This window comes from Theropithecus gelada, chromosome 13 (assembly GCF_003255815.1).
Source record: "Theropithecus gelada isolate Dixy chromosome 13, Tgel_1.0, whole genome shotgun sequence".
Taxonomy (NCBI): Eukaryota; Metazoa; Chordata; class Mammalia; order Primates; family Cercopithecidae; genus Theropithecus; species Theropithecus gelada.
The window spans coordinates 89,354,960-89,499,138 of NC_037681.1; the positions used below are offsets into that span (position 1 = coordinate 89,354,960).

Genomic DNA, 144,179 nt, shown 5'->3' on the forward strand with positions numbered 1-144,179 from the left:
TAAGAGACAACAGCCGGTGGCAGGGCGCTGAGGCGGGGAAGCAGAAACCAGGTCTGCTTGTTCATGAACATTCCTCCAATGTCCAGCAAAAATTTGGTCCTTAATAAAACCGCTCAGCATTCAACAAACCAATACAATAGATGGATGAATGTTTGCTTGTGCTACTGCAGATGCTAATTCAAACTTTGGGACCAGGCAAGGCATCTATCTGGCTCTTCTTTTTGTGAAGATCAGAGAGAGGGAGGAACAGTACCTAGTCGACTGACCGAGAGAGAGCTCTGTGGTGGGGGAAGGCTGCTGTGCTGGGCCCTTGCAGGGAGTGTGCTTTTCATCTGATTGCCTTTCCGCATATGCACAACTAACTTCCCCCATGGGTCACGAGTTTTTCCAAGACTGACAGGAACCTACCCTGAAAAGTAAAGGAAGTTCCCTGCGTGTTTCTTAATGCCACCTTCAAAATATTTTCAAAGTTCCTGGGTTTAAAGGTCCCAGGACTGAAATTTTAGATGGTGTCGAATTCCCCCGTGGAGATGCTGCTGGGCCTGGTCGGACAGCTGCCCCTCCCACACCCGCTTCATGAAGTCGGGATACGAAAAAGAGCAGTGGTGTTTGGGTTAGGCAGGCAGTAGCGCAAAGTCTCCAAGTGGTTGAGTCAAGTTCAGTGGAATCCAGCTCCCCGGGGAGGCTGGAGGGTAGCTGGGTAGACTGGGTGGGTGTGGTGAAGTCTTGATCAGCAAACACTCCGGCCCTTCTCCCACCCCTCCGCCCTTCTCCCTCCCTACTCCCGCTGAGGACTGGGTGTACCTCTGGCCTTACTGACTTTGAGCTTGGCCATGTGACCTGTGTTGGCCAATGGAATGCCAGCAGACAGGATGTGCGCAGAGGCGTTAAATGCACTTACAAGTTCTTCTTTCTTATGCTCCTTTCATGCGCCTTTCATTCTTGAAGAGAGGAGTACATCCCAGGTCACTACTGTTCCTTCAGCCTCCTTCTCTTGATATACAGTTTGGACACATTTAGTTTGAGATGGCTACTATAGATCTAAGCAGAGATCCATGTGATTCGGAGTTCAGGGGGTCTGAGCTGGAAATACACTTTGGAATCATCTGCAAATATGTGGCATTTAAAGCCTTGGGACAGGCGAGCTCACTAAGGTGTGAGTGTGGATGGAAAAGGAGTCCAGTCGAGTGTTGGTTTCCTCCAATATTCAGAGGTCAGATAGATGAGAAGGAATCAGCAAGAAAACAGACACAGAAAAGCCAGAAAGGCAGGCAGAGACGCAGGCCAACCGTGGGCCGTGGGAGCCCCAAGGACAGAGGCCTCAGAGTTGGAGAGAGCTATCAAATGTGTCCGTCATGGCGGATGGGCCTGCGAGATGAATATGAAGCACTGACCTGTGAGTTTAGTGACAGGGATGTCGTAGGTATCCTTGATAAGAATATATTTTGTGGGGTCATGGGGCAAAAACATCAGCTAAGGGATTCAGGAGAGAATAAGAGGAGAGATATTTGCAAGTTAGACAGTTCTTACCAAAGCTTGGTTCAGAAATGGAGAGAAATGGGACTCTAGCCCAAGGGGGTGGTGGCATCCAGAGAGTTTTTATGTGGGATAAAAAATAATAAATTTGAACGCTGACAAGAAGGATCCAAGAGAAAGAAGAAATTGATGATGCAACAGGGATGGGAGAGCGGTAACAGCCAGTTCACCCATTGTACCAAGAATAAGATTAGGGATACAGCTTGCATGCAGGTAGGTGAGCAGATAGAGTGAGGGAAACTTGGGGACATTCTCTCGCAGTTACATCGATTTTCTCAACGAAACGGGAACCCAGGTCGTCAGCAAGAGTAAGCAAGTGGCAGGTGAAGAAGAAAGTATAACAGAGTCATCTAGGAGAGTTGGAGAATGAATGGAGCAAGGTGTGCAGCTTAGATGCTGGCTAACAGTGACTATTCTGAGCACTTTGTACTGGCTTTTCTACTAAAGCTTCACAACAGCCTGTGAAGTAAGCCCTATTATTTGCCCCATCTACAGATAAGAATTGAAGCACAAAGTGGTCAAGAAACTTGTCCATAGTCCCACAGCAAGAAAGCCAGGATTTGACTACCAGTGATCTGTTTCCAGGGCCCAAATGCTTAATCACTAGGTTAGGCTGACCCAGTTAAACATGAAAGCTTGTCACGTAACTGAACTAAATAGAAGAGAATAAAGGTTGAACTAATGTTTGTGGTGAAACCACTCTGTGTCAAGCTCTGCACTAGAAGCCTTTGCAAAAACCCTTTGAGCTGTGGTTATTATCAACCCCATTTTACTGATGAGGACATTAAGGTCTGGAAAGATTCAGTTGCTTGTTAAAAAGTTGAAGAGCTAGCAAATGGAAGCCCACACACCTGATTCTAAAGCCCACACCCTGTGTACAATGCCAAAGAACCCTTATGATAAGTGAGTGGGTCGACCTAGCTTCAGTTGATTCATTAAAGCCAAATACATCAAAACCCTCCCTACATCAGGCTGAGATCACTTGCAAACTTTATCCTGAGCAGCTGGAGAGCTTGCGACATGGTCCTTAGAGCAGGAAGAATTTAAAAGAAGATAACTTTGGGGGAATGTTGGTTGTTTTTCTGACCATTTTTGGATGCTTGATCCATTAGGTGAGGAAGAGGAGAGCTTAGAGTTGAAGTAGATGATGGGAGTTTGAATATTTTCTTTTAATTAAAACTGTAGCCTTTTATAACAGAAGCAACCATTCTGGTTTTTCAAGCATTTCCAAAAACCATTTTCTCAAGAAAGGGTGCTCATAATGTATCATCTTTACTGAACGGCCACCCACTTCCTCAAATGCAAGGAAGCAGACAGTTAAAAACACACACACACACACACACACACACACACACACACACACACACACACAAAACCAAGAGGCAGCAGTTGTTTATCTCGACCTCAACTCAGTGAGGCCTGAGATTCTTTCGAAAAGGAGTTTTGCTTCCCATGACGCAGAGGGAAGTGTCAATTGGGATATTTCTGGTAAAACTGAAAGCAAGAAAAGCAGGGTGCCAGCCCCTGTGGGACTGAGGGTGGAGGCTGGGGGAGTTTGGGTGCCATCCTCCAGTGACAGATGGATGGACCTTTCATCTAAGAGAAAGGAGGAGACACGTTGGCAAATCAATCTCAAGCCTAAGATTGCTTGTGAAGCAATCATAAGGAGGAACAAAAACAGACACAAAAACAGAGGGAAAGAGCGAAAAGACAAGAAGGGCGCAAACTGTGACAGACTCACCGCTTCACTAACTACTCACTTAAACTGGAAGCAAAATGTCCCTAAAATTGCCAAGGAACTGGGATTTCAACCTGAAAGTCGAGGCTGCGAAAATAGGTATGGTTGGTGTCTTTTCTTTGTTGCCTCTGTGATTCTTACGTATACTCGAGCACCATTTGCATGTTGGTCTGCAGGGAGCATAGTCTACTTAAAAATGGATATCGCAGCAAATCTCAGTTTGAGGGACCATTTGCATTTAAGTTGGCATGCCAGGTCCAAGTTCTAAAATGCTGGGAAGGGGTTCTCTTTCATTTGGACAAAACAGTGGGATGGAACTTCTTGGTGTACAGGATCTGGGGTACTTTGGATGATTTAAGGCTACAGATTACACACCAAACTGTGAGTTTTTAGCATATTCCATTTCCTTCCTGTTTGGAAACTCATCCATATTTTGAATGGTTCTGAACAGGAGCACAAAGACTAGAGTCTTTTGAGGTGCTCAATCTGTAAGTAAATTCAATGGGTGTTCTGTTTTGTGAGCCCAGAAGTCAAGGTGTATTATTTGTAGCAAAAGGTAGACAACAAAAACAAGACAGGAACATAAAAAAGTACTAAAGTATAATGAAGACCTTATGTAATAAAGATACAATTAAAGGAACAGAATGGGAGGGAATTCTTAGATGAGTTGGAAAAGAGATGTATTTATTATTATTTTAAGGGAGACTGCATATTTTCTGAGATAGTCTGTCCTTTAATCCTCACCCTGTCCTTCTAATGATGATAGTGATACATTAAGTTTAATCTATATATTCGTTGTGAAGTTCTTTACATTGATTTCTTCTATTGCTAAATTGGTCACAGTAATTCACGGTAGAGCAACTGGGCTGAAAACGATTGCCTACATTTATGTATCTCGGCCATATATGAGATAACTTCCTTGATATTAGACATAGATAAGTATTAAGGTGTTTCTAATAGCTTGGAGGAATTCTGCTTGAACAAGTTTTAGATTTGAACCTCTAAAGGGGTTAAGTGTGCTACTAAAATAAGTGCTCCATTGAAAAGTCACAAGCGGAGCATTAATGATGTAGGTCTGAGAAAGGATTTGAAAGAAAACAGAGTAATCAGAGAAGCCATTTATCTTGATAACCAGGGGAGACTAGTGTTCCCTAATCAAGCTATGAATGATTGTATGCTGAGGTCAGTTCAGAGAAAAGATAGTGTTCGTACCTCTTACATAAGCAAGAGATTTTCCTCCTAACTATCATTGATACCAATGTATTTGGCTAATGCTCAATGTATGTCATACAAATTATACGGTTCTGTTCCTTTGAAAGTGTCCTACTTCTACATAAATAAGGTCATTCTGCCCTCTCTCCACCTGTGTTTGAACACAGGTTATTAGGGTCTTACACTCTTTTGTTTTAAAAAATGAGAAAGTTGAGACAATTAATAGTTAAATGATTTTTTTCCCACAGATATAGGAAATTACCACACTACAGCTCAAGACTGTGTATACTCAGGTCTGGGATTTGATTGAATGAATTTCATGATTTTTACCAATGTTTCTTAAAGCATGGTCCCATAGATAACCTATATCAGACTCACATCAAGTGCTGGCTAAAAATGCAGATTTCTTGGCACCATCCTTACAAAATCAGAATCTCTGGAGGAAGGCCCAGGATCCTGCATTTCAACAAGCACCCCCCACTTTCATCCTCACCCAAGGAAGAACTCCTGCTGTAGGTACTGTGGTCTGTGTTCACTAGCCCCAGCAGACAGTTATCACCCATTTAGTACAGAGCACAGTGCTTGGACTTAACTGGACACACAATAAATATTTGTTGCCTGAATGAATGTTTCAGCCAACAAAAACAAGGAGATGGTGTTATTTAGTATTACTTAATGAAAAAATAATAATAAGGACATAATGAAATACAGAGGAGCCCTTGTCATTATCCATGCTATCTACAAGTTTGTTACCCTGAAGGACTGGGCTACGGTAGGATGCATTTATAAGTGTCACATGAACTAGAATTCAGATCATAAGCTGAGTCCTCTGATGGGGGAGAGCCCCTGACTCAGTCACAGGACTTCCAATCCCCTCTCCAGTATCCTGTGTCCAGGTGTAACTATAGGAACTGGCTTACCAATATATCAAAGAAACTTACCTCCGTTGGGAAGACCTGTGGAACTGGGAGTTATGTCAGGAAAGCTGACAATCTGTGGTTTTAGTGTTTTCTCAACCTAGATACGATTAACATTTTGGGTTGGATGGTTTTTTGTTGTGGGGCCTGTCCTGTGGATTATAGGATATTTAGCAGAATCCTTGGCCTCTGCCTACTAGGAGATGGTAACACCCCCCTACCACTACCAGTTGTGACAAATAAAACTGTCTTTACATATAGCCAAGTGTTCCTTGGGGAGGGTAATATCTTTTCTAATTGAGAACTCCTGGAGTAGATGATCACCAAAAGGGTGGAATATAAGGTCACTTGGGACTAGAACCCAAATATTAACTCATGATTCACTCTGTAGCTCAATTTTTTGGAGGCTGTTATTGAGATCTGTCCTCAGGGAGCCAGGCCATAGCTTAGGAAGGACACTAGAATGGGCACTTGGTGAAATAGAAGACACTGCCACAGAATGTGACCCAGGAAAGGGGCCCTAGCTTTTTTTGATGAGCTATGCTTCCAGTTTCCGCAGAATCTTGTGAGCTGGAGTGAAAGTGAAAGTCTCTGAGAGTGAGGGGCGGGACTCTCCACTGTACTTCCATCTCAGAGCTGAAGAGGGTCTTGCTGGATGGCAGACTCACCTGAGTCTACTACCATGAGTCTGACAGATATTCATGCAGTGATGAAAAAAAGTCACAGACCTTCCTGCATCTGACCTATTGATCCTGGTGGGAATAGGGGTTGGAAGAAAAAGGAAAATGCAGAGCAAAACAGTCTTGACTTGAGGTGGAGCCAAGAGCACACACTTCTTCCTTTGATCCTTTATCATCTTCAATTTTAGAATTATGACAGCTTTTCACTGCCTTCACGCAGTTACTCAAATATTTTGCTTGTTAATTTATGTAACTTTTTAACTGAATTGTCATCACTGGAGGACAGGTCCAGACTTTCTGGACCTCCAGTCCCAGGTTACAGGGCTTTCTTGAAAGAGTTACATGGCTTCCCAATTACCAGGCCAGTCTACTTGAGCACATTTTGTGCCTTATTTGAACACTGAAATGCAGGTTCCCCAGGTTGGGGAATCCTGAAACTACATAGCCCATGGTGAACTGATTTGTGCTTGTTTGACGTTCAGCTTTCTGAACATCAGAAAGTGGTGAGAGCTTTCTTTACAATTCATTACCAAACTTACCATATGCTAAGCAGACCAGCCTGGGTTATGGACTGAATGTGGTCTGTTTGCTGTGCCCAAAGTCTTTGCTTTCCATGAGTAGCCCCCAACTGGTAAAGATCCCCACACATGCAAGTAGAGTTGCTGCTACAAATACAAACAATTAGCTGGGCATGGTAGTGGGCACCTGTAATCCCAGCTACTTGGGAGGCTGAGGCAGGAGAATTGCTTGAACCTGGGAGGCGGAGGTTGTAGTGAGCCACGATCATGCCACTGCACTCCATCTTGGGCGACAGAGCAAGACTCCATCTCAAGAAAAAAAAAAAAAAAAAAAAAGAATATGAACACGGCCTTCCTTAGACACTGAACAGCTACACAAGGGAGCTGCTCCTTCCAGGGCCCACTCTGTTTTTATGCAGAAGTTATATTGCTATTGGTTGTTTAAGTAAAAATGTCTATCCATATGTTGCTGTTGACTTAACATTTAGGCATAAATTAAATTCTCTCCACCAAGTGCATGCTTCCTGCTGCCCAGGCCAACAGCCTTCTGGCCATTTGAAGAAAATGGACTGATGTCACCTCTGGGCCTTCTGCAGCAGCAGCAGAGTGGGGACCAACCTAAGTGGTGATGGGACGATAGGACCTGGTTTTATACCCACTCATGCACAAAATTCTCTCTATACATTCCAGACGAGGTCAACTTAGATTCTGTACTTTGTCTGAGACTGTGCACTTGGATTGGCAGAGGCTAACTCAGTGGTTCTTGGTGCCTATGTGTCTGAAACTAGGCCAGGGTTAAGATGCCCAATGGCCCTGGCGTGGGTGTACATCACTATAAGTCACTTCATTAATGGTAGTGCTGCCATCTCCCTGTCTCACACCTCACAGTTATGCAGCATCTTCATATAGCATCCAATGGGAGAACTCTATGGGGACTCCACCAGCTGGAATGTGGTCCTTTTGAGTAAGGCCCACTGTGGAGGTGTTGGAAAGATGCTCGGACCAACTGAGAGAAATCAGTTGATGAAAATGGTCCTATCACACACAAGACAGCTTGAGGAAAGAATCTTGCATGAAGGTGCACCCAGGTCGAGTGGTCTGAACTTGTATTAAGATACAAGAGATGGGAGGGAGGAAAGAGTAGAAGCAAAGTCCCACTTGTGGCCACAGCAAATGAGACCAAATAGTACCTGGAAGAGCATGACGGAGAGCCACAGTGAGGCACAGGCAGATTGTGGGGATTCTGTCTCAGAGGATGGCATGGAAATTTTGTAGAGTCCCCAGACAGGAACTGAGATACAAAAGTTACAAAGAGAGAAAATAATTGACATTTCGTGTGTTAGGCTTTACTCATCATCCTTTTTCTCTTTGAAAGCTTGTTTAAAAACCAAAAGTCACTTTGCAAAGAAAAAAAAAATGATACCCATAGGCCTGCCAGATCTAGAATATAACTTTGTCTTCTTTGAGGGACTGCAGTGCTTCCTCATTTCTAGTAAGACAGGAGTGCAACTTACTGTGTTCTCTTTGTCTTGGCTGCCAGGAAGCTGAGCTAAATATGAAATATGAAGATAGTCCTGCAGGGCGTACTGTTCAGTGGGGGCAGAGACAACTGCAAAGTGGTGAGAGAGGTGCTGTGATGAGAACAACTATGGGAGCCCCAGATAGTGCCTAAGAGGAATTCTGACCCCACACCCCTGTTCCCACCACTGCCATTCACCTTCCTTGAGATCTAGGTGCAGATGTTCTTGAGGGCGCCCCAGACTTGCCGTCTTTCTCACAGTGATTTTCCTGCACATCGTGTCTGCTTTTTTGGAGAAGCAGAAGGCTTTTTACTATGTACAGACCCTCTGCATGAAGGAATTAAATGGAGTCTTTATGATCTGGCCCTGCTTACCCACCCACCTCTCTCTTGTCACCTTCCCTTCCCCTGCTGCATACCGGAGACTTCAGCCATGTCCTCCCTTCTGTAGCTTCCAGCTCTTTCTCATCTGCCTGGAGCCCTCTCTCCATCCGGGTCTCTCTTACCGCCACCCAGTTCCTACCCATGCTTTGGTCGCAGTGTAAACATCTTGTCCACGGGGAGTCTCTAGTTCTTCTGATCACTAAAAAGAGAGTATAATAATCCTTTCCCAGGCCATTTAAACAGAGAAGTTTACAGCTCTCAATACTATGGACTTCCTTTGAGATAAGAGCCATGAACATTTCTGAACATGGAGATATGAGTCAACCCCACAACTAACTGATCCTTTGGCTTTTGAACAAAATGAGTTATTCTTAATAAGGTATGTAACACCAGCACTCTAGGTCCTCACTGGGGAGAATAACCTCAAATTGCCCAAAGAAAGGGGCTAAATTGTCCATTGACTCTTCCTGATAAAATTGTGAAAGAAAGGAGGACGTATGATATAGGAAAGTGTGCATGAACTTGGGACTCTGCTTTAAACAGCAGTGAATCTGGGGCAAGTTGCTTAGCTTCTACAAATGAGACTAGTAACACATATGCTGAGAGGAAGAAAATATTTCATGCATATGACATATGTTAGGTGCTCAGCAAACATCTGTTTCCTTTCTTTAAGACAGTCTGATTTCCAACCTCAGATCAGACTAGAAGCTGTACTTGGATTACATTATCTTGCTATGCTCACAGAATAGGGTTCACTGAGTTGTCTTTTAATGTTAGATCCTCAGTTTATAGCTTTCCTGCAAGTAATGATTTCATGAAATCTGCTCCTAATTGTACTGGAAACATGAGAAGGAAGAATGGACAATGCCAGCGGCTTCTATGTATAACTCTATGTGAGAAAGTTGCTTGGGAATTCAGTGCTCAGAAAATAACTTTGTCTTCTTTGAGGGACTGCAGTGCTTCCTCCTTTCTAGTAAGACAGGAGTGCAACTTGCTGTGTTCTCCTCTTTGTCTTGGCTGCCAAGAAGCTCAGTCACAACTTCTAACGCTCATTTGATTAGCATACTTTTCGACTTTGCCTTTGATCAGAGTTTATGTGTTCATTACAAATAATTTCCATACTTAAAAACATTTTATTATTTAAAAATACAGATGGGGGAGTCTCACTATGTTGCCCAGGCTGGTCTCGAACTCCTGGGCCCAAGCAGTCCTCCTGCCTCAGCCTCCCAAAGTGCTGGGATTACAGGCATGAGCCACCACACTCAGCTTCAGATTTTATACTTTTTAGTAGTGACTGAGCATTGCAATTTATCTAAGAAGGGTTCAAGGAATATTAAAATGTTAAAAGTTATTTCTTTTAGTTCATAAAGTAAAACGCAATCCCATAACCACTCATATTCTTTCCCTAGAGTTACATAAAACTATGGAATCTTCAGTACATTCAGACCAGTCATTTCATTTCGTTCACTCATTGATTTACTCATCATAAAATATGTGTTTGCTCACCTGTATGTGATAGGTACTTAAGCAGCATTGCCCTGCTGTGCCTGTCATGCTGTGAGCACCCCTCACCACCCCTCCACCTTTCTAAAAGTGATGCTCAACTTTGCTACCACCATCTATTCTCCTTAAGCTGCTGCACTGTCTCCTTTCCACACCATACTACCCATCCACCCCCAAAACATGCACACATGGATCTCAGCTCTGGATGGGGCTGGCCATACCCCACTGCTGGAATTTTGGCCTATGGTGGCTGAACCATTTGCTTCCTTATTGGTTTGGAGTTTCAAAGTGAAAGAGGAAGCAGTACGATATAGAGTTCCTGAGTCTGATGTGAATACTTTTTAATATTTTAAAATAATTTTATAAAGTTTACAAAAAGAATTTTCTGGCAAAGTGTAAACTAACCATAATGGAATGAGCCAGCTATCACACAGTGGTTAAAAAGCTGGCTTGGGGGCCAGATTGTCTGAATTTGAATTCCAGTATCATCAGTCGGTCACTGTGTGACGTTGGTCCTCAGGTTTTCCAACTGCAAAATGAGTGCAATCCTAGTGCTAACTCATGCACTTATTGTGAGGATAAGAGAAGATGATCTATGTCAAACTTTAGCATAAGAGCTGGTATCTAGTAAGTGCATTATAAACACTAGTAATTATCATTTTATCATTATTGTAATGGACATCAGCTATAATGGAGATCTGATATCAACTCCTTTGAATTAAGTCATTGGTGAAAAGCACAGCCAGCAGTGCCAGCGTGTTGTCTGTCTTGGTTAAGTTTAGTTCTTCATTCTTTTCTTTAGACATATGGTCTTTACAACATCTGCAGATATCTCCTTTCCTGCCCAGTGTCTGTTCCTGGCTCACAGCACACATACTGATCTGCAGTTGACTGGCATGTTCTGTTTCTTACTCTTTATGCTTCCAAATACCACATATTCACTTCCTTCTCAATTTGCATGACTTGCGTCAATTTTGTCTGCATGGCTATTCTTGTTTTCTTCCTTTTTGCTTTATTTTGTTTGTCTGTTTTTGCCAGTTCTTTTCTAAATCAGTAAAATGCCTGAGTTGTGACTTTCTAATAAAGATAATGATGGCTTCTGGTAAGTTTCCTGCAGAATGCCTGCTGTAGAAGTGTCATTGTCTCTGTGCTATGACAGGAGCAGTTCCTCAAACTTTCCTTGCTTTGGGTAGGCAAAGGGACTCTAGGTTGTTTGCTGTGTGGAAGACCCTCCTTCATGACTTAGTGCTTCCTCCTCCAGAGCTGTCGACCATCTCCTACTGTCATGTGTACCTCTGGCCACTGAAGTGAGGTTGGAAGTTGTTTGTTTGGGCTTCAGGGGCTCAGTGTTTAACTGCTTGTGATCACTTACATGTGGGTTACAGCAGTGGCAGAGCAGTTTTTCCTATTAGCTGTAAGAGGCCTGTACCTGTCGTACCAGTCTCTTTCAGATCATTATTTGTAGATATAATTGTGGGGGGAAGAGCAGGACCTTCAAAATGAGGCTCCCGTCTTTCTTGTCCTCAATTCTGCTGATGCTACCCAAAGATTCTTGTGCATGCATTCTTCCCCTTTGACGGTCATTCTGCATTTGATTCCATGCACCTGGTCATTCAGAAACCAGAAATACACTTTACTAGTGGGTAAGGAATTTTCTTATGCAGACAACTCAGAGTAAAGATGATAGCAGATATAGAGCTGTCACCTCCAGTCCATTCTCAGCCCAGCCCTTGTGCTCCGTCCTGAGACCAACCTGTTTGATCTTGATTTTGGCACTGATCTTCTTCCTCTGAGTGGTCTGCATTCTCCTTCCCAGGTAGAGTGACAGCTGGCCTGATTTGTCTGGGACTCAGGCTGTTCCTGGGACATGGAACTCAGTGTGAAAACCAGGAAAGTAAACCTAGAATCAGCTCTCTAGGCCCAGGGAAACAAAGCTGTAATTGTGATAGGTGCTCTGTATGTTTCTTGAACTGAATTTCCTGAGAAGCCACACAATTTATGGCAAAAATTGATTTAGGAGAAAATATCTTTAAACCTGGAGTCATTGTTCTTTCTTTTTAGTACTCATGGTTAGAAGTCCTTCCAAATTCATTTTTCAGCCTCCTTGAAACTGTCATGCTAGCTTCCTCCATCTGTTTTTATGAAATCTGTTAGTCTTGCTCACATTTTCTCCAGAAAGATCAGGAGCCACATCTGTCAGTGTATTGCAAGGTACTTCTTTCTAGAATCACACAAAAATTCCTACCTTTGTGGGTTCTGTGTCGGGCCCCTAAGTTTGCTATTCTGCTTTCTGGATTTTTTTTTTCCAACTCTACCCCTCCCTCCCCATTACCATGGCCAGCACCCAACTCCTCCTGCGAAGGCTCCCTGAATTACCCAGGGGTAATTAGTCCCTCTCCCTTCTGTGACACTGTACTGTTTTGCTCATTTTTCTTCTATTCTGATTGACACATATTTATTGGACACTTACTATGTGCTGGACACTTTACTAGGCTCAGAATGTCAGAAGATGGAAAAGATTAGGATTCTGACAGTCTCATTAGAGACACTCTGAGGAAGCGGGGCTGGCCCACTAAAGGGAATTAGACATATGCAGCGTGACTGTGACTGTGACATTTAAAAAGCTGACACAGGGTTTGTTCTGTAACAAAAGCTTTTCTTGCCCCACTTGAGCCACAGCCCCTAGATATCTACAAGGGGCAAGCTATTACATGTTCATTCAAGTCTATATGCTCCTTCCAAAAAGCCACAAATCAAGCTTCTAATCCCACATTGTCATTCTGGTTTAGAGCCAGTAGAGAGTGCCTGCAGACAATGCAGTTGCATTTCCACCAATAAATGTGGTCTATTTTCATTATTTCTCCCCAGAAAACCCTGAATTTAACCGGTTTTCTGGCCAGCACAAAATTAGCCCAATCTCATTCTTCTGTGGCCTGAAATGCCCAGCATGGTAATGAAAGTGATTGATACTGTAGTAACTTTGTGTCTTCACAGATAAAAAGTAAGATTCCAGATAAAAATCATTTCCTGAAAGAAAAACAAAAAAGGACACTTGACTTAACCACGAAGCCATACCTGAGTGTAGGAGGCAGTCTCTGAGAGTGAGGCCTCTAAAGGCAGATGAGCCTGGGTTTGATTTCCAGCTCAACCTTTCCTCACTTCTTTGACTGTGGGCAAGTCACTTCAATGTCTCCGTGTCTCAGTTTTCTCATCTGAAAAATGGGGCCGGTAGTTCCACCTCCTTTGCAGAGTTGTTAGATAATACTTCCCCCAACCAGCTCAGCCACTCATAGTCATAAATAAACCACGTCACCCCCATAATTGTACCACCTCTGAAATCTCACTTTCAGACTTCCCACTCTGTGCCCACCACATCCTATGTGCCCAGCTCATCCACTCCAGCAATTCTCTGACATTACCTCAGTGAGCCACCATTCCATTGGTCCCATTTTTTCACTATCAGTCACCGCATTAGGTCCTCCTTACCACAGATTCATAACTAGCATGAAATCTACTACTGAACATGCAGCCTTAAATGATCTGGCCATTTCTCCTCATCATAACCCCTAACCCTATTTAAACCCAATAATCCACCTTCTCAGTGCCTGTACCTGGACAGCTGAACATCGCTGGAGAAAATCACCCCTGAGCTGCCTGGATTCACTTTGAATTTATGACCAGTCATCTGAGGTGGGCACTCGACATAGCCAGGCCAACTTACCACACCTACTGTCTTAGTCCACTAGTGCTGCTGTAACTAAATGCCTGAGACTGGATAATTTATACAGAACAGACATTTATTTATCACAGTTCTGGAGGCTGGCAAGTCCAAGATCAAGGTGCTTTCAAGAGCAGTGTCTGGTGAAGGCTCATTCCTTGTGGATGATGCTGTCTCGGTGGTCTCACATGGCAGAAAGGGATGGAAGGGCAAAAGGGAGGAGTGCTGTGACCTCACATGAGGGAAGGGCAGAAGAGGGTGAACGCACTCCCTCAAGCCCTTTTATGAGGATCCTAATGCCATCCATCAGAGCAGAGCTGCCATGACCTAATCACCTCCCAAGGGCCACAGCTCTTACTACTGTTGCATTGGAGATGAAGTTTCATCATGAATTTTGGAGGAGACGCCATCATTTAAACTATAGCACATACCTAGTAAATTCACTTTCATTTTCCCCAAAACGTTTATGCCTACTTTTAAATTTTCCCCTCAAGGCCTTAACACTTCCTTCTGCCGTCACTCTCGCTGATACCATTCATAGAGAAAAATATATACAACTAAGTGAGAATTACTCAATTTTCCTACCACAAAAAGCTTTCGTCTACCCACATCTTCATCTCCAGTATAGCCCATAGGCCTGGACAACAGGGGCCTCCATTGGAGACATGTATTTTAGAGGGTCCTGCTCTTTTCTTGCACCATCTGTACTCCTTCCTCTCCACAGTGCAAAGAGTCTGGTTAAGGGGATATGCACACCTAGACCCTGAGCCCTGCCTGCCTTCTAGACCATCTGAGATTGCGAAATTCCCTACGCAGATGGCCAGGAGCTGCAAGAATGTTTTCCTAGGTCCTCCCAGTGGTTTTTCTGCAGACGGTTGATTGCAGCGAGGCCCAGAACAAAGTTCGGATGTCTGGGCTGGGGTGTCCACATCCATGTGTGTGAGGCCCCTGACTGTGAAAAATGGAGCTGGAGATGGAGGGAGAAGGGGCATAGGTTTAAAGACAGGGACCTCCCCAGGGCCAGACGCGGTGACGCACGCCTGTAATCCTAGCACTTTGGGAGGCCAAGGCAGGCGGATCACCTGAGGTTGGGAGTTCGAGACCAGACTGAGCAACACAGAGAAACCCTGTCTCTACTAAAAATACAAAAAATTACCTGGACATGGTGATGCATACCTGTAATCCCAGCTACTCGGGAGGCTGAGGCAGGAGAATTGTTTGAACCTGGGAGGCAGAGGTTGTGGTGAGCTGAGATTGGGTCATTGTACTCCAGCCTGGGCAACAAGAGCAAAACTCCATCTCAAAAAGAAAAAAAAAAAGACAGGTACCCCCATGTAGACATCTTCTTGACATAGGCTTTCAAATATAAGTGACAGATCTGATTCCTTCTTCCTCAGCAGTCAGCCCAGTTAAGCACTGGTGCATGCTACTCCACTAGGAAGGTTCCAATCAAAGTCCCTAATAATCCACACCTTGCTAAGCCAAGAGTGAATCCTCTGTCCTCGTCTTACTCAACTGTCCTGCAGCATTTGACACCATCAGGCATTTTCTCCTTGAAAAAAAAATTTTTAGACTTCCTTGACACCATGCCCCCTGGCTTTCCCTTACCTCGTTAGTTATTCTTTCTGAGTCTGCTTTCATGAAGTCTTTTTCTCTACCAGATCTCTTAACAATGAAGTATCCCAAGCAGGACTGGCCACATCATTTGTGGAGCCCAGTACAAAATGAAAGCGTGGGATCCCTTGATCAAAAATTATTAAGAATTTCAAGATAGTGACAGCAAATCATTAAACCATGTGCAGGGACCATCTAAGCATGGAGCCCTTTATGACTGTACAGGTTTTCTGTGAAACTGGCCCCGGTCCCAGGGCTCAGTCCACTTGTCCTCTTATCCAACCTTAAAACCTTTAAAGCTCTTTCCATGGCTTTAAATCTTACCCTAACTTTCATACATTAGCTCCAACTTCTTTTCTGGATTCTGGATGGCCCCACATCTCCACCTGCATATCTCACAGGCTTCGCTCCCCCAGTGTGTCCAGCACAGAATTCTGAATCATCCCTCTTCCCACCTCTCCACACCCAGTTCACCTGCCCTTTGCAAAAGGCTCTACTATTCACAGAGCTGCTCAGGCTAAAAACCTAGAGTCATCTTCCATTCATGTTTTCCCCTTCCACTCCAGATCTAATCCACCAGAAAAGACTTTTGGATTCACCACCAATTTATGTCCTTAATCTGACTATTTCCATTATCTCCAATGCTGTAAACACCACCATTTCTTGCCTGGTCTAGGAAATAGTTAGCTGACTTGGCTTCCTGCCTCCACTCTTGTCCTGGACCATGTATTTTCTGCATGGTGGCCAGACTCGACATCTTTTAAAAGTGGAAATCAAATATGTCAGTTCCTCATTAAAATTTTCAGTATACTTAGGATTAAATTCAGACTCATGATCCCTGCCCATGGGATCAGGCCCCTGCCTCTCTCTGTCCACCCACCTTTAGTCCTCTGCTCCTCCCACTCTGTGTCCCAGCCACACTCTCCTTCTGTTAACAGTTTTCTGAACACCCAGTGCTCACAGACACCATCTCAAGGCCTGTCTGCTGTTCTTCCTGAAATGTGCTTCCCAGATCTTACCATGACCTTTCCTCCACTCCATCCAGTTTTAGTTCAAACATTATCTCTTCAAAGACATCTTTCCTGACCCTAGCATCTAGTATAATTAGCTATAATTAGCCCCTGCAACTCCAAGCTCTCTTTATCCCATTATCTTACATTTTTTCTTTATACTGTTATTTGTGCCTGAAACGATCTCATTCCTTTGCATGTTTGCACTAGATCGTAAGCTTCTGAGGGCAAGGCTTTGCCTGTTTCATGCACTTTTAGATAATCACTGCCAAGGACGGTTTCCAGCACATTACAGGTATCAAAGAGATTTTTGTGAAATAGCCTGTCTGTGGCCTGTTAACTTTTCTCCAGCCCAGTGAAATTAAGTAACTTAAAATGAGTCCGAAGCATTTCTTTTTTCCTGTCCTTATTAGTGATTGAACAACAGTTTGGTCCAGAGAGATATTTCTGACTTTTTTATGGAGAGGGAAGTGGGGCTTTCGGTTTCTGAAGCTAATTTGGAACAGCATGTGGGTAACTGAGCATTTAGCTATCCCCGAGGGCGGTCAGGGCTTAAGTCATTAAGGCTTAGACTGCTGAACAGAACTACAAGGGGTATGTCTTGCTCCTATAATCAAAGTCTTCTTGATGACTGAAACTCAAGTGTGGGCAAAGAAATCCTTCAGACTCAGCGGCCCCGGGAAAAGCAGCCCTACTCAGGAATCCAAACATGAAAGTTAAACCTCAGTTTTGTAGTGTGGGCAGTTAGGTTAAGTGGGTAACTGTGATTAGAGGTGAGGATGGGCAAAGGAGAGGAAGAAAGAAAGACAGAGAAGCTTGGAGAGAAAGGGAGAGACACCAGCATACAGGGGTGAGGGAGAGGCAGATGGAAGGAAGAAGCAGGAGGAACAAGCGGAAGATGGTGTGGGTGGAAAAGAGGACCAATTGCATTGGGCCCTATGCTTAGAAGGGCTCCATGCTGAATCTGATGTTTTGTTGTGACCATCCTAAAATTCTTAATGGGTTTTGAACAAGGGGCTCTACATTTTCATTTTGCACTGGGCTCTGCAAAGTACGTAGCTGACTGACATTCTGCCACCTTGTTTCCCAGGAACTAGGTCACCTTTGAGCCGTCCCGTGGCCTGATGACTTCCCTCTACCCCAACTGACTGCACCATCAGTCCTGTCCACCTCCTACGTGGATTTCACATTCATCCACTTCTCTTAGCTCCCTTTCAAGCCCAGATTCCACTGTAAGCCTCTTAACCATTTCCCATCTTGCAGTTTTCATGGCCTTTAATTTCTTCTCTGTGAGCATCCCAGTGCTTGTGAGTGTCGATAGTTTTATTGATCAGAGCAGTCACCCTGGGGCCAAAGGGAATCATGCAAAGGCAGCCTCAGAGCTTCAGCTGAACACTCTCAACTCCTCCACTAAGTTAGTGGTTACCAAATGTGGCTGTCCTGGGGAGGTTTAAAAAATTCTCCAGACCCAGGTTCCACTCCAGAGACACTGATTTAAATAACAAGGGCTGTGGTCTAGGTATTCGAACTTTTCTAAGCTCCCAAGTGACTGGATATGCAGCAAAGTTTGTGATCTGCTGCCATAAGTGTTGCTAAGACCCAGAGAAACAGCACAATGGCAACACATTCACAAAATGTTTGCAGTTGTGTTACTTTATTGTAGTGGTTTTGAGTTTTGCAAAATTTTCTTTTCTAAAAATATACATTAAGACATTATTTAATATTCCAGAGTTCAGCTTTGAGTAAAGTAACAGTCCATGAGGTAAAGTGATGTGTTAGGGGGTTACTGAAACCAAAGGTGAAAGCTTCTTGCTTATAATGTGAGTAGTGGGGAGGAGGCGCTAGTAATAGTTATTAATGCCGCTTGTCAACAGGCCCATGGAAAATAGAACAATACATCCTTTCTCTCCCAGCAATTCCAGCTGACATTTATTTCACCCGCTTTAAGCCTGAATTACCTATGGACTATCTTAGAAGGACTTGTTTTTGGAATGACATTGCAGACTCCAAAAATTGTGTACTGCTTCTGACTGTTTCAGTGTCTTTCACTTGTACACAGTATCTCTTTCCATCCTAAGAGGGGTTAAAGGATGCTCGTCCTCACGCTGAGCCAGGGAAGGTGCAAGACTTGCTAACTCACCCAGCCAATAGGGGGTGCTAGCCTAATCCCAGGAAGTCTTCTCACTCCCAACCCAAACCTATTGTTGGTCCACCAGCAACTTTGGATGGAAACCAGAGGAGAATAGGAAGCCCCAGGAAAAACTCAGGCATGTAAAAAAGGAACCAATTTTAAGGGTGGAAAGCTAAGGTGGAGATACATGGCATGTATAAATACAACTAAAGAGCCATGGACATTTGCCACATTTTAGAGGACAGTAAGACTCTTACTATCCACCAGTTAGCAGTAGATTTCCTCCTTTTCTCACACCTGCCCTTGCCATTTTCCCTTTCTGTTCCAAACGACTTCAGAATGGCTTACAAGTACACCAAGCTAACATATGTATCAGGTTTATACTCAGTGTCTTTCCCTTTGTGTCCATGGATTGGCTTTAGTAAGCCCATAACCCTCTAGAAATTGTATGAAAAATTATATATGCATATAGGCAGATTCTCAAAGGGGCCTGTAATCTCACAAAGATTAAAACCATTGCTTTATGTTTCCAAGTATAGAAAAGCTCCTTATTAAGTAATCCTGTAATAATTAGTCTTCCTGGTCTGGACGGGGAAATTCCTAGAATGGCCCGCTGAACGCTGGTCCTGGCCAGCCACAGGCCCGCATCCTGTTCATTGCGAGGTGTAAACTAACGCTGGCAGTGGCCACTAGATGGCGGCAAACTCAGCCAAGTTTGGGATGGGCTTCGTTTGGCGCTACCCACTGGCAAGCAGTGCAGGTTCCTGGCAGCCATTTCATTAGCTTCAAAATAACGCGACCATGAATAGTTGATTGAATTATAGACCCCACGTAAAATCCTTTTGGACCCCACTTATTGTGCTGGGGCAGGGATTTACTGTTCTTTGAATTCACTTGGTCTTTAAAGCGTAGAGGGCAGGCAGCAAAATTACCCTCCACGTCCTGACGTCTCTAAGGGAATAAAGTTTGGGACTGCTATAAATAAAGAAAACTTGTTAAAGTTCATGAAATCAGCTATGGAAATTGTGGAAGATAAGTCATGGTTCCATTTGTTCTATAGAAGTGTAACAAATGAAATCTGTTCTTCAAGATAGAAAAAAAAAGAGAGAAATATTATGATTTTCATTTAAAGGAGACACCTGCCATTTCTGTTTCCAAGTTCCCCTGGGGCCCACAGCCTTTTATTTGATAGTAGGCTTCCAGAGGAGCAGTGGCATTATTGGTACCTTACAGATAAATGTAATGGGCCTCTTTAGGGCTGTTTTCCCAACTCCACCTCTCTAAGGGCTCCTGACCCAGTCTCCAAGGATGGCCACTGGCTTGAACTTTGGCTTGAACACTCCCTCTTGGACATAGCCAACTAGAGTAGAATGAACAGCTGCCTCAAGCTGTGTCTTTCTCATTTCCCCTCAGTCTGAGGTCCACAGAGAATGGGCATTTGTAAGTGAGTCCTGGAAATCAGAGTGTACTAAGAGGAAGGCCTTTGAACTCTGTTGAGAACTCAAAACCTGCAAAATCTGCCTTGATTTCTACTCTTCCTGTGCGATGAGTTCCAACCCCCCAAATTTCCCTAGATTTTGTGAAATAATATACTATGCTTTAAAAATTACAGACACATAAATATTATATACATAGTATATATACAAAGAGAGAGAGATACATACATACATACATACATACATACATACATACATACATATATACATACATAGATATCAGGGTTTCCCAACCTCATCACTATTTTGATCCAGATAATTCTTTATTGTTGGGGGCCATCCTATGCATTGTAGGATAGTCCCTGGACTTTGCCCAACTGATGATAGTATCAATCCTCCCAGACATGAAAATCAAAAATACCTCCAGACATAGCCAAATGTCCACTTGGGGTGGATGGGTAGGTGATAAAACCACCGCCCAGTTGAGAACTATTAGCTATCTATCTTTCTATTTATCTGTATCTAGGTTAAACCAACTTGACTTGGTATCTGTTTCTTGCAACCAAGATATTAACTAAGACAATGGGAAAATAAAGACCTAGAGAAATCATGTGAAATGCTCATATAGTAGCACAGCAAGTTACTGTATGGCAGAATCAAGACTAGATCCCAGAGCTCCTGAACATTAGTGGACTTTCTGCTACTTTCCACAAGAGAGCTCCTGTGCAGGGTCTCTAACCACACCAACTTGCCCAGCATCTTGCTTTCCTTTCTATCAAAACCCAGTGCTACTTGAATTATGGAAGGAAAACACTACTGGCTACATTTTCTTATTTGTTCAGGACACCAAAATAAATAATGTGGGTGGGGATCATGGTAGTGCTTTCTTCGCAGGAAGTTGAAGCAGTGTGGGCTTGTTGGCATCGCATGGCTTTCCCTAGCACCTGCGAAAAGAGCAAGCTAAATGAAGGGGTGCTATCAGCCCACTCTGAAATGTTACTCCCTGATCGCTGGGGTAGATTTAGCTTGATGTTGCTCTTGAATGTAGTCTTTCCCACATTCCCATGTTTTTTCAGGTTACTTACCTCAACAAGTCACTATAGAATAGTAAACATCACTTTATTTTTTTCATTCAGAACTTGCCTTATCTGTGGAAACATTTGAAGGTCAGGAGGAGGTGAGAATGTCAGCTCTGTGTAACAAATGTGCAACAAATGTGAGCAAATGAAAACAATGTTTCTAAATTGTCATCCAGTAAAATGTATTCATTTTGATCTGCAATTAGATGGGTTTTGTTAAATACATACAGCCAGGTAACAACCACCACAATCAAGAGTTCCATCACTATAAAAAATTTCCTCCTCCCATCTATTTCTAATCAGCCCTCTCACCCATTCCAAACCTTGGACAGCCACTCATCTGTTATTTCCATGCTTTTGCTTTTTTCGAAATGTCATATAAATGAAACTATATTGTGTGTTTTTTGAAACCTAGTTGCTTTTATTCAACATAATGCATTTGAGATTCATCCATATTATTACTTGTATAGATAGTTTTGTCCTTTTTATTTTTCAGTGGTATTCTATTGTATGATTGTATCTATTCATCACTTGAAAGATATTGGGATTGTCTCTAATTTTTAGACATTATGAATAAACTGCTGTAAATATTTGCTTATAAGTTTGTGTGAACATAATGTTTTATCTCTTTTGGGTAAATATTGAGGAGTGCTACTGCTGGATCATATGATAGGTATATATTTAACTTTATGAGAAGCTACCAAATTGTTTCCCAAAGGGGCTGTGTCATTTTTTGTTCCTACTGGCCACTTACAGAAATTTCAGCTGTTTCTAATTCTCACTGATCCTTGATATTGTTAGTTTTTTAAAAATTTATGTTAATTATTCTAATATATTTGTAGTAGTATCTCATTGTGATTTCAATTTACATTTTCTTAATGACTAATGCTGTTTGGCATCATCTCACTTGGTAAAGTCTCAGATCAAATATTTTGCTCATTAAAAAATTTTCTTTTTTTCTTATTGTTGAGTTTTGTCCCTTTTCAGACACATGATCTGCAAATATTTTCTCCCAACCTGTGGCTTGCTTTTCACTCTCTTAGGGCTTGCTTTTCATTATCTTAGTTTTACTTTTGATGAAATCAAATATCACATTTTTCTTTTATGGATTGTGCTTTTGGTGTCAAGAGTTGTTTTTGATAATCTCAATCCAGTATATTCTATAAATATTGAATACATTTCATAAATATTACAGACTCTTTGAGTCTTTTGTTCAACTCCTGCCTGCAATGGTTTGCATGCGTTTTCTTTTATTTTTTCTCTCCAGCACTGCCCACAGGAACACACCCACACACTTAAGCATTATAAACACAGATTTCCTGTGTTACTCTGAACTCTCAACCCTCCTTTTCCAGGCCTCCTCCCAAAGATCATAAAAGCCACATTTTCCAAAATATCTTTTATCACTCAGAGAAAAGTGCTGGAAGATTGTAATGACCAGTGCTATTTTTATGGCAGAACACTCCAAAAAAAAAAATGTATCATACTGAATTCTCTTTTTCAAAATTATGCAAGTTATTTCAAAATGGCATTCTGAAAACACCCCCCGCCAATCCATCAATTCCAGGTATAACATAGTAAATGCTATGTATTAGTTGAATTTAATGTTAAAGTCAATTAATTAGCTACATTTATCTATTTGTATTTTGAAACCTCTTTTCATATATTAAAAGGAACAGAAATTTTTGCATGCTTTTTCTTGAGTCTGAGTAAAACTTCTACCTACCTCTCTTGGGTCTGATTTTAAGTAGGCTCGTTTCACAGTTGATACAATAAGAAAATGCCAAGAAAGAGGAGTGGGGGTAATGGTTGAGTTAAAAAGTTGAAAGAGGAAAAATTTGATTTCATTCTTGAGCACACAGAGCAACTCTCTTTCTTTAGTTTCTACAATTATACATTAAGATATTTACTATTTCTTTTCTTAATGTGCCCTAAACCAGCTTATTATAAAACATGTTATTTTATGTTTGATGAATCACTATTTGGTATATGCATTAAATTTAATGAAATTATACCCTTAAAACATAGCCCATAGAGAATTATGTGAAGATGGCTGAATCTGTCCCCCTACCTAGACAACAATTACTCTTTCCAAGTCTGTCTGATGTATCTATTTTGGAACCCTGGTGTCTAATCAAAACTGGCAGCTTCCAGAAAGAGGCTTGGACAGTGAGTTGTACTTAATTTCAGTGAGTTTCAGCTCTTAACACAATAGTGGCTACACATCATCTACCCCAGCCTTGTGGCAGGCTTTCCAGATGTGCATACATTCCAGTAGCAGCTTGTGCTCAACATGCAGGAGCCAGAATGGGAAAAATGAACCCTGTCCTACTAATAACAGGGATCTATGTTGTGATCACTGATTCCTGCCTCTGATAACAGAGGTACAGACAAAGAAATGGCAACACATGGTAACTTCCAGGGGATTTAAAGAACATGTGCCTTTTCCCATGTCTCCTTCATTTTTCTCCTTTTCCCTTTTTGGGAACCAGACATTGAAGACTAAGATATTCAAAAGCAACCACATATATGGGGTAAGTTGGAAAGACATTGTACTTGCCCAGGGGAAGGTGCAGGCTCAGAAAAGACCTAAGAAGACTCCAAGTTTGCAGCTCGGGCTGATCCTTGGCAATCTACAACAATTACAACAAACAAACAAAATCCAGCAAATACTTGAGGAAGGGAGACAATCTGATTTCCAGAGTTACCATATCATTAGATTCAGATATCCAGTTTTTAGCAAAAAATTATGAGGCATAAAAAGAAACCAAAAAGTATGGCCCTCTCAAGGGAAAAAAACAAAGACCAACAGAAACTGTTCCTGACAAAGACCTGGTGGCACATCTACTAGACAAAGACTTTTTAAAAAATCTTAAAGATGCTTAAAAAACTGAAGGAAAATATGGAGAAAGTCAAGAAAATGATGTATGCATTAAATGAAAATATCAAAAAAGAGATAAAAAATATAAGAAAGAAACCAAAAAGAGAATATTTGAAGAAATAATGATGGAAAACTTCCCAAATTTGATGAAAGACATGAATATAAACATCCAAGAAGTTCAATGACAGCTGATGAACTCAAAGAGACCCACATCGAGACACATTATAATCAAACTATCAAAAGTCAAAGACAAAGAGGGAATTTTGAAAGCAGTGAAGGAAAGCTGATTTGTCTCATACAAGGGATTTTCAATAAGATTATGAGCAAATTTATCATCAGAAACTTTGAAGGCCAGAAGGTAGTGATCTGATATACTTAAAGTGCTATTTTTTTGGCTTTCAACTAGAAATTTTATACCCAGAAAAAATATTCTCCAAAAGTGAGGGAGAAATTAAGACATTCTCAGATAAACAGAAGCTGAAGGAGTTTTTACCTGTCTTTGCAGTAAATGCTAAAGGGAGTCCTTCCTGCAGGTTGATACACAAGGGCACTAAACAACAAATTGATGCCATATGAAGGAAAAAAAAAAACATCTCAGCAAAGGTAAATACATCTACAATTATAAAAGTCAGAATTACTATAATGATGGTATTTAACTCCACCTTTGGTTTTCTGCATGATTTAAGGGTCAAATCATTTTAAAAACAATTATTAGTCTAGAAGCTAGCATTATTGTCAGTCTGGTTTGTAATTTCACATTTCGTTTACTATACAATTGTGGAGACATGAAAAATTATTAGTGTATAAAGGTGTAATTTTGAGACATTTACAACTTAAAGGTGTGGGGTGCAGAGATGTTAAAGGAGCAGAGTATTTGTATGTTATTAAAGTTAAGTTTATATAAATTTAAAGTAGAATATCATCACTTTAGGATATTAAATGTAATCCCAATTGTAAACAAAAGAAAATAGCTAAATAATATATACGAACACACACACGAAGGAAGAAAGTTAAAGCTTTCACTACAAAAAAATCAACTAAGACAAAAGAAGATAGTAATGCAGGGAATGGAGGCCAAAAAAAGCTGCAAGGTATGTAGAAAATAAATAGAAAATTACAGAAGTAAGTTGCTCTTTGTCAGTAATTACATTAAATGTAATTTAGACTAAGCTCACCATTAAAAAGACAAAGACTGGCAGAATGGATAAGAAAACAGCCCAACTATATGCTGTCTACAAGAGACTCACTTTAGATCCAAAGATACAAATAGATTGAAAGTGAAGATAGAAAAGGATATTTCATGCAAATAGTAACCAAAAGAGAATGAGTGACTATACTAATATCAAACAAAATGAATTTTAAATTTAAAAAATGCTACAAGAAACAAAGAAAAACATTATACATTCATAGATTGCTCAGTACAGTGGGAAGATATAACAATAATAAACATTTACACATCTGATAACAGACCATAAAAATATATAAAGCACGCATTGATAAAATTGAAGGGAGAAATTGACAGTTCTATAATAATGTTGGAGACATCAACACTCCACTCCAGTGATGAATAGAACAACCAGACAGAAGATAAGTGAAGAAATAGAGGACTTGAACAACACAATAAACCAACTAGATTTAAGAGACGTATACAGAACACTCCATCCACCAACAAAATACACATTCTTGTCAAGTGCACATGAATATTTTCTAGGATAGACCATATATTAGGACACAGTTTAAGTCTCAATAGATTTTAAAAGGTAGGTATCATACAGAGTATCTTCTGCAGCCACAATGGGATAAAGTTAGAAATTAGTAAGAGAAGGAGAACTAGAAAATTCTCAAAATTGTGGAAGTTAAACAATACACTATTAAACAATAGATCAAGGAAGAAATCACAAGGATGGTTAGAAAATACTTAGAGGTGAATAAAAAAAAAACACTACATGTCAAAACTATGGAAAACAGAGAAAGCAGGAGTAAGAGGGAAATTGATAGATTTAAATACTTACATTAAAAAGAAGAAAGATCCCAAATCAACAATGAACTTCATAATTTAAGAAACTAGAAAAAGACAGGAAAAACTAACCCAGAGCTAGCAGAAGGAAGGAAATAATAAAGATCAGAACAGAGATAAATGAAATGTAGAATAAAAAAATAATAGAGAAAGTTAACAAAATCAAAACTTGCCTCTTCAAAAAAGTCAACAAAATTTACAAAGCTTTAGGTAGATAGATAATGAAAAAAAAAAGAAGATTCAAATTACTAAATTCAGAAATGAAAATGAGGGTATTGCCACCTATTCTACAGAAATAAAAAGAATTATAAAAGTACTATAAGCAATTGTACACCAACAAGTTTGATAACCTAGATTCAATGGAAAAATTCTTAGAAAGTCAAAACCTATCAAGCCTAAAGTAAAATAATAGTTTTCGTTTAGAAAAGAATAAAATTTGAATATACCTCTAACCATGGCAATTTAGTCAATAATAAAAAATCTCCTAATGAAGTAAAGACCTGATGTCTTCACCAGTGTGTTCCACCAAACATCTAAAGAAGAACTAATACCAGTCTCTTTGAAACTTCTCAAAAGAATTGAAACACACGGGAAACTTCCTAACTCATTCTACATTACCTTGATATTAAAGCCAGACAACAACATTTCTAAAGAAGAACTAACACCAGTCTCTTTGAAACTTTTCAAAATAATTGAAAAACAGGGGAAACTTCCTAACTCATTCTACATTACCGTGATATTAAAGCCAGACAATGTTACAAGAAAACTGCAGACCAATATCCCTTATAACATTGATGCAAAAATCCTCCACAAAATGCTACAATAGAAAACTGACTGCAACTGCACGTTTAAAGATTATACATCAAGACCAAATGGGATTTATTCTTGGAATGCAAGGGAGAACATAGAAAAATCAATCAATTTCATTAATACATCTCATTAACAGAATGAAGGGGAAAAACATATGATCATCTCGAATGATAGTCATGTGTTTGACAAGATTCAACATTCTTTCATGATAAAAATGCTCAATAAACCAAGAATAGAAGGACTCTACCTCAATATAATAAAAGTCATATTTAAATAACCCACAGTGAACATCATACTCAATGTTGAAAGAGTCGAAGCTTTTACTCTGAGATCAGGAACAGGGCAAGGATGCCCACTTTTGCAACTTCTATGCAATGTAATACTTGAAGCCCTAGACAGAGCAACTAGGTAAGGGAGAGAAATAAAAAGCATCCACATTAGAAATGAAAAAGTACACTTACCTCTGTTTAGAGATAATGTAATCTTATATGTAGAAAATCCTAAGGATTCGACCAAAAAGCTGTTAGAACTAATAAACCCAGCAAAGTAGCAGGATACAAAGTCAAAGCTCAAAAATCAGTTGCACTTCTATATACTAACAGTGATCAATCTGAAAAGAAAATTAAGAGAACAGTTTCATTTACAATACCATCAAAAAGAATAAATTAATTAGGAATTAACTTAACCAGGAGGTGAAATACTTGCACTACAAAACTGCAAAAACTACAAAACATTTCTGAAAGAAATTAAAGAAGAATAGAATAATGGGAAGACATCCCAGGCTCCCTAGGTTGGAAGACTTAATAGTATCCAAACCAACCTACAGATTTAATGCAATTCCTATCAAAACCCCATGACTTTTTTTGGTAGAAATAGAAAAACTCATCCTAAAGTTCATATGGAATCTCAAGGAATCCTGAATAGCAAAAAAATTTTGAAAAAGAACATTGCTGGATAACTCACATTTCCTGATTTCAAAAGTTATATGATTACTTATAAAATTTAGAGTAAACCAAAACAGTGTAGTAATGGCATAAAGACAGAAACAGATGAATGGAATAGAATAGAGTGTCTAGAAATAAACCCTCACATATATGTGTATAGTCAAATAATTTTCAACAAGGGTGCCAAGATAATTTAATGGGGAAAATATTATCTTTTCAAAAATGGTGCTAGGAAAACTGGATATCCACATGCAAAATAATAAAATTAGGCCTTTAACTCATACCATATACAAAAATTAACTCAAAGTGGACCCATGAACTAAATTCAAGACCCAAAACTGTAAAACTCTTAGAAGAAGACATAGGGCAAAAACTTCACAACATTGAATTTGGCAATTATTTCTTGGCTTCAACACCAAAGGCACAGGTAACAGAAGAAAAAATAGTCAAATTAGACTTCTGAAAATTTTAAAAATTATGTATCAAAAGATACTACAAACAGAGTAAAAAATCAACAGAGTAGGAGAAAATATTTGCAAATCATATATCTAACAAGGAATTAATATCCAGAATATATAAGGAGTTCCTAAACTCTACAAAAAAAAAAAAACCTCACAAAAAAACTCAGTTAAAAAATGGGCAAAGGACTCGAATAGACCTTTCTCCAAAGAAGATATGCAAATGGACAATAAATGAAATAATGCTATCAATATTAGTAATCATTAGGGAAATGCAACCCAAACTACAGTGAGACAGCAACTCACACCCATTATGATGGCTGCTATTAAAAAACTGAAAGATAACAAATGTTGGTAAGGATGTGGAGATATCGAAACCCTTTTGCACTGTTGGTGGAAATGTTAAATGTTACAGCTACTACGGAAAACAGTGTAGCAGTTCCTCAAAAAATTAAAAATAGAATAACTACCTGATCCCACAATTCCACATCTAAATATATACTCAAAGAATTGAAAACAGAGTCTTGAAGAGATATTTGTACATCACGTTCATAGCAGTATCATCTGTAATAACTAAAACATGGAGGCAATCTAGGTGTCCATTGACAAATGAATCGACAAACAAAATGTCTATTGTATATACATTCAATAGAATATTATTCAGCCTTAAAAAGGAAGGACATTCTGCAACATGCTATAACATGGATGAATCTTGAGGACATTATGCTAAGTGAAATAAGCCGCTTCAAAAAAGACAAATACTGTATAATTCCACTTACATGGGGTGCTTAGAGTAGACAAATTCTTAGAGACAGAAAATAGAATGGTGGTTACCAGGGGATAGGGGAAGAAGGAAAAGGGAGTTAACTCTTTAATGGGTACAGAATTTCAGTTTTTCAAGATGAAAAGAGTTCTGAAAATGGATGGTGATGGTTGCGCAATAATGTGAATCTACTTAATACTACTGAACTATACACTCAAAAATAGTTAAGATAGTAAATTTTATGTGTGTTTTACTGCAATAACAATAATTGGGAAAAAATAAATCAAATCGCACAAGTTATAATTGGAGAAAAATAGCCCAAGTCAAATATTACAACTCAGTTTTCACCTTCAAAAGATCTCGTATGCTATTAGATGTGCTAAGCCAGAGGGATTTGGAATTGGGACTGCATCCTGGGGTCCTGGTGTTAGCCTGTTGAGTCACCCCCTCATGGTTCTCCTTCTTTTACCTCCTGTTTGTGCATCTCTGGACCCTGCTTCTTTAACCTCTGCACAAAAGCTTAGTTGATCCTTCAGTGACTATTGGCTAAAACCAAACAGAGAAAGCAAAAAGAAACAAAAGTGGTATTCTTCTAATTCTTCCATAAGAACTGTGAAGGAGTGGCCAGCCAAAAAGAAATGTCAAACAGAGGCTAGTGTGTGGGCCAAGAAAGCCCAGGTCAGACAGAAACACTACAGTTGCTCACAGATACATACAAAATAAGTCCTGACATTTTTGTGAGGACCTTGGGTGATAAAAGGGAAACCCCCTAAAGCATTTTTCAGGCAGCTGATAATGTTTGACAGCTTTGAAGAGGAAACAGAACTGCCAGATGTCAGTGGCTGAATCACGGGGAAAATACTGCATTCTGCAAAGCCTTACTCAAGTACCATGAAGTGTAGCCCAAAGTTGATAGAAATGCTGGTAAATAATACAATTTTATGAAAAAGTAAAATCTCGATACTTTTTCACGAGTCACTAGCTGTAACCAAGACAGTGATGTTGGTTGTTTTGTATTTTTTCATCTTTCATGAATTTTAGAATGCTTTCTTTATCAAACTCTAAAACATCTTTAACAAAATTGCAAAGTGTCACAGCAGTGAAAATTTTCATAAACTTCACAGCTCTTAATTATATGACACAGTAGAAGCATCAGAAATGTTCTGCTGTGTCATTTTCTGTTTCTTTGAAGATTCTCCTTTGTATTTCATCATTTTTCCATATACAGTTAAAACACCAAGCAAATATTTGACCTGAATCCTAAAAATGTTTAATTCTTCCAATTTTCTGTAGTTGAATTTTCAGCAGTATAGAGCATTCCTTCAATTCTCCCCTCCCCTTTTTTTGGTTTGAAATACTCTTTAACACCTAAGAATGTGATCTTTTGTTCTTTATAGCTAACATTTAATATAAACTAATGTTGAATTTATCAAAAGCAAGTTCATAATCTTTGAAAACATACAACTTTTTAAATTATTGATGGGCTGAACCATTTATTAGTTTTTTAAATATTGAGGTATTCTTGCATTCCTGGAATATTCTAGACATTTGAGTGGCAAAACAGGCAAAAATCTCTAACTGGCATGTTTCTGGCATGTTTCACTGCATAAAAGGTGTAGAAAATTATTCTCATTTTTTCTCTGCAGAGACTGTTCTACTCGTCACTGTTTCCATGGTGGTTTTTTTGTGTGTATGGCAGTTATATATATTATTTAGTTTCTAATCTTTCTTTTAAAAACTTTATTGAGGTATAATTTATATGCCATAAAATTCCTTCATTGTAAGTGTATGATTCAATGATTTTTAGTAAATTTATAAAGTTGTGTGATCATTATCACAATCCAGTTTTAGGACATTTTTATTACCCCAAAATGTTCTCTCCAGCTGTTTTGCAATCAATCCCTGCTCTCACCTTCAGTCCTGGCAACCACTGACTCTATAGAATTGCCTTTTCTGGATATTTCTTATGCGTGGACTCATATAATTTGTTGTCTGTTGCATTTGGGTTCTTTCACTTAGCTGAGTGTTTTCGAGGTTCATTGTGCGGCATGAATCAGTCCTTTGCTCCTTGGTGTTGCTGAGTAGTAGTGCTTTATTTGGCTTTCCCACATTTTGTTTATCCAGTTACCTGTTGATGGCTTCTGGATTGTTTTCAGTTCTGACCATCATCTATAATACTGCTGGAAACATTCACATACAAAAACTGTTATGGACATGTGCCTTCACATCCCCTGAATAGATTCCCAGCAGTGGAATTGCTGGGTGCTATGGCAAGCTTATGTGTAACTTTTTAAGATGCATCTAGTTAAGGGGTTAAAAAAGCTCCCCTCTCTGTTGAAGGAAAAGTTCATTTTCTTCTTGTTTTTCTTCTTGTGTAGCTCCAGGTTAGTTGGAAAGGCACCCTCTGTTCTCATTGATATTGTGACCTGGTTGAGGAGCCAACAGGACAGAGCTGTTACTTTTTGTCTGGCCTGACTTTGGGCACCCAGGGTAAACTGGAAATAACATGCCCCAGCCAGGTCTCTGTGCACACTTGGAAGTAGCTCTCAGGTCTCCCTCTGTTCCCTGCTTCCATGCTGCTGCTGTTCCTCTCCAGGCGTTGTTAGTGCAGGTTTTTCTTGGGCCCCTTCCACAGCCTCTGGGGCAGGCTGTTCCATATGCATTGAGTTGTGGGACCAACAGCTGACTTCAGTTCAGCCTTGCCTATCCTACATCTTGCAGAAACCCCTCTTCCCCCAAAATGACATGCAGATAGCATCCTTCTTTACTTTTACTTTCATTTTAGATTTCCCCTTATTATTACTGAACTAGTCCCTTTGTCATTTTAATGGAAATTTGGAAATGGAAGCTCTTGCCATGAGGTCACCTAGAATTCTAGGTGGTCATTCCTTCCTAAGTTCCCTTGCAGACCACCCTCGGGCTGCCTCGGGTTTCTACTGCCCTTTCTCCCTCTCTGCCAGTAAGTGTTGGGGTAATAGCTGACTTTACAGGACATACTATCCATACTGGCTGCCTCAGTAAGTCCCTCGGTTCTTCCCATTCATCAGCTGATAAAGTGACAGTGCAGGGGGATGGAGGCGGATCTGTCTGGGAGGGAATGTGTATGTGAGTGGTGTAACATCTGTGCAGTGTCATTCTGCTGTGCTCTGAGGAGTAACAGGTCTGAAATGCAGACCTTGGAAAATGGACAAGTTGAAGTTTAGAGCAATAGTTGACGTGTAAAAAAAAAAAAACAAAAAAAAAAAAACAAAAAAAAAAACAAGCCTAGTGAATTTATTTTTAAGCCTAATAGAATCTTGAAAAAAGCCATTTATTATATCAACATTCCAAACATCAACAGAGCAAATATAATGAACCCCCATGGAGAACCACTATTGAAATGCAACACAAGATTTTGTCACATTGTTTTATCTATCCTTTTCTTTTTCTTTTATTCCCTTTTATGCTAAGATATTTTAAAACGAATCCTAGACACATTTTCCCCATGCTTAAGTATGCATCCTTAAAAAATATGGAAATTTTATTTTCTAACCACATTGTCCTGATCACGCCTAACAAAACTAATCAATAATTCGTTGATATCATCTATCCTCTATCCATGATCAAATTGTCTCCGTTTTTAATGGAATCTTTTTATCAGGTTGTAGAATAGGAGAAACACATTATGGCTTGTTTCCTGGGCCCACCCCACTGCTAGTATTGTTCATTGATCACTTTTAACTCTCAGTAGAGTTAAAGTTTAAAATCACTGTTCCCTAAGAGCTGTAGAGGCCCCAGAAACTGACTGGAGTGACTCCTGTTAGGATGTAAGGGCTTGTGGCCTCCTCGAGGGCCAGTGCTTGATGGTAGTTGCCAGTACTTGAGCATTGTCCTGGAAGGGTCCTTCCTGTGAATTACTCAGGCCGTGTAATTCATCCATGCTTATGCAATACAAATATTTCAAGCATCCTAACGCAGTTATTTATTTATGAATGCTAGTGACCAGTGAACCAAAACCTCTTACCTAAAATAAATGACTAGCTTTGACAATGGAGGGGTCCGTACTTCGATTGCTATTCCTAATTTAACACACCAGCAGGGTGCTGGGCAGAGCTTACTGCACTAATTATCCTGCAATCTTACCTGATGAGAATTGTTCTTCCTTTACACTCATGCCTGGGAAAGCAGGTAGCTTGCATATGCAGTTAAGCAGCTACAGTGTCACCCCAGAGAAATCTGCCCTCTGATTGCCAAATCTCCACTTTGCCTTGTGCTGAGGAAGAGGCAGCTCTGGGGCAGTGTTCAGTAGGAAACGTTCATGATTCCGCAAGCTTCTTGTTTTTACACGTGGCTTCCTGTTATGCAGAGATAGGCAGAGAGGGCCGGGTAAGGTGTTGCAACTGATGGAGACACGCAGACCCACAAGAGGCAACTGCACTCTAAATTCCTAAGAAACATGAAAGCCACAAAACATGAACACTGGAGGGGTGGCCCTGGAGAGGCATCCTAGGTCAAACAAATTTGCTGGAGTGCAGAAAAACCTTGCAATATTTGTTCCTGGCTCAGGTTTCCAGAGCTGCTGATGAGAAAGAAGAAACAGAAAGCCAGTACTCCTCTCTCTGTCCCTTTCTCTCACTCTCTGTCATTCTCTTTCCTCTCTCCCTCTCTCTTTCTTTCTCTCTTTCTCGTTCTCACTCTCTGTCATTCTCTCTCCCTCTCTCTTTCTCTCTCTCTCACACACACAAAGATAATGTCCCTCTCTCTGTCTCATATTGCTACCAAGACAGCATTTTTTACCTCTTCCTGCAGAAGACATAGCTATTGGTGCCAAGCCACTTTCCAAAGCAGAATTTTTTCCTTTAGGTTGACATAGTCACTTGTCAAACAATAAAGGGCATTTCTAGAATCCATAGAACATGGGAAAATTAAATCTGCCCAATTCCAGAGTATTGAGGCAGGCATTTAGGGAATGACTTTTAGATATTTCTATGAATTAGGTTATACAAATTTGTCTCAAGGGTGAGTGCCCTGGGAATACCCGTGTGATTTAATTTCAGGGTACAGAGAGAAGGCTCCTTTGCTGTTATCAGTCTCACATTAAGATGCCTTTTGAAGGGGCAATGCTTTTCATACTAAAATTAACAATGAAACTCAAAAGAATGATGGGTGCTTTTCGATGGGGGGCCATTGGCTTTGAAGACAGAAAAGGGATACAGAAAATGAGCCTGAAGTTTCTGAAGTCAAACATCCTAATTTCCTTCTGGATGGAAACTGAGGGCCATCATCCCACAGTCTGACAACAGGATAGGTGGGGGGTCTGCATGTGTGTGTGTGTGAATGTGGTAGGGGCTTTGCATGTGTGTATGTGTGCAGGGTGTGGGCAGGAACGTATGAATCTGTTTATCATTTTCAGGTGGTAGTGATGCCAGGTCTGCTGTTTCAGAGAGCTCCCCAGCAGGCTCCCTCCTCAGCTGTGGTGTGGGCCTGACTGCCAGCCCACAGTAGCTTAGCTCAGTCTCTCTCCCTCCCACGCTTCGGCCACACCGGGCCTTGCTCAGAATCCCTAGGTCTCTTCACATGAGCTTGAGTAGCAGCTGGTAGGATTACCTAATATGTCCATTTTCCTGTTGGAGTGTCAGCACAGCCTCAGTGGTGGGCTTGAGGTTTCAGTACCATTTATCTGTCACTGTTTTTTCAAGGCCAACTGAGCCTTGCAGAGCATACGCTGGCGGAAATAGCACAAAATTGTGCACAATCTACAGGCAAAATGGGTGGGGCTGAGGCAGCTGCTTCACATGATAGGTTAGGAACAGTGGCTTTGTTCCCAGTTCAGTGAAGGGTGGCATGGTCTCTCCTGTCCACTTCACTTTGGGTTCTTTAACCCTGTGAATTACTAGACATGGATTCCATCTCCAATGTGGATGCCTCTCTTTACCACAAGAATACATGCTCCTTTCTGGGCTGTGGCTTAGGTATGGATCTCGGGCTTTGAAATCAGATTTCTAGTTGTTAACTGGAGCAGATCATTTCACCTCTGCGAGCTTTGGTTCCTTGTCTGAAAAATGAGGGTGAAAATATGGTGCTTACCCTAAGGAGCATGAGCATTAAATGACACAGCTGTATAAAGTGCTTGCACTGTGACTGGCTCATGGTAAGTACGCAACACATAAGTAACTATTGATATTCATCATTGTTAGATCAGGGATTATATCTTCCATCAGCCACTCTGCTCAAGTAAGTACAGTGAATATATCCAGAAATCCCACCAATAGGTAAATTGGCCAATATTTCTTGCAAATACAAAATGCCTGCATGGTGGCTCACATTTCGTTCTAAAACATTTATTTTATCAACTCAGCAAATATTTATCAAGATGCTTCAACTGCCAGATGCTTTTCTAGGAGGTGTGGAATTTTACTAAAAATCCCAAGGAAAACAGTACCCTTTTCTGTCTTGCATCTCGGTTTATCCCCATAGCCTCAAGTTAGAAATGCTTCCCTCTGTGCTGGTTTCCTCTATGCCATCTTTTCTTTGGTTTCTGAACATCTATGCAAATAACTTTTCTGGTCTGAGATTTTCATGTCACTCAAATCTCCTGGCTTTCACTTGCACCTCTTTTCTCCCCCTAATCTCTTTCTTAATTCATAAGCCTTACTTATCAAAACCAAAACTCTTGGGAAGCTTGAAGCTCTCAGTCCCCGCTCACACTTTATCATGTCCAGACCTGGACTCACCCGACTGTTCAAACTGGCCTTGTTCTCTGATTTCCTTCCTTGCCTCCATGAATGGGTCTCCTAGATCCGTCAGGGCCGTGTCTGATTGATGTCATATCCTCAGGACCCGAAATGGTTCTGGTGCATGTCAAGTCTGCAATCTTGAATGAATGAATGGGGAAAGCTGCCTTACCTGAGCCACTCAAACCCCAAACCTTACAAATATCTTTGTCTCCTGCTCCTCCTTGTTCAGCAGGTGGCTGAGTCCTCTCGGTATTAGCCTCTCATATTGTTTCCTCTTCCATCCTAATCCAGGCTTCTGACTTTGCATCTGGGATATTGTGCAATGTCCAGCTAATCTCCCTCTATTCAATCTCTCTCCCTCTTTTCATCCCTCCCTTCCTTAATATTTTATTTCTTTTCTCTCATTTAGAATAAAATTGAGTCCATACTATAATAATAATGTTAATAATAATAGCTTTCATTTAATGTCCATGTTTTAAGAAGCAGGCACTGGTTGGGACCTGTCCACTTATCCTTACTAATCCCTATGGATTTATCACCTCACGAGATACATGTTATTATCACAGTTTAACAGAGGAGGAAACTGGCCCTCAGAGATAGACTATGGCTTACCCAAGGCTGTGTATGTAGAAGCCTGTGCACTTCTGCTACTTTCTCCTTCCTTCTCTCTGTTAGGCACTGCGCTAGGTGCAGGATACAAGGATGAGCAAGGCCAAACATCAAGGCAGTACCCCTGTCTTCTTAGAGTGCGAGTGGAGAGGGAAGACAGGGAAAGAAAAAAGTACCAAGCAAGGTGATGAAGGCTATGATGCACATGTGTCCCCAGTGACAAGGGTCCAGAGCCAGGGAGCAACTAAGTCTGGCAGGGCCGGGAAGGCTTCTCACAGCAAGTGGGGCCTGAAGGGATTCTTGAAGGACAAGTAAGAGTTTTCCAAGAGGTCAAATTGTATGTAGGTGGGGGCGGGGGGGAGGACATTCCAGCAGAGAGAATGGCACGCTGTCCTGGATGAAGTGCAGGATGGGTATGGAGAAAGAGCAGGAAATGCAGCAGAAAAAGCCACGAAGGACTCCAACTCCATGGTAGTTTAGCCTTCATCTTTTAGGAGGGAGGTGTTGGGGGTCATCAGAGGCTTTTAGGCAGGAAAGTAACATGATTAGAATTCTGTTTTAGAAGGCTCACGTCATAAGCAATGCTGTCTGTGTTGAATATAAGGAACAGGCAGCCTTCTGTGCTGATTGGTTGGCTGGGAGAATGTCACTCAAGTACATCAGAGAGACCAGCGGAGGTAAAGCAGGTTTGGGCGTGTGTGTCAGTGTTAGCAGGAGGAATGGTAGAGGTGAGAAGGGGAAAGGTAGTAAGTTTGATGAGGTGGTAAGCATGATGAGCTTGACATTCTCACGGAGGTGGGTTAGGAAGCTGGATGGATGGGTCTACAGCTCAGAAGAGAGGGCTGGGGGAAGCCATGCAAATTCTACTCCCTTTTTCAAATCCATTTAAACATGGTTCCCAAACTAATGCATGGCTCATATCAACATACTGAGAAAATACCTGAAATTGTTTCCCCAGCTCTGAAAGAACTATTCACACCTCGCCCACACATTTACAGCCATCCAAAGTAGAATCTAGACTGAGTCAGAATTGAGAGCAGATTATTTTGAGGGTTCAGTGGCAGAAGATGAAGAAAGGAAGTGATAACGTTTCTCAGCTGACTTCTCTGTTCATACTTCCTTCTTTAATTTTCCCTTGCCCCATCTTGGGGCAAAAAACAGCTAACTTCTACTGCAGAAACGACATCCCTAGGCATGTGGCACTTCTTCTATTTCTCTTCTTTCCCTTCCAGTACTGTCTCTCACCTGCAGACTAAAATTCAACACGAACAGTCCAGTCATACAACTGTATTTTATCATGGGCATCCCTTGCTCAGGAATATGAAATAGCTCCCTACCACCTCTCTAATCAAGGTTGAATGCCTCACTCTGTCACCTAAAGCATCTTCTTCTCTGGGCCTTCCAGCTTGATTTCTCTATTTGATAAAATGCTGCCTCACCTTTATGGCCCATTTCCACCCCACGCTTTGTAATGATAGCACTCAGGTTCTGGCAAGTGCTGACCGGCAGAACTGTCTGTAATAATGGAAATATTCTCTATCTGTGTGTCCAGTACTGTAGCCAAAAAACACACAGGCTTACCAAGTACTTAAAACATGGTTAGTATGACAGAGAAAGTCAATTTTAACTTAATGTAACCTATTTAATTCATTTAAATGTACACAGCCACTCATGATTAGTGGCTACTATACTAGACAGTGCAGTGCTAGGGGCTTTCTCATCCTCTCTCTACTAGAGTAAGGTGAGGTTTCTAACCTCATTGAGGTCCTCATTTCTCACTTGCCCCGGGGTGTTCAGTAAACACTGAGCAACTGCCTTCCCACCTTCCCCCCTGCCGCCCTGGTCTGCCTGCAGCCCCCTCTCCAACCCTCAGCCTGGTTCAGGCCTCCTTCCTGAAGGGCTGGGAACGTGCACTTGGGGTACAATGACTGGCTCACAAGTGAAGCTTATCATGGTTATTATTTTCATTATGAGAAACAGCTCCATTAATAGTAACAGATCTCTTTGTTTACTTTATCCGGAACGAGTCACACCCACAAAGAAGAGAGACTGTTCAAAGAACCTAACAAGAAAAGTTAATCAAAACCAAGACAAACTCAAGGCCCCCAGACTTTCTTCTCAGTTATTTTAATCATCTCATGCTAGGCCTGGCTGGTGAGCAACACTGTGGGCTAAGGAGGGAAATGGCTCTGCACATGGGATGGAAAGTGCCCCTGCTTAATCCCTAGCTCATCTGAGACCCCAGCTCTCTCCCTACCCCTAGGGTTTGGGCCTAATTCCAGCAGTGTGGAAGTTTGTACTGAGCTATCCCCACTCTCTAACTTGTAACAGGTGGCCCATTGCCCATAGTTATATCAAGTATGGTGGGATGTTAACAGGCACTGAAGAAACACTGGTTGGATGTAGAGTGAGTGGTATCATTTATGGATATAAAACATGACCAGGCAGAGCCTTGATCAGATGTAGGCAGACAAGGTGGTTGCCTTCTGCCACAAGGGCATCAAAGGTTTTCTTGGCCAGGTCAGGGAACATAAGATCCTCGCACTTATTCCTGCCTTTGCCAGGTCATTCTTGCAATGCACACGTGCTCCTAGGAGGGTTTTTTGTTTGTTTGTTTTTGTTATAGCTGTTTTTGCCACAACAAAGCATGAAACATTTCACAAAACTATGAACAAAATACCAGCAACTAATGTCTTCTATGCTGAGTGAATTCTCTCCAATCTGTAGTATCTTTTTTTCTTCTCCTAACCCCCTCCCACTTCTTCAATGCTGTTGGAGACTTTCAGTTACACCTAACCCCCACTGTGGTCCTAACGATGTCTGTGGGCCTCTGGGGGTGGCCCAAGGGGCCTGAGTCCTTCTAGCCACCATGTGGCACCTCCCTGTTTTCCCCCACTCCTGAGTTGGCTCCATTTGATAGCATCACCCCAGAAGCCAAGTAAAGGTTCCTTATATGCCACTGCTAGAGGGGGGTCCTCCCTCTCATATCTGATGTTGCTTCAGTTGGATGATCACAAAAGCCACACTGGGATGGACTTCACTGAGGTTATTGAGGTGGGGGAGAATGCCTCTGCATCTGCTGGAATAAATCACTCTTTGATTTTCTCCAAAAGTTTTGCGTGTAAACTACCTTTTTCATTTTTGCCTACTGTCTGCCCTCTTTCTAGGACAGATAAGAGTCCTTGCAAGGTACAGTCTCTGACTTACAGAGATACAGAGCTGTATACAGTCCATCAAATTTCCTCCTCCACATTGTATTCTGCCAAAATCTTTCTGTAGTTCCCTTGGGATCATTTCCACAGCCTTAGAGCAAGTGATCAGCCCACAGTGGCTGCTCTTTAATTACAGATAGAAGGCCTTGAAGATAGCAAGTAACTGAGGAGCAAGATCTCAGATAAAGTTCTTAACTGGGCTGCTAAGACACCCTGATATAAAGCAAATCCTTTGTAAGCAAGCTACCAAATTGTCATCAAAATATCAAATTACTTTTTCTACATCTGAGTATAAGCACTCTTATGACGATGTCTGTCCAATGGGATGCTGAATCAAATACGTCTTGCAACCTGGGATACAACCTAGTATGACCTCACCAGGTCGCTGGTGGGAGGTAAGAAGTGACTGCCAGATGGAAACAGGTATAAGGGTGTATTACGGGAACTCAGACCCCTTGTGAGGGTCAAGGGAGCCCAGTTACAGTGGAGTCCTCTTCAGACAGCAATATTAGACAGAAGGGCGAAATGTGGAAATAGGGTGATAACTCTAGACACAATTGGAGATAGCTACGGAAAGACTCTGTAATACCATATAAAACTCTGGTGTTTGAAAGTATGCCATGACTATAAAGACTGAGAATCACAGGCGTAGAAAGAGATAGAAATAATGGAATCAGAAAGAATGAAATTCCGTCCTTTGCAGCAACATGGATGGAGCTGGAGGCTATTTATCCTAACTAACTCAGAAACAGAAAATCAAATATCCCATGTTCTTATTTATAAGTGGGAGCTAAACAATAGGTATACACGGATATAAAGATGGGAATAATAGGCACTGAGGACTCCAAAAGTGGGGAAGGCAGGAGGGAGGTAAGGACTGAAAAATTACCTGTTGGTTACAATGTTCAATATTTGGGCGATGGGTACACTAGAAACCCAATCCCCACCATTATGCAATGGACTCATGTAACAAACCAGCATATGTACCTGCTGAATATATTTTTCAAAATCAATGAGGAGGTGTTGGCAATTTAATGCATTAAAGATAGGAAAGAAGAAAGAGAGGAAGCTTGATGATGGAATGACATTTTCAAGTGAAGAGAGAAGTTGAAGAAGTTCTCAGTGATGACCCCCATCCTTTTAGTAGGAAGTAAAGTCATCTGTTGATAAAAATAGTAAGAGTAGCATATACTTACCTTTGACCAGGGACTGTGCTAAGTGGTTTGCATATGTTTGTTTAATCTCTACAACAATTCCATAAACTAGGAAGTATTATTATCCTAATTTAGCAAGTGAGGAAGCCGAGGCTCAGAGAAGCATAATCTATCCACTGTCAAAAAGTCAGGAAAGGGGCCGGGCGCGGTGGCTCAAGCCTGTAATCCCAGCACTTTGGGAGGCCGAGACGGGCGGATCACGAGGTCAAAGTTAACCATCCTGGGTAACATGGTGAAACCCCTTCTCTACTAAAAAGTACAAAAAAGTAGCCGGGCGAGGTGGCGGGCGCCTGTAGTCCCAGCTACTCCGGAGGCTGAGGCAGGAGAATGGCGTAAACCCAGTAGGCGGAGCTTGCAGTGAGCTGAGATCGGGCCACTGCACTCCAGCCTGGGCCACAGAGCGAGACTCCTTGTCAAAAAAAAAAAAAAAAAAAAAAAAGTCAGGAAAGGTAGAACTAGTCTCCAATCAGGTGAAATGAAATGGGGTGAGAGTAGAGTTGATGGCTTAGTTTAGCTGTGTCGTGAGTGGTCCAGGGACGGACAAAACCTGAAAAAGGGGGTTGGAAGATGGAGCCTTCCTCCAGCAACACTTGGCAGAAGTAGAGGGGTGCAGACACTGGGTATTAGCAAGTGTGGAGGGCAGCACAGTCCAAGGAGACAAGGGCATCGTTGAACTGGCTGGGAAAGAAGGAAGGTGGGGCTCAGAAGGAAGTGTTGAATGGGGACCAGGATGATCGATGGAGCGCTGGGTAGGGACGGAAAGGAGAGAGTGGCCCTGGGTGGGAGTTACCATGGAGACAAGATGTGGAGGTACAGGCTGCACTTAATCAAATGACAGGCAGACTTCCTGTGTGAAAATAAAAGCCAATTATACCATGCAGCAGGTTCAAGGGGCTCTGGCTTCAAATCCTGCTTCTGAGTTCTATTGGCAGTGACAACCTAACTGTAAAGGTAATGGGAAGGCAGCAGCAGCGAGCTGCTTGTACCGCATAAAGGGCTGGGATACTCTCCGTGGACAGGGGACAGAATGGCACTGGGCAGGAGAATTCAGAAGGTGCCAACTCCCTGCAGTCTGGCCCTGTGGCCGGGGGCTGGGGTTTGAGTGGGGTCCGCTGGAGGAGGCCTGCATTCGACAGCGAGGTGGGAGCTAGCACAGCTTGTGGCGTGTGGCCCCTCCTCTAGCCGGCCGCTGTGGAAGAGTGCCCGGGCAGCTTCCGGCGGCCTCTGCAGCTGCGTGGGACTCACCCCGAGCCTTCAGAGTGAGGCATTATTTTCTCCTCTCTCTTGTCAGATACTGACTCCCACGCAGGAAAAAGGAAGCACCTTTTGTCAGATGCTGTGGCCACTTCCTCTTCAGAAGTCTCCAGCCAACCTTTCGCTTTGCAGAATGACGGGGCCCGCCGCGGTGCCGGACTGCCTGTGTACCAGGCCACTGGCCGCTGCCTGGGTTTTGTTCTTAGCCTGGCCCTGACCGGGAGCTGGCCCCTCGGCTGCTTCTCTGGCTCAGGGGGAACTTTCTCTGGCTCAGATCCGGACCCCTGAACTGGACCTGGCTGTCGTGCCCCCCTCGCTTCTCAGCCCCTCTGGGGTTCCTCCCTCCTCTGCGCCCACTCTTTGCTCACTGCCCCATGTCCCTCAGTCAGTCGGCCTGTCTTTTCCTCTCTATAGCTCGGTCAAGGAGTGTGATGACTGGCGAGCAGATGGCGGCCTTCCATCCATCGTCCACCCCCAACCCGCTGGAGAGGCCCATCAAGATGGGCTGGCTGAAGAAGCAGAGGTCCATCGTGAAGAACTGGCAGCAGAGGTACTTTGTGCTGAGGGCACAGCAGCTCTACTACTACAAGGATGAAGAGGACACGAAGCCCCAGGTACCAGCCAGGCTGTTTGTCCCGTTCATAAGGCATGGAGGAGGCGGGCCTGGAGTCCGCTGGGATTGCATTTAAACTCACGGGGGCCTTCTTAATAGGACCAGACACACCCATTGGAAAGGAAATTGCTTTTTCCTTTATACCATTTTCTAGATACATAAACTGAGTTGCAAAGATGACAGAGTGGTCCTCTAGGAAGTCCCAGGATGGGCATTGTGGAGTTTCCTACACGTGGCTCTAAGTCAAGACCGGCAACAGGGCGGTGATGGTGGTGACACTCAGTCAAGGGTTCAGAGAAAGTGGATTTGGGTTCAGGAAAACCGATTGTGGGACTCATTGATTTGTTTGTTCAGTAAGTATTTACTGAGCATTTATTATATGCCAGACACTGTTCTAAGTACTTGAAATAAACTATGAGCAAAACAGATAAAAATCTCTACCACACACAACTTAGAATATGGAGGAAAAGACACATAAGCATAACAAATAAGAAAAGTATGTAATTTGTTAGGAAAAAGATTAGTTCTGTGAGGAAAAAATAGGATGAGCTAGCAGGTGTCAATAGTTAAGGGAAGATGTAATTTTTAAAAGGATGGTCAAATGACCTCATGAAGCAGGTGACACTGGGATCAAAACTACAGAGGAGAGGGAATAAGCTGGGTAGATCTCTGGGGGAAAGAGTGTTACAGGCAGAGAGAGAACAGCTGGTGCCAAGGCCCCAGAGGGAGCATGTCTGGCCTGGATGGGGAATTGCAAGGAGGGCACTGTGGTAGGAGCAGAACTAGCAGGTAGGAATCAGAGGGGATGAGGTCTGAGAAGCAAGAGGGCAGTCAGGGGTCAGGGGCACAGACTGCTGGGGCACTGCAAGCCACTGTAAGGACCTGAGCATTCACACTGAGGGCCACAGGGAGGCATTGCAGGGCTCTGAGCAGAGAGTGACAGTTTTTGGTTTAAGTTGTAAAAAGACAGCTCTAGCTACTGTGCTCAAAAATAGAGCAGGGGGGAGACTCAAGTAATCTAGGTAAGGGGTTATGATGTTTAGGGGCTCAGTGGGAGTTGTGGGCTGGAGGAAAATGGTCAGCTTCTGGATATACTTTGAAAGTAGAGCAAACAGGATTTCCTGATGCAGTGGATAAGGCTGTGAGAATGGGCTTTAATCCTAAATCTTGGGCCTAGGTCTCTTCGGCCAACCTCATTGCTTTTCTGGCCATGGTGGTGTGCGAGAATAAAAGAGGATGCCCTGAACAATTACCCCAGGATCCCAGGTGCAAACTGGATGTCTCAGGACATCCAGCACAGCTGGTCACCCACCTAGAACTCATGTCTGTGGAGATGGAAGTATGGGCTTGGCCAGAAGGAGCTTATTCGGGAAGACTGACTCTAGAACCTTCTGGAGTCAGAACAAAATCCCGAGAAAGGTGAGGACAAGAAGTGTGTAGATATTGGGGGTGGATGGGACCAAAGTGAAAAGGTCATTTTGGAAGAGGACAGTTTTCTTTAAGGGCAGGCTTGAGAATCCATTACACATCAGCAGGACTCGGTTAACCAGTTCCTCCACTTAAGGGCTCTGAATTCTGAGTGTCTGTCACTGTAGAGGCTGGAGGAGGATCACAGGGATCCCACCACAGACTGGGCTCTTGCCTAGTGTTCTGTCCATGGTAACCAGCCTTCCTTCTCTTTATAAACACCCCAGACCTTATTAAAGCCAAGCAATTCCAGGCTAAGATGGCAGTTGATGTCTTAAGACGATGGAGGAAGCCTTCCTATCTGCAGAGTGTAAGGGAGACGGCAGTAAGGTGTGGCCACCCCACATCAGTGAAAGGGGCAGCTGAGTGTGTTTCCATGAAGTGTAGAGGGTGAGACGCACTTTATATCAAAGGACGTGTTCTTTTCCTGGCTCCACCACTGTTTGGCCCTGTAATTATTTAATTTTTCTGAACCCCTCTTTATTCTTTTATAAAATCAGACAATACTACCTGGCCTGTATTTGTCACAGGATCAAATGATATAAAGCAGGTGTAAAAAACTGTTTTGTAAAAACATAAACTCATGTCAAAGGGTAAAATAAATATCTGAAGGTTCTTGCTTCTCCTCTTTACTTCTGGGAGGAAGAAACCCAAAGCCTTCTCAGGACTAAATTAGACTGAGATAATTAGGTAACACTTCTAGGATGACAAGGATAATTTATTTTGAGGAGATCTATTGATGTAATACATCAGATCAATAGGTCAAGTAAGCAAAACCACACAACCCTTCAATAGATGGCTGAAAAATGCGTTGATAAAATCCAACACTCATTTCAGATATGAAAAATAGAAAAATAAAACCTTTAGGAATAAAATAATAATTTCTTAGAAAGAATAGTGTAGTTTACTGCATGTTGATATGTATAGTTTGATTACAAAAGCTTTAAAAGTTATTCACAATCCCATCAGTAAGAAATAGCCACCTACATCCCCTCTACTTTCAACCTTCCCTATATGTATGTATTTAGGAACTCATCTATTGTAAATGCAAAATTAGTATAATAAATATTATTTAATGAAAAAATTAAAAATCCTTCATGAATATTGGCCCCAACACTAAATATGACTCTATAATATAATTCTTAGTTATGTCAAAACAATCTATTATATGAATGCTCTATAATTTATTTAATTAATTTTCCACTGTTAGGAATTTGGGCTGATGTCTATACTATTATTACAAGCAATAATTAAGTAGATTCCCCACAGCATTGTTTATATTAGTGATATGACAGCAATGCCCAGTGGTAGGGGCTAACTTATATTAGGCTACATTTACATGTCTATACAATAAAATACAATTCAGACATTGATGCTCCTAATTAATACTTTTTGATATAGAAAGGTGTCCATAATATTGTCTTCAAAAAGCACTTTACAACAGAAGGTGATGTGTATACTAATCCCATTCTTGGAAAAAATATCATGAATCTGTATTTATAGAAAAAGGTCTAGAAAGACATACACAGAAGTATTAACGGTGGTTATCTCTGAATACTGGGGTTACACATACAATTTTTAATGTTTCTTTAAAAATATTTTTATAATTTAAGTGTAATAGTTGTAAATTTAAAAAGAATGCACACAAACATCCTATCCCCCAAGATACCAAAAAACAGAAACATCACAAGAATCTTGGAAGCATCAGGCGTAAGGGCCCCCACTTACACTGGTGATGTGTGGGTCGGTTGGTACAACCTTTCTAGAAAGTCATTTGGCCAGATTTACTAAACACAAAAAATTGTCATACCCTTAGACACAGTGATTCTGGGTCTATGAAGTTCCAAAAGAAATAATAAGAATATTAAATGCTATTTATAATGAGAAACATTGGACCTAGCGTCTGACAAAGGAGAATGTAAATAAATTATGGAACTGTGTATGATAGATTTTCCTGTATGTGCTTTTGGGGAATCCTGTGGCCCTATAGAAGGCAGTCTGTGCATTTTTTCTTTGAGTTGTCAGAAAGATCCTGTCCAGTTTTAACAGTATAAGGCTGTGTAAGTCCATCAACTAGCTTTATATAAACCATTCTAGAAAGTTCTTTGTCAGGGAAATTGTTTCGAACAGAATCTCAGCTTATTGCCCTCAAGTTTCTGTTACAATGATGGTCTCAGACAATCCTAGTAGTAGGGTAGACCCGTGGTCCCATTGTCTCATCTGTCTGTTTTCTGAGGCATCGCCACAAGTGGTTGTCTATCAGCGGCGTGCCGGTAAATAGTTAACAATGGGCCCTCTGATGGGAGAGTTGATTGAAGTGCAACATTTGCTAATTTCTGTGCAGCAGATGCTCCCATCATGACTGATGCAAGCTACCAACGTGATATCACTGAACTCAGAGTTGAGAAGAGACATACTATAGAACCACATTGTATAGGATTTCCACTACACAGATAGAATAGATGGAAGTAACCACAACGGCAGAAATGATAGCAAAATATAGTAAAGAATCAGAAAGTTGTAAAATTTAAGTATCTTCACCTTTTTAGTAGAAAATATTTCATTGTAAGCTTATAGAATTTAAATTTTAGTAATAGCTGTATTTAAGTGGCTTAAAATGTAACAGTTAAGTTCTCATGAGCCAATATAAACATTTTGAAAAATGCTTTAACAAGGAGTTGGGCTAAAATGGAGTTCTACCTGAATTTATAATAGATTTAAAAGTTATAGCTAGAGAATTCTAGATATTCTGGCACCTCACTGCCATAGCTGTCTCCATTGCTTTACTGTTGAAGGACTTGTGGCCTCCTGCATAAACCTTTCCGTCCTTCCATCTTTATACAGAGTTCACCCCAGTCAACTTGCTAAGTACATGAAAGTGGCTCTGGGCAACTTGGGCCCTTCCCTTCCTCGAACAATTCTTCCTTCCCCATTAGTGTCCCCATCTTCACCCCTATCTCTTCCTCTTACTTGCCTTCCTCTTGCCATTTATGAAGTTCAAGGCTCTCATGCTGAGTGCGAGGAATTAGTCATTTACACCTTGGTGTGAACATGTTTAACTCTGATTGTTACTTCTCTCAGCAAGTGGGACTTGTAAGTGAAACCTTATTTATAATTCTGGAATCACACTGACCGAGGCTGGAATCATAGATTTCGTATTATCTAGCTTTTGTGATCCTGGGTCAGCTAATTAACTTCTTTGAGCTTTGCTTCTTCCTTTCTCCAATGGGGGAGAATAAGAGTCCTTCCCTCCTAGACTTCTTATGAAGATTAGATGTGCTGATATATTCAGGGCAATTAGCATAGAGTTAGACACTTTAGGACTGCTCAATACATGGCATGTATATTTTTAGTATTTTATTGTTACGATTTCTGATGAAATGATTTTGGGTACCAAATGACAGTTTAGAGGGGTACTTAGGGGAGGCAGACACCTCTGCGATTGCCCTTTCCTTCTCTCCTTACCAGACAGTGCTCTGTCCTGTCTTAAAGCAACAAGGCCTTTTATTCTGGCACCATAACTCATCCAAAGTAGCTCAGCAGCACAACCTCAGGGTCGTTTTTTCTGAAGGCATTGATGTGATTTATTAAAGATGGTGAGGACCATGTAGGTGGAGGTTATTTTTAAATAATAAAATTAGAGGAATGTAGAGGAATTGCAGAATTCCATTTTCTAGACCGATTTGCTTTTTCTTCTCCTCCTTCCCCTTCCCCCTTCTCCCCTTCCTTGTCTTTCATCCTCATTCTCCTCCCATTTGTTCTTTCTCTTCTTCCTTCTCCTGCCCTTTCTGTTCCTTCCCCTGCCCTTTCTGTTCCTTCCCCTCCTCCTCCTCTTCCTTTTTGTCTTGTTCTCTCTCAGTCTTAGGCATTTTTATTTCTAGATCCTCAAGAAACATTTATTCTCTTAGGCTCCTGAGTGGATCTTACTTCTGAGATATCCTTAAGACTCTTTTGCCTTTATAGTGTTCTCTGCCACCAATCGTCTCCATCCGTACTTTGTTTTGAAATAAAGACATGTGTGTTTACTCAACTCAGAACCAGGCCTGCTACCTTCAACAGCCAGTGAGGTATAAATTTTGAATAACTAGATCCAGTGCACATTAACTATCTCACTTTGTGCAGTAATTTAGACATTCAAAGTGTCAATTTCCTCATCTGCAAAGTGGCAGTGATAAATCTTGCTGTGCTCTGGATATGGAGCTGTTGTGGGGGTCTAATGAATTATCTCAACTGGGCCAGGCGAGGTGGCTCACGCCTGTAATCCCAGAACTTTGGGAGGCTGAGGTGGGCGGATCACGAGGTCAGGAGATCGAGACCATCCTGGCTAACACTGTGAAACCCCGTCTCCACTAAAAAAAATACAAAAAATTAGCCAGACATGATGGCAGGCGCCTATAGTGCCAGATACTCGAGAGACTGAGACAGGAGAATCACTTGAACCAGGAGGCAGAGGTTGCAGTGAGCTGAGATCATGCCACTGCACTCCAGCCTGGGCAACAGAGCGAGACTCCATCTCAAAAAAAAAAAAATTATCCCAAGTGAAATGCACTGTAAGTGATAAAGCACCATGCACACACATGGTGGAAGTGGCTTGTTTTTCTGATAATATATCCGTGTATAAGAGGTCACAAATCCTATTAAACCCTCAGTCACCCTTCATAGATCTGGGCTTGGTGGTGGGACCATTTCCCACCACCTCAGCTTTGATGGTGAAGAGAGCTGGCTTTGGACTGACTTCTGAGATCAACTACTATTCTGGCATTTACTAGCTCTATGACTTTGGGTAGATTACAAAGCTTTCTGATCTCTTTTCCTCACCTATAAAATGTGCATAATGATACTTTGCTTGGAGGCCTGCTGGAAGGACTAAATGAATAATACATTCGAGGTGGTTAGTGAAGATGCAGGCACCTGCTACTCAATACCCCATCCCCTCAAATGGTGACCTGAGTGGTTCAGTCCTCCCTGAACCCCTCTGGCAGCCTGGCAGGCAGTATGGTCTCCCCAGCCTCAGCGTTGCCTTCACAAAGACCAAGTGTCTCGTTTGACCATGCAGTTGGGTCCTTGGAAAAGTGGGAAGAGGCAAGTACTGGTGATGGAACTCTCTTAGCTTATTCTTATATCAGAACCTTGTCTTTCTCTGGGCATCTGGTTTGCTCTGGAATAGCTGCCCTTTAATTTGCCCGAGGCCTGAGCAGCAGAAGGGGCCCCATTAAAACTGGGAGGCTAGCTTCCTGTGTCCCTACCCTCCTACTCTCCACCCCATCCCATCATTATCCTATCTGTTCTCCAACTCAATTTTAGTTTATAGGCGTTAAATTGCTGCTTATCCTTAAGGCCTGACTTTTCATCTTTCAGGGCTGCATGCATCTACCAGGAAGTACAATTAAGGAGATCGCCACAAACCCAGAAGAAGCTGGGAAGTTTGTCTTTGAAATCATTCCAGGTAGGCCACAACAGGTAGGACAGAGGTGCAATGCAGAAGTAAAATTCCCATTTTACTTCTGGATTCTAGAAGTCAAAGCTATATTTGGAGACTCATTCAACTAACTAACCAACCAGCCTATTGAGAACCCACAGTGGTTCTGTATACAGTTAATGAAGCTATTGCAGTTTATTAACTAGTATCAAGTGCTTGAATAATGCCCATGAAATAAGTAGGTAAGCATTTTGTTCAACTCTGTAAGCATTTCATGAGTGTGTGCTAGGAGCCAGGTACTGTACAAGGCACTGAGCCACTGACATGAAAAGTGCACCTTCTCTACTCACTAAAATGAACTCAGTCTAGAAGGTGAGTAGGTCATTAAATTTAACAGTTAAAATGTAAATGGAACCATGTGAAATTGCCATTTCGAAGGGTCAAAAATTATAAAAAGTCAACAGCCTCAGATGGTTCCACCCATTGCATCTCACCATTGCACACATGATTGGCACATTGGAGGGTGCCTCTTTCAAATCAAGAGTTTCCTTCCTCGAATGCATTTGGAACAAGGGGAGTTTGGGTCATGCTCCTGAATCTGCCATGCTGAGATGCTTCCACCCTTCTCCCTGTCTCTTGCTCCTATGCTAGCCCTAGCCCTGCCAGGGGCTCTGGGACTAGAGGTTAATCTGACTGTGTAGCCTTGCTGCTACTGTTGTACTGACCACAGCAGGGGAGGCCACGTGGCCCCTGAGTGCCTCTTTTCTTCCCCCTCTCCTTCCCACTCACACAAGGTGACTGTGTGCTTAAGAAAGTTGATGGAGAAGGCAGCATAGCATAGAGGTTAGAAGTGTCCAGTCTGGAGCCAGCCTGCCCTGACCCTGGCACTTACTATTTGTGTAAGAGGTTACTTAATTTCTCCTTGCCTCTGATTTTTTGTCTATAAAATGGGGATAATAATGATGATAGTGAGGATTAAATAAGGAAATCAATGTGAAGCATTTGATACAGTGCATGTCATATCAGTGTTTGATATTTGGGAATAATCTAGAGATAATTATAATGCAGAAAAAAAATCCTAAACTTGGCTATGACCATTTATAGAATACAAATAAAAAAATTTTTAAGTTCCTAGATGGTCCCCTCATGGGCACTGTCTTGCTTGTTTTTTTTGTTTTGTTTTGTTTTTGTTTTTGTTTTTTTGAAGTGGGGACAGAGTCTTGCTCTGTTGCCCTGGCTGGAGGGCAGTGGTGCGATCTGGGCTCACTGCAGCCTCTGCCTCCCCAGTTCAAGCAATTCTCCTGCCTCAGCCTCCCGAGTAGCTGGAACTAGAGGTGCATGCCATTATGCCCAGTTAATTTTTGTATTTTTAGTGGAGACAGGGTTTCACGTGTTGGCCAGGCTGCTCTCAAACTCCTGACCTCAGGCAATCCACCTGCTTCAGCCTCCTGAAGTGCTGGGATTACAGATGTGAGACACTGTTCCCATCCTCCCTTGCTTTTTAATCTGAAGATCTATCTTCCTCTCTTTCTCTTCAGAGGAAAAGCAGGAAAGCCTGCTTTTTCAGTCTCTCCTCACTAGGAATATCTCTCTCCCTTTCCACAAAGGTTATTCTGTTCTTAGGATGCCTCTCCCAGTGCAATTCATGGGACACAACCATCCATGGTAACATGTGTGTCCTAAAGCCTGGGTTTTCAATCTAGAGTAACCCTACTGAGAGATCCAGCTGAAGATTCACTGTGGGCTTTGCACCAAAAATACCTACTCTTCAAATTGCTATACCAGTGCAGGAGGAAGATTTGTTCTCTCATTATCATTCATGTTTGCAACAGTCTCCTGGCCTGCTAGAGGAATTCTCAGATTCTTTCTCTCTCTCTCTCTCTCTCTCTTTTTTTTTTTTTTTTTTTAAACAGAGTATTGCTCTGTCGCCCAGGCCGGAGTGCAGTGGTGCAATCTTGGCTCACTGCAAGCTCCGCCTCCCGGGTTCATGCCATGCTCCTGCCTCAGCCTCCCCAGCAGCTGGGACTACAGGTGCACACTGCCACGCCCGGATAAATTTTTGTATTTTTAGTAGATACGGGGTTTCACCGTGTTAGCCAGGATGGTCTCCATCTCCTGACCTTGTGATCCACCTGCCTCAGCCTCCCAGAGTGTTGGGATTACAAGCGTGAGCCACCACACCCGGCCTCTCTCTCTCTCTTACACACACACACACACCTCACACACATCTCATAAGGACAAATAATTCTAAAGTAATAATAAGATAGGAAACCATTTTCATAAAGATACCATCATCTTCCAAGGTTCCACCCAACCCTAAAGTGAGACATCCTTCATGTTATAACAGAGAATTTTGAGTTCCTCTTTTTATCATCCTCTTTTGCAAGATGATTCTCCGCAGCTAATGCTGGTATAAGAAATGGGCTTCCTAGATAGGATTCTGTCTCTGTGATCACCAGTTTTATTTGCACAAACACCACACAGAAACTTTTAATTGTAGTCATGCTAGTTTTTTTTTTTTTTTTTTTTTTTTAATTGAGGGTAGGCAACAATTTAGGGTAGGCTTCCCTCTCACTACTGACCTTTCATAGAATAACTATCTATTCTCCTCCCACCCCAGGGAATCACTAGGGATAAGAGGTTGTTCCTTCTGTTGCATATGCTATCTCATTTAGTTCTCATACTACTTTATGATCTGTTGTCACTCATTTATACAACAACTTCATTGAGCATCTCCTATGAGCCAAGTACTATTGCAGGACTGGGAATGTGGCAAAGAACTAAGCAGCCTGCATGCACCTTATGTGGGAAGAGACTAGCAGCAAACCAAATATATGGGCAAATTATGTAGTTTTTCTGATAGGATAACAATTATGGGGAAAATTAAACCAAAGAGAGAGAAGGTGCTGGCTGAGACGGTTGACTGGTTATTGTGAACAGAGCCGGCAGAGTTTGTGTCATTAAGAAGGTAACCTTTGGGCACAGATCTGAAGGCAATGAGGGAGTCAGCTAAGAGCACAGCTGGAGGAAGAGCATTCCAGGAAGTGGAAATTGCCAGTGCAAAGTCTCTGAGTCTATTTCATATGTTCAAGGAAGGTCAAGGAGGCCAGTGTGGTTAGAGTGAAGTGATGGCAGGAGACAAAAATAGGACATTTGCTCAGGGGTGGGCACAGATTTCATAGACAGTTGTAGGCAATGTGAGAACTTTAGCTTTTCTGCTAGAAGGATGGGAAGCCACTGGAACGTTTTGAGCAGAGGTGTGACATGACATAACTCATGTTTTAAAATTCTTTTGAATTGAAAATAAAAGTAAGTAGTGGGGACAAGAGCAGAGCAAGGAGGTTAGTGAGGAGGCTTTTGCAAGAATCCAAGTCAGAGATAGCAATGATGAAGGGCTGTGAAGTAGGCAATTTCTGATCACATTTTGAAGGTAGGGAGGGCTTCATTTGCTAATTAATTGGATGTAGGAAAAAGAAATCAACATTGACTCCAAAGTTTTGGCCTAAACAGTGGAAAATATGGATTTGCTGAGATTTGTGCACGTAGCAAGTTTTTTCAGGGTATGGGGGATAAGGGCATCAGTTTTGGACATATTAAATAATATCTCCATTGCACCTGTAAGGAAACTATTGCTCAAGACAATTTAGCTACTGCAGTGATGGAGGTAAGAACAAGATATTAAGGGATAATAGAATAAGGACTCCCCACTCAACTTGGAGTAGGGGGAAGAAAGGTCCCTAAAAAAGGTAACATTTGAGTTGGGTTTTAAAGAATGGACAGGAGTTCCTCAGGCAGATTAAGAAAAGAAGAGATGCCCATTTCCAACAAGAGAAACAGCCCAATGGGTAACACATGTCGAACAAGCTGTGTTTAAGTCAGATAAATTGTGCCTGGGGTCAGAGTTGCTGTTCATGAGCTTTGTATTAATGTCAGTCAATTCCTCTTAATGAAAGTCTGTCCTAGCACCCCAATTATGCCCAAACACAACAGAAACCTTTCCAACCCCCTTTGGTTCTTGTCTCTTGGACCTATCTTAATATCATCAAGCTTCACATTATTTCACCCTTTGGTACAACCTGATTCTCAATCATCCTGTCATCAGGTCATCAGCTCTCCTAACCAGAAGAATTAGTCCATGGAAGTCCTCTTCATTCAGGAACACCTTGAGACCTGGGTGTTTCCCAGTGGGGTTGCTCATGACAGAACAAAAGGACCTCCCAGGACTCAGGGTAAACTGAGAAGGCATGTTTTAACAACATATTGACTGGAGTTGAGGCATGGTGGAGAGAGAGGGGAAAAAGACACCAGATAAATTTTGTCCAAGGTCAAACTTAGAAGCAATATGGGCCAGTGGAATCTTTCATGGGAGTAAGGAGACCGACGGACTTGCCCTGCATTTGGCAGCAACTCACTGGATACTGATGGACTGGTGCTTTCGCATCCCTGGGATTCAGTTCTATTATCTATAAAATGGAAATAATACTAACTCCTTATTCTATTTCAAAGGGATATTGCAATTCCTAGAGGGTCTTTTCATTCTTCCCTGAGTATTTTTAACTTACCATTTTACTTCTGAAAACACCCAGTTCTCAGGATACTCTCAATGCCTAGGGTTTTAATGGACTGAGCCTTCCAGTCAGAAAAGCTGATGACCCAATGACAAGATGGATTCAGAATCAGGTTATCCCAAAGGGTGAAGGAAGGTGAGGCTCAGTGATGTTAAGATAGGTCCAAGAGACCAGAACCAAAGGGGATTTGAAAGTCTTTTCCTGCCCTGCAGGGAAATACAGGTTTAGGCACAACTACTCAGCTAGAACAAGCTCTCTGAGGGAGATGGCCTGCCATTGTGAGAAGAATGGGTTGATGCTTACAAAGGCACTTTGAAATTTAATAGTATCCCATAATTGAAAGGGATCACTATTATTTTCTTGTCCCCGCTAAGACCTTTTTATTTTAACCAACTAAAGAAAATCCCAACTTTGAGGATTTCCATTTGTAAGCAGGTCCATGGATGAAGTTAGAGTTCAAGTCTCAGATCTGACTAACTAACTTCATGGTCTAAGACCTGTATTTGATACTCTTCTTTTCCCTCTCTTGCTTCTTTCTCCCTAGTTTTCACTTTCCCACATTCTTTCCCTTCATCTCCTTCTCCCTGCTCTCTGTTGCCTTCAATTTCTCCCACCTTTTTTGTCCATTTGAGAACACCAACCGAGGAAACACTACACCTATCTATAACCTTAGGTTTGAAGTGAAAATGGTAAAGAAAGTTCTAACAAGTTTCATGTATCCATTAACTGAGTATTGAGAACTTACATTTGCAAGGTCTTGTGTGGTCAGGAGAGCAGAAATATGAACACCAAGCACGAATTTTGTGAAAAAAGCACACATGTACTCACTGTCACTCCCACCTGAGGTTGTCATCTCCTACCCTACCCCTGCAACTGAGCTCAAGGCTAGCTTAGGAAAGTATCCGTGACTGGCGTGATGATCTAAGGTCTTCTAACTTTTATGGGCTGAATTGTCTCCTCCATGCTGAAACTGCACCACGAACTTCCTTTTCCTTTTGGCAGGAAATGACTTCTGTCCTCTTAATGAAAGCAGCCCTCAGCCCCAGCTACGCCAATTGCAAACCATTGTGTTCAATGATTTGTCCGTAGAGTTAGAGCTTCAGCAAAAACAGTAAGAGTGCCCGGATATCCAGGTCCACTGAGGATAATTAGACAACACATTTGTGTTGTTTGGCTGGTAGTGATTCACTGAACCAAGAAATCAATTTAGGTCTTGTTCCCTTCCCTTCCCCTTGCTCTCATACCCTTATCACTCTAAGACCTTCACAAGTGCTACTTCTTCCTCCAGCCTCATGGGACCAGAATCGCATGGGACAGGACTCCTATGTCCTCATGGCCAGCTCCCAGGCAGAGATGGAGGAGTGGGTTAAATTCCTCAGGAGAGTTGCTGGCACACCCTGTGGAGGTAAGGACCCCTGCAGGCTTTCCTGGGCAGGTGCCTATGACATCTCAGGGAGTAGGAAGTAGCTCCAGATGTGATAGCTCCTTGAGCAGTGCTCAAGGGAGACAACCAGAAAACAGTTATCCGCATGCCCATGGCCAAGTCCTCTGTCAAATGTGGAGGAAAAGTGGGCTCAGAGCTTCTAGCTTCCCACCCCCTGCACCACCCGGGTCATCTCAAAGAGCCATCTCCAAATTAACTGGACGGAAGGCAAGTCTTTTGCACTGAGTAAATGTGTATGATATCTGGAGGTAGTCCTTTCTCCTCTCTGGGTCAAAGTACTCTCATCTGTAAAATGAATGGGTTGGAAGAGCTGACCCTGCGTCCCCAGCAGCACTGGCTCACGCAGCACCACGAGTCGGCCTGGTTCTGGGAACTGATGGCAAGAGCTATGCTGAAAGCGTAAGTTAGGCTGCATAAGTCAGCGCAGGAAAATAAAGCTGCTGTCCAAAAGAAGGATGATCAGACTGGGGAAAGGTTCAGGAATTGTGTCTCAAGTCTTGCAGGTGTACAGTGAATTCAGCATTCAACACTTTTCTGGGTTTCACAACTCAAGAATTAGAGCTCTCTGGGAATCCTGGTGATGTTTCCACATTTGAGGAGGATCCTGACTAAAGAAAACAGATGCAAAAACCATCTGAAATTAACAAACATATGAATCTAGTATGTTTCCCTCCTTTTACAAAAATATGAAAAAAACGGACAGTTCTCAAGTTAACATTTTCCTTCAACTTTTTAGGAGCACGCCTACTTGTGTCAACTCCAGATAACCTTAAATATATAATTATGTATTGACTGTGTGGTCTGTTATTTTGGAAATCATTTAGGGAGGCTTTCATAGTTTGAATATTAAATATTTATTTCATTGGCCAACAGCTTATTTCAGAAATTTCAAGAATACCACAATAATTTTGTGGAGAGTAAAGAAAAAATACTCCACCAGAGGCATTTTTGTGTTTTGCTTTCATCTGCTCTTTACATCTACACACTTTTTTCAGAATGACACACTTAAAATTTATATGCAATTTAGTACCTTTGATTTTATGGCTTAATCATTTTCCCCAAGTTGCTATGGAATGTTAATTGATACATGTCAGAGTTTATTTGGTACAAATAGAAATTGTATCCAATGATGTTAAACAACCAAGAGAGATTTGCTGGTTAAACACATTAGCTTCTCAAAGAAACCAAGAGCAGGAGCTACCAAGAGGTTTTATAAGAGTCTGGGACCAAGAAAGGGGACATTAGCATTGATTTTACCCTGTCTGTTTCTCTGGGAGCACATGACCTGCAGGTACGTAATTAGCCAACATGCTGGAAGATCTTAGCTGTGACCATCCTTATTGTGCTGGATTATGAGATTGTGAGCCACCCTTTTCTGTTTTCTCCAGTCCAGTGTTTTAAGCTATCTGCATAGACAAGGGTAGTGGATGTTGCCTAATCATGCACCTGCTCTCTGAGTCAAAATGGTATCCGTGTACTTTCACTAGGTTCTGTGACTACTGTGATGCTTGACTGAGCCTTGCCATAGTGAACTGCTGTACTCTGTCATGATACACATGGGGATTTCACCCTCGCCGCACCCCAAGACCACCACCTGAGGAGCAAGTCAAGCATAAGTCCTGTAGGCGGTGGAAAGTCCAGAGAAGGGGAAATCAGAGTGCAACACCACTTACTTTTCAAAGAACAGTGTTGCCTCTGATGCAGCATCTCAGATTATTATTATTATTATTATTTTTGAGATGGAGTCTCATTCTGTCTCCCAGACTGGAGTGCAGTGGCACGATCTCGGCTCACTGCAACCTCCCTGCCTCCCGGGTTTGAGCGATTCTCCTACCTCAGCCTTCTGAGCTGCTGGGATTACAGGCATGTGCCACCACACTCAGCTAATTTTTGTATATTTAGTAAAGATGGAGTTTCACCTTGTTTTGGCCAGGCTGGCCTCCAACTCCCGACCTTAGGCGATCCACCCGCCTCGGCTTCCCAAAGTGCTGGGATTATAGGCATGAGCCACTGTGCCCAGCCGTATTTAAAGTTACTATCCAAAATCATAGATCCCAGAACGTGAGGGCATTTTTAAGACAGTATAGAGTCTCATTTGAGGCCACTGGGCAAATCAGAAATGTGTTCTTACTATTTGTAAGTTAGGGATGTTGGTCTTAAAGGGACAAACGACCTGTCCCATGGGTCCGCTCCTTTGCCACAGCACATTGCCACTTGGAAAGAACCTCTAACATGGGTTGACTAGATGGTCATGCCTCCCAAATACTGTGAAGTCACTGAGACATGTTGCTGCCACCTCTTTCTAGCCCTTTGTGAAATTATCTAAGGCCTTTTCCACCCAGAGCCTGCTCCCTTCCCACCACCTTCATCACTACCAACCCGACGGAGATGGAATCCTTTCATGTCAAATTACAGCACTAGCCTTGAAACTCATCTTCACATGTTCACCCCCACCTTCTTACAAAATGTTTTCAACAGAGTGGCCAGAGTGAGCCCGTTAAACCTGTCATATCAAGATTCCTCTCAGTTCAGCATTCTCCAATAGCTTCCTTTCTCACTCAGAGTAAAAGTCAAAGCCTTATAATGATCTTATAGTGCACAGTCTGCCCGCCGCCCCCACTCCCGCATTTCCCCTCTGACCTTGTTTTCTAGAACCCTCTTTTATGCTCATTTCACTCTAGCTTCACCAGCCCCCTCAAACATCCTACCCGTGTTCCTGCCTTCAGGTCCTTGCACTTGCTGTTTCCTTTGCCTGGAATCCTCTTTCCCCAGGCAGCTGCATGGCTTGGTCCCTTACTGTCTTCAAGTCTTTGCTCAAACATCACCTCAGTAAGCCTTCCTCTGTCATTCTGTTTAACACTGAATCCCTTCCTTACCCCTCAGTTCTGCCTTGCTTTGCTCCTTGGCACATACCCTCTTCTAATGTGCTAAATATTTTACTCGTTTGTTTTGTTCCTAGCTAGACTCCCCTCACTGGAAGGAGAGCTTCAATCTACTTGGCAGGAATTGTTTTTCTCTTTTTTTGTACAGTACCGTATACCAGAATCTAAACAGTGCTCAATAGAGATTTATTAATCTAATAGGTGAAAGAATGATGTCATTTTCCCATAGCAGCACTATGTTCTGCTCCCTCAGTAGGCTCTCCTCTGTTAGATGATGATCAACTTATCTGAGAAGTTATTCAGTAAATGGGTTGTACCCTCTAGAATTATACTATCTTTCTCCAAGTATGTCAGTGGTGAGTCTTGGTGAAGCTCTTTATGGTACAAAGACCCCCCTTGGAGAATCTGATGAAAGCTATAGAAACTCTCCCCAGAAAAATACCTAGACACAAACAATTTTGCTTTTGACAGCAAAATATTTTCAGACACCTGTAGCCCATCTGTACACCCTAGGGAATGAATCCCAATTTTAAATTTTAGAAGTTACTCTGGTGACAGTTGTGCAGAGCTGATACCTCTTCTGGCTTGCATCCCCTTTTGGGCTTCTTTTCTCCCTTGACTGGAGAGACAGTCTACATGGTCTTCGTGGCATTCCCAACCTCTTCCTCAGGGCTTCTCCTGCCTGTAGCTGGCTCTGAGTGTTCCTCTCACCTTAGAGGGCAGCACACTGGTGTTTCAGCCTTTTTCTTATCAGTGGGCTAATTTCTTGCCACCCTTTCCTAAGGGCTTGTGACTTCTGAAAACTCATTCTCAGCTTACTCTTGCCCATTTCCTCCAAACTACTCCCTCCTTTTAGTAAGACAGGCATGCCTTCTCTGGATCTCCACACTGAAACCTGGTCCTTGTCCCATCTCCAGGGAGCAAGGAGTCCAAATTGCAAATCGTCACTCTGTCCAGACCTGCTTTTGTCCTGTTCCTCCGGAGATGAGTCATCTGAGGTTTTGCTCAGGCTATTGCTGAGCCAGGAAACAATGCATTACATTTTCTCCTTTATCCAACCCAGTTTTAAGGTCCTGAAACAGGTCCTGTGTTTTTCAAATTATTATTATTAGTATAAATTTATGGAGTACAGGTGCAATTTTGTTACATGCATAGATTGTGTGGTAGTGGCTAGGTCTTTTAGGGTACCCATCATCCAGATAACACATATTGTACCTATTAAGTAATTTCTCATCATACACCCCCTTCCATCCTCTCATCCTTCTGAGTTTCTGTTGTCCGTAATTCCATACTCTATGTCTGTGTGTACACGTTACTTAGCTCCCACTTATAAGTCAGAACGTGTGATATCTGTCTTCTTGTGTCTGCCTTGTTTCACTTAAAAATGACTTCTAGTTCCATTGATGTTGCTGTTGCTGCAAAAGACATGATTTCATTCTTTGAAATGTCATATTTACTATTATTTGGCTGAACAGTAAGTATTCCATTGTGTATATATACTATATTTTCTTTATCCAATCATCTGTTGATGGACAGTTAGGTTGATTCCATATCTTTGCTATTATAATAATCATGTGAGAAACATATAAGTGAAAGTATCTTTTTGTTATAATGATTTTCTTTCCTTAGGGTATATATCCAGTAGTGGGATTGCTGGATCAAATGATAGTTTCATTTTTAGTTTCCTTTCTGAGAAATCTCCATACAGTTTTCCATAGAGGTTGAACTAATTTACATTCCCACCAACAGTGTATGTGTTCTCTTTTCTCTGCATCTTGACCGACATCTGTTACTTTTTTACTTTTTGATAATTGCCATTCAGACTGGTGTAAGATGCTACCTCATTGTGGGTTTTATTTGCATTTCTCTGATGATTATTAATGTTGAGGATTTTTTCATATGCATGTTGGCCATTTGTATGTCTTCTTTTGCAAAATGTCTGCTCATGTCCTTCACCCACTTTTTAATGGGATTATTTGGTTTTATTATTGTTGAGTTATTGGAGCTCGTTGTAAATTCTAGATATTAGTCCTTTATCATATGCATACTTTGCAGCTATTTTCTCCCATTTAGTAGATTGTCTGTTCACTCTGTTGATTCTTTTGCTGTACAGAAGCTTTTTAGCTTAATTAAGTCCTATCTGTCTATTTTTATTTTTGTGGCCTGTGCTTTTGCGGCCTTAGTCATGAATTCTTTGCCTAGACCAATGTCCAGAAGAGTTTTCCCTTGGTTTTATTCTAGCATGTTTATAGTTTCAGATTTTACATTTAAGTTTTTCATCATCTTGAATTTATTTTTGTATATGGTGAGAGACAGGGCTCCAGTTTCAGTCTTCAGTGTTTGGCAATCAGATTTTCCCAGCACCACTTATTGAAAAGGGTGTCTTTTCTCCAGGGTGTGTTCTTATAGACTTTGTCAAAGATCAGTTGACTATACATATGTGGCTTTACTTCAGGGTTCTCTGTTCTGTTCCATTGATCTATGTGTCTGTTTTTATACCAGTGACATGCTGTTTTGGTTACCACAGCCTTGTAGTATAATTTGAAGTCAAGTTATATGATACCTCCAGCCTTGTTCTTTTTGCTTAGGGTTGCTTTGGCTATTTGAGCCCTTTTTTGGTTAAATATAAATTTTAGAATTTTTTTTCTAGTTCTATGAAGAAATGACATTGGTATTTTGATAGGAATTGCATTGAATCTGTAGATTGCTTTGGGTGGTATGATTATTTTAATGATATTGATTTTTCCAATGCATGAGCATGGAATTTTTTTATTTGTTTGTGTCATTTACAATTTCTTTTGTTAGTATTTTGCAGTTTTCCTTATAGAGATCTTTCATCTCCTTGGTTAAATATATTCCTAGGTATTTTATTTTTTATAGCTATTGTAAATCAGAATGCCTTCTAGATTTTGTTTTCAGCTAGATCATTATTGCTGTATAGAAATGCTACTGATTTTTGTATGTTGATTTTGTATCCTGAAACTTTACTGAATGCATTTATCAAATCTAAGAGTTTTTTGGTGGAGTCTTTAGGTTTTTCTAGATATAAGATCACATCATCAGCAAGTAGGGATAATTTTACCTCCTCTTTTTCAATCTGGTTGCCTCTTATTCCTTTCTCTTGCCTAATTACTCTGGGTAGCACTTGCAGTACTCTATTGAGTAGGAATGGTGAAAGTTGACATCCCTCTTTTGTTCCAGTTCTTAGAGGGAATACTTTCAACTTTCTCCCATTTAGTATGATGTTGGCTGTGCATTTGTTGCATGTGACCTATATTATTTTGAGGCATGTTCCTCCGATGCCTAGTTTGTTGAGAGTTTTTATTCTGAACAGATGCTGAATTTTATCATATGCTTTCTCTGTGGCTGTTGAGATGATCATATGGTTTTTACCTTAATTCTGTTTGTGTGATGTATCACATTTATTGATTTGTGTATATTGAATCGTATACATATAGACTTTGTCAAAGATTCCTGATATAAAACTTATTTGATCATGGTGTATTATTTTTTTGATGTGCTGTTGGATTTGGTTTGTTAGTATTTTGTTGAGGATTTTTGATCCTATATTCATCAGGGATATTGGTCTGTAGTTTTCTTTTTGGTTGTTCTTATGTCCTTGTCTGGTTTTGGTATCAGATTGATAATGACCCTGTAGAGTGAGTTAGGGAGAATTCTCTCCTTCTTGGTTTTTTGGAAGAGTTTCAGGAGGGTTGGTATTAGATTGTCTTTGTATGTTTGGTAGAATTCAACTGTAAATCCATCTGGTTCTGGGTTTTTCTTTTTTGGAAGATTTATTATTACTGATTCGATCTCACTACTCATTGTTGGTCTCTTCAGACTTTCTATTTCTTCCTGCTTCGATCTTGGGAAGTATATGTTTCTAGGAATTTATTCATTTCCTCTAGGTTTTCTAGTTTGTGGGCATCTGGTTGCTAATAATAATCTCTGATGATATTTTGTATTTCGATGGTATTAGTTGTAATGTCTCCTTTTTCATTTCTGATTTTGTTTGTTTGGATCTCTTTTTTTCTGGGTTAGTCTAACTAGAAGTTTAACAATTTTGTTTATCTTTTTGAAAAGCCAACTTTTCATTTTGTTGATCCCTTGTATTGTTTCTTTGGTTTCTATTTCATTTAGTTCTGCTCTGATCTTTGTTATTTCTTTTCTTCTGCTAATTTTGAGTTTGGTCTGTTGTTGTTTAGTTTCTAGTTTCTTGAGATTTGAAATTAGGTTGTTAATTTGTACTCTTTCTACTTTTTGATGTAGGCATTTAATGCTATTAACATCCCTCTTTGCACTGCTTTTGCTGTAGCTTACAGGTTTTGGTATGTTTTTGTATTTTCATTTGTTTAAAAAATTTTTAGATATCTATCTTAATTTCTTCATTGACCCAATGATCATTCGGTAGCATGTTGTTTAGCTTCCATGTATTTGTATAGTTTTCGAAGTTCCTCTTGGTATTGATTTCTAGTTTTATTCCACTGTGGTCTGAGAAGATTCTTGATTTCAGTTTTTAAAAATTTGCCAAGACTTGTTTTGTGGCCTGACATATGGCCTGTTTTGGAGAATGTTCCCTGTGTTGTTGAGAAGAATGTATATTTTGCAATTGTTGTATAGAATGTTCTGTAAATGTCTATTTGTCCCATTTGGTGTAAAGTCTAATTTAAGACTTTTTAATTGACTTTCAGTCTAGATGATCTGGGTAATGCTGAGAATGGGGTGTTGAGTCCCCACTATTATTGTGTTGCTGTCAATCTGTTTTTCAGTTTTAGGTCAGTAATACTTGTTGCATGCATCTGGGTGCTCCAGTGTTGAGTGCGTATGTATTTAGAATTGTTATATCAGTTGGTTTATGTAGTTGCAAATGACTCACTTTGTTCATTCATTTTAATTCTTTTTTCTTATTTTTGCCTGGCTGAGTTATTTAAAAATACTTGTATTCGAGTTCAGAAATTCTGCCTTTTGCTTGGTCTAGTCTACTGTTGTAGCTTTTGAATGTTTTCTGTAATTCCTTCCATAAATGTATTTTTGTTCCAGAATTCCTGTTTAGATTTTTAAAAAGGTATCTATCTTCTTGGTAAATGTATCATTCATATCCTGAATTGATTTTCTGATTCCTTCGTATTGATTTTAGATTTCTCATGCATCTAATTAGGCTTCCTTAAAATCAATATTTTGAATTCTTTATCTGGCATTTTGAGTTTTTTTGGTTAGGAGCTATTGCTAGAGAATTATTGTCTTCCTTTGAGGGTGTTGTATTACATTGCTTTTTCGTGCTTCCTGCCTTGTTACACTGATTTCTGCACATCTGAAGCAATAGTCACTTCCTCTTATTTTTGAATTTACATTCATTATGGGGTGGGGACATTTTTTCTTGAAGATGTGACTATGATGTTGGTTGGGTAGGACCGTTTGGCTTTGCTTCTTAGTGTGTGCAGTGGTGAAGATGCTGTATGATTTCCTTGGTCATAAATAGCCTTAGTGGTATCTGGATTCCTTAGTGTGTTAGGATGCAGTTATTGGTTACTTTTTCAGGTTTCAGTGGTAGCAGTGGTGGGCCAAGTGTGTTTCCTTGTGACCCCAGGCAGCATATGCTGGCACCTGTACTGGCAGTTCCAGGCAGGCCGATTTTTGGGCCTGTGGGTGGCTTTTTTGGATGCTGATTGTAGTAGTGGTATACAGGGCAGGTGAGTGGGCTTTTGACCTTTTGGGCAGTGAGGATGATGGGGGCAGTGGGCGTAGCAGTGGTCATGAAGTGTTCTTCTAGTTCTCAAGCTCCGTGCTTTTGTGTTAGCAGTTGTTTCAATGGGCTGCGTGGGCCAGCCTCCAGGCTAGTAGATAGTGTTTGCAGGTAAGAACCAGTTGTGGGGGTAGCATGGAGATTTATGCCTGACCTCTGTTCCCCAGGAGAGGTATTGGGGTAACCCAGGTGGTAGTTGGGTGGTGGAACATCCAGGAGCCTGGATCCCACACTCTGTCTTAGAGTAGGGGACAAAGTTGGGCAGAACTGGACCAAGCAAGCTTGTACTCAGGCCCTCCAATGGCATATGCATGCACCAGCCTTGATTAGGGGGTAGAGGAAGTCCTTAGGCCCCTTGTGAAATGCTTGGTGAGGGGCAACCTTTGCTGTCCTAAAGTCTTAGGATAGGGAGGATAGGGCTGTCCCAGTGGCCACTGTTTGGCCCACAGGAATGAGACTTGCGTTCGTCTCACACCCTAGTCCCAGCAGAGTTCCCTCCTCCATCCTGGCTATGGCAGCCAACTTGGCCACCCAGTCAGTCCTGGCAGGCTGCATCTAGTCCACAACTCAGCCCTAGGCCATAGGAGATGCCACTCAGCTGAAGACGAAGCCTCCACAACAACTCTCCTTTTGCTTAGGACCTGGGATGGTGGTGTGCCCAGTTCCAATGCCAGTGACTGGAGCCCACTCCACACTTGCTTCTCAGAACTGGCTACAGGGGTTCATCCCCCACTCAAGCCCCAGTCCTGCAAGCACCACCCACGTTCCCCCATGCACAGTCTGTAAGAGCTCGGATCCAGAATGTTGTCCCACAGCAGTCAGTTAGGTTTCAAAAAGGGTGTAGGACATTCCCTGGAGCAGTTCCTCATCATAGTCTTCTTGCCACTCCCCAAGTTAGATTCGTGGTGTGGGAGAGTCAAGGTGCTCTCCTACGGCCTGGATTGTATAATTCCCCAGTGGGAAAGTGGACAGCAGAAAGGCACTCACTCACCCTTTCCCATTTGGGGGATTCACTCCCCTTTCCCAGCTGGCCTCAGCCACACAGCCTTCCTGTTTCCTTCTTCCTGGATTTCAAAGCTTCCTCTCACTTTTTTGCTGAACTCCCAAGTTCCTTCTTGAACACTGCATTTAAATAAGTGTGGAGTCAGATGAGTCCGTGATTCCTGGCCCATGAATGAATGGAGAATAAACACTGGGTTGGCAGCATGAGACAGCACACTAGCTTGGTTCCTCTAAGTGGATGAGATTACTGGAAATGCTCGTAGTCAGCCATCTTGAAAAAGAAGATCTTGTGTTTTAAGCATCATTGCGTGTTTGCCAACAGGAGGTATACGGTATGTAAATATTGAATTGTTATGTACCTTGGATTTCTTTTCTCCTTTCATTCTTTTAAGTTCTCTGCACCCTTCCGAGCATGATTTCACAATCCATAGCACAATTTAGCCTGGAGGGGTGTGCAGTCATTGTTATTCCACGTGTTCTGGTCTTTCTCACCAGCTACATTCGATATTAAAAGAGATGATGTTTACTTATTTCCATGAATTCCCTCATCTCCCCTGCCCCCAGCTGCTAGCAACAGACAGATACTTATTTTTTCATTTGGTCAACAACTCTTTCTTTAATATGTGCCATGTCCCCAGATCTATGCTAACACTGGGGCACGACTGTGAGAAAGAGAGAGAGAGAGGAGAGAAAAAAAGCCAAAATCTTTTCTCTCAAGGAGCTCACAAACTAGGAGAAGACACAGCAATTACTTTTAAAGAGCCAAGGGAAAACATAGTTACAACTGTGAAAAGAGCCATGTGGGAAAAACACATGACGCCATATGGGGAAAAAATATCTTTGTCAAGTAGGTCAGGGAAGGCTTCCTTGAAATAGTGATGATTAAGCTTAACTCTGTAAGGCCAGCAGAAGCTAACTAGACAGAGAAGGGGGAAGCAGAATGGTGTCTTTGTCACAGGGAATAGCATGTGCAAAGGTCCTGTGACAGAAAGAAGAACAGGCTCTGGAGTAAGGGGAGGGTAATAAAAGCGGAGATCGCTTTGTTAAGGATGTTTGTCTTCATCCTAACAGCTAATAGGTAGTCACTGGGGCTTTCAAGCAAGAAGGTGAAAAAAATCAGATTCTATTTAAAAGATCATTCTAGTTGCTGTATGGAAAATGGATTGGGCTGGAGGTGGCAGATCAGAATGAAAGCAGGAGACCAGATATGAAACTCAAGCCATTGTCCAGGCAGAAAGGACAGATGGTGGGTTGGACACTGGTGGTTTCAGTGGAGATGCAGAAAAGCAAACAGGTTTGTACAATGTTTTGGAGGTAACATTGCCAGGCTGTGGGAGTGAATATGACATGCAGAGAGAATGTGGAGTCAGACGAGTCCGTGACTCCTGGCCTATGAATGAACGGAGAATAAACACTGGGTTGGCAGCATGAGACAGCCCCAGGGCCCTTCCTGACAACCTTGACCGTTTCCCCATAATGCTGAGAGCCCATTTGCCTTCTCCTGGGCATGTCTGATAGGGTTGCTGCACTATTTACTATATGTACTCATCAGGAGGACAAAATCATCTCAGTCTACCCAACAACCAACCTTCAAGATCATTATCTCTGAAGGCCCCCACGGAGCCATGTGCAACTCTGAAAGCATTTCCAGGGAATGGTGGGCTGGCTTCATAAACGCTAAGTGAAATTCTGTGTTTCTGCCAGACACTTTGATATATGGAACAATGCTGGTAAGGGTTCCTGCATGGGATTTTTTTTAACCCACCTTGGAGGTATCCCCTGAATGGCAGTTGACAATTAGCTGCTAAGTAAAAGGAGGCACTTATTTTTATTGCGGGCCTTGACAGCTTTATGTTCACTGTTTAAAAGCTGGAGAGTCCTGTGTGTAAAGGTGAGTGGGGAGGGGAAGTGCAGGGGGAAAGGAGGGCCGGGAGGGCTGGGGCAGGTGCGGACAGATCCCATGGTTTCCTTTTTGGAGTCAGAACCTGAGCAGTATTTGCAAGCATGTGGTGATCTGGAAGTGAGAGAAGAGGGTTCTTCCAGTCTGGGGAGGAGGGAAGGCCTGAGGCTGACTCCTCAGAGGCGTGAGTCTTCGGCCCGCCATGCCTCACATCCCCAGGATGCCGCGGTGGGAACTGGGCTGTGGCTTTCCTGCCCTGGCACTGCTTGTTTGCTGGGATTTCAGGAGGAAAACCCCCAAGCTCCGAAAGAAAGGTATTTCTTTTTTATTTTGTGATTCACTTGTTCCACTAAAAGACTCATTTCCCAGAGCCTCTTCCCTCTCCTGTCAGGGGTGGGGAGCGCTTCTGGAACTGAGCCCCTGGGAAGCAGGTATCAGTGCCGGGAGGGCAGGCGCAGTGTGTATGGGGGTGGGGTACTCTCCCGCAGGCCTGGGCTGGGCTAGAGGCAGGGTGGGGAGGGGCTCTTGTCTTGATCCTAGGAGTGTTTGAGTGATGACAAAGGAGGACCAAGGTGGGGAGGGAGGTGACAGTTGCTCTTTCTATTTCCACTTTCCCAAACCAACCCAGTTTCCTGGAGTTTTCCAGCAAATCTAAGGAAGGGGTTGAGGGGTAAGGGGTAGAGGATGGACTGTGGGAAGAGCCAGGGCAATTACTAGTGTGGTAGTAAGGTCTCACCCTTCTGTGATTGCTCAGGATGGGGTCCAAAATTTTAGGTCTGGGGACTGGAGACGAGGTGAACATGGTCTGAGGGGAGGTGGGGCTGGCATGGGCTGGCATAGTCTGGCATTAGAGGACTCCCCTTGAGACTTTATGATCTCTGAACCTTTATTCCATTAGCTTTAAACTTTAAAAGGAATTAAAGCCCTGAATATAGAATCACAGGGTAAATATGACCTCAGAAAAATTCCTGATTCAAATCTCAGTTTTCTTATCTGTAAAATGGAACAGTAATACTTACTTTGTAGAGTTCTCATGAGGACTAAATGAGATAGCACATGTGAAAGTATCAGGGATCAGTTCTCAGCATAAAATTAATGTAATTAATTACATTGGTTAATAGTTATAATTATCATATTACATATATTATAATTACTTTATGGTAATTATATTACATACAATTATTATAATAAATTCATGAACATTTATACCTATTAAGTTGGAACTGCTCTGCTAATGGCCAAAGGGGTGACAATTAGGACCCAGAGGTCAGACATTGGTAGAACTCAGGACCAGGTCTTTGGAGTTCCAGGGATGTTTCTGGCTCCAAACTCCTCATGTGATCTGAGATTAAGAGTGACAAAACCTGACCTAGCCAAGCAAAAAAAAAAAAAAAAAAAAAAAAAAAGGACTTTTCTCTCATGTAAGAAGTGACACTGTTGGTCCTGACGTCTCCAGAGCATCCAGTGGTTGGTTCTTGTTGAGAGAATAGCTTTGACTGATTTCTAGGCTGCAGATGACAAGTTCAAAGTCTTCATCATATGGGTGATATTTAAAGTGGTGAGACTATGAGAAAGTGTGCAGATGAGGAAGCGAGGCCCTGGGACCCTCCAACATTTAGAGGACAGCAAGAAAAGGAAGAATCCTCAGAGGAGGCTAAAAGCATCTGATGAGACACATGGAGAACCAAGAGAGACTGGTGTACCAAAGGCCACGTGAGAAAGTGTCCCAAGAAGGAGGGGGTGACTTGCTGTGTCACATGCTGCTGATAGAGCAGTTAAGATGAAGACAGAGAATTTCACCTCAGATTTTAAAATGTAAAGGCCATTGGTCTCCTTGACAAGAGTAGGTTTGGGGAAGTACTGAGTGCAGAAAAGGGCCAGAGAATGGGAGGAATGTAGGCAGCAGGTAGTGACAGCTCTCTGAGGTCCATCATATACCAGGTTCTGAAAATAGATGCTGAGCCAGATAGACTGTCTGCCTTTGAGGGGTCCACAGTCCAGTGGAAGAGAGGGATGTTTAAAAGAATCATCATAAAATTACATGAGAAGTGATAACATCAAGAAACACACAGGGAGCTCTATGAGTAGAGGAAAGAGTGACCAGTTTTCTCTGAGAAGACATCCAAATTCAGAAGACTGGGTTTCCAGGTGGAGAGTAGGAGGAAGGGCATTCTCTTGAGAATTTTTAAAAGCAAAGACCATTTTTCATTCATCCTATCATACTCTTTAGCTATCAAAGAGCCTGGCCCACAGCAAATGCTCAGCCTACATTTGTTGAATGACTTTGTGAATTCTGGTGGAAGGAATTTGCAAGAAATGGAGCTGCAAAAGAAACCATTATAATGATATAGGCAACAGCAGTGAGAATAGGGAGCTTGTTTAAAGCATATTTAGAATGTACCATTCTAAGCTGGGTGCGGTGGCTCATGCCTGTAATCCCAGCACTTTGGGAAGCCGAGGTGGGTGGATCGCGACGTCAGGAAATTGAGACCTTCCTGGCTAACACAGTGAAACCCCGTCTGTATTAAAACTACAAAAAATCAGCTGAGCATGGTGGTGGGCGCCTGTAGTCCCAGCTACTCGGGAGGCTTAGGCAGGAGAATTGCTTGAACCCGGGAGAAGGAGGTTGCAGTGAGCTGAGATCACGCCAGTGCACTCCATCCTGGCAACAAAGCGAGACTCCATCTCAAAAAAAAAAAAAAAAAAAAAAAAGAAGAAGAAGAAGAATGTACCAACCTATTTGGAGAGAGTGAAGAGTGTTGCAGATAATTCTAATGCTCACAATTTTGCTAATTGGATTAGTTAAGTTCAGGTACCTTGTATTAATGGCTTTGCATTTTCAGTGCCTAGGAGAGTACCTGGTGCTTGAGTGGTGGAATGAATGCTATTGCCTTTGAGGAAGGCTACAGGAGAAGCAGTGATTTAGGGATGGGATGATAGTGAGATTAGAGAAGATACTGGGAGAATTGCCATTAGTCATTGAACTTATGGTTATAGAGGAGAAAGAGAGAGAGAAAAAGAGAGAGAGAGAGAGAAAAGATGGAAATAGATATGATATAGCTACATATATAAAGATAAAATAAAACACATTTTTCTATGAGTATAATAGTAAAGAGAGGAAAGCAAATGTTGATCATTTGCATGAGAGCCGAGGTGGAGGATTATTCTTTCATAAATTATATCTATCTATCCATGTGTGTGTGTATATATATACACACACATATATCCATATATACACATATGTATATTGTGTGTGTGTGTGTGTGTGTGTATATATATATATATATAGAGAGAGAGAGAGAGAGAGGGAGAGAGATCTGGACCAGATATGCAGATTAATAAGTTATAAGTTTATAGGTGATATCTAAATGTGTGAAATCATATGCACTTTCCTAAGGAGAATACTAGAGTGAGAAGAAAAGAAGCTTGAGTTGGAATCCCAGGAAATGATACAACAAAGGAGCAGGTGGAAGATGGAGCACAGTCAAAGACACTGAAAGGAGTCATCAGTGACATGAGAATAGAACAAGAATGGTTGGATTTATTGCAATGTAGGGAGAAAGTATTGAAGAGGAAGGAGAAGTAACATCAGTCTTCCGAGAAGATCAGTAAGTAGGGTGTGGAATGAACATTAGGAGAGCACTAGAAATCTTAGTGAGCAGATTTAGTGAAGAAGTGCAGGCTAATGAAACAAGATTGTGATGGGTTGAGAGGCTGAGTAGTGAGTGATAAGTGAGGAAGTGGGGCAGACATCTCTCTAGAAGTAGACACAATTTTTTACAAGTATATGGTAAAGAGAAGGAAAGCAAATGTTGGTTGTTTGCATGAGAGCTGAGGTGGGAGATTATTCTTTCATAAATGGCAAAGACCTAGACTCACGTGTGATCTTTCAATTGAAAGAGAAAATTTTAAGATACAAAGAGAAAGAGTAAGTACTGGAAGAGGTGGAAAGAATGGAACCCACAGTTCAGGAAGGCATCATCCTAGATGAAAGATAGGGCCCTTTTCTTCCTCTGGGAGAAAACAGGAACACAGAGGAGAAAGGATGGGAAAGGCAGGGACTAGAGATGAGGGAGTTCACTCATAACCCTCCGTTTGGTAATGGAAGGAAAGAGGAGCCAAGATCACCTGTTGAGACAGAGAAGGGAGGGAATGGGTGGGGAGCTCAAGAGGAGTGGTGAAAATTTGGAACCAATGTCTTGCAGAGATTGGAAGGATAAATTTCCACAATATGTTATGCGTGGTCTCTTGTAGCTCTCAATGGCCTGATGAAGGCATGCAGAGGGTAGTAGGAAGCAGCAGGGTGGGGATGTTGAAGGAAAAAAGTATGAGTGAGATTAATATCAAAAGGGCTGCATTTGAGGTGTGAGAGGAATAGAGGATGAAGGCAGGACAAGGCTGATAGACTGGGATGAGGAGAAAAGCTAGAGGACTAGACACACATTAAGGTGTAAGAAGGAGCTTGGCTCCAAATCACCTGCAAGGCAGAGCATCTGCTATAAGACCTCAGAAATGGAGCTTGAATCTGAAAGCTTTGACTTCTCTGTGCACATCCTTACACTGTGTTTGTGCTATCTTTCCCCATCAAGTCCAGTGGACCTCTGGAGCCTGAGTTTCAACTGCTGCAGGAGACATCTGCCTCTCCCATTGAAGGGCCCCTCTCTGGACCTCTCAAAGAGAACTTTCCAGATGCTATGTGGTCTGTTTTAAGTCAGATTATTTCAGTCATGTCCTATCAATTTGGTGAAAAGATGTGTCCAGCTCCTTTTACAGACAAATAGAATCCTAATTCCATATGGCTATTGAAATTTTCTAATTATTTCTCACTACGTTTTGTGTGACCCCTCAAAGGCAGACAGTCCGTCTGTTATGTTATTTTCATAACTGGATGGCAAACTCATTAAAAGCATGAACCAGGTCTTCCATGCCCCTTGTATGTACAACCCATTCCATGGAGCCTGGTGCTGGCACATGGCAGGGCACTCAATGCATGCTAGTGTGAAGCTGAATTCATATACCAGGAGATTCCTATTAGTGTTTAAACTAAAGAAATGCCGAATAACCATTAGTCTTGGAAAATACTTGCTTAAAGACACATTGATTCATTAAATCCTTCAGCAAAAGTCATTGACTGTCTACCTTTTGCCAGGGGTTATGCTAGACATTGGGGATGAAAACAGCCCTTCCTCCTATTCCCAGTAGTGGGGGGCTTACAATCATGCAGACGACACAGGTACATACAAATCGTGATCACAGAGTATGGAAAGGATTGGGATATTCAAGAAGCAATCTGGTGCACAGAGTAGGATGTAGTCTCTCCATCTGGGTGTCAGTAAGGCATGGCAGATATGATGGTATTTGAGAGGGGCCAAGGAGGACAAAGAGAATTGGCGCCGCCAGGGAAGGGGGAGAGCAGACTGGACAGGGAGAAGAGACTGTTCAAGGACATGGAGACTGCAGAGCATTATGTTTTGGAAACATCAGGGTGAGATGCCTCTCAGGGCATGGCAGGACATCAGGCCAGGAAAGCAGGTGGGTGCCAAGCCTTGAGGAATGCCAGCCTTGATTCTCAAACTTTAGCCACAGAAGTATTTAATCACAGTCTCACTGCAGTGCAATAAGTGAAACGAACAACAGCCAAGCAGATTTGGTGGTAGTGGGGAACACAGAGGCCCCCTATTCAGCTCCGTCTAGATTCCACTCTCGCCTCCCAACACCTGATGTGATGAAAGAGGAGGCCCTGACAAACTGCCAGGGCTTTACGTGTCTATTTGAAAAACATCACGGAGGCAATTGGGGGAGAAGCAGATGACTACTGAAAACCAAGAGAAGGGCACTCAAGCAGAGCGGTGCTCTAGAAAGGCAAGCAGCAGGAGGGTTTCGAACATGATAGAGAGAAGAGACTGCAGCAGTTACAGGTGAGAGAGGAGGCTGGCCTAGCCTGGGTAGTGGGTGGGAGCGGAAAAGAACATGCAAGTCAAGAGCCTGGTACAGCTCTATACAGGTGGAATCCACAGGAACTTGAGATGGGATGGAGAGGACCAACCTGAGAGAGAGAATCATGGGGAGAGTCAAGTGACTTTGCAAACGGATGTCCTAGCGATTGAAGTGCCGGGTGCAGCAGAGCCCTGATTATGGCAGAGGGAAAGCAGGACAGGACAGAAGCCACAGTCTGTCTTCTGAACCTCCAGGGCATGGAAGCCTGGTGGGAGAATGGGTAGGCAGTGGTGGTCCTGATTTGTAAACTCGTGTCCTCACACTGCTGGGGCGGGGAGACTGTGGAGCAAAGTTTCTCCACTCGGACAGAGCTAGGGTGGAACTGGCCCACACTTGCTTTGCTGGAGGCAGGGTAATTTGGGAAAATATTTTTGGAAAGCAATTTGCATACCATCAAGTTATAAAAATGTTCAAACCTCTTGACCCAGTAATTCTACACATGGGAATTTGTCCTGAGGAAATAGTTCAAAAGAATGAAACGCTTTTGTTCATGCATCCAAATGTTAATTAATTAGAAATTATGCATTGAACGGCATACATTCCAGGATCTCTGCCAGGTGAATGAACATGTCTGCTGTGGCAATGTTTATAATTAGGACATAGTAAACAACCTAAATTATTTTAAATTCCACAGTGGTTTAGTGCTATGAGACATCTACGTGATAGACTACAGTAGGCCCTCTTTATCCTTGGGGGATATGTTTCCAGACCGCAGTGGATGCCTGAGATCTCAGATAGTCCTGAGCCCTATATACGCTGTGTCTTTTCGGTCTTATAACTGAGACAACTACTAAGTATAACTGAGACAACTACTATGTGGCTCCTGGGCAAGCAGTGTATGCAAAGTGGATACACTAAACAAAGAGATGATTCACATCTCAGGCTGGACTGAGCGGGACCGCGAGAAATTTCATCATGCTACTCAGAATGACGTGCAATTTAAAACTTATGAATTGTTTGTTTCTGGAATTTCGCATTTAATATTTTCAGACTGCAGTTGACTGTGGCTAAGGGGGGATGCCTTACTGTGTTATGCTTTACTACTCTCTGACGCAAGTGGACACAAAGCGGCCTGCTTGCTGCCGTGGTTAAGGCACATTGCTGGGAGTTCACTGCCTAGGCCTGAATCCCAACTGTGCCATGCTGTGAGCTGCTTGACCTTGGCAAGTGTCTAAGGATCAGTGTCTTTAACAGTAAGGTGAGTGTGACATTAATACCACCTCATAGAGTTGCTGTCAAGATTAAAGGACAAAAAGTGTGCAATTCCCAGCAAAAAGTATTCAGTAAAAGCCAGTCGTTATTTTAAATATGTAAGAAATGTGGGTCAATATAAAAAGACTGACAAAGACTGCCTCAAATTTACAGGCCCGTATTTATAGTTTCAGGAAATATTATGAGTGATTTGTCTCCCACATTTTGTCTAGTATCATTGCAATAAAACCTGTGAAGTCACAGGTGACACACAAAGTCAAGAAATAGTTCATCCAAGGAAGCACAGAATGACGGGCTGGTTCTGTTTGCTCTCTCCTCAGCGGTGTTTGGCCAGCGCTTGGATGAGACTGTGGCCTATGAACAGAAATTCGGCCCCCATCTGGTGCCCATCCTGGTGGAGAAATGTGCAGAGTTCATCCTGGAGCATGGCCGGAATGAAGAGGGCATCTTCCGTCTGCCTGGGCAGGACAACCTGGTGAAGCAACTGAGAGATGCCTTTGATGCTGGGGAGCGGCCCTCCTTTGACAGGTACATTGCCCTGCTGCAGTGTCCCAGCTCTGCCCTCCCCTCTGCCTGGCCTGGCTGGGAGGGCCTCTCCATTCCAGTTGAGCTATGGGACTTGCATAGACACTTCTAAGAGCCCTGGCTTGCAACAGAGAGAGCCTTTGTTTTGCTCTTGATTGGGATTTTGGGAGACTGGAGCACAGTTAGGAGAGTATGCAGATAGTTTATGTGACAGATCATGTGAACCAGAACTGGAATCCTGCTGGGCAGATTCAGGTGATGTTTAGGGCACAGGAGAAGGGGTCGTGCAGAGGAGGGGAGAAAGATGGGACCTAACCTGAGGCCCACCCTTCAGGACAGATGAGGAACATGGAAGAGTGGAGCTGGCTGTATAAACACTTGGTGTGGTGGAGAATGCACCAGATCCATATCCAAGGGCACCAGCGACTTTCGTTAGCATTCCAGAAGTGGCCATAACCAGGACTTCTTGTTAGTTTCCAAGATCACAGTACCACGTGATTCTGACTCAGTTCTGAGCCCTTTTGCAGGAGCATATCCTGATATCTTGGCAGCCTGGCGTTCCTAAGTCTTCTGTGTGGAGGTCTCCCAGCCCTGTTTGGGGCATATGAGGCATAGTGACATTTCCTCTCACCACCCGCTTCCTCCCTACCTTCTCCAGTCACTCAGCTGAGGTTTCCTTCTCTGCCACACTCAGCTAGTAAAATCCCCACCTGATGTTGTGCAGTCTCTTACCCAGTTGCCTGCGTGAACTTGTCCTGCTGGCATAAGTTTGACTGCTATTTCCAAATTAGGAGCCCATAAACCAAGGTTTAGTAAGATGGGCCTGAACTCTATCCAGTTTCCAAAAACGAAAGTTGCCAAGCTTATTTTGGACAATGGGGTTGGGTTGATTCTGAGAAAATTGTGAAGACCTAAGTGTCATCTTGTGTAGAAGCTCCCTCACCCCTCACTCTAATCCCCAATGCTGCCTGTTTTTCCTCCAAAGCTTCTCTGGGATCTATTTGTTTCTCTCCACGCTTATGGCCACGGTTGTAGTTTGGACAACCACAGGGGTGTCTTTCCTACCCTTAATAAGTAATAAGCTAATTTCCCACAGGTGCTATATTTTAGCACCCTAGGAAGCAAGAGATGGGGTTCTTATTGGAACAATACCCCATTATGGGCATCAAACACGGGGACTTTCAGCAGCACCATCAACTGCGTTTTGATATCAGGCGCTTGTTCCATTGTGCTCACCACCTTTATATTCAGTTTCTTTTTATGTTTTTGGTTAGCCTTGGCCTGGTGAAAGATACAGGGGGGTTGTTGCTAGAGCAATGGCATACAATGTGCCAAAAGGAATAGAGGTGATTGCTAGGATTTGCCATATAACTGCCTTAGGCTGTAGCCTACGCACTATAGAGTAGGCGTGGGTGTTGGTGTGGGAATTTTTGATTATTTTGAAATATTTGGGACTGGAAGGAGGAAAATTACCTTACCTTGTGACATCTCCACACCTAGAAGTGAGGGGTAGAGTGTACACATCCAGAAATAGGAAGAGTCACTGGGGGCTTTTCAGGGGCTTCGCAGGGGCAACTCTTAGGTCCACAAAACCCTTGAGAGGACAAGTCTGATTTGAAAGGTGTGACTGGCTCTTATTTGATTCTTATTATTTAGTTACATTTGAGCATATTTAGGAGAGACCAGGTCTTCTCTCTCCTATTCCACTCATGATTCTGAAAACCCTCTTTTTCCCCTTTTCCTGCCCTCTCTCCACCCCCTTTTATACTCCCCCACTTCTCATTCCATGGTGTGTTTTGGTGTTGAGGGCTGTGCCCTGCAAGGGACAGAGCATAGAATGCCAGATGCATAGGACAGGGAAAGGAGGGGAGGGCTTACAGGGATCAGCCTGACTTTGGAATCATAGAATTGACAAAGCCAGTAACTCAAGAGAGGTCAACAAAACTGGCAAATTAACTCTGAAGTGAAAGGGACCAGTGTTAGATGATTTCCTGAGAGTGAATCTGGCCTGGAAGTGGGAGAGGAAGAGACCAGCCTTGAGACAGTGTTAACCTGAATTGTGTGTGGGAGTTCAGCAGAGGGGCAGTGTGAAAGCGGGTGGAAAGAGGGCAGGAAAGGGGGAAAGGGAGGGTTTTCAGAGTCACGAGCAGACCAGGAGAGAGAAGCTACGGTTGTAACTTTTTCTGCCTCCTATAAAAGGAATTGTAGGAGTCAGTGGGTGGAAGAAGGGGTATTTGGAGAGCAAGGAGCCCCCTCCTGGTGTCCCCAACTTCACGGCTATGGGAACTCACCCAGATCCTCTGCATTGGTTATGTGCTGGGTTCCACCCCAAGATGCCCCCATTACCTCACTAGAATGAAGGTGAGCAAAGGATCTGTTTGGTGAGACTAGTGCAGGTCTATCTGGTCTCCTTAGACACAAAAATGTGAACTTTAAAATCTCCTTGCCAAGTTTCTACCAGGATGGACACTGCCTAGCTACAAAGCCAACACATTTCTCACCCCTATGTGTCTGTGAGAAATGCACCTACAGACATGCCACATTACAAGCATCAATGCCTCCAGGGAAGGGCTGGCAGAACCATCTGAGGAGTCTTGGGTAATCCCTAGTGCATCAGTTGTTGAACCCAGAAGCCACCTGGCTCCTGACCTACTCTTAGCCCTTGATTTAAAAAAAAAAAAGAATAATTTAAGGGTGTTCTGTTGGGTTAGAGGAACAGCAAACTCCGAAAAAATAATGTTACAAATTTAGACCATAAAATAGACATCTGAGTTAGCCCTAGTACAATGGGGTGCTCACAGTAAAACGAAAATTTATAGAAATAATTGTATAAGTTCCATGGTGTTGAGTGCTAAAAAGGAAACTCAATACTATGAAAACTTAGAACAGGGGCTTTTCACATGGTCTGGTGTATACTATGAAAACTTAGAAGAGGGGCTTTTCACATGGTCTGGTGTATTTAGGGAGGTCCCCAAGAAAATGACATTTAAGCTGAGACCCAATAAACAAGAATGAGGAGTTAGCTAGGCCCGGCAGTGGGCATGGCTTGTCAGATTTATTTTTGGTGAAATGAACTGGGAAGCTTTCTGTAAGTTTCAGTGTTGTAAGATGATTTATATAGCTAATTGTGTTCTTTTATTATTACTTTGGAGTATCCATGCTGTAGCTATATTTATAACCACTTTCTTTTTTCTAATGATGGATGTTTTTGCTGTCTAAATTTCTCCTGATTAAACTGTCTAGGTGTCTTTTTTATTGTTGTTGTCTCTATTCAAAAGATTCAGTTTCTTTTTTTTTTTTTTTTTTTCCAAGACCAGGTCTCACTTTGTCACCCAGGCTAGAGTGCAGTGGTGTGATCTTGGCTCACTGCAACCTCCGCCTCCTTGGTTCAAGTTATTCTCCTGCCTTAGCCTCCTGAGTAGCTGGGATTACAGGCACCTGCCACCAGGCCCAGCCAATTTTCTTATTTTTAGTAGAGACAGCGTTTTGCCATGTTGGCCAGGCTGGTCTTGAACTCCCGACCTCAAGTGATCCACCCACCTCAGCCTCCCAAAGTGCTGAGACTACAGACGTAAGCCACTGTTCCCAGCCAGGATCCAGTTTCTTGACTTACCATTTATGCTGTTTTTTCCATTTCAAACTCTGTTTTCTTCACTCATTCCGTTGGTGTGTTTTGGTGTTCAGGGCTGTGCCCTAGAGTGGGCAGAGCATAGAATCTGGAGGCATAGGGCAGTGAAAGGAGGGGAGGGGCTTACAAGCATCAGCGTGACTTTAGGAGAATAGGTTTGAAGGGATTTGGAAGACTGGTTGGATGGGGGTGAAGGAGAGGTCCCAATCAAATGGGAGTCCCAGGATGCTGATAGAGACAAATGGATGGACTGCAGTGTAGGGACTTGAGGAGGATGCAACTTTTGGACTTTGGGAGAATTCTGCTCCTGCAAATTGTCAGCTGACTGTCTCGCTGCCACTTTCTCAAGAACTTCTCATAACATATTTTGACAAAAGTACTTTTCCTAGCCTGGCTTTGCGTCAGGTATCTTGGGCAGTGACTCAGCAGGGAAGGATTCTCCAGAATCCCATGTTAAATGAACGGTTCCTACTCCAGATTTCCTGAAGTCAGCCATGGAGCATAGAGCAGACTCTGTGCCAGCCCATGTTCTCCTATTGAGGTACAGTTCACAGGCTGCAAAGAGGGGAGCCTTTTCAGAAGACAGCTCCACAAACTGGCTGTCAAAACCAAAATAAAATGCACACAGAGCACCAAGACAGAGCTTTACAATCAAGCCCAGTGTTCTTGCTTCTGTTGCCTCAGATGCCTCCCTTCTCCTCCTCTTGTCCAGATCCACCCCTCCCCTCCCTCCTAGGACCAGGAGACATGTCCTCCAGCCTATTCTATATTTCTCATCACTGAAATCAAGGACATTCCAAGGTTATTCTGGACCTCTTGCCACATCACAGCTTTTCACAATGCTACCGAGGCTGCTACCTAAGAATGCCAGGTTTTATCAATATGAAATAAGCAAACATTTCTTCAATAATCCACTTCAGGAATATGGTAGCGAATCTTATTTTCTCTTGCAGCACTGCAGAATCAATGCAACCGCCTTGTAAGCCAGGGGTCAACAAACTTTTCTTAATGGGCCACATATTAAATATTTAGGCTTTGCAGGCCAGATGGCCTTTACCGCAACTATAATACTCTGCTAAGTACATAAATGAACAAGTGTGGTGGTGTTATTCTATAATTTTACTTACGGATGCTGACATCTGAATTTCCTACAATTTTTACATCATGACACACTCTTCTTCTTGTGAGTGTTTTTTTCCCCCAGCTATTTAAAAATGTAAAAATAATTCTTAGCTCCCAGGCTGTACAAACAGAGGTAGTGGGACAGATTTGGCTCCTGGCCCATGACTTACTAAGCCCTCCTGTAAATGGAGAAGCCGAACTGAAGAGCCATGCCTCTTTCAGTCAGTCAGGCCCATGGCGAGGCCTCCTCTCCTCATGCTCCAGGCTGACACACAGGCTGCCTGCCTCATGCCCTAACTCCTCACTGCCTTTCAGAGCTCATCTGAGGTACTCTTTCATCTGAGAAGTCATCTACGTGTTCCCATCTCTGCCTTGGGTGTTCTTTTTCCACACTTCCATAGGATCCTGAGTCTTGGGCTTCCCATATCATGGCATTAACCACACAGTATTGTAAGGACCTTATAATGCTTGAGTCTCCACAGCTTTGTGACTCGATGGGGCCAGGGCTCCATCCCTGGACTGGATGGCTACTGATGTCTTTTGGATTGACGACTGAAATCCCAGTGCTTGACAAGTATCTTACAGTATCTTGCACCTAATAGGTTTTCTCAATGCTTATTGATTGAGTGAATTATTGAGCAAATACGTGAGTGAACCTCAGAACTATTTTAAGCACTCTGGAAGATTAAAGAGATGAATGGACCAAGGATATAAAGGAGTTAACATAAGCAATATTAGAGACTAATTAGACAATGCTAATTGTGAGGCACTAAATGACTTGAAGAAAGAAGAAAGCAATAAAGATGAAAATCATTAAGGAAGGTTTGGTAAAAATGTAGACCTTGAACTTACCTTTGAGGTAGTTGGGTGGAAGAGCTGAAGGAACATGTATTCAGCATTGTTGTTCCAGAAGGGTGAATTAGCAACGATGTGTTGGTCTGATTCTTCTTTATCAGACTCTACTCCTCTGCAAAATTTCCCTTTGTAATTTATGGTTCTAGTCACTGAATCATCAGGATGGAAGTGACGAACATCCTAAAGTTTTTCTTTCAAAGATGTTTCAAAGAGCATTGCTTCTTTTCTTCCAGAGACACAGATGTGCACACTGTGGCTTCCCTGCTAAAGCTCTACCTACGAGACCTCCCAGAGCCCGTGGTTCCCTGGAGCCAGTACGAAGGGTTCCTGCTCTGTGGACAGCTCACGAATGCGGACGAGGCAAAGGTTTGCATCTTAGAGTTAGTTGTCCTGCTTTAGAAGAAAGTGATTGGTTTTCTGGACACTATTCCAGTAGACAACAGTGGGTCAAGGGGCCCATACTTTTTGGTAAGATAGTCAAAATGCAACTTCCTCAGCAACAAAAGGCATATGAACTCAATCATGATGACTGGCAAACCACAGCCTTCATGAGATGTAATAATCCAGTAAAGAATTGGACCATAATCAAATACTGCTGGGTCACATTAAAAGTAGGGAGAAAAGGAGGATACATCGGAGGAGGGTTTTAAGCCCGATGGCCTTGCTGAGACTTGCTGGGACACAACGACAGGCTGGAAGGCAGGTGCGAGGTCACATAGTTCAAGCTCCACAGCAACTTGAGTGTCAGATGTGGTCATCCAAGGAATGCATGTCCCAGGGAGAAGAAGGATAGGGAAGGTTTTTTGATTGTTGTTCTTTTTAGCCATAGCTGCCTGTAGGGTCTGTAACCACCATCTGCAATATGCTTGTGAGAGTGCACAAGTTCACCAGCAGGATTTTTGATCCTGTATAAGTTATTTCTAGAGAGGCCTTGTAGTCAACAGGGATCACACTGTATTCATGTTATTGTAATCAACCAACCAACCAAAGAAACTGATGAAACCCAACCAACAACAATAAACCTCGATGATTTTTAAACAAGATTTTCAAATCCAAGTGATCCATGAAGAAGTTTATGTTTATATCAATGACTATGTTAAAAGCCCTCTCTGGCAAAGTGGTGCACAGAAAAATCTATAATGAAGACCTAGATTTAACTTTGATTTTTCCATTATACAGATTATACATCTTTTATAAGACTCAGTTTATTTACTTTGACCAATAGAACTTTCTATGGTAATGGAACTTTCATATATCTGCACCTTTCAATATGGTAACCACCAGCCACACATGGCTATTGGGCATCTAAAATGTGGTTACTGCACCTGGGAAGCCAAATTCCTAATTTTATTTAATTTTGATTTAAATTTAAGTAGCTACATGTGGCAAGTAACTGCTATATTGAACAGCACAAACTTAGATAATTTTCATGATAATATCATACCATGCCTAGGATTGTTTTGAGGACCCAGGGATATGATACTGGTGGGTGACTTTAACATTTTTTTCAATATAAGGGAAGGTTTATTATCTTCCATACTTCAGAATGTATGAGATAGCCTGCTTCATAGAATATATTTATTTAAAATGAATGAAGAAACAGCACCCTAGCCCTGTAAGAAGACACAGCTGTGAGAACTTCCATCCCTGACTGAGGATGGGGGGAGCATCATGATTTGAATAGATCCTGACATAAGAGAAAAGCTGACTTTATATTTCAGGAAAGGAAGAGAACAATAATGATGTGGCTAACATGATACAGGTTTTGTAGCTCTTTTCCAAACAAAAATTAGATTGCATGGATCTGAGGCACGATATTTTGTGCGTAACTTAAGAATTTTATTGGGGGAGGGAGAAGGGGATATGAAAAGTCTTAACTTATACTGGTGTGTCTGCTCACTATTGTGAAAGTAATAAAATTTCATGGAATAATGTTTAAAAGGCAGCTAAAAAGATAAATGTTTCAGATTGCATCTCACCCCTGGGTTCTGGGGAAAGCAAAGGAAGCACCTAGATGCCGTTCTGACAGTAAGATTCCCACCCCTGCACTCACTTTAGACTTGCATCTCCCAGCTTTTCTCAACCTCAGCATCTCTGAGAGTTTCCACATCTGTGGCAATGCATGTCTACACACAGGGACCAACGTCCTTCTCACTGGTGAAAACACGGCAGAGGTGGCAGCTAGGAGGGGTGAGTCTGTAGCAACCTTTGCAATGAATTTACTTGACTCAACTGACAAAGGGATCTTAGCATGAAGCTGACACTACGCTAAGAAGGTCAACATCTACAGAAGCTGCTCCGTGTAGGCTGACAAGGCTGGAGGGTGCGTTTTCTGCAGGAGAGCCACTCAGGTTTGAGGAGTGCCTGCATACCACATGTGAATTGTGTACTCTCTCTATTTTTTTTTTTTGAGATGGAGTTTTGCTCTTTCACCCAGGCTGGAGTGCAGTGGCGCGTTCTCTGGTCACTGCAATCTCTGCCTTCTGGTTTTAAGCGATTCTCCTGCCTCAGCCTCCCGAGTAGCTTGGATTACAGGTGCACGTCACCATGTCCGGCTAGTGAATTGTGTACTCTCACAAGCACCATGTTGCATATGGTGACTACAGACCCTACAGGCAGCTGTGGTTGAAAAGAACACGGAAAAGCTCGCTGTCCCTCTTCTCTTTGGCTCGTGCATTCCTGGTAGACCTTGTCTGACATGCATGGCCATCCATTGCAGAGCTTGAACAGTCTGACCTTGCACCGTCCTCCAGCCTGGTCTGCCTGTCTCTGTGAGCCAGCAGGTCTCAGCTAGGCCATAGTGCTTGAAATCCTTCTCAGAAGAATCCTCCATTTCTCACCAGTCTTAAAGTGATTCTGAGATATCTTATTGTGGTCTTATTCTTTATTGGATTGTTACATCTCAAGCATTCTTAAGCAAACAATTAACGTATGAGTTGTTCAACAGTCCTTCCTTAGAGTAGCTCATAGTCAAAGGTGGGGTGCAGTGTCATAGTTACAGATAAATAAAAACTATACATAACAAAAACTGGGCCGGGCGCGGTGGCTCAAGCCTGTAATCCCAGCACTTTGGGAGGCCGAGACGGGCGGATCACGAGGTCAGGAGATTGAGACCATCCTGGCTAACACGGTGAAACCCCGTCTCTACTAAAAAATACAAAAAACTAGCTGGGCAAGGTGGCGGGCGCCTGTAGTCCCAGCTACTCGAGAGGCTGAGGCAGGAGAACGGCGTGAACCCAGGAGGCGGAGGTCAGAGTGAGCTGAGATCCGGCCACTGCACTCCAGCCTGGGCGACAGCGGGAGACTCCTTGTCAAAAAAAAAAAAAAAAAAAACTATGACCCTTTTAAAAAAATTATAAGAGAATTTAGAGTTATTTCCATTTTTTTTTTAAAACCCACAAAACTACAGGGACAGGAATGACTGCCAAAGTGTTGTTTCTTCACAGATACACCAATTCTGTTCCAGGGTCTCCTTGCTGGCATGTGGGCAGGCTCATTTACTGGTAAATGATTTACTGGTGTAAATCTCTTCCCAGGCTCAGCAGGAGTTGATGAAGCAGCTCTCCATCCTTCCTCGTGACAACTATAGTCTCCTGAGCTACATCTGCAGGTGAGAGGCCCCTGGTATCAACTCTACAGTTTTCAACCCCATCAGAAAGAAGCTCCTAGTTAGAAGAGGAGGGACCACCTCTGTGAACACAGAGATTCTGGTCCAGCACTTTGGAAGATCAGCTGTATTCACGTAGCACTGAAGTGGCTTCCTGTATAATTTCAAGGATTCTGAAAACCTGGTTGACCCACAAAATGAACGTGCTCCCCCCTTTAGGCCTGCCTCAGCACTGCTCAGAGTCCTGGGACATGCAAGAGAACCCAGAATCCTTATAATGATTCTAGAATGATCTCCCATCTTTGTGACTCTGAGCCATAGCTTAGCTCTAGGGAGACAGTCATTCTGGGCCACCCTGGTTATTTTCCTTCAGCCCTTTCTGGAGACCTGCTGTGTACCACCCCTGTGGCAACTCTAGCTGTGGATTGACCCAGATCTGGCTGGGCTGGGCTGGGAACTGGGATCTTCATCCCAGACTGATCTGAATTTTGTCTTTTATTTTTAAAAAGTAATTTGTTGTAGTTCCTAGATAATAAAAGTCATACTTGCTTGACTTGGAAACCAGGAAGATACAGCAAACGGTAAACGAGAAATAAAAAGGACCCACAATCCCTTCACCAGCAATAAGTACTGTTAACACTCAGGCATTTTCCCGTCTGGGTGTTTTCTCTCCATGATAGATCTTTTCACACCTTAATATAAATATAGGGGAATAATATTTTATTCTAAATCAAAATTATATAAAGGATTGTATCCTGCTTTTTTGGTTTAATGTTTTATTATGAGCATTTCTCTATGTCATAAAATTGGATTATGAATAACTTCATAATATTTCATAATGTTTCATCATTTGGACACATCACCATTTATTTAATAATTGCTCTGTATTTGAAATTGTGTTGCTTCATTCTATCCATTTTTAAATGGTTTTTAGAGAGTGTATTTAGAAATTCCCTATTTTTACAGTGAATCTGAGAGCTTTGTGCCTCAAAAGGGGTAGAATTTTAGCAAAAATTCAGTATCGGTTATGGAGCACCTGCTGAGAATTAGCAATGCTTGTGCTCTAATCAGAGGATGAGAACAAGGAGGCACCATGGATTCCCCGGCCCTGAAATCTTCTTACCAATAAAGTTTTCCTCTCTGGAGACTTGGGTGGGATGGGTGCTGAGAGCTGGGAGATAAGCCTATCAGGGCAAGACATGGGTATGGTCAGATACCCATTTTACCTTTTCTAGTCCATTCTGAGGTCCTGGAAGTGGATCTTGTCTCTTGCTTATGTGATTCCACCCACCTCCCACAACCCCCACCCCAGCAGCTGGGCAGGACCCCCCTGGTTTCTCTTCCTTCCTTGGTCTTGGGTCTTTCAAGATGAGGCTAAATTCTTGTGGGCAGAGCAGGCTGGTCTCATTCCTGAGACTGGGAGGAAAGTGTTAGCTCCATCCCTGAGTTCTCGCTGGAACCCTGTAGTGCTTCTTCCTGGCTACTTCCTGCTTTCTACCATGGGATTTCTTGGCTGCCTGCAGGTTCCTACATGAAATACAGCTGAACTGTGCTGTTAACAAGATGAGCGTGGACAACCTGGCTACTGTGATTGGTGTGAATCTCATCAGGTCGAAGGTCGAAGACCCTGCCGTGATCATGAGAGGTATGGCTGGTCCCATAGTGAAAGCAGGTACACAGGAAGTAACAATTACAACACTCCCCCTGATATTTGTGCACTGCTCTGCAGTTTGCCAAGCATTTTCAGCCGGTTATCTATCTCATCTGAATCATGCAATAGCCTTGTGAGGTAGGCGGGGCAGGAATTGTGTCTATTTTTCAGATCACAACAAAGGACAGAGGTCAAGGGTTTGCCCAACGGTCCCACAGTACAGTAGACTAGTACAAAAATAGCTAGCCAGTGTTTCTTAGTCTTTTATTACTTTTACATACCCTAAGCCAGATTGAGCAAGCAGGTTTCATTTTATTTTATTTTTTTTTATTTATTGAGTTGGAGCCTCACTCTGTTGCCTAGGCTGGAGTGCAGTGGTGCAACCTTAGCTCACTATAACCTCTGCCTCCTGGGTTCAAGTGATTCTCCTGCCTCAGCCTCTCGAGTAGCTGGGACTACAGGCATACACCCCCACACCCAGATAATTTTTGTAATTTTAGTAGAGACAGAGTTTCACCATGTTGGCCAGGCTGGTTTCAAGCTCCTGACCTCAAGTGATCTTCCCGCCTTGGCCTCCCAAAGTGCTGAGATTACAGGTGTGAGCCACCGTGCCCAGCCAGGTTTCATTTTATGAGCCAGCCCACAAAAAGGCTGCTTATAAAGCTGTGCTGTGCAGGCTTCTGAAGCTGTGTCCTGACACAGAGTACCGATATCTGCCATGGGCGTGGGGGAAGAAAACCTGGCACATATTTGCTGTGTGTCTGATGAGAAACCATAGATCATATTGAGGACCACATCAGGAGAGAAAGATGTCTTTATTTTCTCTGCTGTTTTATTGCCTACTTTCCTGATCAAAAACTAATCCAGTGGACTATTGGCTCCCTCTGAAACAGCTCCCTCTTTCATTCTACTTCCATGTCCTTCTATTCCATCCCTTTCAACATAATCTCCAACTCCAAGCAATTAAAAAGGGTCTTTTGAGAAGAAAAATGAGGCCCTTCTGGGCCTCAGTTTTAGAACTGAGTTTGGAGACATCCATGGGTGGGGATCCTTGAGGACTGACTACCTGCCTCCTACACTACACTATAGATCTTTTTCTTCTTTCTTTCAGGGACTCCTCAGATCCAAAGAGTGATGACTATGATGATCAGAGACCATGAAGTCCTCTTCCCCAAGTCCAAGGATGTACCCCTATCACCCCCTGCCCAGAAAAACGACCCCAAGAAAGCTCCAGTGGCCCGAAGCTCTGTGGGCTGGGATGCCACTGAAGACCTCCGAATTTCTAGGACAGACAGCTTCAGTAGCATGGTAAGGCACAGAGAATCTTTCTGCTTCCATTGGGTTCTTCCTTTAGTCCAGGCCATCCCACGTAAGGTCCGCTCTGGGATGGCAATTTGGGGAGTTTTAGGTGATGCAGTGTCAGTGGGCACAGCTGGTACAGACTCATCTGAACACACCTTGAAAGCCTGGCCTCTTTCCAAATCTAGTTTCTACTGGCATCTTTGAGGGGGGTGAGTGACAAGTGTGCCAATCGCCCAATAACTGAGCAATGAGGGTCCTCACTGAAGCCCACTCTAAAAGAAAGGCTCAAATACAGTCCAGAGAAGTTCAATGGGAAAAAATGTATACCACATTGTAAATGTTTTGGTGGGAATTGTTGAAAATTCCGGGTGAATGTCCAGAGAAAACTGGTTTCCTGCTAACCCATGAAACGTGATTCCTTTCTCAGAGTATGTGATGTGTTTGTGTAATATTTCTCATTCCTCGATAAGCTGTCTCAGCCATGTCAGCCCCCACGTTTGTGCCGAAGGGTTGAAACTCACGTTCCCAATGTCCAAAAGCTCTGCTGACTCTGAAATGTAGACTATGTGAGGGCAATAATTTACAAAGGTCAAATATTTTTATATATTTATAGGAACAAATAGTTTTACAAAGAACATGTGGACTTTATATAGTAGCTTGATCTTTATGTGTGGCCAAAAAATGGATTTCAGATTTCTAGTTGACCAGATGATGCAAATTACCTACAGTACTGTTAACCCTGAAGATTTGTTTAAAAGGCAGGTAGTGGGTGGTAGTTGTGATTTTTCTTAGGATAGGTCTTTCTGGATGCAATGCATTCTACTAACACTCTAAAACTAAAATAAAATTTAAAAACGCTCATACTTCATGTAACAAGATCATCCCACAGTCCTTGAGAATAGCTATTATTGTACTCATTTAATAGGCTTCTGCCATTTATTGATTTCTGTGGGTAGGCACTATGCTGGGAAATTTACACTGCTCACCTCTAGAGTCCTCATGTTACATAACATTGTAAGGCAGAATTTGTCATTCGTATTGTGTTACTGAGGAGCAGAAACTCAGAGAGGTTGAGAAGCTGGCCCAGTGTAGTAGCACTAGCTTGTTATAGAGGAGGACTCAGATCCAGTTCTCCCTTCAGGACCCAGGTGCCTCTAACTCCAGGTGGGGTTTCTGAAGCAAGTGATTGGCTACAAAGGTAAAGGGAGGGCTTGAACCCAATTGTCTGATTTTATGTTTAGGTCTCACTTGATCTTAGCCAAAAGGCCAACAAGTGATTGATTTTATGTTTAGGTCTCATATTCTGTCTCCTTTTTCTTTATAATTTCATTAAAAATATATATAAGCACATAGTTCAAGTAATCAAAAAGATAGGAAAAGGTATACGTTGAGAAGTTCTGCTCCCTCCCACCCACCCCATCCCTCTCTGCCTTAGTTTCTTATTTATCCTTCCAATGTTCCTTTATGAAAATATAAGAAGACATGAGTATAAATTATTTACCTCTTTTTTTACACAAAATGTATTATAATTCTCTCTCTCTCTACAGTCACACACATACACATACAGTCATACACACACTCTTACACACAGCTCTGTATCTTGCATTTTTGTACTTAGCAGTGTATCCTGGAGACTTTTTCATGTCAATACATAGACAGCTACCTCATATGACCTCATGTTTTCGGGAGGTGTATTGTGTCCCATTCTGTAGATGTACCAGTCCCTATAGATGAACAGACTGCCTTCGGTTCTTTTCTTTTATTTTTCTTTTTCTTTTTTCTTTTTTTTTTTTTTTGAGACAGGGTCTCACTTTACTGCCTAAGCTGGAGTGCAGTGGTATGATCACAATTTACTGCAGCTTTGACCTCCTGCTGAGGCAATCCTTCGGCCTTAGTTTCCCAAGTAGCTGGGACTACAGGTGCATACTACCATGCTGGGCTAATTTTTTTGGCATATTTTTTGTAGAGACAGGGTTTCACTATGTTGCCCAGACTGGCCTCAAACTCCTGAGCTCAAGCGATCCACCCTCCTCAGCCTCCCAAAGTGCTGGGATTACAGGTGTCAGCCACTGCACCCAGCCTTTCAGTTCTTCATACTACAAACAAAGCTGTAATAAATAACCTTGGGACCTCCTTTTGTACTCAGGCAGATGTATTTCTCAAATAAATTTTCAGAAGTGGGCTTGATGGGTCAGAAGGTAAATAGATTTGATTGTGTGATTTTGAAACAAATTATTGGAGTTTGTGTCTTTTTACACTTCCAGAAGCAATGCATGAAAGAGCTGTTTTCCTACAGTTTCACCAACAGAGTGTGTTGTCAAATTTTGGGGGTTTGCTCATCTAATAAGTGAGAACTGGCATTTCAGTAATTTTAATTTTAATTTGAGTTTCTCTTATTATTAGAGAGGCTGAACATCTTTTCTTATGTACAAGGACTAGCTTCATTTTTTCCTCTGTGAACTGCCTGATCTTGCCCTTTGCCCATAATTATATTGCTTGTTGATCTCTTCCGTCACAACTTTTATGAAGTTTATCTATTAAGGAGAGTAACCAATTGTCTGATATGCATAACAAATACTTTTTGCCAGTTTTTTTTTTTTGGTTTGGTATGTGGTGATTTGTCACTTTGTTTTTATTTTTGTTCTTTTTAATTTTTTAGGTCATGGAAATCAAAAGGTCAAATTTATCAATCTTTTATGGCTTCTGGGTTTTTAGTCATAGTTACAGAGACCACCCATTCTAAGATTACATAAGGATCCTGCTTTAGGACTCTTTAACCACAAACACACACTTGATTTTGGTGAGCACTTCATCTCTAGAACATGGTTCCTTTAGTGCAATATCCTTTTGGAAAAAAATGCCAGTGCAGATAATCAACTAATGTGATACATTAAGAATTTCATAGGTATGCTCCCAGGGAACATTTGTTTTGGGGTCTCTAATCCTTACCTTGGGAGCATGACACACAGAGGTGAAAACCCATGTGACATCCATGTCTGTTTCTTTTCTAGACAAGCGACTCTGATACAACCAGCCCCACCAGACAGCAGCCAAGCGATGGATTTCCGGAGGACAGCAGCAAAGTACCCAGGGAGAAGCCAGGAGATTGGAAGATGCAGCCTCGTAAAAGGACTCAAACACTCCCTAACCGGAAATGTTTCTTGACATCAGCTTTTCAAGGTGCCAATAGCAGCAAAATGGAGATCTTTAAAAATGAATTCTGGTCGCCTTCCTCAGAGGCTAAGGCAGGGGAAGGGCACAGGAGAACGATGTCTCAAGACTTGCGCCAACTTTCTGACTCCCAGCGGACTTCCACCTACGATAATGTCCCTTCCCTGCCAGGGTCCCCTCGGGAGGAAGCCAGTGCACTCTCTTCCCAAGCCTGTGACTCCAAGGGAGATACTCTTGCCAGTCCAAACTCTGAAACTGGGCCTGGAAAAAAGAACTCTGGAGAAGAGGAACTTCATTCTTTGCAGAGGACGGTCCAAGAGCTACGAAAGGAAATAGAAACACAGAAGCAAATGTATGAAGAACAGATTAAAAAGTAAGTCAGACAGAGGGGCACTGAGAGGCACTTGGCTTCCATCTTTAGAGATAAGAGGGATTGTTCCCACCCGCCAGAGAAATCACATCATAAAGCTTCAGTGTGGGGAAGACAGTAATCTATAGCAGGTCTAGGAAGGAAAGAGTAAAGGGAACAATGAGATGACTAAGTTGGTGCACACTCTAAACTTTAGACTAGATTTAGGAAATGTCAATATCTAGCTTAAGTAGCTTAATCAATAATTTCCAAACAGTGGTTCTTTAAGAATCAACATGCTTTAATTACTTTAAAGGAAATAATTTTTTTTATGTTAAGGTCATTCGTGGATTCTGCAAACATTCCTCGAGCCCCTCCTCTGTGCCAGGCACATTCTAGTTGTTAGGGTATAGCACTGAACAAAAGAGACAAAAGTCCCTGCACTTACAGAACTTCTTCTAGTGGAGACAGATGGACAATACAAATATATAATAAAATATATGTTATGTCAGCTGATGGCAAGTGCTGTGGAGAAAAATAAAGTGGGTCAGGAGGTTGGAAAGTTCAAGGAACGGGTTCCAATGTAAAATAGGGGGATCAGGGAAGGCCTCCCTGAGAAGGCAGCAGGTGAGTAAAGGCCTGAAGGAGATGAGGAGCAAGTCAGGTGCGGAGATGGGAGATGATTATGGCCACTGCTGAGGCTGTGAGAAAGGAGCAGGCCCCCATGGTCCCACCCAGGAAGAACGGAAGCCGCCTTCCAGGGAGAGTGATTAGCAGATGAGGGTGGAGAAGTACAGGAGGCCAGGACGCTGTAGGGATTTGTCAGCCACTGGAAAGCCTGAGTCTGGATGGTTTCAACCTGGTTTATGCTTCATTGGCTCACTGGCTTCCCACTGAGCACCGGCTGCAGGGGGCAAACAGAGGTGGGAGGCCAGTTAGGCAGCTATTGCCTCTGTCACATGCAAATTCCCAAGATCCGTGCACACAATTTGTCCTCTTGGGTAAGTAGAGTATTTTCTTGAAATATTTTTCACACTACTGATTGGCCAGCAAATTTGTTTTCAGGAGAGAAAACCTTGATCCAGTTGTGCCCATATCAGCACTAGTCATGAGGCAGTGAAATGTGAATTCATGGGCTCTTAGATTTATGGCTACGTCTTAGTCCATGCAGACTCGGGTATCTGAAGGGAAGGCTTCTGTGAGCCCTCATTCATTGTTCCACACAGAGAGCTGCCATCCAGAAGCAAAATGTAGCTTGTTTATCTAAGAACCTGAAACCAATCATTTGTAGAATTAAAGACTTCTGTGACATCTCGGCAGTGATCAAAGCAGTGCCATAGAAAACTCATGCTGCACTCAAACATGAGTATCTTCAACAGGGTAGGAAAAGAACTGGCTGCCACAGAGGTGGCTGCTCCTTCTGAATGGAACAGAGGCCTCTGAATCCACCAGTCGAGGAAGCCTCCCATCCCAGGCTCCTGAGCCCACACAGATTCCACCTCCCACTGGAACCCATGGTCAGGATCTAGCACAGTGCCTTACTTGGAATTTCTTCCAGAACCAGAGGGGTACAGAGAACTTGGAGAAGAAAAGTAGATTTGTAATGAGAGGGTCAGAAGGAATGAGACCAATTTAGCTTTAAGAAGAGATAGGCGGGGGTAGGCAAAGTTGTGAAGATGGATTGTTACCCACAGAATAGACCAAAGCCCTTGAAGGTAGAACCCAAGTTTTGGGCTCACATGGGAGCTCAAGTCTCCCTTGTGCAAATGGGCAGGCCATTTGGAGAGAAGGGAGGCACACTCTACAGAATGAAATTCTGAAACAGATTTCCAGTCACACAATCAGCATATGTATACTCGTTGCTAAGAGTTAATTCAGCACAGCCTGGCAGGGGGCCACTACATTAGGATTTTGGCCAGTAACGATGAAAATCCTGGCAATTCAGGAATCCCGCAGATTTTTCACCTGGCGTGGGATTCAGAAGAGAGGGTGAGACTGCCAGGATCACGGCTCCCCAAAGGGCAGTTCTCTCTGTTTCTCCAAATCTTGGTCCCCAGAAGATCCTTAATAAGACAGGGTGCTGGTCTGTGCTCTCCATTGACACAGGATGAGGAGGCACTCATGAAAAAGAGGTGTGAGAAATCTGGAATATGGATGGGGCTTCCAGGATTGATACAAGGTGCTATGGGAGTGAATATGTAGATCTATTAGAGCTGGTCTCTTCTTTCAAAGACTTTGTTATCCGGTTGAAGATACAAAACAAAATGACATGAAAAAAAAACCAAAACACAATAGATGTCACAAGATGGTGTTAAATGACAAAGGAGGGGCTCAGAAGTGCTGTGGGGATTCAGGTTTCCTGGGACATCTTCATCATCGGGACATAGCTGAGAGGTTGGATAAGGGTCTTGTGATTTGAAAAGTAAAATGAACAGCAGGTTGTAAGCAAGGGGGAAGGAAGAGCCTAGAATGAATTGCCATATTCTTTCATTCTTTTCTTTCCTTCCCTGTAGCCTTGAGAAGGAGAATTATGACGTTTGGGCTAAGGTGGTGAGGCTCAATGAAGAACTGGAGAATGAAAAGAAGAAGTTTGCAGCCCTAGAGATCAGCCTCCGCAACATGGAGCGCTCCCGGGAGGATGTTGAGAAGAGGAACAAGGCCTTGGAAGAAGAAGTCAAGGAATTTGTCAAATCCATGAAGGAACCCAAGACCGAGGCTTAAGGATCCCAGGAGTACTGCAAGGACAGCCCGAGAGAGGCCTAACTCTGACCCCTTTCTCAGTGCTACCTGATGACGGGGATACAAAATTACTCTCTGAGAGGGAAAGGATATTTTGAGGGAAACATTAAATTTCTCCATAAATAAATGAATAGAGTTTGCAGGAAGGTGAGGGTGAACAGAGATGTGTGTGGACATCTCTGACCGTCCATTGCTGTATTCAAATGGATTTTGTTATTCCACTCCGGTCTCAGGCATGACCATGTCCAACGAAGACATTCAAGGCAGCACATTTCAGGACCCAGGCAATAGACTGGCCCCAACACAGGCTGAGCTGAGGTGTGATTAATTCTTTGTTTTTTGTGTGGAACAGCTCACCTTGTCAGACAGCCTCAGGGCATCTCTGAGACACAGGGGCAGAAAATGACATTCATCTTTTGAGTCCTCATCCACAGAGTGCTGTGTTTGGGGGGCTACATCTGCTGAAGCGAGAACCCCATTGTTCCACCCCACCATGATGCCCGTTCTCCAGGTCTTCTCCAACTTATTATTAGGCTAAACCAGAACAAGCAACAAACTGTATTTATACAAGCAAAATTGATGAGAAAATTATATTCAAATAAAGCAAAAATTAAAAAGCAAGGCTATTGCTAATCCATACAGCACCTTTGTGAGAATTAGCACAAGACACTGCTCCCCTGGGGCAGATGGCTTGCTGAGCAGGGCATGGGCTGCATTTCAGTCCCGACTTGCCTTTCAGGGACAGGTGTTTCTATACTTCCTGAGCCCCCATTTCTTCTGTATTTCACACAATTGCTGTGGGGATTACATGAGAAGACACAATCTAATCCCTACTTGCTTTTTAATTGTGGATGGAGGGCCTGGGAACAAAGGCTTCCTACTATGATACGATTTGTTGTGGGTTTGGACATTAATTGTCATGATAATAGTTTCTTTTTTCCTGTTTCACCAAAATGCAAATGATTTTACCCTTCAAAGGGACAACAGGCACTGGATGATGGTGGGAGAGGGGCTTTCCCAGTGGACAGTTGATTCTTCCCCTTCTATGTCATGCCAGCCTGGCAGAGGCCCTGGTCAGGCCCCGGACCTCTAGGTAGGTTGGTTGAGTCCTTTTTTGTTGTTACCATTCTAATTAGATGGTCTCCAAGCTCTTTTGACTGGGTACCTCATCAACAGAAAATGTTTGAGCATACACCCTGCAGTATATTTATTTATAAATTATATACATGTACTACTATAGTACTCCATAATGTATATTATAAAACACACAGAACAGGAATTGAATAATAATGAGATAAAAACAAAGATCAATAGATATTCCCAAGTGTGCTTTCAGCTCTGGAGACCCCTGACCCAGTTGCCCAGCAGGCATTACCTGTATCAAATTTATGTCTTTCATCCCATTGCTCCCATAAATGTGCTTGAACTCTTGAAGCCCCATGGCTTAATTAGTGGTTTGGAATCTATGGTTGCCTCAGTGAGAGTTTAGCCTTCCCCAGCACGTGGGCCTCCTCTGTCATTCCTTTTTCTGTCTTCTTCATTCTGGTTAGTCCTGCCTTCCTGTGGCCATGACTTATTACCCACCGAGTGAAAGTACAGACAGGAGCATCAGTGTTTCTTGGTCCCACTACTCAAGGCCTGCTCCACCAACGCCAGCCCCTTTGAGGACCAGATTAATGGAGAGGATGGGTGACTCTTACAGCATTCCCATCTAGGCTTGCTTGCAGAAAATTGAGGGGAAATTCATCTACAACATTCGTAAGAAAAGCAATGAAGTGTTGGGATTCCTGAGCTGTAGGTGTTTTTAAATTACAGAATAGCAAGCACGGAAACACTTACTGACCACCTGATTGACGTTAGTGAGTGCCTGCATTTCTGCCAGGCACATCTCCTTGTGTTCTCGCACGGATTCCTCACACTGACTCTTTGGGAGCTAAAACAGAGTTGGATATGGAAGTGGCTGCTGTCACAATTTCCAAAGGAAACATTTGTCTGAAGGTACAAAGAGGAGGCTCTCAAGTCTGTTTTGAGGCCCATGTCATTGGACCTTGCTGGGTCCGGAAGCCAGAGTTCATGCTGAGTGGAAGTGCCACGTTTGAATTCCAACTACCTCCTCATCTGGCAATGTCTCTCTTTCTATTTTTTTCCACCAGTATTATGAGGCGACAAAGCAGATGTTGGCCTCAGAAGCACTAGACAACCTGCAAGTGTCAATCCCTCTTCACAATCAAGAGCAGAGTCTGGCTCGCTTCAGTTGCCACTATTTGCTCCTGTGCCACCTTGCATACAAGGAGAAGACGAGAAACGGGGTGTTTTAGGACCCTGGGACCTTATGAGTGCTAGGGTCACACAAACCCCTTCATCCTGCTGGAAAAGGCTGGGAGGAGGGAACCCCTGAGGGCCAGAAAAGAAGATCTGGAGTCTGTTTTAATGCCCTCAAAAGGCATGCATGTGATTGCGTGAGCGGGTAGCTCCAGGCCTCAGCTGGACCAAAGGGCCAGGTTCTAGAAGGCAATACCTGGAGATTGACCTGTGTCGGGTGTGCTGTTGGACTCTGCAGCAACTACGTGTACTTTCAGAGCCCTTCCATGGAAGGGACTCCATCAAATCTGCCTTTTTCCCAGCCACACCCTCACCTCTATGTTACCCACTCTCCTCTTTGCTCATGGGCTGAGAACCTAGAAAGGTCTTCAATGTGCATTTGAAAACCTGTTGCCCTCTTCCCTCCAAAACTCCTTTTCTGTCAGAGCCTCAAGCCTGTCCCTTATCAGGGTACTCTTATCTTAAGTTTGGGGCAGATGTGATGCTTTTCCAGTAAGTCTGTACACTGGATAGGACAATTTGTACTAGGCTATTGGCTGGGATGATTCCCCTTCCAGTGGATTCTGGTCAGAGCCTGCAGTCTGGAGAGACCACGTGTGGCACTTTTAGTGCAGAGACAGCTGCATAGGATGTAAACTATAAACATTTTGTTGTTGTTGCTGTTTTGACCAACTTCCTAAAACTCTGCTCAAAGGCCTGTCCCTTCAGAAAAGCACGAAGCGGGAGACTCCCAGGCTGCCCAAGGCCACTGAGAGGAGGCCAGAGAACACAGTGGCACAGCAACAGCTGGCTGGATTCCACAGGCTCCGGACCAGAAGATGTGTGTACACGAACGCCCTGTAAACTTCCACATTCCACCACTTCCTTTCCAGATAGCAGCAGTGGTCAGGTCACGTGCTTGCCGGAGAGCAGAAAAAACACTTGGAGGCTGCTTCTGCAATTAAAATAGGCTGCATTTACAAGAATTACACAAAACCTTTCATCCTGCCAGAGAAGGCTGGGAGGGAGGAACTGAGGGTGGAGCTCCAGCTGCCACTCAGAAGCTCAGGCTGGCATCTGGCCGGCGGCGGCGGAGAAGCTGGAGCCAGGGGGCTTGTGGCTCAGACGATGTCCCAGGGCAACTGGGAATAAGCAGAGAATATCAACACAGCTGTGTAACTGTAGCTTGTTTTCCTTCTGATGCTGGAAACTCTCTCAGAATCACAGGATAAAAACTGGAAAACGCTCCGATTGTATTTAATTCAACCAGTTTATTTAATGGACAGGGGAACCGAGGGCCAGAAACATAAATTAAATGGCCAGTGCTCACACAGAAATTAGGAAGAAGATTGAAGGAGGTGATTTTGGAGGGCTCCTCTAACCCATGATTCAGTGATTCCTGTGATTCTTGCTTTCTCTCCAAGGGTTCTTTCCCCTAAACTGCAACCATGGTGTGAATCCCATTGAACCCCTTTGCTGAGTACTTCCAGAATATAGAGCTCTCTTCAGCTCATGATCACAACCAAGACCCATCTAATATGATGCCAGTTTTTCAGCTACTGTGTATTCCCAATACTAGTGTAAAACACTGGTTCTCAGTCTTGGTGGCACAAGAGAATTACCTTAGGAACTTTAAACAAATTCTGATGCTCAGATCCTACATCATGACAATTGAATCAGAATCTTTGGGGATGGGGCCTAAGAATTGGTACTGAAAAGAAAAATTCCCATTTGATTCCCATATGCAATCAGGATGGTTAAATAATTTTAAAACTGCTAAGTTTGGCTTTAGTCATGACTAATGATAATATAAATTCTACCTGTTCCCCTTTCCCATCTCCAGTTAACACAGCTACATTCTCTGATTTACAGGCTGATTTTTCATATGTTTATTCATCTAGGATAAGACACGATTAAAGATACAGAATGGATTTATGTTATATATCCATTTTGCAGATGGTGAAAAGTGAGCCCAAAGATGTTTTTAAACAATCAGTATTTAATGGTAGCTTAGTATGAACAAATCCAAGGATTTTGAGAATTCCTAAATATATGGGGACACTGTTTACTTGCTTTAAGGGTTGACTCTATACACAGGCAAAGAAGATAAGAGCTTGAGGGCCTGATTTAAAGAGTCCTGAGAATAGCTCTGATGAAAATCATCTCCCTTTCAGACTCACGTTAGATTGAGAAATCCCTACCAGTAGCCTTTGGAATATTAACCACAAACGTGATCTTTCTGGGAGGCTCCATGAAGCTTCCATTAATCATTAGTATCATCCTTATAGTAGTTATCTGATTCCTAGCAGAAAGCTGTGTAATGAAGGAATGAGAGCCTGGCCAGATAAGTTGTACTGTGGGTGGAAGAACAGATGAAGAGTATGGATGTCAGCCAGGTATGGTGGCTCACACCTGTAATCCCGGCACTTTGGGACGCCAAGGTGGGCGGATCACGAGGTCAGGAGTTCGAGGCCAGTCTGGCCAATATAATGAAACCCTGTCTCTACTAAAAATACAAAAAATTACCCGGGTGTGGTGGTGTGTGCCTGTAATCCCAGTTACTCGGGAGGCTGAGGCAGGAGAATCTCGTGAACCTAGGAGCCGGAGGTTGCAGTGAGCCGAGATCTTGCCATTGCACTCTAGCCTGGGTGACAGTGCGAGACTCCATCTCAAAAAACAAACAAACAAACAAACAAACAAACAAACAAACAAAAACAGTATGGATGTCGCCTAGGAGTATTGCAGTGTGGGGCCCTGGTCGCCTATGATAGGGGAGGGTACAAAAATCAGGCCTTAAAAAGAGAAAGGGGGACTCATTCTCAGGGTGGATGAAGAAATGGTCTGGCCCCCCCACACACACACCTGATACCTGCTCAAAATTGGCACTTGTCCTCCTTCCTTCTCTCTGTTCTCCCCTTTATTGATGTCCTCTCAGTTCTGCTGAGGCCAGCCCATGCTAAACCTCACCCTGGGTCTTGAGTCCTCATTCAGCATCAGTAGCAATATCACGACAATAACTACCAATAATAAGCAACAAATGCCGTTTTAATACTTTCCGGTGAGCACTGTACCCATGTCATTTCCTTTAAATCTCAAATCAACTCTTTTCTGATTGCAATCAAACCTCTTTTATTGGTCTCAATGTGGCATAGCTAGGAACTGAAGCATATGTACAATCTACACAAGGCTATATTATCCTTGCCCTCACACAGGGAGGAAGTACAACATAGAAAATGACCCCTTGGCAGAAATGCACTAAAGCAAAATTTGCAAAGAATTTATTTTAAAAAAAGAGAAGGCCGGCAGGGGTTCTGGAAAGAACCACTAACTGCCTTGTCTGACTCAGCATCAAGATGGAAAAATATCTAGAGGCTGTTGCCTTCCCCACTGCCCAAGTCAAATCCACCTGCTTGCTGTGAGGCTGTCTGGGAGGCCACACATCACCAAGCCCTTTCCTGGAGTCAGTTCTGGGTCCCATGTCATTAGCTCTGCCCTCGAAAGAACTCTGGGAACGGGGTTGCCTTGGAGTCCCTGGTTCCATGTGGCTAAGGAGTGAGCCTCTCATATCTCCATGCTGAGTTTCCTCACTCATTCGCAACCCTCCTTTCCATTTCAAGAAATCTTTTCTGTTCCCACAAGCCTGGGAGGGCCCTTGAGTGGGGCATATGGGGTAAGTTTCAAGGAGTACTGCCGGGGAGACCTTCCAGAGGCTCTGTGTGCATGGGCTGGTGTTGGTGGGAGGAAACAGGGTCACGCATTCCCCATCCCTTCCCCCTCGTAAGATGTGTCATCAGTTAAATATAGGCTCTGGCCCTGTGGACTTTTAAAGGCTAAAACAACCCGTCCTGACTGGGGGCTCACAGCTACTGAGAGGAGAGCACTGGGATATCTTCAGCCCATTTTACATGGTCTGTTTCCAAAACACTCCTGGTGGGTCAGCGAGCAGAGGAAGTGTTACCACGTGACCACTTTAGAAACAACACCCGCCTAATGATGCACAAACACGGATTTGCCCTCTGTTTTTCACGTTTGATCCTTGCTGACGCTTTGGCGAGGATACAAAACCCTATTTCTCTTAGAAGTCGCTCCTTCCCTGGATGTGAAAGAGGGCAGTGGTTTCCCTGTCAGTCCTCTTTTAAGGAAAGATCTGGGTGAGAACATAACCCAGCTCAGCTGCTCTGGGGCTGGACACAGACACAATTGTGAGAACTTGAACTGACTCACCAGGAAGCAAGTGGCTGGGACTAGGTACTGTGTCTACTTCTATTCAGTGCTAGATATTGCCTTTAATGAAAAACTAGCCCCAATCAGAAAAAGCCAAAACCACACTCCGCAATACTAAGGTGACTCACCTGTTGAAATGCTTTTTATTAAGCAAAACCAATATCCTCAGAATTCCAGCTTTCACTTTCAAGTCTCTCATGTGGGATTTCCTAGTATCGGGCCCAATGACGTGTACATCAATGGTTTGGCTTGCTGTTTATGCTACTTATTTACTCAAGCAGTCACTCTGGTGTGTTCCCTTGGCTCTTCTGAAAGTATTAGAATACAACTCCCAAAGAATGTGAGTGCTACTGGAGAAATAAAATACATGGAAATCATATGGCATCCAGCAGTTGCTATGCCTATCTTGAGATAGTTGATCCCTAGATAATCTTGGTAGTGTGTTGCCAATGATGTCTTTACTTAGTACACCTAGACTGCACTCAAGGTGTAGCAAAATGTTACAACACTGATTCTTCCTCCTACAGTTAATGGCATTTTAGAAGAGTTATGCTTGACTAAAGCCACGTTTTTTAAAAATGCAAATATTGAGTGCTTTCAATTCCCTAAGCATGGTGTTTTCTGCTTTACCTGCAATGTCTTAATTAATTTTCACAGAAAACTATGATGTAGCAGCTAGTATCATCCCCATTTTACAGATGAGAAAACCGAGGCTTAGAGAGGTTAAGTAATCTGCTCAGGCTCACAGTTCACATCCTATTTCTAAGAGACATTTTTTTGCATTCCAATACTTTTGAAATTCAGTATGTATTTTACAGTTGATTGGTGCATTTAAAATGGAACATCTTACAAATTGACGGCTACTTAGAACTGAAAAAATATAAGTGACAGAAGCAAGCATCAAAACCACATCTATCTGATTCTAGCATTGGATTATCCAACCACAGTGACTTGAGTGTCAAAGGAAACACTCAACCTGTGCCTAAGTAATGACCATAAAAATAATAACTAGTCCACATTCACATTGAGGATTATGACTCATATTCTTCCTACCTATTTGATACTACTTACTCTGTTAGAAAAATCGACTGGTTTGGTTGGTTCCGTTAGATTGATCTATTCATTCTTTGTAGAGTATCATCAGTTAAATCTTCTAACCTCTGGGCCACCCCACCCAGTATGAGCCATAAGATATGGCTCATAATCTTCCTACCTATTTGATCCTATTTACTCTATTAGAAAAATTGACTGGTTTGGTCAGTTCAATTAGATTGATCTATTTATTCTTTGTAGAGTATCATCAGTTGAACCTTTTTGGCTGAGAAAGCTTCAGGCTTTTCTTTTCTATAGTGAGAGTTGTTTCAAAACACATTTACATAGTAAAGAGCCCAGGCATGGGTACAGTAACAGGCAGGAGGGTCTGAAGCTCCCTGAAGCTTGAGTGCACAGTGCCGTGGCTCCTGCCATCCTTCCAAGGAGAGAGCAGTCACGTCAGTTGCCTTTGGTTCTTGTCTGACTGGGGAGAGGTGCTCCATATGTGGTTTTGGTAATGATAGCACATCTCTAACTCGAGATTAAGTTTCTATCCTCTGAAGATCTCAATGTAATTCATTACAGAAGTGCTTCCCAAGGCTTCTCCTTGGAAGGCTTTTCTTTACAAGATATGCTCTTTGAACAATGGATTCCATGCTCAAATAAGTTTTTAAAACCCTCTTCCCCCTCAGAGGTTCAGAAGTCAGGGTAACCACATCATATTGGGAGTCTAATTTATAAGTCGATAGATAAAAATCCCTTGTGGTCAAAATTATCCTTGAAAATCATCAGAAATTGTATATAAGTCCTCCCAATTTATAGCTTTATGTGTACACCCTGGTCACTAAGGTGTAAGTGTAGTTATAAAGTACTGTAAATGATGAGAATAAGAATACGGACCACTAGGATTGCTATTTTCTTTCCCTGGCATCCTCATTTAAATTGTTATTTTTATTTTTCATCTAGTGTATAGTTTGATTCATAGAATTTAAATGCATACATTAAATTAAAAGTAATCATTATTATAGTACTAATAATAGTAATAATCACTGACGTTTATTGGGGGCTGACTATTGCCTGCCAGACTGCTCTAAGTGCTTTATTTGTATGAACTGAGTTAATTTGAACAAAAACTTTAGGGCTAGATACTATATTCCCTTTTTACAACAAAGTCACTTGCTTCTGCTTTTACTCCTGCTTTTGGCAACACAGTGACTCTGCAAACTGTCTTGTGCCCAGAGGAAACATTTTTCTGAAAGCTTCTGAGCTGGGGCAGATTTAGGGCGAAGTTAACACGTCAAAAAAATCTCCAGCAATTGAGTAAATTGCTCATCTGACAAATTGGCTTTTTGGGAAATTAGTCTGCGTGCACATATTGATAGCAAAGCTCGGCCAACTTGAAATATGGAGATTTACTGGAAATCACAGTGAAATGAAGAGAGAGGCAAGAGCAGAACTGAAATTCCCACCTGGCAGCAAAAGAGAGTTATGCAGAGCATACCAGGTAAGGCAGAGGCACTTCCTGGACCACTCAACTGAAGGGCACTGCCAGCAGTGGGGTAGGGTGGCCCAGACGTTAGAAACCCCACAGAGAGAATCAGAGGGAAGCTGGAGGCAGAGAGAGTGAGCCATTTGGAATTCCATGGGAATGAGAGCCTCTAGGTCCCAGGTACAGCTGTAAGGCTGGGGACAATGAGCTGCTCCTGCCGGGCGCGGTGGCTCACGCCTGTAATCCCAGCACTTTGGGAGGCCGAGGCGGGCGGATCACTTGAGGTCAGGAGTTTGAGACCAGCCAACATGGTGAAACCCCATCTCTACTAAAAATACAAAAATTAGCTGGGCGTGGTGGCAGGTGTCTGTAATCCCAACTACTCAGGAGGCTGAGGCAGGAGAATCACTTGAACCTGGCAGGCGAAGTTTGCAGTGAGCCAAGATTGTGCCGCTGTACTCCAGCCTGGCCAACAGAGTGAGACTCTGTCAAAAAAAAAAAAAAAAAAAAGAAACAAAGCAGCTCCAGGCCAGCCTGCAGTCTCTTCTTGGAGCCTTTCACCCTGATGGTTCAGCCAGGGAAAGGGTGCCTTTTCTTCCCTGCCAAAGCACAGTCAGCTTCCTAAGCCTGCAAGGCCACATCGGTCCAGAGTAGGCCCTATTTTCAGCTCGCACCGAGGAGCCAGAGAGGCAGCTGAATGACTCTCCAACAGATGGTCTCAGTAGAGTAGAAATGGCAGCGTAGCACATTGACAATGAGGAAGTTTAGGTGCGCCACAGTTGTTAACGGAACCTAAGTAAAAACTGAGAGACAAAGGAGTTTAGGGGAGTCTTAGCTCCCCAGAGATTTCGAAGACGCCCACCTAAAAAAATCTCTTGATTAGTATATGAAACTACTATTATTGTTATTATTACTAATACTAGATGAGAAGATATTTTTGTAGATAAAGAAGTCAACATCAGAAAGATTTAGTAGTGGACAGATTCAGTAGGCTGCAAATTTATAAGGTCAGACTTCCAGTTCTAAAATGACTTCCTTTGTCTACTCTAGGCGGAGGGTCGTGCTGGTTAAGTTTAAACACAGCATTACCTTGTGAGAACTGTTCCAGGTTTTTAATTGTCTACTTCCAGGTGTACTATACATCTCATAGAACTACCACACTACTCTCTGCCTTATACACATTTGCCTGCCAACAATACAAGCTCAGATACCTTCCCTGAGTGTAGTGGGTACTTACAGAATGGTCGGTCCAGGTTCCTTTAGTAGAACCTGCTACCACGTGTGCACATCTACATACACCCTTTGTCCTTGTGTTCCTGTGGGAGCTGCTTTGTCAACTCAGCCTATTCCTCAGCTGCAGATCTGTATTCTTTCCTTGGGACCCTAGGACAAATGTCATGACGACACTGTTGCAGGAGCCAGCAGTCAGCTGCTTAAGGCTGTCTCTTCTGTACACGTCTTTGTGCCATTCTTTGGCTAGCAATGTAGGTGCCAGTTAGGGCCATCCTATGAGATATTACATTCCTTGCCTGCAAACTGTGGTAGTGGGGAGGCCTGGCATGCTCACTGCACAAGACCGTCTTTAGAACAAAATAGGCTAGTATGGATGAAAGGGCTACATCAGGGGTGTCCAATCTTTTGGCTTCCCTGGGCCACATTCGAAAAGAAGAATTGTCTTGAGTCAAACATAAAATACACTAACACTAACGATAGCTGATGAGAAAAATATATATATATCATAATGTTTTAAGAAAGTTTACAAATTTGTGATGGGCCACATTCAAAGCCATCCTGGGCTATAGACAGCCCGGGCGCTGCAGGTTAGACAAGCGTGGGCTACATGGTACCAGTGTTAGCATTAAGATAAGGTATATTGCACTTCATAACCCCCAGTATAAGGATTCTCCTTAAAGTAGGCTTTCTGTCCTGTTTTCCTGGTGGCACTCTGCTCTCACAGTGAGACTTGCCACTAGGAAGGGTGGAAATTCTTCCCAGCTCCTCTGAGTAGTGGAGCTCGAGGGTGAGGGCTCATGCCACAGCGAGAGCCTCTGGGCCTCTGACACAGACTTGAGAAAATGGTCTGTGACCACACAAAGCCACTATGGGAAGTCTCAAGCCCTTGACCCAATGTGCACATTCCGAGCTTCCGGTGCAGCAATGAGCTGACACAAATCGTGGCGGCCTGAGAACCTGGACCTTCCGTTTTGCCTTTCAGGACCCATGTTCACACCAGCACTCAGTTTTGGAGGAAGCACCTGGAGGCAATGCAGAGTCCAGATGTGCGCCCTCTGCCGGAAGCTTACTGCTCCAGGACGTAGGCGTGGAGTGGCCCTTAACGCATTTGGAAAGCAGTCTTCACTAAAAAAATAACTTCCTCCAAAGTGTTCTTTAACAGCCCTTTAAAAGCCATTGTTTCAAAAAAGTTCAAGGTAGTGAACGATTAATATTTCGATTTATGTGAAGACTCTGGAGTAGGAATTACCTGAGTTGGAAACCCAGTTCTACTCTACTGGTATCAGGTTGCATTCTCTATCATCATTAAAATTTTCAGAAAAACTCTCAACCTCAGGGGATTAGTTTTCTAGAACTGTCATAATGAAGTATCACAGATTCCGTGGCTTGAGCAATAGAAATTTATTTCCTTGTGATTCTAAGGCTAGAAGTCTGAGATCAGGGTGTTAGCAGGATTGGTTTCTTCCGAGGCCTCTCTCCTTGGCTTGCAGAAGCATAGTTGACCTCTACCTGTGTGTTCACATGGTCAAATCACTATGTACATCTGAATCCCAATCTCTTCTTGTAAGGGCACCAATCCAGTCATACTGGATTGGAGCTCACTAATGAGATCATGACCACATTTTACCTTAATTGTCTCTGAAGACTCTATGTCTAAATACAGTCACATTCTGAGGTATTGGGGGTTAGGACTTCAACATATGAATTTTTGGGTAACACAGTTCAGCCCATAACAGTAACCCTTTTAAGACTGTCACTTATTTCTCTAGTGAAAAGGCAGAACTTTTAGAATCTTTTAGAATCTCCCCTGCAGCTGAGTAAACATCTTAGTGTCTTCATAACTAGAAACCACAGGTGGTTGTTTCATTTTGTTTTAAATTTTCTATCACAGAAGATAAATAAGATCAGAACTCAAAAGTCTTGCTAACCCATGGATGTCATGAGAAAGGCTCTGGATCAGGGTCGGAAAACCTGGCTTTTCTTTGTAATTGTTAATTATGAGATTATTTATTCAGCTATTATTATTAACAATATTTGTATGAGTTGGGTGTGATGAGGCAGTATTTAACTCAACCTGGCAGCCCTGAATGCCTGATTCTATACTCATCCAGCTGTTACTATGATGGGTTTGCAGAGATATGCCAGACAAGCACATTCCTTATTACTGTAATTATTTTGCTCCCAATGACAGTTCAATTCTCCCAGGACCTGGACTGGACCACGAGGGGCCTAGCACAGGGGCCCATTGCACCTGGGCTCCAGGTGGATCTGCAGCACACACTCCAGGAAGGCTGAGCGGCCTCTCCTGCCCCTTCATGCTGGGCTCCTCTAGTCTCACCATTCTGACACTAAGGAAGCATCACTGAGGAAAGGAAAAGAAGAGCATGCTTTTCTTAATCCTTGCTGTGGAGCTTTTCTAAGCCAACTCCAGACCTTCCCAGTCTTCCTATCCAGCTTTAAACTTCCCTCCTGCTAACTGAGGCTGTGGGGGCCAACAAGGAAAAGATGTTCCTAAGGCCTGGAGACTTCCATGGCTCCCTGCAAGTCTGTGGAAAATTTCCGGTGTATGGAGAAATGCCCCTGCAATGTGGAGATAGCATTTTGGGATACTTCTGGTATACCATAAGCCTGGCTGTTGATCCGGTATGTGGAAGGGAAGAAACAAATGAACAGGCAGGAAATGTTGGTGGCCCACTCCCTGCCACTAGTGGGAGCTGTAGGTTCATGCCACTCCATCAACCCAAGGATGGGGTAGAATACAAGGTGGGGATGGAGCCTGGGACTAGGGGATAAGAGACTGAGGTCAAAACTCTCCCCTGTAATATTATCTTTCCAGAGTCCGGTTACTCCACACAACTAGTTTGGCAAGAGAGGCCTAGGACCTTTCCCTACCTCTTGAGCCCCAGTGTGAGTTTGAAAAACAGGGCTCTAGAGATGAAGATGGGGTCCCAAGGGACAGAGGTTCAAGAAGCCAGGAAGCCTGCTTCCAGGTTGTAAGCAGCCTGGGACCTGGACAAAAGGCATCCATCCTAAAAGCCCCAGGTGTTGGACTGGGCATGGTGGCTCACACCTGTAATCCTAGCACATTGGGAGGCCGAGTTAGGCAGGTCACTTGAGGTCAGGAGTTTGAGACCAGCTTGGCCAACATAGTGAAACCCTGTCTCCACTACAAATACGAAAATTAGCTGGACATGGTGCTGGCTGCAGCTGTATTCCCAGCTACTCGGGAGGCTGAGGCAGGAGAATCACTTGAACACGGGAGGTGGAGGTTGTAGTGAGCAGAGATCATCTTATTAAGACAAACATTGTTAGTTTTAATTCCACGGTTCTGTACCTACCAGTTTTCTTCTCTGTCCAAGTCATTATTTTAGGAAGGATGATGTTGAATACAATCATAGGTTTGCTTCTGCCAAAAGAAACACCTTCTGAGAACCAAATGAAGATAGATTCTTCTCTGTGGCCTAAGAAAAAGGCCCATCTGGCAACACCCTGGCTTAAGTTCCCTGCATTTATCATAGTTTGTGATAATGAATTTATTGGTACGATTATTTTATTAATGTTGGTCTCATCCACTAACCTGTTAGACTCATGGAGAACAGACTGTGTCCTTCTGCTTCACTGCGTTAGACCACATGCCTAGCAGAATTCTTGGTACACAAAAATTGACAGCCTGGTGGTTCTCAAACTATGTGTCGAGGTACCCCATACCAGGAGCTGCAGCAAACTCAGAAGGGCACCATGATATTTTACATTTTTTAAGTAAAAGCACAGCGATCCTCAATATCTTGGGGACGCAGAGCAGATGACCAGTTTCAGGTAGTTTGTAACTTCAACATCAGTTCATCCACATTCCTGTCAATTATGTCAAGGCTTTTGAAACTGGGCTTCCGGTTGTTGCTGTGATAAAATGCAAACGTCTCACAGAAATGAATGTGAAACAGCAAAGGAGGCTGGTGGTGTCCATTCTGATTCCAAGGTTGAAGAAACCAGGCAGTGCCCAATAAAAGCACATATCCCATTAGTAATTGTGGTTATTTACAAATGACAAAAAAGGAATATTGTTTTTCTTCCTATTTATGTGTATTCTTTTTCAAACCGCTACTAAGTCATTGAGACAGAAATGCTTAGCAAATCGTGTGGGATTTACCTAATAAATGGTGCAGTTAGGTATTTCTTTTGGCCCAGGGGCACTGTGAAACGTTCACTGAGAAACTAAGGGCACCTTGAACTGAGGTTTGGGAGCTTCTGGCCTAGTCAATACTTGTTGATTGATTGATGGACTCAAGATCTCTTTCCCTTAATTATGTCCTTGATCACTTTACCCACAAAATATTATAATTCAGAATAAACCAAAAAGCACCCTTAGAGAAAAAACACCACTGGATCTTTGCTTTTCCTCACAGAGGAGAGGAGAGCTCTACCACTGAGCTCTCTTTCTGAAGACTTATCATTTACTGTTTGTTGAATACGTAGTATTAGCCAGGCCTCAAGCTTGGCTTTTTACCCTCTTTTCTCCCCACTTCAATAAGGTGGTCTAAGCTTGTAGTTATTTATTTATTTTTAACACGAGAGTCAAAGGAGGTTTGCTTTAATTCTAACAACCATTCTCTTCATAACGATGATACATGTTAATAATCCATTATGATTAGTTGTAATTTTAACAAATCATATCTTTGTTACTATTGCTAAAGTTTAAGCTTTAACAACCTGCCAGACATTGTATAAGCAGTTTACTTGGGCGAGCTTATTAAATGAGAGTAAAATCTTAAAGAAGTAGGTGTTATTAGGATGATGACTCCTATTTCATGAAATAAGTAAACAAGCAAATAAAGGTTTGGCAAGGTCACATGACAAGCCCAAAGTCTCACTGCTACTGGTGGGAAAAACAGGTTTTGAATTGACCGTGCTCCATGCTAATAATGCCTGCAAAATATGAGAAGCTACTTGGTTACTAGTAATTACTTGGTTACTAGACAGAAATGACTTGTTACTGATGTGAAAATTAGGGGTAGAGAAGGCTCATTACATTCTGGTGTGTTTTGTGTAGTTCAGTGTGCTCCAGTTCTGAGTGAGCTGGAAGTTTCAAGAAATGCAAAGGCACAGAGAGCCAAGCTTCTCTTCTGAAGAGTCAGTAGCTCTTTTTACAGAAGTGTACCCATGGGGGGAAGTTGGGCCTCTGATATTTAGGGTACTTGTTCTAAGTAGAGATGTAATTGCTCTTGGAGAGTGATAGTGTTCAAGTGATGGGGTGGCCAGGTGAACAGTGGATCAGGCATTCTCGGTGCCCCTACCCAATTTGACCTTCTCTTCTGTAATCACCTGTACTGAAGGCACACTGAAGGTCAGATATGCAAGGAAAACTAATACAAAGAAAAAGAAGATCATATCTTCTCTATGTTATGGTGACAAACAATACAAGGAGACTTCTAAAAGTTTATGGAAAAAATGACGTTAAAAGATAACATGGAAAACATAATCTTTATTTCTCAACATGGGCTCCATCAAGTTGAAGACACTTTTGTAAGTCATGATACCAGCCATTTAGTTAGTCCATCCCTAAAGAACTGAGGGTCCTGGGAATTTAACCATGTCGTTGCAGTCTTTTTTACATTATTAACTAAAGAAAAATGGCTACCCTTTAAAGATTTTTTTTTTTAATTAGAAGATAAAAGGACGTCAGGAAGAGCCAAATCAAGACAGTAAGATGAATGCCAAATCTCACTGAAACTCTTGCAAAATTGCCATTGTTGTATGAAAGGAATGAGCAGGAGCATTGTCCTGGTGGAGAAAGACTCTCTGGTTGAAGATTTCCCTGATATTTTTCTGCTAATGCTTTGGCTCTCTCAAAATACTTTCATAATAATCAGATTTTATTACTCTCTGGCTCTTCAGAAAGTCAGCAAGCAAAATGCCTTGAGCATTCCCAAAAACTGTTGCCATGACCTTTGCTCTTGAATGGTCCACTTCTGCTTTGACTGGACCACTTTCACCTCTTGGTAGCCATTACTTTGGTTGTGCTTTGTCTGCAGGATCATACTGATAAAGCCATGTTTCATCTACTGTTACAATTCTTCAAAATCCTGAAGAAGTGCTTCAGGATTTTGATCCCACTTACTTAGTTTCCATGGAAATTTCTACTGTTGTCTGCAGCTGATCTGGGTGCAATGGTTTTGGCACCCATCAAAAGGAACATTTGATGAGCTTTAATTTTCCAGTCAGAATTACGTATGCTGAACAAATTAAGATGTCTGTGATGTTGGTTATTGCGTGTGCTGTTCATCTTCTGTCCTTTTCAGTTAGGGCACAAACAAGTTGAATTTTTTCCTTGCAAATTGATGTGGATGATCTCTGCTGTGGTCATCATCTTGAACATCATCTTGTTTCTTCTTAAAATGAGTTATCTATCTGTAAACTGCTGATTTCTTTGGGTGTTGTCCTCATAAATGTTTTGTAATGCAATAATGACTTCACCATTCTGCCACCCAAGCTTCATAAATTCAATATTAGTCTTTGCTTCAATTTTATCAGAATTTGTGTTGCTCTGATAGGGGCTCTTTTCAAACGGATGTCGTATCCTTCTTATTGACTCAAGCTAGATGCTGTTCATACATATTATAATAAGTTAGTATGAGTTTATTTTGGTGCAGAAAAATTTCTGAAATCCATGTATAGTTTTTTCATAATATACATTTTCTATGAACTTTTGCAGACCCCCAGAATTTCTCTTTTTTGCATGAATTGTGGAGGAGACAGTATTTTCTGAATTTATCACCTCACCTGAATAAGTAAGTTGAGTTGATAACACGTGATAGAGACCAGAATTCTGGGCTGGAGCTAACGTCACGTGTATCCAACACTGGCTACAGGGCAGGCCCTTCTGGTCTGGCCCCTGCCCTATTACTACCTGCAAGGGAATGTTGAAGAGTGCTACCAGCAGTTTCAAAAGGAACAGTTTTAAAAGAGAATATGTGTTGGCTAAAGTTCATAAAGAACCAACAGTCTCCAGAGAAGGACGTAGTCCTTGTCACAAGGAGACACTATCCCACAGGGGAAAAAAAATCCTTTTGTCTGGTTTCTACCTACATATTTTGTTTTTTGCATGTATTGTATGAATAATATATGTCCTCATAAAATAACAATTTTCAACAACAAAATATAGAGATAATTAGCTTTTGGAAACATATGCAGTAAAGCAGCCCCAGGTTCAATTTTAGGTACTAGATTTTACTATTTTGTGCCAGACATATTATTTCTTATAACAAATATTTTTAGAGCACCTAGTGAATGTCAGGTTCTATGATAGAGACAAGAAAGCAATAGTCATTGCCTTCACACAATGGTTCTTCTAGAGTGGGAGACAGATATGAGAAAGCAAATAAATAAAAGACCTATAGATTGTGATTAATACTACTAAGAAATAAATAAGGAGCTTTGCTAGAGAATGAGAACAAGAGCCCTAAGAAGAATATTTTGGCAGAGGGAATGGCAGAGGCAATGTTCCTAGTAGGTATGGGGATTCAATTATTTAAAACACAGTCCTTGTAAGTAGATACTTCCAGATCAATGAAACCAGTGCTGTAATAGGGGCATGTACAGGTTACTATCAGAACACAAAAAAGGACCACTCAGTACCAAATGTAGGGGGAGCTACATGGAAAAGATGGCACTTGAGCAGTACTATGGTGAGTAGGGACTGGTCAGGAGATGATTCTGAGGAGGGAGGAAAATGGTTCAGAGCAGAGGAGGTAGCACGTGCGATGTGGAGCCATCAATAATTCAGAAGCCCATAATCAATCTGGCTAAATGGAACCAGGTCCCAGAATAGGTTAGAAAAGATAGGATTGAAATGAAAGGTGGCAAGATTTTATACTAATTGCTCAAAGTTCACAGCTATGAATATTGCTCTTAACAATTGTATACTCTTAGCTCCAGTTCAAACTTTTAAAAATTTGCTGCTGAGCACATTGGTGCAACTCAAGAATTGAAGAACTTGCCTATCCTTTAATAATTATCCTGCAAATTCACCTGGTGCCAGCTGTTTCTCATCTCTTTCTTTCTTTGACTCCATTGTCGTCTCTTCATTCAGCTTCACAGGGTGGCAGCTGGAAGAGTTATACAGTCAGACTAGGAATGCTGAAGTATACAGTGTAACCTAAGAAAGGTTCATCTGTTGTACGGAAGCTATGAGGTATTTATTATTTCATAATAACCTATAGCTCTGGGCCCACGTGGGCCATTCTGTGTAACTTCCCTAGTCATTGTATAGTATCAAAGACAGCACAGAGAGATCAGAGCTTTTTTTTTTTAAGAGATGGATTCTTGTATTTTACTTGTGTATTTTGAAACACTCTCAGCTGGAACTTTCCTTAGCCCCAGCCCTTTACATACCACTCTCACTGGAGTGTCAAAGTCATTTTCTCCACCCTCACCCCAGATGTTCTGTCAATTTGTGTGTTTAATCTTGGTCTCCCTGCCGCTTCTCTTACATAGGTCTAGCTTCTCTTACTTTGTCCTCTCCTTGTTACTCCCCTCTGTCTGGTTCTGTCTTCCTTTGCCCATCATCCAACTGTACATCACCAAAGTTTACTACCTGGAACCTGGCAGGCAGAGACAGAACCCAGAAAGCAGGCCTTAGAATCAGGCTGTGTGTGTTTCATGTGAGACTCCCTCCCCACGGACCAGCCTTGGCAAAGTCACTTACCTTCTTCAAGTCTTAGTTTCTTCAACAAAAGGGGGCTAATGATGGTAATGACCTGATTCAGTAAAGAATGTTTGACTGCAAATAATAGGACACTGAACTAAATGTGAACCAGGCAGTACAGATGGGCAACTCTCTCTCCTAATGAGAAACCTGAAAATAGGAGGTACAGATGTGGAAGGGCAGCTCCACAATGTCTTAGAGGCACAGGCTCTTCTCTTCTTCAGCTCTCCCTCCACCATCCTTTGTCCCTGGCTTGTCTCATGCTGGTCATGCTGGTCACCTCATATTTCTAAGGTGACCCCCACAGCCCCAGGCCATTTGATCACTTTCAAAGTCAAGGAGTAGAGGAAAAATGCCTTCCACTTTTTGAGGCACTGTTCTTTCATCTGCAAAAATAAGCATCCCAGAAAACTTCCCCTGACCTCCCGTTGCTCAGAACATAGCCACGTGGCCATCCCTTGCTGGACAAGCAGCTAAGGATGTGCCTATCTGGCAAAGATGGGCAGAACACAGTGGTGCATTCAGGTCAATTATGAGCCACACCATGGGTGTGAACGAAATTGTGGTTCTCTTAGCAAAGAAGCATGAGTAAACAGGGATCTGTTTTTACCCACTTCACAATGTTGTCATGAGGATTAAATGAGGTGACATCCTTGGAACACCGCCTGGGACTTAGTAAGAGCTTAGTAAGTGTTAGCTACTATTTTTTATTTTTATCTTAATTATTTTTGATTCTGCCTCATCACCCCTTGCTGTAGCAGCCTGGAGTCTTATGTGCAGCCATTTCACATTCACTCTGAGGTATGCACACCTGTGTTGTATGCAGCATAGGTTTATGGGTGCATAAGGCAGCTCATGTTTATGGGTGAAGCTGAAGTGGTAGCTGAGATCCACGGGAAGGACAGGAGCCCAGGACAAGGAAAGAGAGTTAGGAGTCTAGAATACTCTTTAACCAAATGGAGCATGGAGACCAGTGGTGACACTTGGAATTGTTGTTAGGCAGTCTGTGGTCTGGACACTATGAAACTAGAAAGAATCTGCGTCAATCTCTTGACTACATGGTTTCCCCCAAAGCAGTCCCAGAACAGGAGTGAAGAAGGCAGGAAGTAAAACAAGTCCAGGCTTGGAGCTTTGCCTTGTGGATGAGCTAAAAGGACAAGGAGACGTGAGAACACAAGCCAGAGAGTGGATAGACTGACGGATGGTGGATCCATGACAGATAGACATGGGAGTGAAACTAGGAGGGGCTGATAAATTAGGATAAAAATCAAGAGACTGGTCAAGGGACCAAGTGTCTTTTTAAGTTAAATGACTGGTACAGTCAGTGAGAGTGAAGAGAGAGCCAGAAGAGGAGAAACTTGCAAAATGAGGACTGAATAAATCTATTCCTGTCTGCCTGTACCAAACATCACAGGTCTACCCATAGGTTTGACATATGTTTCCACAAAATTGTTCCCAAGTTTCTATTTTTCTGTCAAGATTTTCAAACTCTCACATATTTCTATTAGACTTCTACTGATATGTTCTATCTCCCAAAGCATCCCCAGTGGAGCCAAGACCCACAGTGCTCACAAGACTTCCCTGCCTCCTCTGAGATCATGCCCAGGGGTGAACATTCAACCAGGGCTGGGACAATCCTAGTGCCTTGACCCATGTCTCCCATGGTGGCTGCCACAGCCACTGCCACTTTGTCATGGTGACCCAAAGGCAACAGCTATGCTGGCCACTTACTCAGAGAAAGGGTAGATTCAGTAGGATCTTGGGTAGAGAGATGGGTAGTCCTGTGAAGAGGGCAGTCTTCTGGTGGTGACTGGCAGACCACAGCTAGCTACCATCTTCCCAGTATGGGTCTTCATCTCTGACCTTTCTCCCATCTGCATATTCATATTTCTAACTGCTGGACACATCCACCATGGGAGTGGACATCTCACACTCAGTATTTTCAAATTAGAATCCTTGTTTTCCCTTCAGTCATGCTCCTCTCCTTTGAAATTCTTAGGTAATATGTCGCCGTTCAACCAGTCACTGCTGCTAGAAAACACAGAATCATCTGGAGTTTTCCATGCCCTACACTCTGTTTTTGTCACATCTGTTTTCTCAACAAGCTCAGGCAATTCTATTTCTGAAAATATCTCTAACCCATCCTCTGCCAACCTCAAGCATTTATATTTACTCAGACCAGTATCAGATTCCCTGATGAACTTCCTACCTCCAATAGCTCTGAACAAGGAAACAGGACAACTCTGGAAAACAGTGCCTCTGGTGGAAGGAGGTGGACAAAAAACCTGAGTGACAGTGAGTGGTCACTGATCAGAAGACTCAGGGACCTGTAGCTGTTTTAGCTCCTGGAAATAAGGCAGTGAGAGATATTGTCTAGTATCTGGTATGAAGTGAGCTGCTGATACTCTGGCAGGCAGAGCACCATTGTTTGCAGACCGCAGCAGGATCCACCAGGTCCCTCCAATTGCTACTGTAATAGCTCAGGAGATTAAATTCTGTTTCATTAAATGCTATTCATTGAGTACCTACCATATTTCAGGTCCTGGTCAAGACCATAGGGATATCAGGCAATGCATGAGAACAGCATGTGCTATGCCTCATGAAGGAAACTTACAATCTAGCTGGGAAGACAGATATTAATCAAGTGTGTTGAGTGTTATGAAGAAGAAAGTCAGGGTCCAGCGGAGCATATACCTGGAAGACTTAACCTAGTCTAGGGGTTCAAGGAAGGCTTCCCTGTGGAAGTGATAAGAAAGGATTATGCAAGTAGTTAAAAAAGAATGAATTATCAGCATTTGCAGTGACCCGGATGAGACTGGAGACTATTATTCTAAGTGAAGTAACTCAGGTATGGATAACAAAACATCGTATGTTCTCACTGATATGTGGGAGCTAAGCTATGAGGATGTGAAGGCGTAAGAATGATACAATGGACTTTGGGGGTTTGGGGGAGGAAAGGGAGGGGGTGAGGGATAAAAGTCTATCAATATAGTGCAGTGTATACTGCTTGGGTGATGGGTACACCAAAATCTCACAAATCACCACTAAAGAACTTACTCATGTAACCAAATGCCTCCTGTATCCCAATAATTTATGGAAAAATAAAATAAAATAATTAAAAAAAGAAAAGATTATGCAAGTAGGGAATGCCCACAATGGATGGGAAGGGGAGGAATTGTGTTCCAGAGAGAGAAACAGAAGATGCAATTTTACTATTTATCCAATTTCAGAATACATTGGTTCTTGGAAATGTGTAGAGAGATTTTCAAATGAGGCACATGGCCACAGTATAGCTGCTTCTTGGAGACCCCTTGTTTTAGCACCATCATGATTTTCTCAAATATATCTGCTAATATCTCTAATGGCAGAATATCCCATTGCAAGCTAAAGTCTTTGATGAAATCATCATATTTTATTGTTATCACTCATTTATTCATTCATTCAATAAATATGTATTGATTACCTACTATGCCAGGTACTGTTCTGGGAGCTAGGGAATCAGTGCTACGTGTGATATGAAAATTATCTGAGCACTGGCCTTAGTATAAAATGGAAGCTGTTAAGAACATGCCTCCAATTGTGTCCTGTAATTTTTGTGTGCCTTGTATACATGGTCAATCCAGGGGAGCACATGGACCCCAATTTCAAGAATCTTAGAGTAAGTCACGGAAAGGGTTATGGTTTGGGAGTTCTCAACCTAGTCCTGCCTGAAAGTGTTTTCTGATCTCAGAAGTTTATTTAGTTTCTCTGGTTTCTGAAAATAAGAGGGTTGAACTAGATGAATTTTGAAGCCATTTCCAGTTCTACACATATGTAAATTTGTACACTCACATGGTTGGAAGCGACCCTAAAGCCATCTTGCCAATTACACTAAGCCCCTAAATCAGTCATTAGTAGAATCTTAAGAAGAGAGCAGCAAGTGTCAGAAACACTTAGGGAGAAAAATGAGAAACTCAGACCAAGAAGGCCCACTGGAGAGTGTTTATTCAGAGACACACAAACATACGGAAGCTTTGCCATGAGGTCACCTCCGCTTATCTCGACACTGCTGATGGACTATACACATTTGTTGGAATTCTTCTCTCAGAGTCTGTGAGTCAGCCGGAAGCCAAGTCACAAATAGGTCCACAATTAACTCAAGAAGTAGGAGCCTTTGCTTTCTTATCTTCCTATCACCCTCATTTTTCTGGTGATGTGAAAGTGAAAATTCTTTGGAGCTCAGAAGGAGGTTCTGCAAAGGGCAGAATGCACAAATGTAAAGCAATCTTTTTTTTTTTTTAGGACAAAACAGAAGACATGACATTTGTGGGAACTACCACATTTAGAAGAGGCAGCACTCCTCCAGGATTCACCTCCAAATTTTTTCGAATGCTTCCTGTGGAAAAGTCTTGTCAAGGATGGTCTTATTTTTTTAATTGTGAATTATTTTCTCACTGGTTATTGCCAAACTAAAAATCTTGGGAATTTCATTTTGGCCTTTTACTGTGGGGCACTCATTGCCAGAGGAAAACATTTCAGACAAACCACATTTAATAATGTGTGTTCCAACCCTCCAAATTTCTGGTGTGCCAGCTCTGTTGGACCCTAATAGGCTTTGGGAAATGTCTTTGCCTTCACTGGGAATGGCATCAGGAGGGCTCCCGGAGAGCTCTTTGCTGAAGCCCTGCAGGGTTGTAAAACGATACTTCCCCGCATCTCATGTGTACACATAAGAGCAAAGTAAAAATCAACCTCATATTCAGCCTTATGGGAAAAGAAGTGAAATACGTAGCAGGGAAAGGTGAACCAGGGTTTTCAGTGGAGGAGGGCAGGGCTTCCCACCTTCACTTAGGAATGCTATTCTTTGATATTTATTGCTTCCTTACCCATTGACACACATTGTTCCAAGTACCCTTGAATGCATCAACACATTTAATCTTCATAGTAACTCATAAGGCCAGTGCTTTTGTTCTTTTCAGTAGGCAAATGAGGGAACTCAGACACAGAAACGGGAAGTGACATTCTAAGGAAATGTAGCCAGGAAGGGGCAAAGCTGGAATTCAAACCCAGTCAGGCTGGGTCCAGCTCAAGCTTTTACCCTCTGAGCTACACAACCCCTTTAGGAGCAGGAGGAACCAGGGCTGAGGGACCAGCTCATGACCATCTAAGTTTCCTGAAGCTTGGTGGGCTAGGGAGACCTTAGTTCTTCCTTTCTACACCTCTGGTCAGCTGAACAAGGGAATGTGCAAAGCACTATCAACTAGTAAAGATTTCAAGAATTCTTAATTTGCAAGAAGGTGGCCAGGAAAATGTGAGAGTTGTTTCCTATGTCTGTTTTGTTTTCCCTGCTCCAAATCCCAGCTCTTCTCATTTCTCCATGTGGTCACAAACATTAGTCTAATCAAACATATTTAAGGACATCTATAATACCTAAGTAGATGTATACACACACACACACACACACACACACACACACAGCAAAAGAGAAATTCAAAGTGTATTCAATAGTTTCAAAGGTAGTCATTTACCCTATTTTAATAGAATTGGCTTCAGAATTGAAAAGAAACTTAAAATTCCTTTTGTACAATAGGTCTCAACTAGAGGCAATAGCTCCCCGCAAAGGGTTCTCTCGAGGGCTCTGGGTTTTTACAATGGCTGAGGGTGGAGTATCGTGCTACTCGTATTTAGGGAGGCCAGGACTAATACATATAATGCAACATGAGGGACAGTCCCTCACAACAGCAACTTTTTGGCCTCAATTGCTAGTGGTACTCCCTTAATAAACACCAACTGAGGTTCAACACTTTTATTTTACAGTTGAGAAAATTAGTCGTAGAACGATAAAGAATCTTTCTTAAGGTCTCGTAGCTAGTTAATAGCACAGCCTGAAGCTGAATCTAGTTTTATACGTCTCTAGGAAAGAACCGTGTTGTTGTTGTTGCTGTTGTTTTTTCCTAGAGAAGGCTCTGTGGACCAGAGAGTCCATAGAGGTCAAAACTATTTACATAATAACACCAGGACATTATTTGCTTGTATCAATATCGTTCTCTCACCGAGTGTACAACAGTTTTCCAGAAGCCACATAATATGTGATTATATTGTTTAATGAAATATGTCAACATTTAGAAGGTCTGATGACAAATAGTCTCCAAATAACAAATATATCATGTTACAGAATTATACTTGGGTAAAAGATCCATTAAAAGTACAAGACAAATGGTTTTTAATATAACTAAATACAAAGAGTTTACTAAAAGATTTAAGATTTTCCCTTGTAAGTAACATTGAAGAAACTACCATTCGTTACGTTTTGGCGTAGTGTCGAAGAATAGGCACAATGATCTGAACAGATGATTAAAATATGTTTTCCTTTTTCAACTACAAATTTGTGTGAAGTCAAGTGTTTTTCACATACTTCAACCAAAACGACATAATGCAATGGATTGAGTGCAAAGCAGATAGGGGAATCCAGGTGTCTTTTTCTTTTTTTTCTTTTTTTTTTTTTTGTGATGGAGTCTTACTCTGTCGCACAGGCTGGAGTGCAGTGGCATGATCTCAACTCACTGCAACATCCGCCTCCTGGGTTCAAGCAATTCTCCTGCCTCAGTCTCCCGAGTAGCTGGGCCTGCAAGCATGCACCACCATGCCTGGCTAATTTTTTGTATTTTTAGTAGAGACAAGGTTTCACCATGCTGGCCAGGCTGGTCTCAAACTCCTGACCTCATGATCTGCTCACCTCAGCCTCCCAAGGTGCTGGGATTACAGGCATGAGCCACGGCGCCTGCCCCCCAGATGTTTTATATTAAGTCAGACACTGATGAGATTTACAAAAATGTAAAGCAATGCCAGTCTTCTCATGAAACTAATTTTGTTTTGAAAAACATATTTATTTTTCACAAAACTGTTATTTATATTAATGTCCAATGAGTTTGTTAGTTTTAGAATGAATTAATGCATATATATTTTAATTTTCAGTTTTAATTCCTAATACGGTAAATATCAATAGATACAACCCACATAAACACAAGCCCTTTGGAGTCAGTGATTTTTAAGGGGATAAAGAGCTTCTGAGAATAAAACATTTGGGAACTGCTGCTCTATATCATACCCATTTGACTAAATCTCATTCTCCTGGGTGAGACCAGGGAATCTGTTTTTTAAATTACTCTTCAGAAAATTCTGATGCACAAACTAGCTTGAAAACCATTGAAACAGAGTGCATCTTTGTTGAAGAAAGTCCCATTCTAATGTTGGGCTATAGGAACAATGTTAGGATCAAGGGCAGTTCTTTGAGAACTTCAAGGATGCTGTTGGCTCTGTGTCAACAGGAAACAGAGATACATCCCCCCAGAATGAGGAAAGAAAGAAGCACCCAACCCAACTTTTGATCAGTCTTAACCAAGAAAGGTAGCTGCACATAGAATGGAAGGATGAGCCAAAAAGGAACAGTTCCAATTATGGGCATTATTGGCAGGACTATGGGCTTTGTGGGAAAGGCCATAGTCTCAGTCAAGAGGAATGTGATTCTCCCAGTATTTGTACTAACCTCAAGGCCAGAGAGGGTAAAGAGATAGCTTTGGAACCAAATTTGACTCAGAAATATGCATTATTTATACTTCCAAGAATATAAACAGTTTCTGTAACCAGATGGAAAAATTCAAAAACTTTTAAGTTCCATATTTCCAATTTATCTTAAAAATTGGAATATCTGGCACACACAGGTCTAAACTCCATTATGGTAACAATTGTCTGAAGCTGCATAGCTGCTGCTCCCAACAGCTGAGTCCTGAGCTGTCCAATGGTCCCTGGGCGATTTTCCTTTTTTATGTTACTTGCTTGGCCCTGGGGTTGCCATTCTGTTCTAGGGAGCTCAAAGAGAATCCTGGGATCCTTGGATTGTCTGAGAAGAAGACAGGAACTAGGGCTGTTCTGGTGGACAGCAAGATGGCCATACAGGATGAGATGACAGAATAGTCTGTAATCTGGCATTGCAACTTCAGGTTGGTTTAATTTGCCTGGAGCACAAGAGTTACAGGCAAACATTCCAATCTTCCTATTACTGATTTTAAGTTGTCACATCAGTAATAGGACTAGTAATAGCTCTAAAGGATTCAAATTAGCTGTAGGTGGTTGATTAACTGCATCTTTTTGGTGAATATCAGAGTAACCAGTATTTGCCACTGTGTCTTTTTCTGTATCAGTTGTGTACCCATGAAAAGAGCAGAACTAACAAATCTCATAATAACCCCCATATGGAAATCTCTCGTTCTGCTGCTGAATTTTCGTGTTTGGTCTTTGTTTCTCAAGCCAGTTAAGGAAAGTCACTTCCTCAAGTGACAGCTGTGGATCCAAAAACATCTACCAAAGATAAGCAGTTGTCATGGCAAAAAACAACAAACCTAAAGGTGATAGATCATGGGACTCGGTTACTGTACTTGCCGTGTAAATCCGCACTGCCTTCACCCTTTACTGAACTCCACACGCAGCTTTTCAACACCATGCCCTGGGATGCGTCAAAAGCACTTTGCTTCTCACTTTGCAACTCCTCAAGCTAATAACACTCTGCTGCATCATGTGGATCTCAACTTATTCAATAATATTTCTTGGCAGCATTTATTTATTAAAATCTGGCTTTTGTTCAAGTATATTCCTGAAAGTTCAGAACATGCAGAATATTGTCTAATAGAATCTGAAATTTGTTCTTTGTTATTTATTTTCTGCCTCATTGAAACAAAAAAAGAGTATTGAGGTAAATGTTAGAAAAAAATTCACTGAAAACATCTTCATTGCGAAAGGTTGAGTCTTAATAGTAAAAATTGAGACACCTAGATCTTGTGGACAATCCTTTTGCTGACTGATAAAATGACTTCAGTTAAGTTACTTAATTTTTCTGTGATTCTTCTGCTCAAAGTGCAAGAATTCCAAATATAGCTTTAAAATACACTAGTAAACCAAAAGAACTGAAAGGGGCCTTTAACTCTAGTGTAAATACATCATTTAGCCACCTTGGGGCACCAAGTTTTAAAAACCTGTCATGATTTGACTTAAGAAAAATTGTTATCCCATTAAGGAATATTTGCCATGCCTAAAAGTATTCTTCAAAACTTGATTTTAGTCAACACACTCATTTCTGGCTGAATCTTAATTTACTTAGCCAAGTTCTGATAGTTGGGATTTAGGGGAGGGAAGGAGGAATGTCTGTCCTTCACTTCAGGTACAGGAAGAGTTGTTCAAATGGTACCCTTGGGATAACTTGATAGGTGTTTCTACATTTGGGGGTGGGGGACAGGGAGGACTCAAGTCTGAGCCCACCCAGAAATCTGAGGTCAAGAGAGAGCCTGGCAGCCTGGTCTGGTGGAGGAGCCGAGAAGCTATTGTTGAGAAGGGGCTGACTTGCACCCTTAGGGTTCATCAAGGCAAGGAAGTCAGGGGTATTTCTTATAGACCCTGCACAGGCAGTGCACAGAAGAGAGACAATCCATTTGGAGGATTCTTACAATTTATCTGTGAGAGTTTTTAAAGATATCTGAAAATTCATCAGGACACCTCCCATCAGGAGGTGGAGTCTAATTCTCCTCCCCTTGATTATAAGCTGGTCTTGTGACTCACTCCTACCATACGGGGTGAGGAGAAAGTATCACCGCATGCCTCTCAAGGTTAGGTCATAAAAGGCAATACATCTCTCTCTCTCTCTCTCTCTCTCCTGAACAGAAAGTCTGGTTACCCTGAGGTAGACATGTAGAAAGACAGCATGGAGGGAACAGACAGAGAGACCTAAGAAGCCCCAACCCAGGTGCCTTCAAAATGATGACATCCCTGTTACCATCAGATGATATGAGATCTCAAGGGAGAATCTTCTCCTTAAGCCCATCTGAATCAACCCTCAGATTCATGAGCAAAATAAATGATTGTTATTGTCTCAAGCACTGTTTGGGTGTGGTTTGTTACACAGTGATAGATAATGATATCGGGGCACCATCCAATAAGACTGCCTGGAGGCATAAGGGGACATTAGCACAGAGGAGCCTGGCTGGTCTGCAGGTTCTCTGGACTTTGAAGGAATAAGCACCCAGCCCTCAAGGCACAGGAACTGCACATTGAGAGGTTTTCCAAGAACTCTCCCAAGAGAAAGTAAGGCTTTAAGCTTCTTCCAGGCTCAGATAATGTAAACTTGGTCTAGGATAGTCCAAGGAAGAGACAGAAATAGAAAACACTTTCCTTTCCCTCCACCTTTTCTCTTTCCCTTGGCAGTTTCATTAGGCCAGGCCAAAAATGACACTTATTTTTGCCAACAAAACCTTGTAATAATTTTGAGATGGAGAAACCACTTCTAAGTATGATGCACCTAAGTGAAGAAGCCACAAAGGAAAAGACTGACAGATTTGACTAAATAAAAATGTAAACTTTTTTAAACAATAAAGTGTAACATTTTTAAAAAGTTAAAAGATGAGCAACAAACTGGGAAAACTACTCATAGAATATAACAAAAGATTAATTGCATATAATACACAGAATTCCAATAAATTAACTAGAAAAATGTGAACACTGGGTAAAAGGAAAAGCTTACTTACGGAATGACGAAAACTGGTCAGGAAATATGTCAAAATATGTTCAAACTCACCAATCATTAAAGAAATAAATTTTAATTTTAAGTCAATTTAAATCATTAAAGAAATAAATGTATAACAAGGAATTATTGTACTTACCATCTGTAGTAATTTTCTAGGCCTGCTGTAACAATGTATCACAAATTGGTCTACACAACAGAAATTTATTCATCTCTCAGTTTCAGAAGCTAGAAGTCCAAGATCAAGGTTCAGCCGGGGTTGGTTCCTTCTAATAGTCATGAGGGGGAATCTGTTCTATGCCTTGCCCATAGTTTCTGGTGATTTGCTGGCAATCTTTGGTGTTCTTTGACTTGTAGGAGCATCACTGCAATCCTTACCTTCATGTTCAATGGCATTCTCCCTGTGTTACGACTGTCTCTGTGTCCAAATTTGCCCTTTCTATAAGGACAACAGTCATATTGAGTTACAGTCTACCCTAAAGATCTCATTTTAACATGATTACCTCTATGAAGATCCTATTCCTAAGGTATGTGGGGTTAGGGCTTCAACGTATCTTTCTGGGGGACACAATTCAATCCATAACGGGGTGCATTGAGAAAAGCAATAGTATTGAATATTGGAAACTATAGAAATAGCACTCTTATACACAGCTGATGGATTATAATTTGATGTGAAGTTTTGGAGAGTCATTTTGGTAGTATCTCTCAGAATCGTATATTTTAAATGTGCATAGCCTTTTCTCCAGGAATTTCACTTTCAGTGAATATAGCAAAATCTAAAATAGGTGAAGTCCACATAAAAAAAGAGAACCTTTGAGGGTAGGGTTTTCAGGACTTGGTGTTGGAGAGACTCCCAGGAAAGGTAGTGAAAAGGTCGGTTAGTTCAGTTGAGAATCTTCTGAAGTTCTGGGGAAACATGCCTCTTCCCCAGTGGGGGTCGAGGAGGAAAGAAAAACCTCTCAGGTTCACGTGGTATCTCCTCACTAAGAGTTGGGAGTTTCCAGTTAGTTGACAGATAGATTTCATAAGAGTGGGAGGGGAAAATCCTGCAAAGACACAGCTAGCCAGGACCCTGGCAGAATCTTTGGGGCATGAGATCAGCCAGCAGTGTCAGCCTGATTCCTCCTTGGGCTGTGGGCTGAGCATCCTGGTCTCATACCCAACACCTTCTAGGCTCCCAGCCTTTAGAGAAATGTCTGGGCAATTCTGATGCTGAGCCGAGAGGACTCAGAGCCCAAATGAGTGCCCCAGGGTCTCTATAGAGTTATCCAACCTGTGCATGTGACTCTACTCTGTCCTTGTCATCACTCCATGTCTATCTCTGCAGAATGCTCAGTGAGCTCTTAACCTATGGAACCCATACATTGAGAAAGGGCAGGAAGAGGAAGCACCTGTATTGAAGGGAGAAAACTCTCAAAGATGTAGTAGTGAAGAACAGCTCCAAAGAGGAAAGGAAAGCAAGAGACAGGAAGGAGCCCCAGGGGAGTGATGGAAGGATGGTAGGCAGCCTGGATCCTGAGGTATGAGGTCCATTCAGTGTCGTCTTGCTAAAGCTTGGGGGTTTCCAGTTTTTTGACAGATTTTGTAGGAAAATGGATATGAAAGTTCACTACTTTCGTGGTTTTGCATGGCAGAGCAGGGAAGGGCTTGGTTGCTGGAAGTGAGCTGCTTGGGTTCGCAATCCCAGTTCTGCTTCTGGCTCGTTGAATGACCTCTAAGAGTATGCCTCCTTCACTGTGACTCAGTTTCTTCACGTATAAAACTGGGAATGATGATTTTGGGGTGTTACTATTGTTTTTGGCATTGGCAGACATGGTCAAGTGGATTTCCACTTCAAATCTCAAGGCTATCCTTCAGTGATGAACCTTACTAGAATAATTTGTTTAGTGTAAACAAACTAATGCTTTGTGATTAGTCATCTTCTGAATAGCCCTTCTAGGCATGGAAAGGCAAACTACTTCATCTTTCTGTGGCTCTTTCCACTCATGTAATCTTCTGAGCAATACCTGATTTAAGCCAGATTTAGCAGGTAAAAACATCCAACAAAATTGAATTTCAGGTAGTCAACAAACATTATTTAGTATAAGTATGTTCTGTACAATATTTAAGACAGACATACTAAACAAACTACTCATGGCTTGATCTTAGATTCATATTTAATTGGGCATCCTGTATTTCATCTGGCAACCTGATATCTGACCCCAAACTGCACAAAGCAGGTGAGCCTAGTCCTGGGGAGCTAGAATGTAGGTGTAATTCCATGGCGTACACCTCGTTCAGGCATAGTCTGCAACTGTGCTTTTGCAGGGTCTATTTAAAAGCAAGAACAACAACAACAACAACAAAGAATAAAACATACGATATTTGCAGCAAAAGATGTAACAGGATCTGGTCTCATGTAAATATTATGTTAATTAAAACAGATGGGTCTGGAGCATAAACAAAATAGCTGCAGGGGGCTGGTTTTTGTTCTTGCTGGGTTTCTTAATATAGTAACTCCGTTCCCATCCTGTTAGCACTCTTTCCTTATCAAACATTGAACTGGGGTATAAGGAAGTTTAAATTACCAGTGATTGGAGATCCATTTTCTAAACACTTGAAACAGATGGCTTATTGCCTGAAAAGCATGTTGAGCTTGGTTATTTCAGGAAAATGTTTTATTGCAGCTCGTTTATTAACGTCAGGTTTGTCATGTGATGAACACTTTCTCTTCAGCTCTGTTCCTTGCATTGAGTTTGGCTACTGCGCAGAGAAAGTTTTCATTTCTAATGTTGTCTGCCTGCTTCTTGGACATGGCATTGAGCAACAGCCTAGTTACTCCTGTACAGCTTCTCACAGCTTCAGAAAAAGAGCAATAACCATGCAGAAGATTTTTACAAATGAATACCATTTGAGAGTATACAATGGATGAAGTTGGACTCTACCAGCTGTGGCAGCAGTGAACTTAACAAAAAGATAATGTGCTTTTGGCCAGTTTTTGAGTTTTCTAGGACACAATTCAGGACCACATACTGCACTTAGTTGTCATGCTTCTGTAGTCTGTTTTAATCTATAACAGTTTCTCAAACTGTCTTTGCCTTTCATTGACTTTTTAAGAGTGCAGAATCTTCTTAAAATAGGTTCACCTGATGTTTCCTCATAATTAGTAAGGTTATGGTATGCATTTTAGGCAGAGATACTAATAAAGAGTTGGAACTAAATTTTCTAAAACCATTCCCATGCTGTGCAAGGAAGTGGGCTCAGTGATTTGTGTGTGAAAACTTTCTAGCAAATCTTGAGTTGACAATGTAATTCACACCTCCCATCAATCTTAATTTGAACGGAGTGGCCTAAATTTTTAATAAGATTCTCAGAATCACATTGAAGGGTAAAAATGTGTTGCGGTGTCCATGTATTTCTGGGCTTTCTTTCTTGGAACGAGATGAGCTACTTTAGATCTGTGTGAATGGTCTGAGGAAGGTTAAGAGAGGGCAGGAACTGTTTCTTGCAAACTGACAGTTCAGGAGAGTGAGTCGGAGATAATCACATAATCCATTTATAACCACCCAAGTTAACAAGCTCTCACCTTCTCCACATAGGCCCCTTATTTACAAATAGTCACTTCTATATGAAAGTGGGTTCTCATTCATGTGACTAGAGTCACACACAGTGATCTCATGGCATGATTTCCCCACACCACAAAGCTCAGTTCACATCAGGAGTACTATTAGAACCTGTAACATACTGCAAATGTATAATGCGAGCTTTGAAAATAATTTTTTGTCTTACTTTGTAAACAAACTACCCCCCAAATCACTTGAGGCTGTGTGTCTGCCCAGTGCAATTCCAGGCTGTATCAGCAGGAAAGAAATCCCAGAACAAGGCGGCTGGTCCAGCATAGCTGTGCTCAGGTCAAACCAATTGCAGAGATGGGTTCCAGACCCCACGTTGTGACAGACTTTCCTAAATGGGCTTATTTAAAGAAAAGAATGAATAGGTTGCTAAAGAATTCAAAATCAAGTTACAGGAGTGGCTTTTCAGGCCTGTTTAGTCCAGTCCTGGGCTCAGCCCCATCTTGGGCGGTCAGGTCCCTTTCCTCCACGGGAGAGCCCTGTCTCACCTTATCAGTGCTCATCCAGGGCTGAGGGCTTGCTTCCCTCCGACACACTTGCCAGATTCAGACTGCCAGCTGAGACACTGGAGGCTTCCCCTCAAAAATGAGATGCAGGATGATTTTCTGATGGAAGAGATTTTATTCTACCTGAGTCTGTCCCTATGCCCTTCAAATTCCACATTCTGCCATAAGAATGAATTTCCTTCTTGAACAAGCAGTTAGGTTTCTCTGTTGGCCAGGACTGTTACCTCTAATCTGCCTCCTTTGGTATTCGAAGAAGAAATATTTCCCAGCTACTGACAAAAGGGAGCCAATTGTATTTTCTATGAATGCCTGTGCATTAATGGGAATTACACAAAGTCATATAAAGTGGGAGAACCATGGAGCCACAAAATCCCAGTCTCTACTAAGGTCAGTTGCAAGCCCAAAACAACTTATGCTTTCTTCAGACCATTCTCTATTAATATAGCAATTAGTTTCGTTCCCTCTGGACATGTTATCAAATGGAAACATGAAAAAGTGGGGTGTGTGCAAAACTAAATATCTCACCTCAAGGAAAAATAAGCTGCAAATAATTATCACCAAAATAATTTTTTTATTTTACTTAAAAAGACTCTGAATGTACACATTTGGTTCATGAACACAGGGTAAAATATTTATTTCCATCTTCATTTTAGTCTAGTGATAACTATACAAATCTGGACATGGATAATGAACAGGTTTTACCTGAGAACATGACCGTGCACCAGCTGATTCGGTGTGTCTGTGGCGTTCACTGATTTCCAATGTCCACGAATGCTCAGTAGACAGGCGCTGGCACATTGGCCGCCCTATCACTACCAAGCCAGGTGCTCACAAAACCAGTGCTCGTGTGTGATAAAAACATGCTGATCACAACAAACAGTTATTCCATGATGGGTTTTTAACTTATCAAAAATGTTCCACATGCAGAAACACCCCTGCAGACTTCTCTTGCATAGTCACATCTACCTTCCATTTAACATATGAAATCAACTATTCTTGTTTAGGGGCAAGAAAATGCACAGAGTCATACCAGCCTTTCCTCTTGCACCACATGTGAGCTTGCAGAACTGCAGAGGGTTAAGAATGACCCACAGTGACTCTGAAAAGATCTACAGTCCTTAAAAAGGACAACACCCCTTCTGTGTTCTAGACAAGTTAAAAAGGTTTTGCCGGAACACTGCTGGGCTTCATAATCTGTTGATGAATCAAGTAAGAAGAATACATAAAATTCTCTTACATGAAAATATCTTTTACTTGAAGACTGTAAATCATAACAAATACTGAAACATTCAGTAACAGTTCTGAAAAAAAAAAGTTTTTGTCATTAATTCCCCAGACCAAAATTTACACATCGGGAAAGAATTGGGCACTTTGGGGCTGACTCTTTTGGAAACCACTAAGCTAACATCTTTAACATTTACAAAGTAATTGGTCCAATTACAAATGAATTTGACCAATCACATCTCTGAATTTCTGGGTCAGTGAAGGCAATAGGTAAATTCCAGAGGAGAAGTACCAGCTTTGGGGGATGAAAAGATTCATTTAAATAGCGTCTCCATTTACTGAGTAGCAATCACATTCTCTCACAGCCTGACAATATTTGCCTTCCATGATAAACTGACAACATCACTTTATGAAACTGCATGACAATGTATTGGTTAAATATTTCCTGGAACATCTACACTTCAGTTAAAACTGTACTATTTACAAATCAGAAAATATACTACAAAGCATGTTTGGAGGCACAGCACGCCTACAAGACACAAAAGTACAAAATTATGGCAAGCTGTGGAAGATTCCTGAAACCAATAGAACATTCTGATGCAAAAAGAGAGAGATGGAAATACAGGCCATATATTATATGTGAGCCATATTCTGAAGCCCAGAAGACTCTCTATCCAAAAGGGAATCACAGACATAAAAATAAAATATTTGGTATTCTACAATATTTTACAAAAATAAATATATCAATCAATAAATAGTGGGAAGCCTAGAAACTCTTACATGAATATTTTGGCTGGGGGCTGCCCAAGTCCCTCTGCTGTAATTCTCCTCAAGAGTTGTTTAGCTATATCAACTTCGGTGATGATAATTCTGCCATAAAAGGGAAAAAAAAAAAAACTAGCATGGGACCTAGCAGAAGGTCTATGACCAGAGAAACATTACCGAGATTCTACCTTTTGAAGGATCTGACAATGTTCTGACTTCCTGTCAATGCAGGAGTTGGAGATGACGCCGGTGTGCTGCCAGGCATCCGGTAAGAGTTGGGAGAACTCTACGGGCTGTGTCTTTTCACTTTCTCATAAACAGAAAGCCAAAAAAATACAACTAGCAACATTTGAAAAGCCAATATGTTGCTCTCTGCACTCCCTCTCCACAGCGAAGCAGAAAAATCGTAGAAATGCAGGTTTACATCCGAACGGGCAAAAAGAGAAACTGGGCTATGCAGCCTAATTGCCAACAGCCTATATTTTCATATCTCTTTAACAGAAGAGTGACTATAAGTGCTCGAGACAAGATTTCTCCACAAGCCCAGAGCCAGCAGTGCACACAGTGGAAAGCAGGGCTGGCACATCCTTAACATTCTAGTATCAGGGTGCTAATGTCAGCAGTGTGCTAATGTCAGTGGGATACTAAATGTCAGCGGTGTGCCAGTGCCAGTGCACAGCTCCCAAGAGCTGACTTAGGTTTTAGACGTTTTGTAAGCCAGTTGACATCACCTTGGTAGCTCAAGATAGACCATGTAGGAGCATTTACAGCATTGAAATCCACAAATCAGGGCTTTTTACCCCCCTGGATTGCTGGTTGTAAGGGATTTACCAGCACACCACTGTCATATGTATTAGACATAAAGAAAATTTTGCTTAATTTTTATCTAACCAGGACTATCCTGGTCAGCTGAGGTTTTACTGTGTATCTATTACAGTGTCCTTTAGAAAGGATAAGAAGTACCTTGGAGTATGTGAGTATATATTGTGTACCATGGAGTATGAAGGATGCACCACGTTCCACTGAGGGTGTTAAGTGTGGTTGTTCAAAGCCAGCTATGCATCACACACACATACACACATCATGTTATATGGAGGCTGTTCCACAAATAGTGATTCTGAGTTGCGTGGCTTTCTCAAAATATCAATCACTGTATACTCGCTGATGGTCAAAATACCGCTCTTCCAGGAGCAATGAATTCCCCAGGATTCACCCAGCAGACTATAGATCTAGCGAGCTGAGGTTCAAATTGGGCAAAAGTTCTTCAAAATGGTTTTCCTTGCCTCTATTGTCTAGCGCAGTTTGAGTTTATAATCTTAAGAGATTTGTAAAAGGCGGCTGATGGTTTTCCAGGGTAAAAAAAAGAAAAAAGTGTCAGACTTCTTAAAAAGCGTTCCTTAAGATAAGTAGCGGTGAATGGGGGACGATGTACTGGAAACCACATTCCTGGTTCTAACAGGAACCGTCCATGTTCCCTGCCTGGAGATGCTGGAACAGTTTGGAAACTGCTCTGCTCTGGTTCCTCCTGCACAAAACCCAGGATATGCTTGCCAGGTAGAGGGAAATGGTAGGGGTTAAGACTGGAGCCTGCCACCTGCCAGGAAAACCCACGGGACCCTTGCTGTGCAGATCACTTCCCCACCACTTTCAGTCCTGGCCAGTTACAAAATGGGAAGATGGTAAGATGAGAAGATGAGAAAGTTACTGAGTTTCTACCATGAAGCCAACATGATTTCCAAATTCAGTCTTGGCTTTTGAGTCATTTGGTTGTGTGTCTATCCATAAATTTGTTTATTGAAATTCATTCATTTGGACTCTGGTTTTCTTTTTCTTATACTTACTTATTCTGGTTTTCTTTTTTCTTATACCTAAGTATTCAACATTTGATAAAGGATAGTATTAAAATAAAATCAAATTAAATATCAGGGCAAGATTTAGAAATTAGAACACTAACTCCTTTCACCCTGAGAACAAAGGTACTTAGGTGTCCCTTTCCAGTTCACAGCATGCGTCATGAAGGCCAGGGAAGAGCAGGAACACAGGGATGGGAGGAAGGTGTGAGGCACTAGAGCAAAGAAGAAAGAGGGAAGAAAGAAGATGGAGCAGAGGAAAGCAGGGTTGTGGAGACAAGGGAACAGCATTAACAGGTGAAGAAAGATATTAACATCCTTTCTTCTAACAGACAGATCCCTTCTGATTTTCCTCCTGTTAGTCTTTGATACTTCTATTTTGTCCAAAAGATTTAATTCTTTAAATAGAATCGCTCATGATTTTACAGACACATCTGAGGATAGCCTCTGAGGATAGCATGAATATCCTTTTCCTTTCTCCCTTTCTCCCCTTCAAGTGCCCTCCCGACCCCTCTACTCTCCGCAGCAGCAGCAACAGCCAGTACTCATGGCCTTGCTTTCCTATTGTCTCAGGAACAGATTCATGCTGGTTTCTTCTGTTTTCCTGCCTTGACCAGGAGCTGCCCTCTGGAGCACACTGGTCCCCCACGGGTTCAGTTTTTCCTGTTGTACCTATAAGACCTCTTGAGTCCATTTGGTTTCTGTATCAATTAACCCTTCCTTTCAAGCATCCTTTGCCAGGCCCCGCCTCTCTGAGCAACCACAGAAACTCAACTGACAAACGTTACACTTACATTTCCAGAGTATTCAGGAATTGTAATACTTCTTAGGATGATTAAAACCCTGATGCAAATTATCTTGACTTAAATCTTACTCAGAGAAGAGGTAACAGAGAACATACCATTGGCCTTTAATATGCACACTTTTGAGTGAATCATGCATGTAGATGAGTATAATCTGCCTGCATAGAACCAAAAGATTTCTGTAAGTTCATGTATGTACAAATATACATACACAAGTATGTGTCTTTTGACACTGTATTTTGCCTAGGAGTTGTTTTCAAATCAACGTGGAGGTGGCATTGCCAGCAAATGGCAAGTCCAAAGAGAAAACAGATTGAAAGGGACTTAACTGGAGAGGAAAATATGCATTTCCTACAACAAACCGACCTGTCCATTTCCTGAAGGCAGCAAGCCTCTATTACTGTACACCCTTATTAAATAATCTCATTAAATAGGAACACCAAATATACACATTTACAGTTATTAAATAAGCCACAGGACTCTTCTTCTATCTACAGCCACATTCGGAGACGGCCATGCCTTCGTATTTAAACTTGTAGGTGACGACGCCTTTGTCTAAATAGAGGATGGAGATGGGCTCTAGCTTTGTGGGCACACAGCAGGCTTTGGAAGCTTTCTGGGAATTCTTGAGGTGGACCAAGGCCTGGATAATTGCATGCTTTGTGGGTGTGAGATGTTCTGCCAGGGGATAGTTACAAACACCACGACATTCATAGGCTTCGTATCCAGGCGGAGCAATGATCCAGGAGTCCCACCCAATCTCCTTGAAGTCGATGTAGAGCGGGGTCCTCTTACAGTAGTTTCCTTTGGCGTTCCTTCTGATTCGGGCAGTGGAGTCGTAGATGATGTTTGATCTCATCTGCAACAAAGCCTCTTCCCCAGGTCCACTGGAAAAGCCATCCAGGCCCAAGTTGTCTAGCTCTGGAAGTTGCTCATGGGAAATCATTTCATTTAGTTCCTCCTTCCTCTCCTTGTCACTGCTTTGGTCATCAGAAAACACTATGAGCAAAGGGTTATGCTTATTCTGGGCACTGGTGTCTATTTCCAGTCGTCCACTGCTGGCATCCTCAGCTTCATCGTGTTTGCTCTCAATGTGAACCTCCAGCTGGTGGGTGGATGAGCCTGACTTTTGCCAATGTCTGATGGCATCTGTGACATCAAAAGTCTCCCACTCACTGTTGGTTCCATAGATCTCCCCTGACACCAAGACCAGCATGTTTCTTTCTCCCTCATTATCCCCTTTGCTCTCCAGCACTTCAAAAATGGTAATTTTCCGGTCTACTCCATCGTATATCATACGATCTCTTTGCACCAGTGTGTACAGCCTAAGTTCAGCCATGATGACCTCTTCATGGTGAGGAATGGACACATTGAAGAGGAGGGGGTATTTTCGGAGTCCGTTAAAACTGACTGGCTGGGAAAACAGATCTGAAAAAAGAAATTTGCAAAAATCAGGTTTGCAGTGGGTCTCAGGGAAAAACAGATGCTTATTTATGTAATAAGAAGGCCTTCCCATGCATAAAGCTTAATGCAGAAAGAATGAAGGGAGAAGATCAATGAGGACAAACACAATGTCAGCATTCTGTGTGACACAAGAAATCCCGAAAGGTCAGTGGTAGAATGCCCAAAAGAGTTCAGTTGCCAAGACTAAAATGGAAAATGGGGGTCTAATGGATGGGGTAAAACTCAGCCAGCCTTGCTTGAATAGCTCATCAGACACAGAATTACAGAACTGGGAGAGAACTTGGAGATTGTGTGGGCAAGTCCCCAAATTTCCTGACCAACAAAGAACCATCACATGGGACATGTGATTGTTCTTTTCTTGAAGCTTTTCAGGGATGAGGACTTCATGGTTTTTTAATATTTGTGTTTGTAGTGGGTGGAGATCCCCACACAGTTGGCTGGGCACTGTTCTTCCTAAAAGACCTCCATTTAGATCAGAGGTTGGTAAATTATAGCCTATGGGCCAAAATGGGCCTGCTACCTGCTTCAGGAAACAAAGTTTTATTGGAACACAGCCTCATCCACTGTTTTTGTATTGTCTGTGGCTGCTTTTGCACTATAATGGCAGAGTTAAATAGACGCAACAGAGAACATACAGCCTGCAAAGCTTAAAATCGTTATTATCTGTCTGGACTTTTACAGAAGAAACTTGCTGACTTCTGTTCTAGGCAACAAAGCCTGACAAGGTCAATAAGACAGCCATAAACCAAGAGGGTCACAGCAATTGACTTTTGGTTATATGGTCCTCTATAAAGAGTAATGGGAGAAAGTGAATCCTGGGACTAGATTGGTTGCCTTAGTCTTGTACCCCTAGCACCTAGCATGGAGCATGGCACATACAACTCACTCAATAATGTTTACAAATCAACTCTGTAAAAGTCCTTTAGTCTTAAAAGGACACCTCCAAATACTATCATGTTGACTTCCTATCTGAATATTTTACAGTTAGCCCAAAGCTCCTGCACACTTGCCTCAGGTAATGAGTCTACAAGGAAGCCCTGAAGGCATTTGCCATCAGATTATCAAAGGGCTCCATGGCACTGAAGATGCTAAGGACCACCAACTGGGGGTTCTCCCTCATCACTGGCAACATTTCTCCAAGTATATACTTAATTCATGATCTCAGTGAGTCCCTGTTCCAGATTATAATCTTTTAATATTTTTCTTTAACTTGATCTAATTATTTTACACTCATTATCTATTTTAGACTTTAGAATGATGTTCCTAAGCAACATCATTCATGAAAGGAGAGATTTGAGGTGATATTTATGTATGTTTGCTAAAAATCCATATTAATAAAAATATACAATTATTTCACATGATTCATAGCTTTCTATGGGAACCACCTAAAATCATCTTACACACTGCCAATGGGAAATGCTGACCTACAGAATGAATTTAAACTCCCTGGAATGGTTTTCAAGATCAGCTATACATGGGTCTTAGCCTCCTGATCAGACATAACTTCCTTACATCCTCCACAGTGCACGGAACACTGTGATTACTCAGTAATATTTGTGAACAATTGAATGGATTTGTAAACCCTTCTGTCTCAACTACATTGATATCTTTACCACCTGTCAAAACACTCTTTTTTCCCCGTAATTTTCACGTTTTCACTGTTCTTCTGACCCTTGGAAAGCCCTTTCACCTCAACCTCCACCTATCCAGCTCTGACATCTCCTGTAAAAGGCTCCCTTACTTCTTTATCTGAAAGTTCCCTCCCCTCCCCTCTGAAATCACCTGAGCACTTTACATCTCCTTTGATCTTTGTCATTTACATCCTTATATTTCAGCCATCTTTTTATGAATGAATTTTCCGAACTAGATTGCCATCCTCCTGGTTTGAATGGCTCAAAACTCCCTTGGATGTCTCTGTCCTACTATGATGGCTTAAACAGAGGTAGTGCTTTAAAAATATTGATTAGTTGATGATTCTAGGCATCAGACTAAATTGATTTATGGGCGTGACATATGACCTTAATCCATCATCAAGCTCTTGGGTTGGGCTTGGGAATTATTCTCCCACTCTTAGAAGGGAGGAGATTTGACTCCCCATGGACAGGGAACATGGAGGAGTAGGCTGGCTGCTCTACCCAGGAGAAAAGTATAAAATAAGAGCTCACTGTAGTGGGAAGAAGGCATTACAAAGCATACAAGGAAGCTTTTGGTGTTAATGGATATATTCATGATCTTCATTGTGGTGATGGTTTCAATAAATGTTACCTATGTCAAAACCTTTCAAATTATACACTTTAAATATGTGCAATTATACTTTTATACACCAATATTTTTACAAGTCAAATATACCTCAAGAAGACTGTTTTGAAAAAGTAAGTTCGCTGTGACGTTCTGTGCATGTGCAAATGCAGTAAGCAATAGACTGAAGAGTTACATTTCAGGGCAAGAGAACTAATGTTTGTTGACAAATTTCTGTTGCCAGATGCTTTGCAACCATGATCTTCTCTGGTTCTCACAATGACCCCATAATGCAGGTATTGATTCTCTGCTCATTTTGCACCAGAAGAAATCAAGCCTCGATGCAGAGAACTGACTTCCCCTGACAAGGTGATAAAGGAGCAGTGCTAGGAATTGAGGGCATGCTTTTTTCACGTTGGAGGTGGCACTTTTTTTCCTAAGATGATGTAGGTTTGGAGTTTTTTTTTTGGTCTTTGTCTCCTAGGGAGCTACACTAAGCAGATCCAAAGAGTAAGAAGAGAGGCAATAGTAGCCAACAGGGTGTGCCCTGTGCGATTTCTGTCCTCAGGCTGCACATTTCCTGCAGACGGGCCGAGGTGCTGGCGGCTGGGTTGTTTACTGAGAGATGTGTGTTCCTGCCCTCAATAATCTCCAGTAATAATAAGCACAGTAAACTCCACATCCTGACCTGGATCATCCAGATACTCCATGAGAGAAGTGAGAACGGAAAACGTTTCTACTTTTCCGGGGGATGCAAACAACATTTTCTCACCCGCACCCTGAGCCACACACTTAGGGCTCGGTGCTGAGAAGTATTAGGGAGGGTTCTTACAGGAGGAGGTTGTTCATTTTCAATTCAGACTCCCCTCCAAAAGGAATCTGTAATCTCATCTTGCCATTTCCATGAGAAAGATGTTATGAAACAGAAATTTTGTCAGCCAACTCAATTTTAAAGGCAGATAATATCTTAGAGACTAAGGAATACCTACTCAACATTTATTCCAGCACCTAGAATATTAAGTAACTCATTAGTAATCACTGAAGTTTGATCAGCACTTCATAGTAAATGGAGTGCTTTCTTATCTGTGACCTCTTTTGAGTCACTCAACTATGTTACTAGATATTATTACCCCCACTTTACAGATGAGGAAATTGAGGCTCTGAGTCATCAGCTAATTATTTACAACCACTAAGCCAACCAGCCCTTAAAATTCCAAGCCCTGAGCTATTTCTTCACTATTACCTTTCTTCTTTTGAGAACATCTGGCCAACATTGATGGGAAGCTTCTTTTATACCTGTTTAGTGACTATAAAAACATAATTGGCAAATATTAAATTAGTTCATTTGGACTATCAGCTTCTACCATGGATATTTAGATATCAGAGTTTTTTTCCTACCAGGACCATATTAAGCAAAAAATAAAAAATAGAAAATAAATAACTTGCTAGCTCATTAGATTTAGTTACCAAATTTAAAGACTGAGGAGAAGAAAACACACTTTTCCCACCAGTAATTCAAAGCTTGTACGTTGCTCTTTATAAAGACGGAAATGATGAGCTGGATGATTAATGGGCCATCCACACTTCCTGGAAACTGTAAACAGTGCTTTAAGGATGTACATGACACATCAAACAACACAGCCTTAGGAAGAATCTTTAAAATATATTTCCATCCTGTTTGAATATTTCTTAAATAAGGTCACAAAATAAAAACTTATCAAAAGTTTGAACAAAACACAAATCACCACTTGATGTTTTTTGACTGATTTTATCCTTGGTATTCTAAGTAGAAGTTGAGAAATTTTTTAGTTAATTAAAAGCTCAAATGGCAATCAAGGCCTATTTGGAAAATGACAAAGATATGGCAGTAGACCAACATTAATTCTTTGTGTTGCTTGGTGTTCAAATTAACATTTTTTAACAGGACCCAATGATGATGTCAAATTGATAGATATTTTGTGGCTTTGGATTAAAAGATGTTTGTAAGTATTTATTGAGGTTCTGAAATGACTATATAAATGGTATAGACCAAAATGTGCCTTGTTTTTGTGTATCTGTATGTATTTAACATCCTTATATAGATGTATTTAGCCTTACCTATATCATTCCCATGCATTGTAAATTTACTTATAGTGTCTTGAAAAAAATCCAAGCCAAATTTCATCAGCAAAAACTTACCTTCATTCTTGAAACTCCTAATGATGTTGGCAGAGGGCATGGAGGTCCGATCTGTTGCAAATTTGTTGTAGAGTTCCAACATGTACTCTGGTGGGTCCACCTTGGCTGAATCCTGCGTGGGGATGTCAGAGAGGTTTAGTGTCTTGAGAAACTCATCCTTCATGCTCTGGAGCAGTGTGTTAAAGTCGACACCATCTTGCTCTGAGAAAACATCATCAAAAAGGGGCATATCTTCTTCCAGAGGAGACTGCTCTAGGCTCATGATGGGGCTCCCAGAAACCAAGTGAGCTGCCAGGCAGAAAAGAGCACACAGTGTCAGGCCCAGAGAGCCCATGACTCCGCTCGAGCCCCTAGGCCAAGCCAGGAAGGTTTAGCTCTCCTGGGCTCTAAGTGGCAGTTTTATCTTGTGGAGCGTAAATGTCTCCTGTCACTGGAGACAAGTTTGGAAACTCTTCCTCTCTCTCTCCCTCCCCCTACCACTCTTCCTCTCCCCCTAAAAGTCAGGTTGCAGTAATTGGATAACAAAATCCCCTATAGGGGCCTAGCCTTTCTTATCTCCCTAGTGTAAACTTGTGCACCAGAATTTGTTTCTATCTTGCAATCCCTATTTCTTTTAATGAGCATTTTGTAAACATTTCCACATTCTGACACTGGTCGAGAGATAGGACAATTTTCTCTTTGCAAAGGCTCTGCTTCTCTTCCCTTCAATTCACTTCCTTTCAGCAGGAATGCCTCAATTCTGTTTTTATGGGGCTTAGTTTCACACATGCATATAATAGGTATAAGAATCAACATAATGCACATCAGTGGTGATACATAGTAATTTGAGTGGTAGGGCTTACATCCTCAGATAAACACTTCTGAAGACAGACCAAATATCCAAACTTTCCAAGTTTAAGTTAATAGCTATAAATGGATTATATAAGTTTTTAGAAGTGTACCTTTTTAGAAACAGGAAAGTATAAACTTCATGATTGATAGCCTTTTTTCCTACCTATTTGATCTGGCTAAAATGGCATGTGAAAAAGAGGCAAGTGCTTAGTTATAGCAGCAACTAAAATTTATTAGATGCTTCCTACAAACAGGCATTGTACTGAGTGCTTTACATCTATCATCAGGTGTGCTCCCGTAATAACCCTATCATTATCTCTATCACATATATGGGTCAGTGAAGTTATGTAGCTTGCCAGAGGCCACAAACCTGCAAAGTGATGGAGTTACAATTTGAACCAAGGCAGTCTGATTCTTATGAAGAATAAAACCGTCACACTTTTAAACACAATTCCACCATACTAGGGCATGGGCAATAATGCTGAGAGGCCAGCACATCCCCAGATCATCCTGGAGGCAGGAGGCAGGCAGAAATTTGCAGTTGGATATGGACCTCAGGTCCTCCACCTGTGCAATGAATTGTTAATATGACCGGCATCTCTGCCAAATTCATCCTTCTGACTCGATCAAAATTGTCATCAAGAGGTTCCAGCAAAAGCTTGGTGTGATGGTTAATACTGAGTGTGAACTTGATTGGATTGCAGGATGCAAAGTATTGATCCTGGGTGTGTCTGTGAGGGTGTTGCCAAATGAGATTAACATTTGAGTCAGTGGGCTGGGAAAGGCAAACCCACCCTTAATCTAGGTAGGCACCATCTAATCAGCCGCCAGCATGGCTAGAATATAAAGCAGGCAGAAAAACGTGAAAAGACTAGACTGGCCTAGAGTCGCAGCCTATACCTTTCTCCCATGCTGGATGCTTCCTGCCCTTGAACATGGGACTCCAAGTTCTTCAGTCTGGGGACTTGGACTGGCTCTCCTTGCTCCTCAGCTTGCAGACGGCCTTGTGATGGCGTGAGTTAATACTTAATAAACTCATATATATATATATCTTCATCCCCTGTTAGTTCTGTCCCTCTAGAGAACCCTGACTAATATACTTGGCAAACAACATTACCAGGCACACAAAAAACGCCAAATGCCTTGGTCCTGAAAATAAAGATGGTAGAATCGAGTGTGTGTCCGGATTAGGAAAGACAAATCAGTTTCATCACATTTTCCACCCTAACTAGTGACAGTAGCAGCCGTGGTGCAGCCAGAGAGGCCCTGTGGACAAGCCCAGGGGATGTTTTTTCCCATTGAGGCGGTAGTCCTGGCATCTTTCTGACTTGCTCAGTGCACGCCATTACTCACGCGTCCTGGTGCTGTGTTCCGAGGGCTGTGTCGAGATATTTGGTTCACTGGAATCTTTTCTCAGTTTCTAAGTTAAATTTTCCTATGTTCATTCTCATCGACTAGCTACAATGTCTCCACTTAGCTTTTTCTCCAGGCTCACTTAGGTTTCTAGTCATCTTTTGATCCTTTTTCCTCCTAAAATGTACAATGTTACAGTCATTTTTTAAATTACCATAGAAGGAACCATATTTTGTTTAGTAGTTGTTAATTGTCCATTTGTTTAATAGTTGTTGATTTTGATTCAATGTTCTCTTTTGATTCAAACTTTCTGCTCCCACAGTAAAAAGACAATTGTAGACTGGAGACGCAGTCCCATAAGTGAGTGAGTGACTCCAAGGGTCAGAAGCCGTCCTTCGGGTGGCTCGTTTTAACATGAGGTTTCTGACAGCATACCAGCAATGCCCTGTATCATGTCCTGCATCCAAACAAGCACCCATTTATCTTCACACACACACAGATGTCAACGCACACTCCAAAACTCTGAATGGCAGGCATGTGCGTGTAACTGCCACAGGACAGCAGTGTAAGTGGTGGTACTTGTAACCCCTGAGCACACTGGTTTCAAAGGTCACGGGGAGAGACATGCATCCCATGTTGCCGAGTTCTAGTTCTTTACATTCTTGGGCATAAAAGCATTAACAGAGACTTCACTGGCTTCCCTGTACTTGGTGTTAGAAAAACTATAGGGTTAAATATTTGGATCCATGTTTATATTTAGGGATGATTAAGAGATACAGTAGGAAAATGACTATAGCCATATCTCAGATATCTCAAGATATCAGACAGTCTTGAGACGCATGCTTGGTGAAGGTTCTTAAACTCATACCTGTGCTGGGTGGACAAGGAAGGAGGCTGGCTTCATGCTTGGAGGAAGAGGACATAAGCTCCCCCCCACTTCCAGGCCTGGGACATCTCACATCTTAGCTGCAGAGTCTCTTTATCCCCATGTTTTTCTCTAGAGGCTTTTTCTGATGACTCTCATCTGAGCCTAAAAGATCCAAATGTCTCTACATTCCTACCCCTATTATGATCTTTCTGGATGCAATTCCTTCTATTCTTTTGCACTTATCTCATTATTTTGTATCCTTCTCATTTGGAATGTGTTATGGTTCATTCAGAGTGGATGGGGATTACAGTTTCGTGAACCAAAGATGTAAAAGGTGTGTTTAGACATTTTAAAAGAACCCATACATGTGGAAAGCAAAATATTAACTACACATCATGCTTTTCAACCCCACTGCAAAATGCTCCAGAACCTCTGATTTGCAAAGTTCTGGGCCAGTTTTTAAAACTAGCTCCAAAACTGTACAAATGTAAAGAATCTAACATTGAACTTCATTGGATTCTCAAAGGGATCTGGGATCCAGACATGGTCAGAGTCACTGGACAGCATCCTGGTGAATTCTGCTGTTTCCTGTGAGTAGTACACAGCCCCTAAATAAATGCAACCGATAAAATTATCCTGAATGAAAAGTAGGCCAATGAAGTCAGGAGGTCTTTGAACATGACTCTAGTTTCTTGGAACCCTCTCTACCTTGGATCTCACTTCAGAAGCATTACATTACTCCTGCTACTGTCTCAGGATCAGGTGTGATAATAAAAAAAAAAAAATTTAACAAGCTATATGACAGGTTTTGCCCATTTAACTTATATATGAATTGAGTCATGTTATATGTTTTTTTCCAAGACTTACTTTTTTGCACTCCACAGGATTTTTCCAATGCACACGTGTTGATGCGTGTAGAGGAGTTCATTGATTTTCACTGAATAGTTGTCAGCTTTATAAATACATAAAAATTTATTTGTACATTATACTGTTGATAGAGACATTGTTTCTTTTTTTCTCATTATATACGGTACTACAGTGAATAATCTTACTGTTATTTTCTAGTTAAGAGATTCTCGGCCAGGCACGGTGGGTCACGCCTAATACCAGCACTGTATTGGGAGACCGAGGTGGACGGATCATGAAGTCAGGAGTCCAAGACCAGCCTGACCAACATAGTGAAACCCCGTCTCTACAAAAATACAAAAATTAGCCAGGTGTGGTGGCGCATGCCTGTAATCCCAGCAACTCAGGAGGCTGAGACAGGAGAATCACTTGAACCCGGGAGACGGAGGTTGCAGTGAGCCAAGATCATGCTACTGTACTCCAGCCTGTGCAACAGAGTGAGATTCCATCTCAAAAAAAAAAAAAAAAAGAGAGAGAGATTCTCTAGGAGACGTAATCCAATGGAACATTCTATTATAAAAGAAATGTCCACTATTTAAGTTGTCCAATGCAGCAGCCACTGGAACTCCATGTGGATATTGAGCATTTTAATGTGGATAGTACAACTGAGGAACTGAATTTTTAAATTTCTTTTAATTTTAATTAATTTATATATATATTTAAATAGCCACAAGTAGCTAGTAACCACCATATTGGACAGTGCAAGTCTAGACTTTATTTAGTAAGAGTAAATATCAGAACAGAATTACTGGTTGGTAGTCAGAAAAAGACTGCAACAATTTTACATAATGCCAAATTGTTTTCAAAAATGGTTTTCCCAATCCTGTGTCTCCCAGCAAGAGTTTGTGTTGTTCCACATCCTTGCGAATGCTTGTGCTGGTTGACTCTAGGGACTGTGGTTGAGCCTTGGAGGCTCTCTCTTCTGCTGTTCTCTGCCACTCATTCCTGAGAGATGCAACAGAGCATGTAGATTATCACCTTGAGAAAAGGCATAGTTTGGGCTGGGAAACGCTGTTTTAGTATTGTGTTGGCTCCCACACACTATATGAAATGACTCAGCCCATGTAAAGCACGGTGTCCAAGAGCAAAAACATTTATTGAAGGACAGGAAAGGAGACTTGCATGAATGTAACAATATTCCAACTCAATGGATAAGAAGACAATATAATAAAGATGTAAAAAATCCCCTAGTCAATATATAAATTCAATACAATGTCAATCACAATCCTAATAGGACTTTTTATAGAACTTGAAAAGATGATTCTAAAAGCTATAAGAAGGAACAAAGGATTAAAATTAAGTAAGGGTACTCTTAGAGAAGAATTAAATAGGAGAATTTTCTTACCAAATATTAAAATCTATTAAAAATCAGTAATGATCAAGATAGTATGGCTTTGGTGCAGGAATAGATCAATAAAATAAAAAAGAACCTGGAAAAGGACTCACATAAATACAAAAAATTGACATAGAATACCTGACATTGCGTATCAGTGGGAAAGAGATGATTTCATGAATAATGTGGGGATCATTTATGGGAAATATCAATTGACTACTTTGTACTTTATGCAAAAACCCAATCCAGATAGATTTGGGACTTCATATGAAAGAATAACTTTGAAACTTTGTCTTGGAGAAATCCTGGGAGAAGTGTTTCTTTTGCCTGAGAATAGGTTCCGCATGTACTATCTCCAACCATAGAGGCTAACAAGGAAATAAATGATTATCCTATCCCCATTTCCACACACACACACACACACACAAAGAGAGAAAAGGACAGTGCACATTAGAAAAAGTATGTACACTGATATTATCTATCAAATTCCAAGGTAGCAAAAATAATATTATTACTAGCTTCACAAAAAACTTCACCAAGAGTTTCCTGAAATAGTGAGTTCCCCAATTACATTTTTTTTTTTTTTTTTTTTTTTGAGGCAGGGTCTCAGTCTGTCATCCAGGCTGGAGTGCAGTGGTGCTATCTCAGCTCACTGCAACCTCCATTTCCTGGGTTCAAATAATCCTCGCATCTCAGCCACCCAAGTAGCTGGGACTACAGTCATGTGCCACCACGCCCTGCTAATTTTTGTACTTTTTGGTAGAGACAGGGTTTCAGCATGTTGGCTAGGCTGGTCTTGAGCTCCTGACCTCAAGTGATCCGCCCACCTCAGCCTCCCAAAGGTGGGATTATAGGCGCGAGCCACCACACCAGCTTCTAATTACATTTTAAATCATGATCATTTCACTTACCCTCCTTTCAGAAACACATTTAAAGCACAGAGTGAGGCAACTTTTACACGGTACAGACAAGATTATGATTATATTATCTGTATTTTAAGTAATATATTCATAGTTCTTAAAGCTAACAAAATCTTTTTTGCATGTGCTTCTTAAGAAGTAAATGCTAAAAATGAAAATGCCCACTGACCTAGGATATCCCGGAGTGGAATCGACTGTCCGTCAGTGTGCTCTTAGAATCACTAGAGGTGTTTGACAGCTGTGCTAAGCAACAACACAGAGTGCAAAGACAAAGAAGTAAACCCAGCCAGGGCACTCTGCCACCACACCGAGATAAGTCAAGCCCTTTAACACCAGAGGCTGCTAAGGGTTTATTCCACACTCTCAGCAAGATAAGCTGCCATTCACGCCTCACAAGACACTCAGATCTGGAAAGCAGCCTAGAGGAAAAAGTAAGAGATGTGAATAAGTGCAATTATTTCAGCGAAGAAATTAACAGATTTCAAATTGTTTGATTTCACTCCCATGAACAGCCATCAAAAGCCATGTTCCTTGGAATGTCGGCTTTTCCTAGCATGTTCGTGTGGACTAGGAGAGAGGACTAACCCCAGGGCCCTACACTGAATTGCACCATGTGTCTGCCTTTCACACTCACTGTCTGTGCTTCACTGTGTAAGAAGGCATTTGTTTCTCCATTTTACAGATGAAACTGAAGTACAAAGGATTAAATGAGTTGCCTCAATTCACACTGCTGG

General features: G+C 42.1%; 2 protein-coding genes across 3 annotated transcripts; one reads left to right on the top strand and one right to left on the bottom strand.

Moving 5' to 3' along the window:
* The first annotated feature begins 2,893 nt into the window (after positions 1 to 2,893).
* Positions 2,894 to 93,686, top strand: ARHGAP25 (Rho GTPase activating protein 25). Of its 2 annotated transcripts, XM_025353735.1 has the most exons (11): positions 2,894 to 3,373; positions 42,288 to 42,487; positions 49,312 to 49,399; positions 55,229 to 55,345; positions 74,441 to 74,648; positions 80,484 to 80,616; positions 83,787 to 83,860; positions 85,381 to 85,502; positions 86,620 to 86,816; positions 89,822 to 90,354; positions 92,844 to 93,686. In XM_025353735.1, exons 1-11 carry the CDS (start codon positions 3,313 to 3,315, stop codon positions 93,049 to 93,051), a joined length of 1,941 nt encoding a protein of 646 aa, XP_025209520.1. In that variant the 5' UTR covers positions 2,894 to 3,312; the 3' UTR covers positions 93,052 to 93,686. The 2 variants fall into 2 exon arrangements, with proteins under 2 accessions (XP_025209520.1, XP_025209522.1); XM_025353737.1 differs by lacking the exon at positions 55,229 to 55,345.
* Positions 93,687 to 127,132: 33,446 nt separating this feature from the next.
* Positions 127,133 to 137,727, bottom strand: BMP10 (bone morphogenetic protein 10). Its single transcript, XM_025354678.1, has 2 exons — positions 137,235 to 137,727; positions 127,133 to 132,782 (listed from the first exon to the last, which is right to left on the bottom strand). The coding sequence occupies exons 1-2, from the start codon at positions 137,566 to 137,568 to the stop codon at positions 131,842 to 131,844; spliced, it is 1,275 nt and encodes a 424-aa protein (XP_025210463.1). The 5' UTR covers positions 137,569 to 137,727; the 3' UTR covers positions 127,133 to 131,841.
* Positions 137,728 to 144,179: the final 6,452 nt, after the last annotated feature.

Excerpts from the sequence above, each read along its gene's own strand:
- ARHGAP25 (XM_025353735.1), top strand. The coding sequence starts at position 3,313 with ATGTCCCTAAAATTGCCAAGGAACTGGGATTTCAACCTGAAAGTCGAG. Across the intron at positions 74,649-80,483 it reads GAGCGGCCCTCCTTTGACAG|AGACACAGATGTGCACACTG; the intron begins GTACATTGCCCT and ends CTTTTCTTCCAG. Across the intron at positions 83,861-85,380 it reads CTCCTGAGCTACATCTGCAG|GTTCCTACATGAAATACAGC; the intron begins GTGAGAGGCCCC and ends GGCTGCCTGCAG.
- BMP10 (XM_025354678.1), bottom strand. The coding sequence starts at position 137,568 with ATGGGCTCTCTGGGCCTGACACTGTGTGCTCTTTTCTGCCTGGCAGCT. Across the intron at positions 132,783-137,234 it reads TAGGAGTTTCAAGAATGAAG|ATCTGTTTTCCCAGCCAGTC; the intron begins GTAAGTTTTTGC and ends TTCTTTTTTCAG.